The sequence below is a fragment of the Diabrotica undecimpunctata genome, chromosome 3, assembly GCF_040954645.1.
Source record: "Diabrotica undecimpunctata isolate CICGRU chromosome 3, icDiaUnde3, whole genome shotgun sequence".
Lineage (NCBI taxonomy): Eukaryota > Metazoa > Arthropoda > Insecta > Coleoptera > Chrysomelidae > Diabrotica > Diabrotica undecimpunctata.
The window spans coordinates 31,548,595-31,653,347 of NC_092805.1; the positions used below are offsets into that span (position 1 = coordinate 31,548,595).

At 34.8% G+C, this 104,753-nt stretch overlaps 1 protein-coding gene across 3 annotated transcripts; it reads left to right on the forward strand.

Annotated features, from left to right (window-relative positions):
• The first annotated feature begins 3,439 nt into the window (after positions 1-3,439).
• LOC140436630 (glucose dehydrogenase [FAD, quinone]) lies at positions 3,440-77,234 on the forward strand. Of its 3 annotated transcripts, none has more exons than XM_072525621.1 (9): positions 3,440-3,714; positions 45,893-46,437; positions 50,515-50,671; positions 54,544-54,794; positions 54,988-55,431; positions 58,583-58,726; positions 62,128-62,368; positions 65,603-65,906; positions 67,420-77,234. In XM_072525621.1, the coding sequence occupies exons 2-9, from the start codon at positions 46,245-46,247 to the stop codon at positions 67,639-67,641; spliced, it is 1,956 nt and encodes a 651-aa protein (XP_072381722.1). In that variant the 5' UTR covers positions 3,440-3,714; positions 45,893-46,244; the 3' UTR covers positions 67,642-77,234. The 3 variants fall into 3 exon arrangements, with proteins under 3 accessions (XP_072381722.1, XP_072381721.1, XP_072381723.1); XM_072525620.1 differs by having other exon boundaries at positions 3,440-3,669; XM_072525622.1 differs by lacking the exon at positions 58,583-58,726 and having other exon boundaries at positions 3,440-3,669.
• The last annotated feature ends 27,519 nt before the right edge of the window (positions 77,235-104,753 follow it).

Below are 104,753 nucleotides of genomic sequence, written 5' to 3' on the forward strand. Positions count from 1 at the left end.
TCGTTTATCTCGTCAGTACGCATAAAGATTGCCATAAAATCTGTTTTTGTCTTTTACGAAAATTCTTAATGCGTAAATAACGCTGGATATATTTTTTGTCTATGTGTACTTTCAAATCCCGTTTTGTTAATTTGAATTATGTTATCTATTTCGACAAGTTTTTGTCGCCTAGAGGATTATATTTCATGATGCCCCCAGAATATAAAAAAGAGTTTTTTTTGTCTTTCGTCGTTAAAACGCAATAAACTGGAATATTTAAAAAGTTGTTTTTGTCGCTGAACAACGTTTGTTTACATTCGAGTCCCCTAATATAATATTGTACGTCAGGTAATACAATTTTTCTAATACGTAATAAACTGGAAATATTTCAATGTTTTTTTGGTCGGTTCGTTGCTAAGAATGAGGTCAAAAAAGGGTAGATTGTTTGTTTAGGTTCATAGACCACAAAAACTAGCTTTGAGGCGCGAGGGGAATTTATTTTGCGTTGAAATTGGTAAAATGTAAGGCATCGAGGAGTCAAGCAAGAAACTTCAGAGTAGATAGATGTTTGGGCGATTTTGAATCGCAAGTCGATTCAATTTTTTTGTGTTATGTCTTAAGACCGGTTAAGTGATAATACTCTTTGCATAACGGCAGTTTAAAACAGAGTAATCGCCATAAGATTTGTGCACCGGCACTGAAGAAATTTTGTAAAATGAGTATATAGGATGTCCCCGTCGTCAGCTTGATTTCCTACACCAAGTTCCTGTTTTAATCGTTCCTGCCTGCGTATGGAAATGGTTTCCTTTTGTTCGAGTTGAGAGTTTTGACCTTTGCAGCTCCAATCACAGAGATAGTAGCAAGTTTTTTCTTTGAAGTTAAGTGAAACAAGTGAAATTAAGGTAACAATTAACATTTTAAATTTTAAAGTAAAGACAGACATTTTTTTTTTGATAATTATTAATAACTGCTTTCGTTAAAATTTAAAGGAATTGTAATATTTAATAAATTGTAAATTTTATGGTTTAACTTAGCTGGTCATTTTAATTGTTTTTTTTTTAATTTTAATGTTAACATATGACAGCTAGCTTTATTTGTTTCGATATTAATTTGTTTTGTTTGTTTTAAAAAAAAAGATTAATCTCTGTGCGGTAACATTTGTAAGTTTTTGTAGTATCTCCAACCCCTTTGTAAACGGAGTTTGTAAACGGACACATGTAAGTTTTTTTATTCTGTATTTGGCAACTATTTATATACTATATTTTTTGTGCCATTTATATGTTTGATAACTGTTTGTATGAGACAAAAATAAACGTTTTGATTTGTTTCTCTGATCCATTTTTATTTATTTTAGAAATCTCCTAACCCTTTATGTATTTTTTATTTTAGGATATTTTTCCTAAATCCAGCAAGTTTAGGATTCTTCGAAGCGGCGTCCTTTCCTGTAAAATAGCTAGAAGCCCTTTCTTGTTGTTGTCCAGGAGATTTACGTAAGTAACCCCTTTGTTTCGTATTTTGGTAGCTACCCCAATCTCAACCCCTTGTCTTTTACTTATCCACGACCCTAGCTCTCCAGCAACCCCCTGAGTGCCGTTCGCATAGTAGCGTTTATTTTGCTTGCCCTATCTTCGCCCCCATAGTTTCTGTCCCCAATTTTCTACCCCATATTCTTACCCTGAGGTAGGCAAAATAGATCTAAAGAAAATGGGTGCAACAATGGGAATTATTGGCACAGGACCGACAAACATAGAAGGCAATAGTCTTCTTCTTCTTCCTATGCCGTCCCCATTAACGGAGGTTGGCGACCACATTTTTAAAAGCTTCTCTGTCTTTTGCAACGTGGAATAATTCGTCTACAGTCATGTTTGTCCAGTCTCGAATATTTCGCAGCCATGACTTCCTCTTTCTACCTATTCCCTTTTTGCCATCGACTCTACCCTGCATGATGACCTGCAGAAGACTATATTTATTATTTCTCAGTATGTGTCCAAGGTATGCAGTCTTGCGTACTTTTATCAAAGGCAATAGTAAACGCGGCAAAGACTCACTAAGAGTTGTAGCGACATTGATGATGATGATGATGAAGATAAGAATCTATAAATGGATGTAGTGTTGGGTTTGTTTTCCGCGTTAAAAGCTTGGTTTAGTCTCTTTTTAAGTATTGACCTTCTAATGACCTCATCTACAGTAGAAGGAGGAAATCCATTGTTCATTGTATTTGTTTAAAAATTGACATATCTTTATTACAATTTTCTTTCAACATAGGGATGTTGAGAGGTCGATGGACATAACATTAAATAGTTGCCATCTTATGTTGAAATTAATGATTAGATGGTGTAGGTATCATATGATCAGTTTGAAAATTCAAAAATTTAGAAAATTTTTGAAATTTTTAAAAACTGAAAATTCTAATATAGACAAAGAAGAAGAATTCTTTTTTATTGGTTAAATCTAAAAAGGACGAAATGTTGTTTTCTAACTCTAAGGTCAAATTAATTGCATGATGTAAATTATTAATTAATGACAAAATGTGTGATTCTAAAGGTGGGCCTTATCATCATCCACATAATATCTGCACCACAACTACAGGTCTTATTGGAACTTTAACTTTATAAATTTTTGTACGACTATATATTCGTGGCATCAAAGGATTGCTGAAAATAAAAGTTTTGGTGTTAATTTCAATTTCTTGAAACAAATTTGTAATACTAGAAATGTTAGATTTTAGGTCACATAAGTTTGTTCATTGGATTTTTGTTAAGTGGAATAAATGAGTTTTTGTATAAAAAGATTCTACTTTATTAATATAATCTGTATTGTACATGGACTAGAAGACAACTATTCTTATCGCCTTTTGTTATTTAAGTTTATGAGTTTTAATTTTATTAGAAATCCATTTAATTGATTTAAGTTTAAATTATAAACGAAAAGTTGACATGACCTTATTGTTAGAAAAGTATTTTTGATAAGACTGATTTAATGTAAGAAAACATGACATTTTTATGTTGGTTTTTACACTGTGTGATATTCAAACTATCTATGATACTGTCAATTTCTGCACAAAATAACTCAATGTAATTTAAATCAGGTTTAGATTTTGAGACCCTTACTCAAAAAATCAAGTTGTGTTTTTGTAAAATTGCAATTTGATAAATTTTTTACCATTTCATGAAATATATGATGAGACGAAGACTCTTGTTTTTCAATTAAATAATAAGTTTGTGTTGTTATTTCATGATCTTGAAACCTCATATTTTAACAACTACACATAAATAATGTAATATAATAAACAATTTTAAAGGTTGAATGGCTCTCCGGAAATTTCTCGTATTAAAGACTAATATGTTATAACATTATCATTAGCTTTTACACCAAAACCATTATCAATTGCCCAACCCCTCTTAAAATTACACCTGCCATAAAACGCGAAGAAATTGATCTCCATTGGGTAATGGTTTAGTAGCAGTTAGTGCGTCTTGAATGAATATCCGTAGGCACTTTGCGTTGTCTAGCGAGTGTGGTTTAGTTCACTTAGTGTGAAGACGGACTTTCACCATCTTATTAGACGGTATTGAGTGGCTGTTTAACGTATGCCTTTCAAGGCCTTGGAGTATGATCGTTTTTTATTTGAAACTGGATTAAAAGAAAGTGTTAAGTGATTTTAGGTGAAATTTTAGACAGTTAGATAAGGTGGGTGTTTTGTGACAAGTAATATGTTACTATATGTATATGTAGGTAATGTAACATCTTATGTAATATTTATTTGATATTTACATATTCCAAGATATAATTAAAATCAAAATATTTATCATTGTAAGTAGACGTATTGATTTTCAAAAAGATCTATAAACTTTTACCTAAATTGTAATATTTTCAACTAGAAATGATGCGTTTTAAAGCTTAAGCGCTTTGTGAATGACACATATTTGTATTCGCTATTGTAATTGGCGAAAAAGCATTTCGTTGTGCCGTCCAGAAAAAGCTGATATTTGTTTCAACATTTTTGGAATATTTGTGGCAAAGAAAGAGAAAGAGACCTATACAGTCTACTGCTAAAGCATTATGTACTTGTTTCAAAGCATCTCGCAATGCTTTCAAGTAGCATTATTGAGTTTTTTTAACTGAGTATAGTATTTAACTGGTAGTATTTTAATTAAGTAGAAATAAATATTTATACAAATCATGCCGCAATTCTACGGTGTCACTTAACAATCGTATTTTACGTTGCTGATGTCAGTGTTGTGGATTTCTTTTACTCCAACCTAAGACGAGTACCAAAGCTTTTATGTTGGTTGATTATAAAAGACGCCGATTAATTAATATTTGTCGACATAAGTATTTTTATTTCAAAAAAAAAATTAAAAGGGAAAATCCCAGTGCTCGGCTGTATAGTTTAAAAAAAACTTACAATAAAGTAAAAACTTCTGGTGTACAATGGTCTTCTTGTATTTTGCATCCTTTGTAGAAATTTGCGATTATCATGTCCCATTTTATTCTGCAGCAGCTCTGAAGAGTTCTATCGTTGTTTTTCCACTCCACTGCTTTAAATTTTTCAACCAGAGTGTTCGTCGTCGTTCCCAGTCCTCTTTTTTCTTCCACTTTCCCTTGTATAACCAATCGCATTATCTCATATTTTTCATTTCTTAGTATATCACCAAAGTAGCTAATTTTTCTTTCCTTTTCCCTTTATAGTCTTCTTCTACGGCACTACAGCCCAAATTGAGTCTTGGCCTCCTTTATCTTTTGCCTCCACCCTTGCTTGTCTGTGGCTGATATTCTCCATACAAGGACTCCTAAAAGGGCTTGTACGCCGCCTTTTACTGTGTCTTCCCAGCGCTTTCTTGGCTTTCCAATCGGTCTCTATCACATGTCCGGCCCATTGCAATCTTTGTATTCTAATAAAGTCTGACAGTGGTGCTTTCTTATAAAGTTGATAAAGCTCATTGTTTTATCGACTTCTGCAGATTCCGTTTTCTCTCACAGGTCCCAGTATTCTCCTCAGTACTTTCCTTTCGAATGTGTCGAGTTTGCTTTTTGATGTTTCTTTCAGGACCCATGCTTCACTGCCATATTCACCACTACTGGTCGAATTAAGGTTTTATAGATTCTCATGTTTGTATTTCGGTGGACATTTTTAGATCTAAATATATGGGAGAGGACAAAATAGGCTCTGTTTGCCTGCGTTGTTCTCTTCCGTATTTCTCCATCTTCTGATCCGTCGGCATAAATTTCGACTCCCAGGTATGTAAACTTTCCAACCGTTTCAATGTTTTGTGGGACTATATTTCTTCTCGTCTATATCATTATTTTTGTTTTTTTTTTCTGTGTTAATTTCCAGACGTAGCCTTTTTGTTTGCGTTTGCGAAACTCTGCGTATGTTTCCTGTGCTCCTGTTAGTGTTCTACTCATAATATTAATAGAATCGGCATAAGCGGTCAGTTGAACCGTTCGGTTAGTCAGTAGGTTTCCTCGTCCAGTTTGCATTTGACTAACCGCATACTTCGGTGCCAGGTTAAACAAAGTTGGGGCCAGCCCATCTCCCTGCTTAAGTCCCTGCGAAATTTTGAAAATGTCTGTCCGGTGGTTTTGTATTCGTACACACGCCTGAGTTTCATCCATTGTGGCTTTAATGAGTGTAATTAGCTTGTGTGATATTGCCAATTCAGCCAATATATTGTAGAGTTTGTTCCTTTTGACTGAGTCGTATGCCTGTTTGAAGTCTACAAACACGTTGTAAACATCAATGTCATGTACCCATGATTTACTCAAGATCTGTTTGACTGTAAATATTTGATCCAGTGTCGATCTTCCTCGTCGGAAGCCCGTCTGATACTCTGTACTCAATCTGGTTTCTTACTATGTTTCTAGGTGTACATTCTTCGGACTGGCAGTTTGTATCATGTGTTCTTGATAATGAGTTCGTTGTGACTTCGCACTGAAGTTGAGTAAAATAATATTAACTTATTAATATTAATAACTCATTCCTGTTTTAGCACTCGAACGAGTAAGACGTGTGCCAAGTGCAATTAAAATCCAGTTTGCCTTATCGGTAGTAATTAGTGTTTAATTTAGATTTAATAGTGTAATTTCGAAAAGTGATTTCTGGACAAGTTTTGTACGTATTGCTTTTGTTATATTATTAAATCATATAAATTATATTTAATTTATACAAAGTGCATACCAGAGACTGGTTTTACCAGTCTGCTGGTTCTTGCTGGCCATCCAATTCAATGGATTTTAATACAAATTTGGATAGCAAAATTAGTTAAAGAAGAGAAATAAAACGAGGTTACTGTCTGTATTTACATGGACAGTACAAATATAAACAATACTCCTACAGTTTCTACCTTAACAATGGCCCTTCAAACTGCTACAAACAACATTCCAGCAACTACACCTCTTTCATACGTAACCGCTGCAAAATCTACACCGAAACCATCTTTTCCAAAAAAAGAACAGGCGATAGTTCTTCACGCAGAAGAAAACCTTAAACTTCTAGACTACGTTAAAGCCATTGGTGACATCATCGGACCAAAAAATATTTCCTTTGCATCCAGAATATCTAACAATAGGATCTGCATATATCTAGTGAACTCAAATCTCGTTGATCAACTTCTGAAATCCCATCCAACCGTTCAAATCGGACGCCTTACTTTAAGTATTCGTAAACTTGTCTCCCCAACAAAAAGAATATTAATTTCGAACATCTCTCCTTACATTCCCCATGAACTGGCCGAAAATGCAGTGAAAAGTCTTGGTTTCCAAATAGCCTCCCCCGTGTCCTTTCTTAAAGCGGGCATTCCAGGTGATGAATACTCCCACATACTTAGCTTCCGCCGTCAAGTATATATTTTTCCTCCCTCTGATAATTTTGAGCTTCACACCTCCTTGTTAATTCCTTTTGAAGGCAATGATAATAGAATTTTTCTGTCTACGGATAAAATGGAATGTTTCTTATGCAAACAATCGGGACATGTTGCTTCTAATTGTCCCAATACTTCATCTGACAACTTATCATCTGAAAATCCTACTGTTTCCCATGTCCTCCCAAATCCCCCCACCGAATCAACGTCACAGCAACAGAATACACAATTTCCATCTCATTCTGAATCATCTCCCTTCCAAACAAATCTATTTTATTTGTCTTCTTCCCCAGAGAATTGCGAAAATGATACAATATCTGAAAAGTCAGATAAACTATGTTTAAGTTCTCATCTTTCACAGAAAAGGCCACGCTCATCTGTATCATCTATAAGCGATAAGACCCTTCAATCTGGGGAAAACCCTGAAACAGAACAAACTATGTTTCCTCCCAAACAAACAGTTCCTAGTTCTTCTAGCATCTCCAACACAAAAAAGAAACGAAAACGTAGCTCTTCTCTCGACCCCAGTCTATCCACTGACTCCAAGCAAGCAATACACGAAGCCTATAAACAAAACCCAGAAGCTTTTGCAGTTCCTCCTGATAATATAATTGCCTTTATCGAGAACGCTTACGGCAGCTGTGACCCTGTCTCAGAAGCATTTAAATTCACAACAGATATTAAATCACTCATTTTAACTTTGCAATCAATAAACCCTAATTTTAAAGATAGGTCTACAAAAATCAGAATTACACGCTTAATTAAAAAAATTAAAACTAAAATACATTCTGCAACAGATGATTCTGAAAGTATAAACAGTCTTGATAATTCCCAGGATGCTTGTGATAAAGAATACCTGTCTGATAGTTCACAAACCTCGCAAACATCCAAACACTCTACATATTAATTTCAACCTTCACACTGATACAATGGAATTGTGACGGATTTTATCCCCGTCGTCCACGCCTTGAACAGCTCATATCTGAGTCTTCTCCTGACTTTCTATGCCTACAAGAAACAAACTTCACTGATAAATATTCCGGACAACTTAAAAATTTTACAGGTTACCACTATATTCGAACTACCCAACTTCGTGCCAGTGGCGGAGCATCAATTTTTGTTTCCACTGATATTTTCCATAAAGAATTTCCGCTAAACACAAACCTCGAAGCTATAGCCGTTACAGCTTGGTGTCCCTACAAAATTACAATTTGTTGCATATACATCCCTCCAAACTACTGTTTAATAAGTTCCGATCTTGAAGATTTAACTTCTCAGCTTCCTACACCTTTTATCTTAGTAGGTGACTTTAATGCACATAATACTATGTGGGGATCCGAAAACACATTTGGAAGAGGTAAAACAATCGAAAATTTCCTAAATAACGTAAATATAAACTTACTAAATTCAGGAAGTAGTACATACTTTCACATCCAATCAGGTAGTTTCTCTTCCATAGATTTATCTTTCTGTAATCCCGGAATATTTCCTTTACTTTCATGGTACACATTAAACAGTCTCTATGATAGTAATCATTTTCCTATTCTTATCTCTGACCAGTCAAAAATGCCCTCGAGAATTATAACAAAATGGAAAATCACTCAAGCAAACTGGGATCTTTTCAGAACCACTGTTAAGGGAAAAACCGATGAATTACTTTTTAACAATGATATAGATACAGATGTAAAACTATTAAATAATTGTTTAACTGAATCTGCTGAGGAATGTATTGGTAAATGCGCGATTGATCCTTCCAAGAAACCTGTTCCGTGGTGGAATGAGTCGTGCAAAATAGCTGTCAAACAATGCAAAAAAGCATTAAATAAATTCCGGAAAACCCGTACCACCACGGATTTAATAAATTTTAAAAAACTTAGGGCCAATTCTAGGCGTATTTTAAAAGAAAGTAAGAAATCCTCATGGAATCAATACGTTAGTTCAATCACAAAAGATACTTCTCCCGCGCAAATGTGGTCAAAGATAAGACGTATGAAAGGTCATAATACATCCAGCAAAATAGCCGCCATCTCCCTGCAGGATCATACAGTTACCGATGATCAACATATTGCAGATATCTTTGCCTCTCACTTTTCAGATAAGTCAAATATTCCGAATCTTTCCAATAACTCAGATATCTACATTTCGAGCCCCAAAATATTTTCTAACACCAGCTCTATGAATCTTCCTTTTAATCTCCTAGAATTAAACGAAGCCATATCTTCATTGAAAAACTCAGCAGCCGGTCCTGACGATATCCCATCAATATTCTTAAAAAATCTCCATCCAGACACACATCTCAAACTGTTAGAGTTGTATAATAAGATCTGGTCTCAAAACCAGTTCCCAACGTTATGGCGACAAGCGACTACAATTCCTATCAAAAAGAATGACTCATCTCCAAATCTTCTAAAATCATATAGACCAATTTCTCTCACTTGTTCACTATGTAAACTGTTAGAAAAGATGGTCAATAAACGCTTACTATGGTATCTAGAAAGAAATAATATCCTTGACCCATTCCAAACAGGTTTCAGATCAAATCGAAGTACAATGGATAACCTGGTCACACTACATACTGACAATGTTAATGCATTTTCGAATAGAAGCGAAGTCATAGCAGTAACTTTAGATATCCAAAGTGCCTTCGACACTGTACAAAGACCTCTAATTCTAAGAAAATTAACGGAATATAATTTAACTGGTAACATTTATTTATTTTTAAAAAAATTTTTAACAAGTCGATATTTTAGAGTATTAACAAATGGAAAAATATCAAAACCACACGCTTTGGACAACGGTTTGCCTCAGGGCTCAGTCTTAAGCACTACCTTATTTTTACTTAGCATGAATGACTTTTCCTCATATATAGAACCACCAGTCAGGTACTCGATATATGCTGATGATATTATATTATACTGCCGAGGCAGAGTCACAGCTACCACCAGCACTTTGCTACAAAACACAATAAACAAAATAGGCACCTGGTCTACGCGTGCTGGATTTGTGTTTTCAGCTCCTAAATCCAAAGTAATTCACTTTACCAAAAAGCATAGACCTAATCCACCCTCTATAACTCTAAACGGACTTCGTTTACAAATAGTTAATTATTTGACACTTCTTGGTATCACCTTTGATAAAAAGCTTATCTGGAGACAGCATATTCAGAAACTTAAAGGAAACTGTACCCAAAGAATCAATTTACTTAAATCTCTTGCTAGCTTTTCTTGGGGAGCTGACGAAGAATCTCTTCTTAAAATATATAGAGCGTTAATTCGCTCTAAGCTAGATTATGGCAGTATTCTTTATATGACATCTAGTAGCTCCCTACTAAAGTCTCTAAACACGATTCAAAATACATCCCTACGACTATGCCTCGGTGTTTTCAAATCAAGCCCCGCCGAAAGTCTGTGCGTTGAATCTTCAGAGCCACCACTCCATCTAAGAAGGCAGCAGCTTCTACTTTCATACTTTGTAAGAATATCAGCAAACCCAAGTAACCCGGTAATAAATCTAATCAATCCCATAGAACCTCCCCCAGTAAACGCTTCCAATCAGTCTCTCACATTACCACAAATATTATCTCCTTTATTAGATTCCATCAACCTCTCCAATACTACTTCTATTTATACCCCCAAGACAGCTCCATGGATGCACAATCTTCCAATATTCAATACTGATTTATGCAGATTCGACAAAACAGAAACCCCAAACTTAATCCTTAGAAAATCCTTCCAAAACATCCTTAACTTAACACAATTTGATGAAATTTTATACACCGATGCATCCAAGAATGAAGACTGTTGTGGCTCTGCTGTGTCCACACTGACGACGACAATAAGCTCTGTGCGATTGCCTAAAAGTTGTAGTATCTATACCGCAGAATTATATGGAATACTCCAAGCATTAAAGACTTCCATCCGTCCTACTTCAAATGAAAGCATAAAAATCGCCATTTGCACTGATTCTCTTTCCTCGATTTATTCAATAAGATGCATTTTCTCGAAAAACCCACTAGTCCAGGAAATCCACACTATCTGTAACCAACTATATTCTGCTAACATAAAAGTCGTAATGATCTGGACTCCATCTCATGTTGGTATATTGGGAAACGAAAAAGCAGACCAAGCCGCTAAAGCAGCATGTTCTTCTGACATAGCCTTCCAAGAGGTCCAAATCCATACGGATCTTAAAATATTGGTAAAACAAAAAATCCTCAGCTCATGGGCGGACCTGTGGAGTAAAACAAAAACTAAGCTGCATGAAGTTCAGCCCAACTTATCTCGCGTCAATATCTCCTCTATGAACAGGAAAGAAAAATCAGTTATTCACCGACTACGAATAGGGCATACACGTCTCACACATGGATACCTTATGGCATCAGAAAACCCTCCAGTATGCCACTACTGTAATAACGTCTTTTCCATCAAACACGTGATAGTGGACTGCTGCCAGTATGACTCTTCCAGAAACAAGCACAGCCTAAAAGGAAATCTAAAAGACATTCTCAGTGTTCCAAACCGCTTTGACAGTGTTCTTAGTTTTTTAAAAGAAACAAGTTTATTTCAGCTAATATAAACAGTGCATAGTGATAAGCTTTATTGTTCTAACCTTTCTATAAAAAAAAAAAAAAAAATGTTCATATTAAATTCTTGTACCTATACCTATATAAAATATGTATAATGTTGTAAACTACTGTACCCGTGTCAATGACCATAAGCTGTCGAGACACGTTAATTTTAAATAAAAAAAAAAAAAAAAAAAAAATATTAATAACTCTTTTTTGGTTTCTTCCAGTGTTTTGACTAATTCATTGTAAAAGCTGTCTATTTATTCCTCTGTGCTATCAGATGTCGGTGCGTATGCTGTAATTATGTTTATATTTCACGGCATGACGTTTAATTTCATAAGTGCAATTCTGTTGGTTATCGGTATAAACTCTTTGATCTTTCGGTTTTTTGTTGATGACAATAGCTATTCCATTGCGATTTTGTGGAATGTTAGCTCCAGAGTAATAAAACACGTAGTTGTTGTCTATTACACTTCTGCCGATGTTAGCCCATCGATTTTCACTACATTCAAGGATGTCTATGCGTTGCATTTCTTGTATTAAGTTATTAGCTTTGTCTTGTTGGACTTCGTCCATTCAACGCAACTATTCTTTTGTGTGATTTTAGTTGAATTGCAGATTGTATAGGTGTTTTCTTAAACATATCATGGGGATTTCACTTGCAGACGACCTGAGATACCTGACCTGACTTTATAAACCCTTTCAAAAAGAAATATAAAATAATTACAAGATAGAAAGGGAAGGAAAAGAAACACTTTTCTTTGAAGAGCAGGAGGAAGATTACAGAAATCACGGCTGAATGGCAGCAAAAAGAAGTATGTAGAAATTTGCACCAACTATAGAAAACAAAGAAAAATGAGATATGTTCAAGGGGGACTACATCCAAGGTGGAAGGAAAGTGACTGATCAAAGAAGATTTCTTTAATCTTGCCTCTAAATAACTATTTTTATTACGTCTATTTTTATTACTGGGTTTACTATTGTGTTACTTATAACCAATGTTGTATTTTATCTTTTCTGCCACCAGTACCAATATCTTTTCCTATAAATTCCACATTTTTCTTTTATTCTTCTTATTACCATATTAATAAAACACATTGTTAAGAGGATTGAAGTTTCCTTTAGAAATTTTGTACTTACTTCTAATAAGATATCGGTTACTCAACTCTTTAACGACCTATGAACCCTGCACAAGATATTGAAATATGTATAATATATATTTCTAATTGGGAAATATCCCATTAAAGATCATTAACTTAATGACTCGAAGAAACGTGAATACGTTCCTATAATTGCCTTTAAATATCTTCGGAAAAAATGTGTCAAAATAAGTATTAACCTTTTTTTATTGGTTCTGATAATTTATGTCTGGTTTTACCAATTATTTGTGAAAGTTCCCATGTGCATAGAATACACGGAATCACAAATTTGTATAAAAAATAGACACAAAGCACTTTAATAATTTGAAAATCTCAATTTGCTCCTTGGGATATCTTTTCAAATACCTCTTCTGACATTGCAGCACATGCCAATCACCTATAAAAACGTCTGACTTAAAATCTGGTCAACAATTGCTGATAAACGCATCAGCATTGACCTCGTTTTAGTGAATGAGTGCAGTTCACAACGAATTTCAAATGTCTTAGTGTAATATACATATGAAGGGTTACGGGAAAAACGATCAGAGTCCATTTTTGGTCAGAATTTAGATATTGGCGTCATATTTAAGCATTCTGTAGAAGGGAAATAATATAACCTAACAAAGAATAACAATGAGGTTTCTCGCGTTGACAGCTGATAAAGATCAGGATCCGACGACCTTTAAACTAAACTTCGAAACCATGAAGAAGAAGCAAGTTTTAATCAGTGTTTTTATAGCTATAGAGTTCGGGTAAATGTAAGTGACTCGTTACAATATACTGTTGTTTCCCTAAAGCATTTTTACATGGCATCAATATTCCTCTTGTTCAAACTATAAAAAAATTATACTAAAATCACAATCAAGATGAACTAGAAATAAACAAACTAAGACACTTAAATGTTACGAGAAACACTCCCCAATCATGATTTACAATGTATAAACTTTGTAAATCATGATTTGGGATTTATACAATGTATACATTTTTGTATACAATGTGCTCCTTTTAACATTCAAGTGTCTTGGTTTGTTTATTTCTAGTGCATCTTGATTGTAAATTTAGTATAGTGTACAAGCTTAACCGTTCAACCTAGTAAAAGTGATATTTCCTATTCGCGGACATTCTTGCCTAGAATGTGATAAGGAAATGAGTCTTGTAAATTCTAAATGTTATACGAAATATTAACGAATCTAAATGTTATGCAGTTGGTTTCGGCAGTTCCTCCTTTACTTACTTTACTTTAAAAAAATTAGTTAAAATCCTTTATAAAAGGTATATAATTAAAAAACCGAATCGGGCTATGTTATGAAGACAAAACGTTTTCGGAATCCATATTCCGTCATTAGTGTCTAGATGTACATATTTTGAGCCACTAAATATCTGGGTAAAAACTCTGGTTAAAGTTACCAGCGGATTTGATAACATGGCAACGTACGACTCCACATGAAGTTGCTGGTCCTGAGACGAAGTGTCTACGAGGACTTGATTATAGCAACTCCTCGTAGACACTTTGTCTCAGGACCACCAACTTCATGTGGAGTCGTACGTTCCCATGTTATCAAATCCACTGGTAACTTTAACATCCTAATATACAAGATTGAATAATGTAAACTACATTGTAACCTATAACTTTTAACGGGTTTTTACCCAGATATTTAGTAGCTTAAAACATGTACACCTAGACACTGATGATGGAATATGGATTCCGAAAACGTTTTTTCTTCATGACATAGCCCGATTAGGTTTTTTTAATTATATACCTTTTATCTTCTTCTTTAAGTGCCGTCTCCCGATCGGAGGTTGGGTATCATCATCACTATCTTTACTCTATCTACTGCTGCTCTGAAGAGTTCTATAGAACTGCATTTGAACCAGTCCCTTAAATTTTTCAACCATGACACTCTCCTTGTTCCTATACTCCTTCCTCCTCTTATCTTTCCCTGTATTACCAGCCTTAGCAGTTCATATCGCTGTCCCCTCATTACGTGTCCCAGATATTGTAACTTTCTTATTTTTATTGTGTTTATTATTTCGCATTCTTTGCCCATTTCTCGCAATACTTCCGTGTTAGTTTTCTTCTGTGTCCATGCTATTCTAAGCATCCTCCTGTAACACCACATTTCAAAGGACTGTAACTTTACATTATACCTTTTATAAAGGATTTTAACAAATTTTTGGTGATACATGGTATACAGCCAGCTACAGGAATTTAGTTTCCTTGTGTACTTTCCTTTACTTTACTTTAGTTACTTTATACTGTATCCTATATTGTAATTTTTTGACTTCGTTGTGTTTCCGTACACGTTTGTTTTACTTTTTGTTCTTTAAACAAAACAAAATAAGAATCTCTTTAATAAAAAAAAGAGAATTTTGAAAGCTGCGCCCGAACAAAAATAGCCAAAACACCATGTTTAATTTTATAATTACAGTTTTTGTTAATAATTCACGAAATTCACTAATATATGCTTTAGATATCGAAAGTATTTCTTCATAATGAATAATCAGTTTCGGAATTTGCATATTCTTATTTTGCATAACATAATACAACATACTCAACATAACTGTAACAGATATGTAACCACGATTTAACGATCAGTCTACATCCCAGGTTTTATAGCAATTTTATGTAAATTGTTAGAAATTTTTTCTTCGAAGAGCATATCAGGTGTGACGAACTAGAACTCTTGATCCCACAGTATCCATTACATCATCTCTTTCATATCGAAGTAGGATCAGGTTATCTTTAACGAAAGCACTATTATTTTTTTATTTCATTTTACTTCTATCATACTCTCCCAAAATGTAAATTCAACATAATTTAAAAATTTTTGTTTTTGTATTTTGTTTATTTAAACTAATATAGAATTAACCATTTCAAATTTAGGCACTAAACTTATCATAAAATGATTGCCTAAAATGTAATATTGTTCGGATTTTTGAAGATTTGTAAAATTATTTATTTTGTGACTCTATTCCAGAGGAGATAAAGTATCTAGAGTTAACAAAAGTAGTCATTTCTTCATTTATTCTCATATTATAAAGTTCACTTCCACTCCATATAAAAAAACCAAAGACGCATGGCCAGAAAAAGTAAGATAATCATAGAGTAACTAAAAATTTGCTTAAACTTTTACCATCGTTTAACTTTTTTTGTTTTGATGTTGATATAGGTCATCCCTTGATTTAATGCAAAAGGCAGCTAGATAATTGGTGGAGGGCGAATCGTGGCTTCGAAACTAGCTTTTGAAATTGGTGGAAATTTGTTTCAACAGAACAAATGACTGCAGATAAGAAAAACCATTGCAAACCACAATCATTAAATTTTATTTGAAGAATTACAGGTGTTTAGTAAAATACTACTTTATAATGATGCTTAAATGGGGTACAGAAATTCTAAAGCACTCGATTATTTTTAACCTTAAGAAAGAATATGTGCATCTCAACAGAATGTGGAGCGGCGTTCTGTATTGGTGAAGGGAAATAAAAAAAAAAAAACATAGAAAAAGATAAAATCTTAAGACAGGAACCAACGCAACGTGGAATATCGTTTTTCCGTTCAATATTTAAGGTTTACGATCCCTGGGATAGGACAAAACTGTCTATTTACGCGAGGTCGTGCTATCCCATCGTTTGTCAGCAAATTAACACTGTTCAAAGGAAGCTTAGGAGCTGCTGTATAGCACGTACTTACCCCCCCACACCCCTTCCGACATGACTAGAGACAGGTACGGCCAGTGTAGTGCTAACGTTACTACGGAGTGGTCTAACGACGATGTGTTGGAATTTTTAAAAGATTTTGGTTTAATATAATAATATAGAATAATAGCTATAACCATTCCCATCTTAAAATCTAATAAGCCACAAAACAAAGTAGATTCTTATCGTCCAGTGTCTCTAACTTGTGTAATGTGTAAGTTTTTTGGAAAAAATTATAAATAAACGTTTATTGTGTTGTCTGGAAGAAAATAACTAATTCATTAATGAACAATCTGGATTTCGTCCTTTAGGATCGACTACCGACAATTTAGTAGATATAGAATCACATATTAATAACGCATTCTATAACAACCAAAAATGTATTGCAATTTATTTTGATCTGCACAAAGCATTTGATATGGCTTGGCATCACAAGATAATTTCAACACTGGAATCATGGGGCTATCAAGGAAATCTTATTCTTCTTAGTCGTTAACCTGAATCAGGTATCGTGATATCATGAAGCTATTAGCTAAATTTCCCAATGTTCCTCCACGTTTTTCTATGTTCTGCCATTCTAGCACATTCTGACAATGGAGCGCCAATGGTAGCAACAATATGGTCCGTGTATCGTGTGGGAGATCTACCTCTATTTCTTTTGCCTTCTACTTTTCCCTGGATGGTAAGTTTTTCAAGACCATTTCTTCGAAGCACATGTCCAAAATAGCTTATTATTTGTTCTGATATTTGTGTTCTTAGTCTTTTCTAAGCAAGTATATTTCAAGGAAATATACTTGCTTTTATTAAAAAATCTCCTACATAGAAATTTCAAGGTAAAAGTAAACGGTCTTCTATCTAATGTGAGATATTAAAAAAAAATACACCCCAAGGCTCGGTAATCAGCCCGACGCTTTGCCTGATAGCTATTAATGATATAATCAAATCAATGAACAAACCTATTCAAGCGAGATTGTACGCGGATGATCTTATAATATTCTTAAATGGAAACAATATACAGAGTATGACCAAATTACTACAAGATCACCTCGATAAATGTATAGCATGGTCTAAAAGGAGTGGTTTTCAATTTGTTTTATCTAAAACTCGCTGCATTATATTCTCAAAGAGACCAAAACAAATAAAAGCAATACCTACTTTAAAACTTGGGGGTCAGACACTTGAATATATAAATACAATTAAATATCTAGGTTTAATAAGACAGACTTAATAAGACAGGAATTAATGCTCTCATATGCATCGAAGCGGTACTCTTTATAATATCACCAAACCATTTGCTGCTCCAATATCCAGCACGCAAAAACACACATTCCCTTTTACGAAAGAATGAATTAATTACGAATGAATGAAATGAATTAAACCTTTAAGTCCCCGAAATCTATCCTAGCAAGATGCCAACTTCCCCTCCTTGGCTAATATCTTCTCCTCATATAAATTTGGATCTATTGTCAGAAAATAAGAAAGAAAGCAGTCGTTATCTAATTAATTCTAAATATCAAACCTTAATTTCTCAATTTTCTTCCTTCAAACAGTTATTCATAGATGGATCTAGAACAGAACGTTGTGTAGCATCTCCCTTTGTAACAAAGGATGAAATAAAGAAATACAAACTAGCGGAGACTAATACTATTTTAACAGGAGAACTCTTTGCAATATATAAAGCCATATGTCACGTTACAAAATGTCCTGACACTAACTTCTTAATAATTACTGACTCACTAAGTTCTCTAGAATTCATCTCAAAAATCTATTCTTCCGATCCTGTGGCCAAACTCATTAGACAAGAATTGCACAACCTAAATCACAGAAACATTGCTCTCCTGTGGGTGCCATCTCATATTGGAATTACGGGAAACGATCTGGCGGATAAATATGCACGAGAAGCCTTAGACGACACAACTATTGAGTTTTATCCAAAAACTCCAGCGACAGATCTCAAATCATATTTCCACAGCAAAATGGTTGACATATGGAATAGCAGATGGCACAAAAAACAGGCAAAATTACTTGAGATAAAACCAATACTTCAACCATGGTCTGATAGTTTCACCAATCGCTTTTCTCAGGTTATCATCACACGACTGCGGCTTGGTTATAGTCGCTTTACGCATGGACATCTGATAACAAGGGATCCCCAACCGGAGTGTTATGCTTGCGAGACCTCGCAACAGTAAAAATAGTGGAGTGCCCGTTACACAGTGCGGAAAGATGCAAATTCGGAATCCCGGAGAATTTGAGAGAACTATTCTTAAAGTGCGGTGCCAAAGTGATTATCCAATATCTAAAAGCAATAAACTATTTATACAAAATTTAATTGTTACGCTATTCAATTATTGTTAATACTTTTTTTTTTCGCTAATAGCCTTACAGGCTAGTGCGAGTTTGTAAATAAAAAAAATTACTGTTTATGGATAAGTGATGTAAGAATAGCAGATTTTTGTTCAGTTTAAAATAAATCGGAATGTCCACAGTAAAATTTCGCGTGTATTTGGGTAAATTTCATAAAAACTTCCATTGCCATCAAGAAGAAACGAATTCTTTATCTCAAAGATCTTTTGACTTATTTGGTAATTGTTGTCGTAGTTACATAAGAGCATTCGTTTTGTTGGTCTATGCATTTCTTAACAGAATTAGGTAAAACACACAAATTATAAAAATTAAATTTCTTATTATTGCCAGAGATGGGAGTATTGCAAAATTAAGAAATCGGGTTATAGTATAAATTTTAGAAGGCCGTATAAATATTTACCTCATGACAAATCTGTAAAATATTATTTCTTTAGTATCATAAAAGATTATGATATTATGATCTTAAAGGGATGGATTCGACCGTTACTTGATAGAAATTCTTTTTATCTAATAATAAAAGTCTGAAAATTTTTGTTTTTAACTTAACTTTCACAAAATCTATTATAATGTTTTTATCACTACTGCTGTTTCGGCTAAGTGCCTTGCTCAAGTGATATATTTTTGGTATGCGTTTACACTTTATAGTCTTTAACTGAATAAGTTGAGGAGGAAAGAACTGTTTGTCTCAAGTTGGTCATTCAGAATTATGTCTGTATTTTTTAATTTGTTAATTTCCATAGAGGACTTAAGCTATCTTTAGCAGAATCTTTGCCAGCCATATACTGATTTATTGAATACTTACTAACTGGACCCGCAATGTTTAGTATATACAATTTGGATAATAACTCTTTGGATGAGCCCATATGTTTGGTACATTCGAAAAATATGTGATTTTTATTCTCCCACTGAAGTGTTGTTACACTTATAAACACAATTCCCGTCCCCATATAAACAGAATTGTTAACTTAGACATGGCACAACAAAACAGTTTTAAAACCTTTTTAGAAAATATTAGATTTGCTTATATAGATAATTTTTCGACTGTTCTAACAACCATTCAACTTTCGTCATTTTGTGTCATGTGGAACAATTTCACCCAATCATGTCAACATTAGACTGATAATTGCATTCAGTGCTATTTTCAATCCCTATGACAACACCATCGAGTTTGACAACTTCATCCAAATAAATTTCAAAATGTCACGTTTCGGCAATGAGAATGTTCAAAGTATAAATGCGCTAATCAAAGAAAAAATTCCCAGAAATACAACCTACAGTCACAAATATATTTGGGGAATATTCATGGAATTTTCGAAAAATTATCCGCCGAATATCCCTCGGACATTGATGAATGCCTCATAATTTCATGACAAATTTCTCAAGCTCGTTGCTTGGTAACAGCACTCAGCCTTCGGCTTCGTGCTGTTACCAAGGAACGAACTTTCGATTGTCATGCAATTATCTCGTCTGTTATCAATGTCCTAGGGATATTAATACTGAAAATAGACGTGAAAAACTATATTATTTTTCAAATAAGTTTGTCGAGATCTTATTAAACATCAAACATAATCTTCTCCACAAATTTTTCCGGTATTCGTTTTATAAACTTTACTTTCAATTCTTTGTAGTCCATATTTTTAGTCAATGATTTCTTCAATTTATCTATTTCATTACATATTTAATTATTTTTTTGACAGTTTGACAATTATTGCATTCCTCTTTTACATAAATCATCTGCTACGTCTTCTGCGTCGTATGTACCTTGAATCTTTATTAATGATTAATTTTCCAAGGTACAATATTTAGTTATCTTAGTCATCGATTTGTCAATATTCGTCTATCTCTGGCTCGCCTTTTGGCCTGCCCCAAGATTCGTCACCATTCGTCGTTTGATTTCTGGTGACCTGTTGCCATCTTCTGATAAGCTGGATTTAGATTGGGATACAGCACTAACGACCACTGTGATAAAAAACCTGATAGAGAAGTCTGCAGAATGCAACAAAATATTGGCACTGATATTTGTGGACTACGAGAAAGCATTTGATACCATAAGTCATCAGAAAATATTAAAAGCATTAACAGAATTCCCAATAAACCACTGCTACGCTAACATAATCAAATATATCTACCAAAATGCCACAACTAGCGTAAGACTAACTAAACAAGAAACAAATAAATTCTGTATACAGCGAGGAGTATCACAAGGAGACACCGTCCCTCCAAAGCTATTCACTTTTTGATGTATTGTATTTGAGTATTGATGATGCAATAATAATGTTTGAAAAAGTATATCACGCTTCCTTGGAGATCGGACTACATATAAATATTAAACAGACGCAAATAATGACTAATCTGGGGCCAAATCGAAATATTGCTGTTGATGGAAGGGATATTCTGCAGACTGCATCGTATAAGTACTTAGGACCTGAAATTCGGTTGGGCCGAGATAACCAGGTGAGCTCCCACGTCCCATAGGATTAGCCTGGGCAGCGTTTGGTAAATTAAACTATGTATTTAAATCGGACCTACCCTTATGCCTCAAAAGGAAAATCTTTGACTAATGTCTGTTACCTGTACTCACTTATGGAGCGGAAATATTAACACTCACAAAAAAGGTAGTGAATAAGATTCGAGTGACTCAGAGGGCTATGAAGCGCCAAATGTTGGGTGTCTCTCTGAGAGACCGAATCCCAAACGGAGAAATATGTCGTAGACAAAAAAAAAACAACAGACGCCATGAAAAAAATCACGTCGCTAAAATTGAATTGGGCAGGACACGCCCCTAGATTATCAGATAACCGACGAATAAAACGTATTGTCGAGTGGAAACCAAGACAAGAAGCACTACGGAGCAGAGGACGCCCACCAACTAGATGGATGCAAGCCGCACAAGACAAAGACAGATGGAAAGAGCTGAGGGAGACCTATATCCAGCAGTGGACATAGGTCTCCCTCAGCGTCGGGAGTATTATGTAGTCGCTGTATTTTAATGAACGTTAAGAAGTTTGGTTTATTAAAGAGTTGATATAATTCGAAGTTATATCTTTTACGCCACAGCCTTTGGTGGATTAAGCTCCAAATATTTTGCGGAGCATTTTACTCTCTTATTGTATACACTTTTATATATAAATCAAGTTAAATACAGTTTGGTTATAACATTTTTCGTTTTGGATGGTTTATCACAAACAATCTAACAATTTAGCCATAGTAAACATGTATACGAGCTTAGATTATTAACAGTAAAAAGTGAATAGAAGACGTTTTAATGTATTCATTAAAAAACCGAAACAAAATACAAGCAAAAAGTGAAATTCTTCTTCTTCATTCGTCTTAAGAGGCAAAGTATCTATTTCTAATTGCTTCCTCGTCCTAGTGGTGATTCGTCTCGAGATATTTTTACTATTCTGTTGAGTGGAGTTAAAAATAACATTATAAATTGTTGAACAATGTTAAACAAAGTTTATGAGTAAAATAAAATGATGCCAAAATGGTTAGTGCACGCTCATCAACGCCAAAATATAACGTCAGATAATCAAGTAATGTAAATAATCACTGTATGAAGCTCCTGACAGGAGTCTGCGAGGAAGGGCAAAGACACGATGGTAGGCGGTTAGATAATGTCGTACGGCCGTAACATCCACGGAGGTATTTTCCATATCTGGAAACTTAAAATACTTTAACAGTTCGATAGTTTCTTACTTGACGGTGTATTATTTTCTTACATGTATTGAATATGAGTATTCTAATTGCTGTGTACGCTTTAGATTTCACAGAGATGCCAGTCCTTTACGTTTCGACGTGTGGTCGAGCACACACCCCACAAGGTACGTAGGAACACCGTCGAAGCGGCGTCTATGACGTTGGTGCTGTTGTTTCCAACGGCAAAGTGAGATTTCGACTCGGCCACCGAGTGAGGAGTGATTTTAAGTCCACTAGGGCCTTTTATTCACTCCTAACCGTCAGCGGATCACCGGAACACTATGTCAGTTCGGCACAATCTAAGATAGATATAAGGCAACCTGTCTTCCCTATCTCAAAGATCGATGCTCGCCCAGGCAGGGAATGTTCACTCCAAGTAGACAGTTTTTTCGTGAGGTGACAAGTTTACGATCAAACTTTTCCTCACCTCCACGAAAGAATTACCAACAGTTGCTACTCCGGCTCCTACACCTTCTAGTGAATACTTCGTAGTCAAATAGAATTCGTTCGTATTCACTGTAAAGAAAGCGTTCAGACTCCTCTTCAAATCGAAGTCTCCGCTAAGGTTCAATCTTGGGTAATAATAATAAACGTTGAATTTTTCAAATGGCACACTTGGCTAACGAGGTCTAGCGGGGCTAGTAGTGTAAGTCGACTAGATCCCGATCGGAAGATGTGCTGCTCTGTTATACACTTCGTGTTTGAAAATTCGCAGCAATCTTCGGCCGGGAGGCCAATAACGATGCAGTTAATAACGAGCTTTGTGATTGGCCGGCTAAAGTAACAATCTGCGTCGTGATTGGTCACTTAGGCGACTATAAAGAATGTGTCTGAATAAGATTAATATCGCATTAATTGTTGTTTTTAAGTCTTTTTTTTTCAACAATTTTTAAGGTAAATGGATAACATAGAACGTTCTTTTCTTTCGTTCATTTTCTTTCTTTAGAATGAGTTTCGGCTTAATACGAGGTACGGCAATTAAGTTTCGGGATTTTGTCGATAAAACACGAGCAACTAAATAACACATACAATTTTATTATCTATCGTGATAACAGTATCCCCCTAATTTAAAGCAATGTTTCCAACGTTATTTCCACAATTGGAAGTACCCTTAGTACTTCTCCGTATAATATATATATATATATATGAGGAGCAGACTTTCTATATGCATTTTGTCCATTTTTTCAAATTTTCAACCAAAGATGGCATCGCAAACTATATGTATATAGCCACCATTTTGTGTCACGAAAGACGTTCTAAATGCATTCTGTTGTCTGCAAATTAAATGAAAAAAATACCTTGGACTTTCTATGTGCTGTATGTCCATTGACGGTAGACGAACTAAACGAAGTTTGTCCGTGCGATATGGACTAATTGCGATTTGTTTGTCGTTGGCGGCCGTTGTCGTTGTATAGTTTTGGTGTCTATATTGTTAAGTTTGTTTTATGTGCGTTTGTTTTTCCGATTTTCAACAAAACAATATATAATAATGGATGTAGTTGTGACAGGAGATCATGTAGTTGGTGATACGGACCAAGGTAGCAGAAAAAGAAAAAGATATCTAACTTCTAAAGTAAAGCTTACCTAACATTGCGTAAAAGCAATGTTAGGTAAGCTTTAATGACTTATAGGTTACTTTTGTATTTTGGTATTGTTTACACAATAGCATCTTAAGTTCTTATGTTGTTGTCGTTAATATTTTAATATCATTCTCTTTTCAAGGTATTCAAATCATTATCCTAATTTTAACATTTTGTTGATTTTCCTGTAATCACGCTAATCGAAAAGATTTTTGCTGTAATAAAGTATCCGAAGACGATATTAGGACAATTAGAAGTATGTTTTATGAAGCAATAAACAAAAATGTACAGGATAATCATTTGGGGCATTTTATGGATGTTGAAAAACCAGATAGATGTCGGAACCGAAAATAGAAAGAAAATCCCACAATTTCTTTATAAGATATCATGTAAGTTTTACTTACAATAAAATCTTATTTAGCATTAAAAGGTTTTGTTTAGATATTTTAAAAACACGGTGAAAAACACAATATGAAGACAAACGGTCTTTCAAGAATGTTGAAAAATTTGAAGCTGTTAAAAAATTTATAGCCAGTTTGAAAGGACATGAAAGTCATTACGGGCATGCTAAATCTCGGCGCATTTATCTATTATCTGAAAATAATATTACTATTTTATGGAATCTGTACAATCAAAGTACTGCTGAGAATTTGAAAGTAAATTACAAGTATTTTAGTAGGATCTTTAATAGTCATTTTAATATTGCATTTGGAAGCCCTGCTACTGACGTATGTGGTTTTTGTGTCAGGACCCAAACTTCTATTAGCCTTTGTAAAGACAAAACTGAAATAGAGAAACTAAGAACTTCTCTACGTGTACATAAAATACGGGCCAAACAATTTTTTAAACTAATAAAGGAAAAACCGGAACACACTGTTTCCTACTGTTTTGACCTTCAGCAGGTTCAAGTCTTACCGAAAGTGACAATTCAAGATGCATTTTACGCCCAGCAGTTGTCTTTTGATTGTTTTTGTGTAACCGACGTGGATATTAAAAAGCCAGTTTTCTACACCTGGATGGAACATCAAGCAAAAAGGGGATCTGCAGAAACAGGTTCTGCTCTACGTGATTTTCTTAATAAATCTGAATTTGGATCAGGTATAAAACAGTTAAGACTATTCGCAGATGGTTGTGCGGGGCAGAATAAAAATGCACACATGATGCATATGCTCATGCTATGGTTATACAGAGATGCCCCACAAAATATTAAATCTGTGGTACTTATTTTTCCGGTACGCGGACATTCATATTTTCCAGCGGACCGTGTTTTCAGGCAAATAGAAAAAGTTACACGATCCTACAGTACAATAAAAACCCCTACACAATATTATGACATTTAATCCAAGAAGGGAGAAGTTAAACAACTTGGTAGAGACTGGACTGTTTATGATATAAAAACTGCGTTAACCTGTTTAAAAAATATTGAAGGAATCAGTGCAGCCAAACGAATTATTATTAAGAGATCACAAAACAACAACAATATTTTGCTTAAGACCGAACTGTTCTACAGAAATGATGATCCATCCAAAAAATTCCAAACATTATTGAAACGTGGAAAGAAGCTTTCGACTTTACACATACCTGCTGTAGAACTCCAAAACAAAATTAAACCAAAAAAACTCCAGAGCCTCTCGAAACTATTAGTGGAACTGTCAGGGGTGAATTGGGTCAACGATCCTGGGCTAACATGGTTACAACCAATTCTTTCTGACACTAGTGAGCAAAATGACAATCAAGTTAACCTTGGTGAAACTGAGGATGATGACGTTATCGAAGGAGCTGAGTACTGTGATTGCAATGATGATGACCATGGGGACCTTTATAATATGTAAAATGCCATTATTGTTCCATTCATTTTTAAACATTATTTTGTATTTAAAAATAAAATACTATTTTTATGAAGCTACTTGAGTTTTTTTTTACATCTTTACTACCAAAAGTCTGTCATACCGCTTGGTGTAGACAATCAAAATGCGTTTTGTTCAAGGATGACAATCTAAATGCAGTTTGTCCAACAGTTTTTTCAAGTTTTTTGGAATATTATCAATACTAGATTTTTAGCATATAGGTATAATATTTGAATGATTTTTCATCCATATTTTAGGTATATCAGTTTTTCGTTCAAGTTCTTGTCAAACGCATAGCAGTTTTTCTCTATTTGCCAAAATTACAAAAAATGGACAAAATGCATATAGAAAGTCTGCTCCTCATATATATATATATATATATATATATATATATATATATATATATATATATATATAAGATATAAGGTAATCTGTTCAGCACCGCAATAACAGATGACGCGTTATTGTGGTGCAAGATCCAGCCATTATCAGCCAATTTGGGCTGCACACGGATAGTAAGTACCAGTAGCTGCTTCTGGAAGCCGCCGTAGAACTATCCAGTGCATGACTGGGTGGCAGGAATATATTTGCTTGACCGCTACCCACCCTTTTCTACCTCCTGCTAAGTTTGTTCAGTCTCTGTCATCGTTCCGAATGTGGGACAACAAATCTCGTTCAAGTTCTCATGTAACATCCTTCGAATGGTTTCTTTGTTAAAGTTTAACTCGACAGACAATGCGCGAATGCTTAGCCACCGCGAAAGTTAGAAGTGATCATCATCCGCAGAAGGTCAACATTCACGTCGGTACAAGAGTTGATCTCTTTCTCGCAAATTGTCATCTATTGATTCACTCCACTCCTTGACCCTCTTCGATAATTCACATACGCGTGTTTTCGACATGCACTCCATTGTATCTTCACACTGAAGGGAGAGTTTTTCACCAGATTTTACTAAGAATTTGAGCAAATAACGTTGCTTTAACGCGAGTCACTTTCATGGCGACACTAAAAAACTTACTTTCAAAAAATACCCATAAAACAAAAACAAAATTTTTTATACTAAAGGAAGGTTCTACTTTCCACAGATATGTTTACGAATGAGACAGTGTTGTCACTTTCCAAATTATAGCTAAATTTCCAAAACTTAATGGCCACACTTCCTAGAAGGACACTATCAAAATGGATCAATAACTATCTTGTTAAGAATTGCTCTTATGTAAATAAATTTGATACAGTGCTAAATTCAGTCCTATTTTTTCTGCCTTTTTTTTGTACACCTGACTTTCTTTTTTATTTGTATAAAAACCTTTTTACTGGAGTGTGACTGGTATGCGTATATATACAAATAATCTCCTTTTTTATGTAAATAACTGTTGTATAACATTAATCAATTATACATTAACGGTGAATGTATGTCACATCAATCAATAATATCTAAGAATGAAGATATACTCTTACATATAATAGTCGACTATCGTGTATTTCCTTATGGCGTGTTACTTATGTGTGATATAACCAAAAATCTCTATTTTTGTAAGCTGTGGAGTATAACGGTTTCCTAGTGCACTAACGTGTCCTCATGATTTTTTGGAAGAAGTTTTGTAATTTTTTTTAATTGATTTATAAATCCGATACATAAATGCTTTTAACAACATGAGAAAAATACTGTGTAGTCGAAACCTAAGCCTAAAATGTAAATTGCGTATATGTTTTCTCTCTTGTATGGTGTAGCGACGTGGACGCTAAATAAGCAATGTATAAGTTAGCTGCAAGCATTTGAAATGTGGGCGTATCGTAGGATGTTGGAAATCTCCTGAAGGAACAATATATCAAAAAGAATCATAATGACTATTAAAACGAGAAAATTACAATACTTGGGACATGTCACACACGGAGATAAAAATCAACTGTTACAATTGTTTATGCAAGAAAATATGGGGGTAAGCGCAGCATAGGGAGGAAAAGAATGTTTTGGTTGAGAAAAACCTCAGGAAATGGTTCGCTTCTAGTTTCTGTTTGAACTGTTTAGGGAAGGAAAACCACAAAAATAGATCTTACTATCGATTTTCCACAAAGTAAGATGGATCTGACGGTTTTTGGCATTCGATTCGTAATAATCTCTACAAACTATGTAACCGTATTTACGTCACATAGTTTTAGCTACTCTTACCAGATCCTAGATACTTCAGATTCAGATGGCATATTCATATTCAGCGACCGCATAAACTTCCAAGTAATACAATTGGACTCATTTTTATTAAATGCACTTTTAAAATGCATTTTTCTAAGACAAAAATTTAAGTTTGTAGAGATTATCACGGATTGAATGCCCAAAACCACATTCAAATCTTTATTTCTTTACGGAAGATCGATAGTGCAGTGCTTCATTTAACGAGAATCTCAATTAATGAGAAATATCAATAATATTCACTTGCCTACTTGATGTGTGTGTGTTAAATAATAATAGAAATGGCGTACAAAAATATCATTTAACGGACTTTTCTAATACTAATAATAAAACTTGATGAAGCTGTGTTGGTGAAAAATGTTATTAAAGCTAATGCAGTTAACTTTCTTCTTTCAAGAAATAGAAGCGTTTTCATTGCTCTATTTCTAGGGGAACCCGAAGGTATACTAGTTCTGATAATGGTTTTGTGACCATCCTAGAAGAAGCAGACACATGGATAACTATTTCTTTATTTTAATAACTGCATTTTAATACTGTAAATTAGTAAAAGTATTACTAACGCTTGGTTCATAAAACACAACAAATTAAAATATTTTCTTGGTTATTGATAACTATATTCTTTATAATAAATTATAAATCACGCAATGAATTTACCTTATTAACATTTCGAAAGCTCACCGTAAATTGTTATAAACCAATTTCAATTTTTTAAGTAATAAATCACTATTATTGGAAATAAGTTCTTTTACGAAATGTGAAAATTATCCTGATGGTGCGTGAAGAACTAGATCACTAGATTAGGATCTATTACTGTTTTAATTGCAACGGAATGGTTTTAGAAACTTTATTTTATGGACTAAATATTCTAAAAATAATAACGATCTTATACTCTACAAGTAGTAAATACCAGATACTACACGAGCAAAAAGAGATAATACATGCAGAAAAAACAAAAAAATAACCTTTAATAGTAAATGTCGTGGCCTTTTGGTTGTTGTAGTCGTTTTTTTAATTTTGCAAATATTCGTAGTGTTGTTATCTTCTTAGTAAAACTACTTGAATGTATGATCGACTTATATATCGTGACGGAAAACAGCATGATATCTCTATTATGTAGTCATGCCCCAAACGAATAAATTTCAATGCAGTTCAGTTCCTAATGTCTTGGTTTCTTATGGTCTATTGCCAACAGAAATTTTTCCATAAAGTGGTCTGCATCTTTTTATCATTGGTAAAAACAAGACAGAAAAGTTTGAAAATTGGCTAACATTGATTTGAAATTATTTACGTGAAAGGCAACTAAAACTATTTAACAATAAAAATAGTAACTACCGAAGATAGTATTGAAAAAGAACTCAAAAAAGGGTACATTATATAAAATATTATACACAAAGAATTTGGTACTACATACTATAAGCTACGGAAAGCTCGAAACGGAAGAAGAAGATCAAGTGACTAGAACAAATAAAGCCGCTGGTTGCCTGAATGAAACAATATGGAGAAATAAAAATATCGGAAAAGAAATAAAAGGCAGAATTTACAAAACATTCATCAGACCAATATTGATATACGCGGTAGAAACACGACCTGACAGAGAGGACAAAAAGAGTGTTAGAAACAGCAGAGATGAAAACACTTGAAAAAATTGATAGGAAAACACTATGGGACAGAGCTAATAATAGATGCAAGGTGAACATCAAGGACTGAGTAATAAATAGAAGAGTAGAATGGAACGATCATATAAACCGAATGACATCAAATAGAGTAGTAAAGACGGCAAGAGATGGTTCCCCAATAGGAAGACGATCAGTAGGAAGACCACGTAAACGATGAAATGACAACTTACTGGAGGCACATTGAAAAACAGTCGTGTCTACATAAAAAGAAGAAGAAGATATACTATTAGGCCAAATAAATGGCATCGATTTTCTCAGCACTACGTGTATGTACTGTTATGTACAAGTTATAATTCATAACTGTTTGTCTTTAAAATTCCTGTTCCATGTAGTTCACTCTATCTTATTACCCATTCCAGTATTATAATAAACAGAATTGTATACAAGGGATCTCCTTATTTTAGTCTTTGTTTCATTTAGAAATGGTCTGAAAGCTTAACATCATACCTAATCTTCATCACAACGTTACTTATTGTCATTTTTACTAGGTTTATCGCTTTCAGCAATTTCTTTCTGTTTATTGTATTACAGGTATATCTGAAGTCTATGCATGCACACATATAAAGTTAGCACATCATCCGTTTTCGTAACACATCATCTCTGTTTGTAACGTAATCATCGAAGTTTTGCAGAAGCCAGTGTCCATAGGGCAGAGGCTGATTATTGTTCACGCAGGCGGCGAAACGGGTGTCATAAAAATACATGTTGAAACAAAAGTGTAGAAAAAACGAAATGAATGATTAGTTAAGACAGTAGAAGATTCCATTATCAGAAGGAATCATAAAGGCAGAATTTAAAGACTATTTAACCCAATTTACCTAGTCCGAAAATACTTCCTAAGGGAGCTAAAGCTCTTTGAAGATGGCGCCTTGTAATTAGTTTTTTCTAAATATATCCAGAACGATTCTGTTTAGAAAAACAAAAACTGGTACGATTATTTATCCTCCAAACTTGAATTGATTTCATCAATTGTGAATTTCTAGTACCGATCATAGGCGTCCGTTTTGGGTAGGTCAACGGTTATTTTAATGCATAACTTTTTTGTCTTTACCTTTTGAGCATTATTGATACTAAATTATTAAAGTTTCAGTTTTTCTAGTACTAAAAGGTACTCTTACTTAAGTCGATAGGATACACCTTTTTCTAGAAAAATCGATTTGAAAATTTTTAGTTTTCTCGTCATGAAAGTTAAATTAATATTTTTTGCACTAGTTGGCCGTGACCTGTCAACGGAAGTATAAGTTACGTTTTTTATTGTCAAATTGTGGTCAGTTCGTGAAGTTTATCGTTTAGTTTTTTACTTTGTGGCATTCAAATATAATAATTTTAATTCACAACAAGTGGACAACAACGAAACTAACGTCGAACAAGTGGACAAATATGCATACCTGGGAACAATGATTAACTCCACAAATGATTACAATCAGGAGATAAAAATAAGAATAGAAAAGGCTAGAGCAAATTTCAACAAAATGAGAAGAGTTCTATGTACCAGGGATTTAAAACTGGAACTAAGAGTTAGGTTGGCGAGGTGCTATGTTTTTTCGACCTTATTTTATGGAATGGAATCTTGGACCTTGAATGCTACATCAATGAAAAAACTGGAATCATTTGAGCTGTGGGTGTACAGAAGAATTCTGAAAATATCATGGACAGAACACGTCACAAACAAAGAGGTTCTGAGAAGGATGAACAAAGAAATGGAAATTTTAAATTCAATAAAAACAAAAAAATTGGAATATCTCGGACATATTACACGTGGAGAGAAATACACCTTGCTCCAACTGATCATGCAGGGAAAGATCCAAGGAAAGAGAAGCATAGGGAGGCGTAGAATGTCATGGCTGCGCAACCTGAGAGAGTGGTACGGATGTACATCAAATGAACTTTTCAGAGCAGCCGTCTCAAAAGTTCGAATAGCTATGATGATTGCCGACCTCCGCCGCGGAGATGGCACTTGAAGAAGAAGAATTCACAACAAAACTGGTTTTTACTAGTGAGGAATACGCTGATATGCTTTGGTTTATTTCGAAATATATATGTAACGCTCGAGCCGCACAACGTAGATACACTGAAAAATATCACAACCGTGATCCCACTTACTCAACATTGACAGCTCTTCATCGACGATTAAGAGAAACAGGTTCAGTGGTCCTAAAAAATAATGAAAGAGGGAACGAAACGAAAATTTATCTATATCCATTTCATTTTACAAAGGTACAAGGAGATTTTCCTGCTTGTGAAGAATTAGCTAGATGATTACAAAATCAGAAAAATCAAAATGTAGATTTTTTCAGGTATGGTGGGTGGGTGACAAACCCAACGTTGTTCAAGAATTTAAGCATCAGCATAGGTTTAGCAGAAACGTCTGGATAGGAAAGTTAACTTATCTTATCGATTATCTACTTAGACCTGTGGAATTGCATGCTCGTTTAAATGGTGCTGATTACTTACATTTCCTGAAAAATGTTTGACCTGAGTCGTTAGATGATGTGGTTTTAAATATTCGCCAAATCTTGTATGGTTTTTACATGACGGCTGTCCTACCAACTTTAGCAGGAATGTACGAGACTTTCTTGACAATAACTACGAAGGCTTGGCCAGCAAGGTCGGCGGATTTTAATCCTTGCGATTATTGTGTTTGGAGATACATAAAAGCATTTGTTTATTTCATTCCGATACAAAATCGTACACAACTCTAGCTAAGGATACAAGATGCTTGTATCCTGCTTGTATCCAAGATGCAACGAATTTAGAAATAATTTTTGCATGAATTCCGCGTTTTCTAAGCAAAAGAATAAATTTATGCATGGAGACTAAAGGTCGTTAATATCGAGCAATTTTTGTAGCTATCTACTTTTGATACTTTTTTGTGTTAGTTTCATTCCATCGTAATAGTTTGTTTTTAAAACCCTTTAAATAAAATTTTGTTTCAATTTGATTTTTTGCTTCTTTTTTCAAACTTTTTTTACGAATTGTATGCCGCATTCATTAAATCAAAAGATAATTTAAAAAATTAATTAAGGTACCTATTAATTTAACTTTCATGACGAAAAAACGAAAAATTTTCAAATCGATTTTTCTAGAAATCGGTGTATCCTACCGACTTGAGATAAGAGTACTTTTTTGGACTAGAATACCTGAAAATTTAATGATCCACTATTATATCACGAATGCTTAAAAGTTAAAGACAAAAAAGTTATGCGTTAAAATCACCGTTGACCTACCCAAAACGGACGCCTATGATCGCTACTAGAAATTCGCAATTAATAGAATCGATTCAACTCTGGATGATAAATAATCCTACCGGTTTTCGTTTTTCTATGTAGAAGCGTTCTAGAGGTATTGAAAAAAAAAATTTATACAAAGCGCCATCTTCAAAGAGCTCTAGCTCCCTCAAGAAGCATTTTCGGACTAACTGAATTGAGTTAAATTTTTTAAAAATTATCTGAGGAATCTCCGTTCTGCGTTTGTCAGAAGAGTTTCTGGACATCCTGTATAGCAGAACAGAATAATAAAAATTCACAAACCAAGATATGAAACGTATAAGATGGATCAGATTATGAATGATGCAGGTCACTCTATCTCAAGACTACAACTTGGACTCAAATCCAATTGAATTAGGGTGGGCTTCTCTAAAACGATATGTGGCAAACAAAAATGTGGACTTTACCAGCTCTAGATTTAATTGTAGATGAATTAATAATAATGGCGCTTATAATAATAGCAATAATAGCGCTGATTTTCTGAAAAATACTCGTTTTTTGTGGCAAATTAAAAATTTAAGTTAAAACTTAAGTTTATTGTGTAGTCAAGTTATATATTTAAACGATAACTTTATTAGTATACAATAATTACCGAAATGTTTTCGTCACAACACATTCTACAGATACAGATACATACTTATATTTTCTTACAACCAATAAGTAATTTCTAAAATTATTTCCATTTAAGAAGTTAAGCTGACAAATCAAGCTTACACTTTGTAAATACAGAGTGCAACAGCGGGGAGACGAGAGATAGCACATATCTCTTTTCTTCCAAATGCGTTCTCACTAAACTTAGTTTCTCACGTCGGTCGTACTTCGCTCCATATATTAGTGTCGATTGTCTCGATGTCTCGATGATATAAAAATAAATATAACTTAAGAATAATTCAAGAAAACAATCTGAGATTCTTTATACAGACTAAACAGTCTCTTCATGGTTAGATAACACGGCCGATGTCATCCATATTTAAAATTAAAATCAAGTCCCAAAACCATTGACCTCCATTCTCGCCATTATCTAAAAACAATAAGCATTAAACGAAAGCATTTTTATTATTATTAACCAAGTAAGCTTTTATAATATCATTGATAGTTTCGTGAGTGTTAATTTATCAAACACGTAACGTATTATACTCTTCGTTACGAAAAAATTTCACTTTTGACATGCTTTCGTGATTAGAATAATTAAATATTCCGCAAAGGGAATAAACCACTGTCACCATAAGACGGCTCTTTTGGTAAAATATTATGTACTTTATCAGTATATAGTATGATATTGGCAATCTTCATTGGACTAAACTCTGTTATAAGTTCTGTTAGTATGAATCGGGAATATTAATAGAGAGATTTAAAGAGTCAGAAATATAAAAAGGTAAAGAGTTAATTTATTATATTTAATAGGTTGCTGTCTTCAACGAAAAAAATAAGCTACTGTACAATACTGTAATATGTAATAACAACTTTAGAAAATATGCCCCCAATTTTTATCGGTATACAAAGCATGGTGGTTCAAATTAAGGGTTGGGCCTCAGATTTCAGTGTCACAGCCAAAAGTACGGCGTTGTAAAAAAATTAATCTATATACCGATTCGAAACTTTGTGTACCTATGAATGCCGTACTGTTAAATTAACGAAAATGGGGAAGAAGTTTTCCGAAAATAAAAAATTTTCCCTGCTTCTGATACCAATATTTTTGTATGACATTAGGTCGCAGGTCATATAAGTTATAAATGCCGTACAAAAATGTTTGACCAAAAAAACTTACCCCCTCTGGTAAGTGGCGTACGTCCGTAAGTGGTTTGCGGATAAACTTCTAAGAACCTACAAACACGTTGTAGTATTAGACCGTTTTGTTTATTATTACCACAATAAACAAAAGGATAAACACCCAACTTCTGCATTTAAAAAACCAGATTTGCAACTATGGCTTAGGGAAGGAAATATAGCCTACAATGATGAAATGCTTCGTCTAGAGTTATACCACGTCCATATTGGTGAGATGATATAAAGACATATGATACATACATACATACATAAAGAACATATGAATAATGTACTAATAATACTTTTTCCCCCAAAAAGAACAACATAAGTATATATATATATATATATATATATATATATATATATATATATATAAAGCATTTGACTCCGTATACCCAAGAGCAGTCATAGAAGCTCTTGTCGACCAAGGAGTAGATAAACCATATGTCGAAACGCTAGCAAATATATACAAAGAGGCCACAGCTAGAGTAAGCATATATGAAAATACCCCAGAATTTCCCACTCAGAAAGGAGTCCGACAAGGAGACACCATATCCCCTAAGCTCTTCAATGCAACCTTAGAAAATATCTTCCGGAAATTAGACTGGAACAACCAAGGTCTATGTATAGATGGAGAATACCTAAACCATCTTAGATTCGCTGATGACATCATTCTAATTGCTAGAAGTCCTGAAGAATTACAACTGCAAATTAATGACCTTAATACAGCCAGCAATGAGGTAGGCCTAAAAATTAACCTAGCAAAGACTAAAATAATGTGCAATGATCTGATCGCCAACGTGGAAATAAAAATTAATGAAACCTCGCTAGAAGTAGTAGATGAATACATATACCTGGGACAGCTCATACATAAATCGGGATCACTACTTCCGGAAATCAACAGACGAATAAAACAAGCGTGGTCAGCATTCGGACGAAATTCCATAGTCTTCAAGTCCAAAATGCCACTATACCTCAAGAAGAGAGTATTTGATCAATGCATATTACCCGTCTTGACATATGGATGTGAAACTTGGATATTAAAGAGAGAAATAACGTCGAAACTCCAAGTAACTCAAAGAGCAATGGAAAGATGTATGCTAGGGATAACAAAGAGGGATCGTAAAAGAATTGAATGGATACGGAGGCAAACCCAGGTGACTGATGTAATCCAAAGAATAAAATCCCTGAAATGGCAATGGGCAGGACATATGGCAAGAAGAACAGATAACAGATGGACCACTAGAACAACTATGTGGTACCCCAGGAACGCTAAGAGACCAAAGGGGCGCCCAAATCTCAGATGGGATTATGATATTAGAAAATTAACAGGAACAACGTGGTCTCGAATAGCACAAGATAGAAAAATATGGGCGCAAATGAGCGCAAATTATTAGAACAACGTATAACTAATACATCGTCGAATAATAATAAGAACATAAAATAACATTGAAATAAGGGAGGCTGCACCGTAATTGGAAACGGTTGATAAAGCTGCACATGATGATGATGATATATATATCATAAAAATAAAATTGTAGAAAACCCCAAAGAAAAAAGTTGAAAATCTGCAGGACGACACAACAAGAAGGTGTTTATTTATACCAAAAATGAATAGCAGAATAATCGAGAAACGCATGTATCATTCAAAGCGATGGAGCCGAGGAAAGTTGGGTGAAAATTAAAGGAACTTCTGAAGAAACTCTGGGCGCCAAAAAAAAACCGAGCATCCTCCAAAGTCTAATGTTTAAAATGAATCAAATGTTCTAACCAAAATATGCCTAACCTAACCTAACCTAACCTAACTTTTAACCGGCAGTATATGCAATGATAAACACTTTTTTCCGAAACCTGACCTGACACAAATTCAACGAACAATGTCATTAATACTCTATTGCAACAAATTTTTTTGATCTAATTGTGTGCTTACTGAACCATAACAAGTCAAACACTAATAGTTTCAACCTTACCAGATTCGGATAACTGATTCCTTCAAACCTACTTCCAGTTATTCAGTTAGACACTTCAAAATGTTGTGACATAATCAATGGTAATAGTAAAGTAAAAGAATGTCTGTATATTCCTCATTGGAATGTGCTTTCTATAACAAGTTCCGATGAATAAGCATAAAAAGATAATAATTGTTTTTTTGTGGTGCTGACCATCGAGAGTTTTTGAGCTTTTTAATTAAGTACACGATTTTTCTTTTTGTTTTTTGTTTATACAGTTTCGCTATAATTAGAATAGAAATCATTTTTTTATTTAACGAAATAAAAAGGTAGGTTAACAATTTAAAAAAGTAAAAATGGAAAGCAGCTATATTTATTCACAAAAATAAAGTAAAAAATAATTAAATAGTAATGCCAAACTATCCTTAGATGTCTAATGTTTATTTTAATTTATTTGTAGTCTTTTAACACTTAGTTTAATTTATTTATAGTCTTTTAACGCTACACTACAAATAAAATTAATTTTATAAGTTTTAGTAATAATTAATAATTTATAATTTTTTGAGTTTTTTATAAGTTTTTATAATTTTATCTCGTCTAAGAAGGTTGGCAACCATCATGGCAATTCGCACTTTCGATATCGCTGCTCTAAAGAGGTCAGCAGAAGTGCAGTTAAAACAAGCTCTCAAATTGTTTAACCAGAAGATGCGTCTTCTTCCGCGACTTCTCCTACCCTGTATTCTTCCTTGCATTATTAATTGCAACAAGTTATAACGCTCGCCCCTCATGACATGTCCCAGATATTGCAGTTTTCTGACTTTAATTGTATTTAAATCCTCTTTATCGTTTCCGATTTTTCTCAACACCTCGACATTCGTGACTCTATCCACCAAACTTATTCTTAATATCCTTATCCTTCTGTAGGCCCATAACTAGGCTTCTAATCTGTCCGAAACATCTTTCTTTAATGTCCAAGCCTCCAACCCATAAAATAATACGGAAAACACGTAGCATCTTAGAAGTCTTATTTTTAAAGAAATTGAAATGTCCCTGCTGCAGAGTACTTTTTTCAGTTTGTTGAAAGAATTTCTTGCCTGTCCTATTCTTGTCTTAATCTCTTCTGTGTACTCATCGTTTTCGTTAATTATTGTACCCAGATATTTATATTTTTCAATTTTTTTAATTTGTTCTCCATGTATTGTTATGTTTTCTTGGTGCTGTTGGGCTTTTGTAATTACCATAAATTGTGTCTTTTTTGTGTCAAAGGACAGTCCGTTTTCTTCACTGACTTCTACCACTCTGTCAAACATTTGCCGTAAATCCTCAAGACATTCCGCTAATAAAATACTGTCGTCGGCAAGCCGTATATTATTGATTGGTCGGCCATTTACTTTTATTCCCATAGTTAGTTCTTCTAGTGCTTCCTGGATTATTTCCTCTGAATACAAATTGAACAAAGTAGGAGACAGGACACTGCCCTTCCTGACGCCCCTCTCAATCTGTATTTCATTTGAAAAGACGTTGTTCTCTTTTACCACAGCGATCTGATTATAATAGGTAGCGCTAATAATCCTGATGTCTATTATATCTAAGTTTTTCTTTTCAAGTAATTCAATAAGACGGTTATGTTTGACCTTATCGAAGGCTTTGTTGTAATCCAAGAAACACATATATACTGGCTGATTGACATCCATGCACCTTTGCACAAGTACATTCACAGCGAACAGGGCTTATGAAACAGTATGAAACTGATTATCCGGTGGTCTTGGCATTCTTTTGTATTTGTTTTTTTTTTGGTAGTGTTATGAATGTTGACATCAGCCAATCTCTGGGAATGATTTCTGTACTGTATATTGTATTGAATAAGTCGACCAATATTCCAATTTGCTGTTCTTCTATTAACCGTATTATGTCTACAGGTATTTCGTCAGGACCTGTTACCTTGTTGTTCTTTGTTCGCTTTATCGCCTCTAATAACTCATCTTTTGTTATGTCTGGGCCGTTGTCTTACGTTTTCTGCTTTAGTACTATCTCAGTCCGTTTATCTTTAAATAACTCTTGAATATATTTCTGCCATCTTTTAAGCCTTTCACCGACGTCTATAATTATTTTGCCGTTTTTATCTAGCAGTATGTTTGATTTTTTCTTAATATTAGTGCCTGTTATTTCCCTAATTCTTTTATGGAGAAGGTAAAAGAAATAATAAATTAGACTTACTCACAATTAATTTAATTTAACTACTACTACTACTTTAACTTCTACAATATGCAAAGCATCTTCAGGTCTCGATACAAAGTTAAATAAATGCTGAAATAATAAACCCATATTAGGGCGTTGTCTAATAAAGATAAACAAAGATGGATGATATAAATTACAGTAATTATGCCAATATTACATGTCTGTGGTTTTTCAAAATGAATAAAATGTTTAAGCAGACAAGGTAAGACCCACAAATTGGTAAAATAGTCTATTAAATTGTAATAAATTAATAAATTAACAAATAAATAAAACATTACTTACATGCCGGTACTCTATTAATTGATGGTTGAAAGAACATGGTTCAAACTATCCTGTATCGTTGAATGGAGAACTTAAGTCTGCTATTGTAATTGTTTGACAGTAAACGGGGAAGTTCTTGAGGAGACAGATTTTATCCAATGAATTGGATTTTTTATTCTATGTTGTGTTTTTGTATACAGCTTACTTTCAGCTTTATCAACTGCTTTGTTTATAATTGTGAGCTGTAAAATGAATATCTCGAATGAAATCCTGAACGAAGTTAAATTCGTTTTCTTCTGGTTCTATATCGGATAGGTTCTCTTACGTTGTTTTAGTTCGATAATTGAATATCTTGAATTACTTAAGTTTACCTGATTAGCACTTGCAGGGGCTAGCAATACGTTGGACAATATCTGTATGTTTTTACCAGAGAAAATATTTTGGTTAGATTCGTAACTAGAATCTGACTTATTTCCATTTATATTATTGTCGAGTTCATTGGACGGCACACGTGCATAATCTGGATCATTCTCAATTTTGGCTAAATACAATAAGTTAACATCTATCGCTGTTCCGGCTAAGTGACACTGCATTGCTACTACCGAAGAATATAGACGCATATGCGTCTATGTTTTTTGCTACTACTACAAACAATAATTACAGTCATTGTACTATGACAGTACATTGATTTATGGCTTATACCTAAGGTAACAATATTTAACTTACCCTTCATCCATTTCCCACAATATATATTTACTTAAAATACAAAAAACATGAGAATGCACCAATATCTGACAATAACAAATACCTTTTATAATTAGTTATTTGAAGTTATGTTACATACATGCTTCTGTCATACTACGCAAAATTGTCCTGACTGATAACTGACAGTATAAAAAGCTCGCTTAAATAGTCCTTACTGCACATTCCTGTACGAGACGTTGAAGGAGTAGGTCACTGGAAACATACCAACTTCTAAACAACGTCGGCGGGAAATTTGAGAGAGTGTATACTCTGAAAATTGCAGTACATAGATTGTCTTGGAAGTAAGCGTCAGACAAGCCGAGGTACCCAGTGGTAGGCAATAAAAGTTCGAAAGTACGGGGTTTCAGTAGAATATACTGGCCCCGGAAATTGTCCATTTATTGGCAAAATCGCAGGGCGTTTAGGCGAGAACGACGACTTATAATTCCGGTATAAGACATACAACGAGGGACCATTTAGCAGCGTGGTAACGCGCGGTGAGTAAGGCCAGTATCAAGTCAACAAAGTACACGTTAAGTAGAACAAGCCTTTTTTTCGGGGGGTTTACAACCCCCTGGCTTCCGTGAGGCTGCGGGGCCTGCTTATAGTCTGTACTTTGCGTTCCAATCATAGTGAAAATGCCTGGTTCAACCAGGTCTGCCATATCCTCCCGGTCTGTGACCAGATCACAGACCGCGGCACTTTCGTCAAACCCTTACGCGCCTCTTATTCAATCCGAACCTGAACCCGAAGAACACGAAGAATCCTACAATCCCGCTGCATCTGCCCACGAATTAAAGCAACTCCAGGCTGAAATCCTTATCCTCCAAACTCGCTTCAATATGAAGCGCAGGGAAGTTGAGCTACACGACCCAAATCATCCGATGCTCGCCAAACACGACTCCGAATACCCTCCTCTACCTCCTACACACAAAAAACTCACTATCAAACACACACCAGCTCCTCAATCTCGATCACAATCACAAAAATCCACAGTCGCTCAAAATACTCACACTTCATCACCTCAAATTCCTCAAATTCCTCGAAAAGCACCCACATCATCTTCTCAAATTCAACCTAGCACGTCCAACACTCAACCTCAACCCTCCACTTCAAAATCCTTCGCTAATGCCATCAAAGCTCCACAAATTTTCAAGCCTAGAACCAATCCCAACATCACAAACTCAATTAATAACCCAAAAACATTCGAATACCTTATAAAGGACATACCGCAAGATTTGTGTAATCAACGCACTTTCTTTAGAGTTCTCAACTGCATTCCTTTATTGTATCAAAAGATACACTCTTTTAAAGTCTTAAGCCACGGCATAGCCCATCTCAGAACCCTTCATTCCCTAAACGCTGAAGAAATGCAGTTAAAAATACACAAAGCAACAGGACAGACTCAAATTAAAATCACTTCTAGAAACCACAGTTCCACAAACCAAGCTCCCAAACCTTCTAATTATTTGTTCCTCATAGTGAACGTCTCACACGATTACGACGAGGAAGAAATAAAACAAATTCTAACCGAGCAAGACATTCCTGTCTCCAGATTGTGGAGAGTCAAATCTCTGCAAACTGGAAAAGACACTCGTCTTATCAAAGTCCTGACTCCCTCTTCTGACAAGTATTCGCACGTGCTCAATTATGGCATACCAATTGATGGACTTATCCATTACACTGAGCTCCCTCACGGAGCAAATCCCGTCATTCCAACCCCGAAATACTGTAGCAAATGCTGCACTAACTGCCACTCCATCTCAGAATGCCGACATAGAACTTTCGTCTGCCCAAATTGCGGACAAAATCACAAATCTAGCGAATGTCCTTCGCAAACCAACCCTAAATGTCCTAACTGCGGCGGTGAACACCCCGCATATTCCAACAAATGCCCGAAAAGGCAAGAAAAACCATCAGACTCCCGTCAAACCCAACCACTGACGATCGAAAGATCAACTCCACCTTTCGACCTAACCACCGATTTAAAAAACACCATTAAACTCAGTACCCTTGTCCTTCTCAATATCCTTCCCGAAAGGAGAGATCTCATTACTTCAATCACAAGCTCTGTGATTGAAAAGATATTCGGCCACACAATTGTATTGTCTGGCCACAATAACACCGTAGATATCTCCTTCCATCCCAACTTCTAAATCCGCTGTTAATGGATTTCACAATCGGTGCAGTTAATTGCCAAGGGATCTCTAAAAAGAGACCCCTAATCAAACATATCCTGCAAAATCACAACATCCAAATCCTCGCCCTAACTGACACACTTTGTCAAAACACTCCGACTTTTGCAGGATATACTACAATCTATCGAAGCCGCTGTCAGGTTTCCCGTGGGAATGGTATCCTTATCAAACACGGACTACCACACTCCCCCCACGTATTTCCACAAAACGTCCCTCCACCCAACGTGGACTTCCTGGCAATCGATCTGCATCTCCCTAACAACCAAACCCTTACGATAATCTCTTACTACAGACATCCAGCAAACCCGCTTTCTTTAGAACTTTTAGAGTATTTCTCTACTCTAAATAAAGCAATTCTCATGGAGAAAGAATCGAAATTGGATTACAGAGATGGGAGTGAATTCTGGAATAAATTTAAAGTCCTAACAAAACAAAAACTATCTCAACCCTCTCATCTGTTGATTAACAACCAAATTATTAGTTCTCCCGAACTAAAAGCTGAGGCATTCAAAAACTCACTCAACGAAAATTTTCGCACCCCAGACAAACCAAACTTTGATCGCTTATTTAAACTTGAAACTGAATTCGCAGTAAGAAATACTCTCTTGCATCAAACTCCAAACCACGTCCCAATTATGGACCCTATTACTGACAGAGAAACGGAGAGTTATTGCCAAATAGGCAAAAATAACTCTCCCGGACCTGACAATATCAGTAGAAGGTGTCTAAAGCAACTTCCAGAGAGTATAATCCCACTTCTCACAAAAATCATTAATGCATGTCTCAAATACTACTATTTTCCTACTCCTTGGAAAATAGCAGACACAATCATGATACCTAAAAAAGGTAAACCCCTTACTAACGTGGAATCATATCGACCTATCTCCTTAATAAATTCATTAGGGAAAGTTCTTGAGCTAATCCTAAAAGAGAGGCTCAGCGACTTTCTCGACAGTCACAATATCATCCCAAAATTTCAATACGGATTCCAACCTAATAGATCCACAAAAAATGCATTAGTAGATTTCACCTCTAAAGTCACTCAGACGTTAAACAGTAACGGTATCGCCATAGCCACTTTTCTTGATGTACAGAAGGCCTTCGATCAAGTCTGGCACGACGGACTAATTCGGAGGCTTATGGACATCGGGCTACCCCTACAATTCATTAAAATCATACACTCTTACTTATCGAATAGAACAGTGAAAGTGAGAATAAGCGATAAAGTTTCCACCCCATTCACTCCCCTAGCGGGAGTACCTCAAGGCTCAGTTCTCGCACCCCTGTTGTACATCACATACAACAGTTCTATCCCTATCCCAAACCTACCGCACACGCAAATGTACCTCTATGCAGACGATACAGCCCTCCTCACAACAGCGAGCAGATTTGCCCCTGAGACAACTTTTAGAAGAGCACAAACTCTTTTAAACGGTGTCGAAGAATGGTGTAATAAGTGGAGAGTCACACTAAACACGGCGAAAACACAAACTATCGTGTTTCGCTGCCCACATTCATCATCTGGTATTATGCGCAATCGCGCCGACCAAACGCCCCTGTTTTTGATGGGAGAAAGACTCGTTTTTAGCCCGACAGCTACCTACTTGGGTGTCTTATTTACTAAAACACTCAACTGGGAACCTGATCTAAAGGCAACTTTAGATAGGGTCAGAAACCGAGCCCGTCTCCTAGTCCCATTATCAGCGACGTTTGGCAAAACCAACAATAAAACTCTCACACACACTTATAAAACATTCATTCGACCCGTTATTGAGTATAAGTCTAGCTTATATTGCCTTCTTAAGGGTTATCAAAGGAACAAACTGTCTGCTGCGGAGCGTAGAATCTTGCGTAGAACGTGCAGAAAACGTTGGCACTTCCCCTCTCGTGAAATCCACCGCACAGCAAATACCACTCCCGTCATCGAGAGAATAAAATCTCTCAACAGGAACTTCACCCTCAAAACAATCAACGGCCCCCTTTCCATCACACAAAATACCCTAAAAAGTTCCTGTTCCTTCCTAGGTCACATATCCACCCGAATACCTAAAATCAAATATCCTCACCCACCATCAATTCTACTGCAGTCATGCGTAGACGACGAACTTCCTGATGAATATGTCGACATCCTCGAGGCCACTCCACTAGCCTACAGAACCCTATAAATATCACATCCTATTCCCTACCCCGGACAGGGGGAGATTGGTTTTTTGCGGTTTCCCAATCTCACTACTCAATGATACCTGTCCGTCCCTGAGAAAATAGCCGCAACTATTTTCTCAACTGAGTCGACAATTACTGGAACCGTCTATCGAACTCCGACGAGGCCTGGCCGTTAGCGTAAGCGACCGAAAACAGAATTTTAGTGCAATACACTAGTTCTGAAGTCGGTTGCAAACGCATAAACGGCTGCAGGAACAATGGTCACTAGAGAACACGGTTTTAGTTTCTGTCGATTCAGACTCGCACACATACACACTAAATCACATTCACACACACACACACACACAAATCAAACAGTGAAAGGGGCACTCTTTCTGCTACCGAAATATCCTCATCACCGAGACCCCCGGCCGTCTGCAGCCTCCGTTACTTTATACGGAGTCTGTGGGCGGCCGGAGATAATCTAAGTGATTTGACGGAATCTGTAACATCGAAATGGCAGCGGCCGTCACTGTTTGATTTACACACACATTCACACTGAGCAAAATGCGACAGGTCAACTCTCGAAAGCCGAGGCGCCTCCACTCACGAGCACACTCGATCACAAAATTTCAGTGCAATACACTGGTTTTGGGCCGAGTTAAGCTCGAGACTGCACAGGACCAATGGTCACTAGAGACAGGGCTTGTCGTATCTAGCTCAAAAACCAACACATTCACTGGAAAGAACATCGATTCCAGTCAAACCCTCTCGCCCCTGGCTCGCTGGCTGCTGAAAAGTGACGAAGAAAGAAGAACAAAAATCGCCGGTGATTTTTCGGGCTGTTTTAGCTGTGTGTACGCCATTATTCAAACAACAACATTCAAACTCAAGCCTGAAGAGGGTCAACCGACCCTAAACGGGCACTTCAAACATTCTCTCCCTCATAATAAAGAATCCTTTACCCTATCCTCCTGAGAATGAACAATGTATGATGATGAGTCCTTACTGCATTTTTAAAGTTAAAACGGACAATTTTTCTTAGTATATGTGAGATAGGACAATTTATGTTAGTGAACATAAACTTTTTAGTCAGTTAGGACAAACCATTTAGGTATATAATAAGGCACTTAAGATGCTTATAGGACAATGTAATTTTTTACATACATACATAGATAATCTGTGTACGCATGTCGTGAGCCAATAAAGTTAATTTAGCAAATTTTGCAGATAGGACCTTTCATGTTAGGACGTTAGGACCTGAAAAGACAAACAGGTGCACAGTTCTATAACTAGATGGCAGCATGCAGTTTCTTCTCCTAATAACTAATCACTAAATTTTTTCTTAGGCTATTAGTTAATATTTTATTAAATAAATTATTATTGAAAATAGTGGGAAGCGTCAGAAGCGATTATTTTTCATGCCTACTTTATCCTATTTTTATATATTAATATAGCAAATAGTTATATTTTTTTTTTTTTTTTTTTTTTTTTTTTTTTTGGCTTAGACTTATCGTCATACAGCCAGACACAAAAGGACTCAAACAGTCATCATTATAATTTTTACCTAAATGCCCTATCAAAATAAAAGATTATTACATCGATATTAGGGAAACAGGGACACACTCTTCTCGCTTAGGGACCTATCAAGGCATTTATTTATAAAAGACACAACAAAAATAGTTATATTAACAATCAATAAAAACCAAAATGTTTTTTTTTTTAGGAATAATGGATCCACCGCCTAACGTATCTGTAAACAGCAGGAATAACCACAGAATGATGTTAATTTCTTCGTTTGTGCATACAAAACTTCAGAAAATAAAGCTTATCATTCGCTTAGGCTAAGTAGCTGATGTGAAAAGGAAGTAAATAAATCATTTCAGCAAAACGCGCCATCTATATATCAACTAGTCAACACTTTTAGTCTTAAATTAGTGCCATTTACTTAGATATTTAGATCTTTACAAGTTTGTGGTACAAGAAATATCCAAAGAATAAGCAGATAGTACTGATAAATGAACATATTTATAGCCTACAAAACTTGAAAAGATTAATTAGTTAATTACAAACCAGTCATGACAATTATTGCTTTAAGTACAATTCTGACAGCGATTAAAGCTGGCGTGGCAATCATTGGTGTCGGAAAAATAGCTGCTCTACCATTTCTTATTGCTGCCATAACGTACTTCCATTACGACCAGTTTGATCCAGAAAACAAAAATACTGATAGAAAAACTCTGCATGCGTCTTATGACTTCATTATAGTTGGTAAGTTGACTACTGCCCTTTATTCTCATTTATATAAAAAAGAAAACTAATGTTTCAATGAGTAAAAAACTTAATCTGAGGTAGGTATAACAAACATAATAGTTAAGTTCATTAACTGAAAGCCTTCAACTAAGGGATTCATTTAGGCGTGTTTTCCAATTTTACTATAGTACGACAAGAAATTGGGGACGGTGACTCATACATGTAACTTGACTAATAAGTACGACTGACGTGCAAATCAAATAAGTCGTTTATTAATATTAAAATAAAAATAATATCGGCTCATAACATTTTCTAACATCAAAAACGATCTTTATTCTACTCACAAATAGTCCACTTCTGTAGTTTAGAAAGTTTAATAAATAGTTAAATAAATAATCCAAAAATGAAATTGTGATTTAAATTATTCTAATCTATTAAATGATTAATTATTACATGATTAATTATTACTTAATTAATTATTAATCTATTAAATTATTACTTTAAAGTATTATTTAATCTATTTTTAATACACTGGCAATAGCGTTCTCCCAATTGTTCCAGGCCACATATCCCCTGACTTAAGGCTAAGCTGATATCTAGTTCCATTGAAATTAACATTAAATCAACAGTATATTGGCGATATCTAACACGATACTTCTTGATTATTGCCATTTATTCTGCTTTAGCCACATCCTCTGTAAGTGGAATGAATTTTTTTCGTAGCCAGCTCCGCTTGACGAATTTTCGATCAGTCATCGTTGGTGTGCATTTAATAAGGCGGCTGTGTCAAGATAAATTATCCAGCACTATGACAGAGCACTATCAACCCTGGACAATGCTCTCGAATCATTTCTCAAAGCATATTATAGAGTTCATGGCTTCAGGATAGTTCAATGATAGAAAACTATTGTCGCTGCTAATATGGGCGAAAATTAAACGCTGGCTCTTACATACCAATTTAATTCTGTCGACAACCATTTAACAAAAGCTTGTCAAGCATTTGTTATTGTTATATATTGCCAGACTTTGCCAACTGTATGTCTGGCGTTTGTTAAACCAAATCTCATTCATATAATAAATCTTTCTTTTTGCCGCGCGATATTCCCAAATTAATTATGGAGAATTACGGCGTCGTGATATTATTTCCTCTTTATCCATTAAAATGGAATTCTGGCAGCATTTTATATATCCAAAGCTAAGATCATTTAATGTTTTTTGTAATGACTAAAGGCTCATTTAAGGAAAATTATTGATTTCGCCATTTCACTTAATATAGATTTTAAAGTTGGAGTCCCATTTTTAAAGATAAATAAATGTACAGTTCTGTTGATAATACTTTTTTGAGTTTCATCCAATTTAATAGGTTTTCGTCTGAACTGATTTGTATCTAGAGGTCAATTTCATAATAGAGATTAAATAACAATTAAAACATGGCTTTTAAAGCTGTCTTTCAATGCTTGATAGTTAATATCATTTGAAATAATGACCTTGTTTGTAATAGGAAGATATTTATACAACTGAACATTTAATTTAATTGTAAATTCAGGGAGATTATTTCAAACGACACCCTTACTTTACTAAGTAAAGATTTAACTATACTCGATACAAAAACGACATTTTAACCGTTTCTTTAAAAAAAATCTAAGGTTGTTTTTAAAAAATTTGCGGGTTTTTGATCGGTATCTCGGTAAAAATTGGGAGGATACGCTGTAATTAATCCACTAATTGAGGGCTTTTTTGACAGATAAATTGACCTCGAGTGATCATCAGCATCATCATCATATGTCAACTTCTTGCGTTCACTATTGGACATAGGTCTCCTCTATCCTCGTCCACTGTTCTCTATCCTGTGCTTCCTGCATTTTGATGTTTTTCGTAAGGGCCCCATCCAATTTGTTGGTGGTTTACCTCGGTGTCTCTTGTCGTTTGGTCCACCTATTATCATTTAAACGTGCTATATGGCCAGTTCATCTTAATTTGGATTGTGAAATCTTTTCGGTAATATATATAAAACTAATACATAATATAAAAAACGCAATAATGATGGTACAACTAGACGAAAATACAAATCCCATTCCCAGTAAGAGAGAAGACGAAATATCGCCAAAGCTGTTTAATCTAGTCCTATAAGACGTCTTCAAAACTACAAATTGGTCGACATGTGGCATGAACGTTAATGCCAACAAGTTAAACCCCCTTAGATTCACTGACGACATCGTGATTATAGCAAGATTATAGTAGACAGCTCTCCATACGTTGGCCTAAAAATGAATATAACAGAAACAGAAACAATGACCAACACAGACGACTTCAGACGTATACCTATAAATGGCAATGAGAATTAATCCAGGAATATATCTGCCTGGGCCAAATTCTGAAACTTGACAAAGAGAACCAAAAGGCGAAAACCACTAGAAGAACAAGACTGGCATGGGCAGCATTTGAAAAACTCAGTTGGATTCTTAAGAACCGCAAAATACTGGGTAAGGTCAAAAACAAGGGTCAAGGATATTAAACAACAAAAGCTGCCAAACTCAAAAGTAGCTTCGCGGGCACAATCTTCTTCTTAACGTGCCCTATCAAGTCCTCTTGACGTTGGCGATTAACATGGCGAAACTGTCTCTGTCTTGAGCTATTCTAAAGAGTTGCTCAGCTTTCCTCATTCCTGTCCACTCCCTGATATTCTTCAACCAAGAGGCCTGCTTTCTACCAATTCCTCTGCGTCCTTCGATTTTACCCATCATAATAAGTTGAAGAATATTATATCGGTCTCCCCTTACTACGTGTCCAAAATAGGCCATCTTTCTACAGGCACAATGCTAGACAAAAAACCAACGTTAAAATGTTGTAAGGTCAATGTCCAAAAATGGACGACATAAGCCTAAAAAGAAGATAAGAATATTTTCTGACATCTGCTATTTTAGTGCTCTATCTTACTATCGTATTTGGTATCGTATCTCTTCTTGTTATCTCCAGTATTACTCTTTCCAGTGCTAATTATGTTACTCTCAATTTACTGGCTGAGTTTACCTCGAGTGATGGTTACATATTAAACTATTAGTACTGAATGTTGGCAACAATTTTGGCATACTAGATTCGATCTTGTACGTATGGGCGTTGAGGTTTGTTCACTCATTTATACCCTTTAGCTACGAGTATTTTCTGAAATCTTGCTCACTTAATCTAAAAATTGGATCTTGGAATTCCTAAATATATGACTCAGGTGGTAATGCTTTCGTATATTCATGCGTTAGTTTTATTGTCCATACAGAAGCACTAAGTAAAGGTAGCATTTCACAAACCGGTACCGTACCGTTAAATTAAGACTCTTGTCAGAGCAGAGTTCTCTTGCTTGTTCAATACTAATACGTATCTGCATCTGTGTCAAGCCCTAAGTTGTTCAGCTTCCGAGATATCTGAACTTAGAGACTTAAAGCATATTATTGCTGTTTAAGTTTATACTTAAACATATATTCGGTATTTTCCTAATCATCATCACCTTTGTTTTATCTGTGTTAATTTTTTAACCAAATTGTTCTCGTTCTGTATTTAATCTGATGCTAAGACGTTGTAGTGCTTCGTGGCTCTCAGCTATTATGATTGTGTCATCGGCATCTCGAAGGGTATTAACAACATGCCCATTATCTTTATGTCAACCTCAGTATTTCTTAAGATTCTTTCAAAAATTGCTTAAGAGTAAGCATTTAATAGTAGGGGAGAAAAAGCTTACACTTTTCTTTATTGGAAGTTCTGTGTAGTTTTATTCCCCACTTTTACCGATGCAGTTTGATTTAAATAGAATTGTTAATGCATTGACACAGTCGACCGCTTCTATCAGTATACTGTAACAAATTTGACTTGCAAAGGATCAAAAATCAATAAGAACTTAAGGACCTAAACTTAAAGGAAAATATATTGAGTTAAATTCGAAAAAATATATGTAAGATTATAGTATAAGTATGCTGAGATTAAACCATGTTTTTTTGTATCGGTGCATACATTTTTCTCATACGAAAGGCAAGTAAAAAAAAAGGGGGAAATTGGTCTATTTTTTAAGGATATAATTATAAGTATAAGGGTTGATCATTTTTTTAGGAGCTGGCTCTGCAGGATCTGTTTTAGCTAATCGGTTGTCAGAAATTTCAAACTGGACCGTACTGTTGATGGAAGCTGGTGGACAAGAAACTGATATTAGCGATGTTCCTATCATGAGTCTCTACCTTCATAAGAGTAAACTAGATTGGGGATACAAGTAAGCTTAGAATATTTTTTTTAATGATTCAATAAGTGTCATGAGAACCTTTTTCAAGTAAAGATCGGTAATAATTTTGATTTAGTTTGGAGATTATTTTTATAGAAGTTCGTAGTGGAGGAAAACGTAAGATTATTAAGAGTGTCAAACAGTAAAATCAAGGCAAATAACAGGAAATAATGGAAATTTATCATGGAATTGGTCGGGATACACAATAAGAATGGTAAAAATAAAAGATAGTACACTCTAACAAGATTTAGAAGCTTTAACGCATAATGCTAGTTGATAAGCACTTTTTTGTTGTATGCCGTCGGAAATCACATCAAAGAATGTCAGATTTTACGTTGTTTTTTAGTTATTACTATGGCAATAGTTGATATGTCAATCTAGCCTAATTTTTCAGTAGAGCATTTTGAAAGTTTGAAAGGCTACCTAAATTCTTGAAATTTTTAAAGTAAATTTCCAATGTTTTTTTTTGACTTACCACAATAAATGTGAAACGCAATTTATTAACTGGTATTAGCTAATTGTTTAGTGAATATTTTTTTAATGATATTCTTCAGAATACTGGACATGACCTGGGCCCTGATTCTATTTCATTTCGATGTCGAAATTTAAAAGCGACTACGCCATGACAGTCGCAATCGCTAGCGATTCTCATTCATTTAGATTGTAGTTAAAACTGGGGATATTTACTTTATCATTTTGACACTGCTGAAAATTTAGGTTGGCCCTGTTGTTTATTGGCTGCACTACGCTTGTTGAATGTTTGTTTTGTTTACGTTACGTGAACGTCTTTTTTTTCTTGTTTGAGTTGTTAAATCATAAATATTGGCCATTCTCAATTATATTTTGAATTGAAAGAAAAGATGGCAAGAAAAAAAAAGGCGATGTGGGAGATCCTTAAGTTATAACCACTAAGATTTGACTTAGTGGTTATATTCTAATATATTTTTAAATTTACTGCAGCTTAGTAATACTAACCCTAAACATTTTGGGTATCCTAGAGCCATAAACACCTTCTTCCAAATATGATTCTAATACCCTTATTAAATAATTTGCAGCTTGTTTATTAATCCGGAATTGCTGCCTAAATTGAGCATCACTTAGTGAAAAAGAATTTTGAGTATCCCGTAACATTCTTCTTATCCTCCGTTATGAACGTCGGATATCTAACCTCTCTAATTCCTCCAAAACTAACAAATGTCCGTAAAACACAGCCATATTGATACTTTTTGCCTCAGTTTTCCTTGCAAGGATCAAAACACCGCCTACTTAAACTGAACCTAAGTTCACTTCTCCCAGTCCAGTCAGTCATGTCAGATTAATTTCGACTCGAAATGAAATTTCAACCACTTTCTTGAAGTTGAAATTAATTTCGATAAGTCGAAAACTAGTGACGTCGTTTGGTTAGTTCAGCTGAAATCCACAAGGTTCGCAAAGTCTCATTTCGACGTCGCCATATTAATTTCGACATGTTTTGAGTCGAAATCTCAATTAGAATCAGGACCCTGTTTTGCCAACCCAAAAACAAGAAATGAACATAAAAATAAAAAATTAGTCATTTTACAATAAAACCAAAAAAATTAAGGTTTTTTTTCTTAGCAAATACATACTATAATTTTTTAATTTTTTTTACCAAGAACTATAACTGCTGCATAAATTTGACCAGCATAAAGTTGAAGCAGACATGGCGTACAACCCAAAGAAGAAAGATAACATTTTGCACAAAACGAATTCAACGACTATTGTATTGGTGTTTAATTTGGAAAAGATATTAGACAGTCCTGCGTTTGCAAAAATACACCATTTTATAAAAAACTGCTGTCTTTTACAAACTAACCATAAGGGAGTGCAGTGAGAATGGTGGGACAACTTGCTTCTTATGGTATGATCGAATTATAGGTAGGGTCTCGAATTAAGTGGCTTCATATGTTTTTAAATTGTATGTTTCAAGCCAGAAAAATAATTGACCAAAGTTTTTTATTCCTGGACACACTCATCTTAAATGTGACGCTCATCATTCTAGTGAAAGAGCGATGAAAACTACTAATATCTCAATTATGGTGCCCAGGGACTGATATCAGTTCTTCAAAACTGTTAGGAGGAAAACTATTCGCTTTGGAAGAAATCGATCAGCAATCGTTTTATCGTTTTCAATAAAAAACTTCTAATGTTGAAGGCGAAAAAATAAATTGGGTATATATTAAATGGCTGCGATATGCTCAGCCTTTTGGCAAAACAATGAGTGCCCTTGCTCAAAATAGTTTCCCATCGATGAAAATACTACATGAAGGACATGTCCCATGTCTCCCTGCATATCCTTCTCTACTCCACCGTATATTCTTAATTTTAATGTAAGTCCATCTGGTTCTATTAACATATACAGTTTTATTCCAAATTTATGTTGTTCTTGATATATTGTCTAAATGCTAAACGCCCTCGCCAAAGAACTATTGACTCGTCTGAGCAAAGCTGTATATTTGGATAATAATTTTGGTCAATTCGTTCGTTAAAAAATCATGTAGCCACCTAATCTCATTCAGGCTATCATTATAACCTGGCTGGCCTACTTGTGGTGTTCGCGAAAAATGCAAACATCTTAAGATTGTAAGAAATCGATTTCTACTCATAGACTGTCTAAAACATGGAAGATTGTATAATTTATCTGTTTTAGTGGTAAAACAGTTAACGGTTTCCAGGTGGTTATTCTGGAGTGCTCTTTTGTTTTTTCGCTCAAAAACAAATTTTCATTGTACGTGTTGATATAGGCCGAAATAAAATACGCAACACTTCTTGAAGGTCTAAGCTATACTGAATCAATTATGTCATACGGTGCACTTGACCCAAGAATTGAGTCATCGGCCTGTAAGTAGAAACCGTCATGACTCAACTCTTGAGTCATCGGCAGTCAACGAGCTAGAAACGAATTGATCGAGAGTAGTGAATTGATGTCAAGAACCGCTATTCTATGACGCTACCCGTGACAACGCCATCTTGTGGTGTTAGTTTCATGACGCTTGCCTCAGCATTTTATTGTAAAAAAAATAATACAACTCGAGTATAAAAGTTTTGCTTCAAAAAATTTAAAAATTGTAATAAATATTTGTTAATTAAAAAAAACTTTGATTTTTTAGGTTTTATTGTTAAATAAACTAATTTATTTTTATACATTGATTGATATGTCCATTTACTTCTCGTTTTTGGATTGGCAAAACATGATAATATATGTCTACTATTCTGAACATATTTTAAAAATTTTAAACTGTTTGTCCTTGTGTCGTGTTTTGTTAATGTACAATTTTATGTTTATAACATTCTCAACAGATTGTTGGATATCCCAAAATTGACGAAATGCCTCTGAAGATGCTCTAGGAAGCGAAAGTACTTGGGCAAGATTTAATTAATAAAACTGTGCTCGATATCTATCTGCCTTTAATTTGATAAAAGTTCATATAAAGTTTTGCCATACTGCTACAAAAATTATAGTGTAGTTCGATAAAAAATACTTGGTCAGAAATGAATAAAGGGAAACAGCGATAACGAAAACGACAGATAGAAAGCAATAGAAACACTTACAGAATGAGTAAGAACAGACGTCAGAATGGTACGAAGAACGTTGAAAACAAAGAAAATAAAACCTACAAACACGCAACTTTAAAAATTTGCGAAATATAATAAAGTAAATAAAATGCTGTGAAGAGCTGCGTAGAGCAGTGGTGTATTCATGAAAACTCTGAATAAACGAATAATATAAATCCCCATTAAAATATAAACAAATAAAACGAACTTACCGATCAAAATTGACAGTTTTATTCTCTTATAGTTTGCTAAGTTACTTCTTAAACCTAAAAATATACATTTTTGTTTAGAACAGAGCCGCAGGAAACGGCATGTCAAGCTATGATCGAGAACAGATGTAGTTGGACGAGAGGAAAAGTTTTAGGAGGATCCAGTGTTCTGAATACCATGTTGTATATCAGAGGCAATCGACGAGATTTTGACAGATGGGCGGAATACGGGAACTATGGTTGGTCTTACGAAGAAATATTGCCTTACTTCAAAAAGAGCCAAGACCAACGAAATCCTTATTTGGCTAAAAATACACGATACCATTCCGTAGGTAAGTCTACATTTAAATATACTTTTACATTGTTAAGGTAATCAATGTCAGCATTTTTCTGGTGGTTGTCTTTTTTTCCTGCGAAAATAAAAACATTTATGCAATTACATATGTTATTATACTGCACAAAAATATTTATCGAAAATTTGTACTGAGTTTAGTAAACACAACAAGTTTTTTTCTTTGGTTTTAGGTGGTTATCAAACTGTCCAAGATAATCCATACAACACACCACTGGGCATCGCATTCTTGGAAGCTGGACAGGAAATGGGCTACGACGTAAGGGATATAAACGGAGAAAAGCAAACAGGTTTCGCCCTATACCAGTTCACTATGCGCAGAGCAGCTCGTTGTAGTACAGCTAAGGCTTTCCTGAGACCAATACGGTTGAGAAAGAATCTTCACATCTGCATGTATTCACACGTCACTAAAGTTTTGATAGATCCTGATACTAGAAGAGCGTATGGCGTGGAATATATCAAAAATGGACAAAAGCAAACCGTGTTGGCGAAAAAGGAGGTTATTTTGTCAGCTGGTGCTCTGAACTCTCCTCAACTACTTATGTTAAGCGGCGTTGGACCAAAGGAACATTTGGAGGAGAAAGGGATACCGGTTATTCACGATTCACCAGGAGTAGGTTTGTACTTTCTACATATTTATCACTTATAATTGGTATACAATAAAGAACAACAAAAATTCCCTACTTCAATAAACTTTGCCTAACTCAAATAACATACATCATCTCTTGACGTAATCTACAAGGTTTTACAGTTATAAATTTTTTAAAAGTTAGGAATACATTAAAATTGTGAAGAGCTAAATCTAGTAAGAATGTCTCGATATTTCATAGTTGAAATCTCCCAATCTTCTCATTCGTGAAAAAAGGATGTTTTCTACAGTAAACCAGGAATTATCTCTAAGATTTTTCTCCAGCTAAAAAGGAATTATCTCCAAGATATTTCTTCAAGTTAAAGATTCCACCTTAATCAGTTGATATTTGGCAGCAGACATTGTAAAATAGATATGGGAAATCAAAAAACATTAGCAAATACATTTCCAATCGATGAAACTGTCCTCTATGCAGAACCACCTCAATCTCTGCTTGGACTGTTGTTTTCATTCAACTGTATATGTACTTTTAAACTCAAGTATGTGAGAAAAGGATGGTTGGCTCATTTGTATATGATCAAAGTTTGATAACTACTTTTCTTCTACTAATTCTTCTCTGTAAATGTGCCGTACCCATTTCTCTCATATATCTACAGTCTTAGCCAATCTCATATACCTTTAATCCTCGATTACCCTGGTCGACAAATTTTTAACTTTTTATTTTTTCTACATAATGTACATAATTTAATTTTTTATATAGCAGCACTTTCCCGTAGAAATCATCTGCAAGAAAGAAAAAATGTAAACATAAGCTAGCAAGTAGATAGTTAGAAGGCGACTTTACGCTGCTAGATTGTCTTCTAGAAAAGTATATCAAGAAATTTTGCACGAGAACACTTCGCTCGAACAAAAGCAAATTGGAGTCGTGTATTGTTTTTCGATGAATCGCGATCCTATCTAAAGATTCTAAAAGATATATGATGGATATCTGATTTTGCTTTTTTTTTAACAATCATAAAAAGTGAAAAAAACATTTTTTGACTATTTCTTATAGGGAAAAATGGTTCAAATAAAAGTTGCAGATCTTAAAAAATTCCTTAATTTGCGAGATTTTAAATAAATACATACACAATTGAGCGAGATAATTACAAAAATCCCTTTTGCAGGAATTTATAACTGTTAATAACAGCAATTTTGTTTATTGTATCTTCTTTTTCATCCTCAGCTTTTCCCTTTTTAGGGGTCGCTGTTCTTCATTTAAACCTTTCTCTCCCAAGTCCTCTGCAACACAGTCCTTCCATCTTCTCATCGGTTTTCCTCTACCTCGCCTTCCATCAACTTCTAACAGTTCTATTCTTTGTCCCACATAGTTTTCTTCTCTACGACTGACATGACCAAACCATTGCAGTCTTTGTTCTTGAATCTTTTTGAGACTGTAGTCACCCCGACTCTTTCTCTAATCAAGTCGTTTCTGATCCTGTCGCTTCTAGTCTTACGCAACATCTACCGTAACATTTTCATTTCAGCTACCTCGATATTCTTTTCATGAATATTCTTTACAGGCCACACTTTACCACCGTACACCAACGCACGTCTGAACACACTCTTGTATATCTTTCCTAGTCATTCCACCACCCCCCACCCCCTTGCTTTCAGTTGAACCAACCAGCTTGTATCCTGTGGGTAATTTCTCGATCTAGTGTCCCATTTTCCGTTATGTAGGAGAACCAAGGTATTTTAATTCTCCTACTCGTAGTAATTTTTCTCCAAGCAATTCTATGTCCCCAATCATTCTCTTCCTCCCAGTCACATATACTCCATTTTCGACCTGATAACCTTAAGTCCTCCCTCTTTAATAGTCCTTCTTCAATAATCCAACTTCTCCTAGAACATTTCTTTGGTCTCCTCTACTAACACGATATCATCATCAAACCAAGGAGGCCTCTCCCTTACTTTCTCTGTCAGTACATCTATATCAAGATTAAGTAGGTAAGGAGTAAGTCACCTTGATGCAAAACAACCGTCGTCACTGGAAAACTTTTGGTCAATTCGACAGCAGTACTTACTTTGGTGTACTTTCCCTCATACATATCCTTCACGAGCCTTACGTACTTCTCAGGAACCCATTTCTCTCTCATACGTCTTAATCAAAGTGTATTAACTGTCTCAAAGCAAACAGACATCGTTGTTCTTCTTCCTGGCATAAACTCAAACTGTTCTTCTCCTATCGATGTCTCTCTCTTTAACCTTGGCTCTACAGTTCAAAGAAGCATAATCAGCTGTACGTCTTCAAGGATTTGTCATCAGCTATCCCTCATAACACTTTTACTTAAAATCAATGATTTTTCACAGATAGACTGGGGAAAAAGTTGTAAGAGTTTGGCGTGAAACAAACTCTCAAGCGTGTATTTCTAATCGACTTCGATTTGGTAGAGGATCAGTAAGTTCGAGCGTCCATGGCGCAACTGTTTTAAAATTACGGTTCGAAATTACGATTGCACTCGCAACTAGTTTGTTACCGTCGGCAGTGTAAAAGCACGAGGATTCGCTCACGAGACGATCCGCCTGAAACTAGTTTTTTACTGGTTTCCAACCGTTATTTTAAAATAGTTGTGTGGTGGGCGCTCGACCTTAGGACCCTGGTAGGGGGAGGCATATCTTTTGATGCTCCCGGAGCAAGTGTTTATAGAGAATGAAACGTTGACTGTAACAATCTCATGCAAAGAATCCCTCCTCGTTTGCAAGCTGTCATTACCGCCAGAATAGGGTATGCTTGCTACTAAAGTCCTTAAAATTTCTTTTGTTTTAACGAGAAGAGTATCAAAGTAAAACTATTCATAATATTAAAGTATCAAAATTGTTTATTTTCTTTATTTTCAATAAACTTTGAAAAATAAAAACTGTTTTGCAAGTAAACTGTATTCAAATAAAAAAAAAATTGAGAAAAACATAAAATTTTCTAATAAAACTTCAAATTATGGTGTAATTCCAATTTTATGCTCGGCAGTATATATTAAACTGTGTCAGAATACTACAATATACAAATACAACTTTTTTAACATTTTATCACAAAAATATTGCAATTTGAAGGTCTTTGTTAAGTTTTGAAGTCAATGGTGTATGTTTTTGAAAGAAATAAGATGTAACATTTATATCTTAAATAATTTTATCAATTTTAGGTGAAAATCTACAGGACCATATAGCTTCAGTTGTGACCTTTCTAATAGATTATCCAATAAGCCTGGTAATCAACCGCCTGGTTAACATCAATACAGCATTGAGATATGCCATCAAGGAAGATGGTCCTCTAACTTCGTCAGTAGGTAAAAGAGACTATTTACTAGACATATTATGAACATTAAAAAAACAAGCACAACGTGATAAGTAAACGTTTAGCACTTAAAATCTAATTATCTGTTGATAATACGTCTTTTTGTAGTTTTCCAAGAACAACAGTTTAGTAGCGTCTTTAAATCACAAAGTTTTAACACTGCTAAGCTAAACTGGTACTGTCCTACTGTCTTCTTTGTGATCCTTGATAACCTCCTTTTTATTATTGATGTCAATATTTTATATGTTGTATTTGGTAACGTTATTCCTCTATAATCTTCACAAATTTTTTGGTCTCCCTTTTTATGTATTGTTATGATCTGCCTTACCTCCCAGGCCCCTGGCAGTTTCTCTTCTTTACATATACGAGTATTTTTCAATAGTGTCAGTATTTTTCCTCTCAGTTCCCTTCCTCCGTATTTTATTAGTTCTATATTAATTCCATCTTTACCAGGGGCTTTTCCATTTTTGCTTCTCTGCATTAATTCATCCAATTCCTCTAATGTTGGTTTTTTTGAAATTTAGATGTCTACTTCATCTACTTCGTCTGCTTCTTCTTCGTGCACCGTTTCCTCCTCGTTATGCATTTCTTCTCCTGTTGTTTCCTCCGTCAAGAGCTCTCTGTAGTAATCCCTCCAGACTTGTATTCTTGGTCCTCTATTATCACTGTTCCATCTCTATTTTTTATTCCGTTTGTTTTGCTTTTGTATTTTTTGTTTTCTTCTTTAATCTTTTTGTAAAAAAATTTCGAATTTCTGTTTGTTCTTTCCTGCTCTATTTCCTGCATTTTTCTGTCTACCCATCTTCTTTTATTTTGCCTTATCACTTTCTTAGCAATTTTTCTTAATTTTTCATATTCTTCGAGGTCTTCCTCTTTATCCGTTCTTAGCCATTTAATTCTGGCTTGAACTTTTTTTCTGTTATTTCTCTAGATTCTTGGTTATACCATCCGTTGTTTGTTTTATTATGACTTTTACCTACCTGCATATTTGCACCTTCTTTTATTGATTTTTTGATTGTCTCTCATACTGTGTTTATATCTTCTGCTTTATATTTCTCTTTTATTTGAACTGTTACAGCCTCTTCATATTTTTTTTCTTACTTCTACTACTACTACTTGTCGGTTTATAACGTTCTCCGCCGTTTTCCGACTTCCAATCGCCACTTAGATCGGTTGTTCCATAGATCTTCTTCTATGGCCCTCTCTCTCAGTTCTTTATTTATTCCTTCGCTCCAACTTTTTCTCGGTCTACCTCGTTTTCTCTTTCCTTCTGGTTGCCACTTTAGTATTTCTTTTGGCATTCGTTGTTCGTCCATTCTTTGTATGTGTCCGAACCAGATAAGTTGTTTTGTTGTTAGGTCATCTGTGATTGTTCGTTTGACAGTGTTCTTTCTTTCAGTGGCCATGCCTCACAGCTGTATAAAGTGATACTTTTCTTACTTCTTCATTACCCATTTTATTGACATTCCACTTTTTATGTTGGTGTTTCTGTTTTGTTCCAATTTTAACTTTTTGTCTTATAGTGGCTGCAACCATGTAGTGGTCTGAATCTGTACACGCACCTCTAAATGTTCTTACATCTTTTATTGACGAATGTTTTTGTTTATTAATCATTATGTGATCAATTTGACTGTATGTTTTCTGATCTGGTGACCTCCATCTTACCTTATGTATTTTAGGGTGTTCAAATTTTGTTGAGCTAATTAACAAATTTGTTCTTGTTGCTAGGTTACATAGTTTTTGCCCATTGTCATTCGTGTTTTCGTGTATTGTATGCTTTTCTGCAATTTGTTGTAAAAAGCACCCTTTTCCAATCTGGACATTGAGGTCTCCTAGTACAAATATGACATCTTCTTTGGGTATTTTTTTTATCTCCTCTTCGACTCTATCATAAAAGATTTCTTCTTCGTCTGCATTGTTTGTTTCTGTGGGGGCGTATAAGCTCAAGACTGATATATTAAATGGTTTGTTGTTGACTCTAACATAGGCCATCCTTTCGAATATTGGCATGAAATTTATAATTTTCTCTCTTAGGTGCCTTAGTATCATGAATCAAACCCCTTTTTGCACTTGTTTCTTTCCTCCTGAATAAAACATTGTAAAGTCTTGTTAATCAATCTGTCCTTGTCCCTCCCAACGTAATTCTTGCAGTGCATCAATATCTATTTTATACTTTTTGAGTTCTTTGGCTATTGAAATACATTAGAAAAACGCTCAGGAAAGATGACTGAGGATACAGAGGCCTAGTGGTGGCCTTACGAAGTTCGAGAAAAAATAAAAGAGAAGAGAAAACTAAATGCCAAAAAATAGGTCGGACAAAAAACAATAAGATCGTCAAAAAGCGAGCGAAAGTAGCAGTAGCAAAAGATAAGCAGTAAGAAATAAAAACTTCTAGTGTTTGTATAATTTTTAAAATTAATAAAATTATGAAAATATCCAAATGAATTACAAATTTTCAAACATTTTCGGTCCTATTATCAAAGAATATATTATCATCAGTAACACTTGAAGAATTTGCAAAAAGCCACCTTATGGTTTATGGCAGGAAACAATAAAAATAACTAAAATAAGAATTCATTACCCCTACGAAGTAGGCAACACACATATCACGGATGAAAAAACCCTTTAATAGTATTATGAATTTATATGGATGAATTTCTAAACCAGCGATGTTAAAATATTGTTTAAAGTCTTCTTTTCGAATTTATGAATTTCAGTGTTTCTTTAATTTTTAAGTATTTCTTTTGATATTCTTATAACTATTGAATATTCTTTGTTCTTCAAAATTTAGTTTTATTAGTTTTTCCTATAAGGTAAATAATTATGTATAATTTATTGATCACAACATTAAAAGTTCTCTTATTCATTTCTTAAACCTATGGTCATGTTCATTTTTTAAAGAATGTGTTCCTGGGATATAAATTATCATATATCTTTCAGATTTAAGACAGTTTTATTACTTCTTAACCATTATTGAGTTCGTCTTCAAGTCGAATTCCGACCAATATAACCTTTGTCTATCCTATGATAATGGATAATATAAATAATAATATAATCTATATGAATATACTCTACATATGGTTCTTATTTTTTATTTAAAAAACTATAAGAAAGTTGAACTTTAATCAAATAAAAGGCAGATATTGAGCATAGTTTTTTATTAAATCTTGCCTAAGTACTTTCGCTCTCAGAGCATCTTCAGGGGTATTTCTTCAAAATTATAGGCTATGCAACAATTTTAGGAATGTCATTAATATTAAATAATACATGTACACAACACTAGATAAAGGACAAACAGTTTAAGAAAAAATTAAATTTGAAGAAGCTACATAGTGGGTGACAGCAGGAGAGAGAATCAATATTTTAATAAATTATATGATAATTTACTTGCAGGTTTAGAAACTGTTGGTTTCATTCCAACCAAATATGCCAACCAAAGCGACGACTGGCCTGATATGGAGTTTATGTTAACCAGTACCACAACCCCTGCCGATGGTGGTACCCAAGTTAAAAAGGCTCACGGACTTACAGATGAGTTTTACAACGAAGTCTATGGAAACGTAAACTACAAGGACACGTTCGGCGTTTTCGCGATGATGCTAAGGCCAAAGAGTAGAGGGCATATCAAATTGAGGTAAGATTTGTGTTATTTACATCCATAATTTAAGTTTCTACGTCTCATAGACTATATTCTTGTGATTCCTTTTACCAAATCTATGAAACTTCTATTTATTTAAGTTTCGGCTTTTAAATTAGAACACGTTTTTTAAATACGGTCCTTTAGAATTTGCGAATTAAAAGAAATTGCTGTTTTTGTGACTATAATGACACTACAGCAGCTCATAATAACAGAAATCCGTCCCCACTGATGTTAATATTGGAATACTTTGCACCATCCACCAAAAAGGAGATATCTTAGAGTGCTCTAACCACAGAGTAATGCAGCACATAAAATATTCTCCACTACAGTATGCCACCGTATGGCACAATATACAGAACGAATGATAGAAAAATAACTGGTTGCTTTCAGAGGTGGTAAATCGATAATTCATCAAATTGACACCCTGAGACAAATATTACAAAAAACACTGGAATATGGCATAGAAATTCACCACATATTTATAGACTACAAGACAGCCTACAACTCTGTAAATAGAAGATAAGTGTTGGAGCAATAAAAGACATAGGCGTATCAAATCAATTGATGAGTTTAATAAAACTAACTCTTGAAAAAGTTTAATAAAGAGTACGAATCCAAGGGAAACTGTCTGAACCTTTTAAAACAAATACCGAGCTACGCCAGGGAGACCCTCTCTCCTAGATACAGGTTAGAGAAGAGGAAGACCCAGAACAAAGTTGTTTGATAACATCGATGAAAATATGGAATATAAGGACAAACATTTATACTTGTTGTTATTTAAACTGTCCAATGTTTGTCCTTCATTAAACTTGAGAGCTAGCGTGAAGCTATTTTGATTGATTTTGTATTTTCAAAATGCCCTTTCCCTGTTGTAAACTATATCCCCTTTGATAGGATTTTAAATAAATAAATATCTTAAGAATTATAATAAAAATGCACGCGGTACCTAGAAGAAGAGAGTAACAAACTACAAATATGACACAAGTACAATTTGGAACTATGTAACTTATACGGAACTAATCATCCAGCCTCAAGAGTCCACTGCTGAATATAAGCCTCTTCCTCATGTTTCCAACCCCGTCTCTCTTGCGCCGCTCTCATCCAGTTTTTATTGAGTCTTCTTAAATCGTCAGTCCATCTTGTAGGTGGTCGACCGACGCTTCTCTTGTCTTTCCTTGGCCTCCATTCCAATAACCTCTTTGTCCATCGCCCATCTGTCATTCTGGCTATGTGTCCTGCCCATCTCCATTTTAGTCTGGCTATCTTCTCGATGATGTCAGTCTCTCCGGTTCTTCTCCTGATGTCGTCGTTGGTTATTCTGTCTCGCAGAGTTATTCCTAACATGGACCGCTCCATTCTTCTCTGCGTGACTCTCAGTTTGGTAGCTGCTGCTTTTGTTAAGGTAAGTGTTTCTGCTCCGTACGTCAAGACTGGGAGGACGCACTGATCAAATGCCTTTCTCTTTAGGCATGTGGGCAGCTCACTTTTAAAAGTTTCTCTCAGTTTTCCAAATGCTGCCCACCCAAGGCCGATTCTTCTCTTCAGTTCATGAGTCTGGTTAACCCTGCCAATCATAATTTCATGTCCCAGCTATTTATATCTATCTACGAGTTCTATTTCTTTCCCACCAATACTGATGTTCTGGTTGGGTACCAAATTGGTCATGATTTTTGTTTTCGAGATATTTATATTTAAACCTACACTTTCTGTAGCCACAACGAGTTCCTGTACCATCTCTCTTGCCATACCTAGATCTTCAGCTATTATAAGTATATCATCGGCGAAACGTAAGTTGTTTAGATATTCTCCATCTATTTTTATTCCCTTTGTCATCCAATCCAAATTCTTAAAAGCATGTTCTAGCACCGTATTAAAAAGTTTAGGTGACATTGGGTCTCCTTGTCTAACCCCCCCGTTCTATTTTTATGCGATTACTGTTAGTATGTAATCTGACAGTGGTTGTTGCCTGCAGGTATATTTTGTATAATAATTTAGTATATCTATAATCTAGCCTGCATTCTTTAAGCGCCTGTAATATTTTGCTTAGCTCAACTGTGTCAAAGGCTTTGTGAAAATCGATAAATATTAGAACTAGAGGTTTATTGTATTCCACTGCTTTCTCTATTAAGGTTTTTATACTTTGTAAATGCTCATTTGTTCCGTAACTTTTTCGGAATCCTGCCTGTTCCCTTGGTTGATAAGTCCTAATTTTCTTTCCATTCTCTTAACTAGTATTCGCGTAAACAACTTATATATATGGCTGAGCAGGCTAATCGGTCTGTAATTCTCTAAATTTGCTTTGTCTCCTGCTTTGTGTAATAGAATCATAGTAGCGTTGTTCCAGTCTGTTGAAATATTGGCGCTGTGAAGGCAGATATTGAAAAGTTGTTTAATTTTTTCAAGTAATACATCCCCTCCAATTTTTAGTGCTTCTGATACTATTCCGTCTTCACCCGGGGTTCGATTATTTTTCATTTTGTTCAGGGCTTCTTTGATTTCTGATTTTGTTATATCGGGTATTAAATCTGATCCTTGGTTTAATACCCCAGTTTTTAGTGTAATTGGATGTTCCGTATTGTTATCTTTTTTTCTTGATCTATATAACTCTGTGTAGAACTCTTCGACTATTCTTAATATTTCATCTCTGTTCGTTGTTTCTTCTCCAGTTCTGTTTCTCAGTTTGTTAATTTCTATTTTCCCCGTTTGTACGCTCCTCTTCAAAACTTTCATGTTCTTATTTTGCTCTATTGCCTGTTTTGTTTTTTCTACGTTGTAGTTTCTTATGTCTTTTCTTATTGCCTTTGTGATCGTCTTATTTATTTGATTTATCGCTTCTTTGCTTGTAGTGTTATCTCCTTTCATTTGTCGCCTTAGTTCTATAAGGGTTTTCGTGAGTTGACTCAGTTTTTCATCTTTTTTGCTTGTCGGACAATATTTACGGAAAATATTGTACGGAACTGAGGAAGCAACTAAAGGAGCAGAAAGAAGAAGTTTTTAATAAAAAACACAAGTTAGGAGAAAAATAAGTTTTAGGTTTGACCAATATAGGAAACTTGAAAAAACAAAAAAACAAAAAAAATTTATTTTCCAAAAAACTCAAATTTAGGAAGTACTCGTATTGTAATTCCAATAATAATGGAAAATCTTATTGATTTATTTATAGATAAAAAAATCAATTTATATTTTAAAGAATTCTTTTAATTATTATTTATCCGTTTTTTGTTTTAGGTCAAAAGATCCCCTCGATTATCCTCTCTTCTACCATAACTACCTTACACACCCCCACGACGTGAACGTTCTAAGGGAAGGAACAAAAGCAGCCGTAGCTTTTGGACAAACGGAAGCTATGAAACGATTTGGGGCGCGGTACCATAACGTACTAGTACCGAAATGCAAGCACTTGCCCCCTTATACTGACGAGTACTGGGATTGCTACATAAGGCAGTATACTCTGTCGATTTATCATTATTCTTGTACGGCGAAAATGGGACCTCCATCGGATGCGTATGCAGTAGTAGATCCAGAGTTAAGGGTAAGCATATGGTTGTTGGGTAATAAATTTACATATATTAACAAAAGAAAGACAGAGAAACAAAAATAAATATGTATATAAAGTTCATATGACATTCATTATCTCGAAAAAGCATATGATACAACACTTCGAGAGATTTTGGCGTTAAATAAAAAGCCAGATGAGTACTAGAAAAATGTGAAAAGTATATATTATGATACAGTAGAACTTTATAGAAGAATCAGTGGTCAATCGGTAAGAGTGGTATTTTTGGACGAAAAAAATGGTACAAAAACCAGACGGAGATGACTCCAGTAGAATTGGGAGAATATACACGAAAAGAAAAGGTGTAACTTAACAATCCATTATGAACAAAAAGCAGGGAAGCCTAGGAGATTCTGAAAAAACAAAGTTAATTATATGTTAGAAAACAAATAGTTAAAAGATGGAAATAGGGAAAACACAGAATATAGTTAAGATCAGAAAAACAAAGAAAGATGTATGTACAAAAACTTTTACGATTTTAATATAGACTCCCTTTAAATTAGGATCTATGGACAGTTATCAGTTGTTTTTTATCAATAAGTAAACGTTTTAACATAACTTCATTTATTTTATTCATTTATCTGATTACACTCCCTTTTATCAGATCCAATACTAATGACTTAAATAAGGACTAAGCACTGAGCCTTCATGCAATGTTATTTCCACATATCAAACTTTTATACACTTTTCATAATCTTGCCATCCTTGCTTATTGAGTGCCAATCACAGAAGCCTATCATTTTTTCTTCAGCCAAGCTTTTTATCAAGCTGATATTTTTCGTTAATTTTTCAAATCTTTCATTAATTTCATTTACAGTCCTACCAATATTTCACCTTTACATAATATCTTTTACTCTTCATTGATATATGTTTATGTTAATGAAAGGAAATATATAATTGTAAATAATAAAAAATCGATTGGCATAACTCATAAATCATTATCAAATCAACAGAGAAACGAACTTACCCTTCTAGTGGTGGTGTAGTTGACAGGAAGATGAAATCAGCGTCGAAACTCATCGTGCCGCCGCGTTGCTATAAGGAAATGATTTACTACGTCGCGACGAGAAGAAATGAATTCGACTTAACGGTAGAGGCTTGTTCGTGTGCTGACAAAATCCGCTGTCATGGAGGTGGTGGTTTTGGGGATATTTCGGATGGCCAGTGCACCATAATAAATTAAAGCTGTCATCTCAAGCTTTTCGTACAAAGTTGCGTCTATATTTCTTAAAGAAATTTATATTTTAAAAGCTTTTATTAAGTATTCGGGGTTAAAATTACTGGTTTCTAGAAATATTGTGATTTAGACAAGTGATTCTCGGATTTGACAAACACATGAGTATGCCAATTTTAACGAGGGAATTTTAAAGCAAATAATGAAGATGAACAATGAATTAAGTAATTAAAATATATAACTAAATAAGGTCATAACAAAATATTTAGGTAAGCACTAAATACTTTTCCTAATTTGTTTTCCTCTTGTTTTTAGGTATACGGTGTTTCTGGATTACGAGTGATAGATGCTTCTATAATGCCGTTTATAACAAATGGAAATATTAATGCACCTGTTATTATGATAGGAGAAAAAGGAGCAGATCTGATCAAATATTATTGGCTAAATCCAACAACTAAGAGAAGAAAACGCAGCATGGATGTTATATACAATGTTAAAAGAAATGTAAATATAAAAGAAAATTGCAGTGTGACTTAGGAAACTATTAATTGTGATATGCTGATTACATGGTAGAGGGTTCGAAAATTGTAGTGTGATATAGAATGTTTTATATGATATAAGTGTCAAGCAACTGTGGTGAAATTATTTAAAAACTGTTCATTGTTTTGTTATCGATTTTTGTATAATTATGGCGATACTATAAGGACCAAAAATTTTTTGTACAATTCAGCAAATGTCAATTACGGTGAAGTTTCGTGGCGCGAAATTTAAAACACCCTTTTTGGGTGCACCAAAAGCGCGCCCTAGGTTGAATGGAAACTGGAATGGACTGAATCGAAAGCACAAATACCCAAATACAGAATAAAATACATTTCGACATAATATTTATTCATTAACTTATTAAATTAAAACAACTTACTAAATAAGTTTGTTTAACAATTTTTGCTTTCATGTAATTATAATTTTAATTCGAAGAATTCGTTGGGTTTGCTGACATACTCACTGTTCAAATTTAATTTCAATTATTTTTAATATTTTAATGTAAAATTACGTCAGTATTTACCGTCACAAACCCTGTTCTGCGTTGCCATGGCAATTGAAATAAGCAACCGATTTTCACTGCATAAAAGTCTGTTTTTGCATCTTGTCAAGCAGAGTTGTAAAGTAAATGTTCGACTATCAGTCTCTTTATTTTACATTTTTCATTTCAAGAGAGTCTGTCTAAATCCTTCAGGCAGACTAGTAGAATAATCGTTCGACGAAATTAAAGTCTCCTTAGTCTATACTTTCAGAAAAGTTCTTAATCAGCATAACATACAGTCCATTTTAACCACGAAGTAGTTTCTTACACTCACTATGAAGCGTTTGGAAATGACATTTTAAGTTAATTAGGTTTAATGCTGTCTACCGCCAACTCAGCAAAGATACACACGAATGTCTTACTTATTCATTTACTTCAGTTCACGTACATCCAAAATTTAAGCATTCTTGAGAATGTTTTCTAAATTTTATTCTCGGATTCACGCTCGTCCGTGAACTTGTTGATGCTTGACTGTCATCCAATACAAGCTTATGACAGCTTAACACTTTGTCTTTCCATTTTTTCATATTAGGTCCCCCTAACGTTGCCAATTACATTGGCAAGTTTTTGACGGTCTTCTGCTAATCGAAATAGTTGTTCAACCCTGCGTATTCCTGTCCAATCGCGAATGTACTTAAGTCAAGACATCTGCTTCCTTCCAGTTCCTGTGATATCCTCAATTTTACCTTTTATAACAAGCTGAAGGATTCTGTACCGGTCTCCTCTAAAAACATGCCCTAGGTATGATTTTTTTCTTATATTAATAGTTCCCAATAACTAACAAACGGCATTTGCTCTATTTAGCACATGGTATTCGGAGTATTCTTCTATGTAATCACATCTCAAACGCCTCTAGTGTGAATATTTAATACTTCTTCTTAACATGTCATACACCAAAGTGCGTAGGCGACTATCTCATTACTAGAATTCTGTTCTTGGCGGCGTGATACAGCTCGCCTGTATTGTGTATTCCTGTCCATTCTTTAATATTCCTTAACCAGGATAATTGTTTTCGGCCGGCTCCTCTCCTACCTTCGATCTTCCCTTGTAGGATTAACTGTGGTATTTCATATTTTGCTCCTCTCAATATGTGCCCAAGGTAACCAATCTTGCGTGTTTTAATTAATTTAAAGAGTTCTCTTTCCACGCCGGCTCTCTTAAGGACGTCATCGTTTCGAACTCTATCCACCCAAGGTATGCGCATCATTCTTCTTAATGACCACATTTCAAATGCTTCAAGTTTGTTGATAGATGTTTTTTTCAAAGTCCACGTTTCCATGCCATAAAGCAAGATGGACCATATGTAGCACTTGACCATTCTGTAGCGTATTTCGAAATTTAGGTTTTGATTACATAGGAGCGGTCTGAATTTCACAAAAGCTTGTCTTACCATTTGTATTCGGGTTTTTATCTCTTGTTTGATTGGTCATTGATTGTGGTGCCAAGGTATTTAAAAGTTTTCACGCGTTTTATGCGATCGTCACCTATGCATATTATCGGGTTTCTGGAGGGTTTCTGCTAATGACCATATATTTCGTTTTCAAAATGTTGATTTTGAGGCCATATTTTTTACCTATGCTATTCACCCTATCAAGTAATAACTGCTGATCTTCCAAATTATCAGTTATAATCACTGTGTCGTCCGCATAGCGTTGGTTGCTAATTGGTATGCCGTTCACCTTAATGCCTAATTCCGTGTCTTCTAATGCTTCCGCAAATATATTTTCAACATATAAATTAAAAAGCATCGGAGAGAGTATGCAGCCTTGGCGGACACCTTTCCGGATTTCAAATTCATCCGTATATTGGTCTTGATCAATCCTCACCTTTGCCATTTGGTTCCAGTATAGATTCTGAATAATTCATATTTAATACAGTGAACTAAAATTGAGAATTAAAACATACATAACGTGCACATTCTCAATAGATTCGATAGCGATAGAAAGATCGACTCAAATGAGACTGGGACTGGCTGGAATTGCAACTGGCTTTATCGAACATTCTCCTCCTCTCTATAAGAAAACATTTCTTCGCATCTGCGCATGTTCGACTTTACAGAATATTCGACAAAAATGGGAATTTACTCGAGAACCGCGAAAATATCCGATACAAAAATAGACACAAAAGCAAATAAAATGAACCAGATCTTGTTATGCAAATACTGAGGATCGATCTTGCCAAATGTTAATAAACTTCCGTATTGTTAGTAACTTAACCGCTTAATATTAAAGTCCTACGGTAGGTTTCTTCTTCCTCTTTATAAGCAAGGTTGTCCTTCCATCTTTTCGCGGTCGTTCAATACTTCTTCTGCCGATTGGTGACACGGGTCTCCTCCATTCTGCTTATGTGGTTATTCCATTCTTTTTTTCTACTTTGTATCCATTCGTTTATACACTGTATGTTACATTTTGCGCGTATTTCCTGTAATTCTTCTCAATACTCTCATCTCTGCCGTTTCCAGTAGCCTTTGTGTTGTGGCTGTGTCAGGTCTTGTTTCTGAGGCATATGTGATTATTGTCCTTACACTGGCTTTATAAATTCTTGACTTCATCTCAGTGTTAATGAGTCTGTTTCGCCATATACTGTTATTAAGGTATATTCCAGTCTATTTGCATTTTGTACTTGATCTCTCACTTCTTTGTCCAGGTCTCCATAGCTAGACAGTGTAATTCCCAGGTATTATCAGGTTTATTTCCACTACTTGTTCAATACTGATGATATGAATTTCTATTTTACATCTGGTTGGTTCTTTGCTGACTACTATTGTTTTAGTTTTCTAAGATGACATTGTCATACTAAATTCTTTTGCTCTTATGTTAACTCTGTGGACCAGTCTTTGCAGACTATCTTCATCTTGGGCTATCAATATTGCATCGTCTGCAACAGTATTTTTATTTCTTTGTTTCCCAGTCTTGTTAACGCTTTTGATGATTTCATCCTTGATCAAATTGAAGAGCATGAATCCCCTTGTCTTATTCCGCTACCTATTTCTATAGGTTCTGTAAGTTGTCCATCTATTCTGATTTCCATTTTGTTGGTTTGGTAGATATTTTCGATAGTTTTTTATAATATTTAGGGGAATTTCTCTATTATATAGAAGATGGATTACATATTTGAGTTTTACTCTGTCAAACGCTTTCTTTAGGTCAATCAGACACAGAAATACTGGTCTATTAGACTCTAGTGATTTCTCAGTAATTTGCTTTATAACGAATATTGCATCTGTACACTACGATGTATCTGTACTGATCTTTCACTACGAAAACCCTGTTGTTCATCTGCTAAACTTATACAAGTTTATACCTCTGTAGTTTTCTGGCTGTTTTTTATCTCCTTTTTTGAATAGTAGAATTAGTTCGCTCGTTCTCCATTCTTCCGGTATTTTATAATTTTACTAATTAATGTTGTTAATTGTTCTGTCATTGGTGCTCCACAATATTTCAGTAATTCGTTTGGTATCCCGTCTTTACCTGCTGCTTTTCTGTTCTTCAGGGTTTCAAGTATTTTCCGAAGTTCCTGTATATTTATATTAAGTTCTTCATTTGTGGCAATTTCTGGTATTTGCGGTTCTAGCGTCGTTTGTTCTTCCTCTGCTAGAGCTTTTTTAGGTAGCCAATCTACGTATCCGTTTCTATGTATTTCGGGTCTGTTGGTTCCTTTACCTCCGTTCTTAGACCTCTTATAAAGCGTAATATTTCCTTTTGCAGACCGTAAAAATAACGTTCCATTTCTTTCGAAAAGCGCTCCCAGTGATAATTTTTTATTTTTCTTTCAAGTGCATGTGTTTCATTTCTAATTATCTTGTAATTATGGTATGAGTCTTGTGTTTTGGTTGACATGTATTTCAGATAAGCTTTTTTCTTTTCTTTACATTTTTCCTTCACTTCTGTACAAAACCATGGAGTTCTTCACCTTGGAAACGATCTATTTTGATTTATATTTCTTTCACCAAGAACTTCCTTGGCCGAGGCTAAGATATTAGACTTACAGTGGGTTTAGAGCCGAAAAACTCAAATAGATTATAATCGTTGTACGATTAAGGGATGTACATATGGGAATTTATTAAAATAATTTCAGTTTTAGCACTGTATCAATAGGGATGGTTCAAAATAATTAGGAGAGGTAATTAAATGTTATGCAGATAATAGCTAAATCAAGTTTATAAAAAAGCTTACCAACATTACTGTTATATACACTCGCGCACCGGTAGTCGTCACATAACCAGGATTAGCGCTATTTGTCTATAACGTATTCGCGGCATTTTTTCACTCTATACACAGTAATGTTTCTTTGTGACTAGTCGTTTACTAAGCGAGGCGTAAAAAGCGTCTATCTTGTACAGGAACCAAACTAAGAGAGGCAAGCAACACGTCTGTTCTCTACAGCAACCAACTTAAGAGATTCTTCTTTTGCAATGTCTAAGAAATATCTGCATTTCTCGAAGATGGGGTTAGAACCAAGAGTAGGAGTTATTACTAATGGTTGGCTTAGGTAACGATTTAAAACTGAGGTCGGTAATTATAGGAATGATACAGTGAAAAATATAATATTGTTTTTCGCCTGTAAAAATTGAACAATCGTATACATTTTATTGTAAGATGGGGTGCGATGGAAATTATGATTGAAAATTGAGCCACGAATACTGAAAAGTTGAGAAACGCTGATAAGGCTGGGTACTGAGCGCATTTTTGCCAGAATAGCATCTAATACTAATTAACCTATAGTTTGCAAATAGGCCACTGTCGATGCAGATCTGAATGTCAACCTGCTGATCAGTTGCTGGTTGAAGAGTTCAGGTAACTCGAGACGAAAATTCGTCATTTAGTATACCTCAAGTGAATTGGCGTTTGCTGTAATTAATTGATTATATAGTAGTAAGTTATTATGCAATATTATTTAGTTCTAAAAATACTGCTAAGTATATTTTTGATATCATCAACTGTTTAAAAGATGTGTAAATAACAAGTGTATATCTAGTCCTACATTTTTTGTACATTTAGTGTGTAAGTAATTATTAAAAATATTACTGAATAAGAAAAGAGACAGCAAAATTAATTTTTGATTAGTTAATAAGTAAGTCTGAGGCAAACTTAAAACTATTTTTGGTAAGAGGTATGTTATAAAAAGCTCTTAAAAATATTTTATCAATTAGCTCCTTCGAAATGAGTCAATAGATACCTTTTGTTTTATCATTACAAAATATCTAATAAAGTAACGTAAAAAACAATAGACTAAATTCGAAACGCAGTCTACTTTTATGATGATGATGATAGTGTGTTTGGCATGGAAACTAGTCCTTTTGCCACAGATTTTTAAATGATTTATGTTATGTTTATCAATTAAAAACTTGATTGTACTAAATTTATATTATATATCCGGATGCATATAAGTGATTACATATGAGTTCGTATATAGATTTCTGATTCAATGACAGTAGGTGGGTTATGTTTACAGGAAGTTGCACATTACTTTTAACTAGGTTTTCATAAAACGTAGATGAGAGTGCTTTATTTTTAATACATCCAAACAGAATGTGATTAACATCACACTGGGAAATATTATCGCATAAACACTTTCCTGATTCTATAATGTTTAATCTAGCCAGGTGAGCAGGAACAGCACTGTGACTAGTTTTTAATCTTGTAATAGTTGCTGCTGATCGTTTAGATATATTATAATGGAATATGTGTGGTAATTCTGTTAGGGATGGTAACGTAGGATGGATCTTGTAATAATGATTATTTGAAGTATTCGCCAATATTTTCCATCTGTCTTGCCAGTTAAAATTAATTTTTTTATTATAAAAATTGATTAGGTCTGATACTGTGTAAATATGTTCTTGTATACCTGAATGAGTAGAATCCTTAGCCAGCTCGTCTACTATTTCATTACCTTTTATCCCGGAGTGACTTTTTGCCCAAATAAATGTTATATCTTTGTTTTTTATTTTTTGTTTAATGTCACATATCAGCTCACATGTTTTATGGTTTAACTCAGTATTATTAAGTCCACTAAGAATTGACTTAGAGTCTGAGATAATCACAGCATCTTGCAAATTTGCGTGCTCTAGCCAATCCAGAGCTTTCCCAATAGCTACCGCTTCTGCAGTGTAAATAGAGCAATGTGGAGGAAGCTTTATTTTAAGTGATTTGTTTTTGGAAGGAATATACACTGCAGACCCTACTTTCCCATCGTTCAGTTTAGAGCCATCTGTGTAAATTATAGTTTTATTAGTATATTCACTCAATATGGAGTTCAACAGCTTGTTATTTATTTGATGTGAATCTGAATATTTCGGAAATATAATATTTAATTTTTTGAAGATTGTATTAAATTCTAATTTATAAGATGGTTTAATATAATTTGTTGAAAGTGTAACCGGTAAATCATTGGTTTCCAGAAAGGCATCTGCTAATGGTGGTGAATTTTTTATTCTCCAATAATTATTTACTAGATTTTGTATGGATAATTCATACAGCATACTTAGTAGGCCACTTGTTCTAGCCCTTAATTTTAATACATATTTTGTTGCTAATAAATTTCTACGATTTTCTAATGGCATTTCATTACTTTCAGCAAGTAACATGGGGCATGGTGTTGATTTCATAGCACCCAAAGTTAATCTCAAACTTTTAAACTGAATACGATCTATTTTTAGTAAATGTGTTTTGCTTGCTGCTCCGTATAACACACATCCGTAATCCAAAATTGATCGCACGTAGGTCCTGTAAAACATCAATGCAACTTTGGGATCAGCACCCCATTTCCTGCAAGTGACACATTTAAGGAGATTAATGCCTTTTTCACATCTTTTTTTTACATATTGGACATGTTTAGACCATAGTAATTTGGGGTCTAGGATTATACCAAGATATTTATACTCAGTGACAACGGGTATATCATATCCTGACAGGTGTAGACTATCAGGCGTACGTAACCTATGTCTTGTAAATATCATAATGGCAGATTTTTCTGGGGATATAGTAAGTTCGTGGTCTTTAGTCCAATTATCTACTAGTTTCATGATGTGTTCCAGGACCTCCACACAATCGTCATATGAATCACGGACGGAGTAAATACATATATCTACTTTTAGTAGTCCAAATACATAGTCTACTTTTAGTTCAACACGATTTGTCTAAAATTTCTTTCCATCTCTGAAGCACCATTGCAGAATTGACACCAAAATATTCATTCAACGCTTCTATCGTTGTTTGTTTGATAAAAAATACCAAAAGAACGGATAAAAGTTTGTAGGTACCAAATCTGGCGAATAGGGAGGATATGCCGATAAATAATGTCTTATATTATCAAGTGTCTTATTAATAAAACGTCTTTATAGACTGGTACTTTGTACTGGGAAGATCTTCGTTTCTTTGGAAACTTTTTTACCTAATTATCATCAACCTGGTGAAGTAGAAGCTACTTAATCCTAGTTAACTATTTGATACTAGAAAGTGTTACGACTTCTGTTTCATACACATCGTAACAAATAGAGATCTGGTTGGATTCATTTTAAAATGACACAGCTATTGATAAATTGATACCAAAAACCTCCAACGTGTAGGTTATGGCCCTCTTTAATTTAATACCCTATTGGTTTGGTAGAAAACCTTGATAGTGCTTCACCATATTATTCACGCGATTGTAGTCTTTCTCGCTACGAAATATCAGTTCAATCAGCACCTCCACTGTGATTCGTTCACCTAAGCCACTCTCACACTAGCATCTGCCGCTCACCCAGCCTTTATATATAAATAAACAGTGTGCTCCATAATATCTCCATACTCTCCTTGCATTGTGCACGTCAGTATCCTCTATTTAAGTCCGTTTGAAGTAGGTGCCGAAACAACCATGTCTCTACAACCAGGTAATACCTGAATCAGATGATAATTTACCTCATCAAGTTCACGGTCTACCACGTCTTGAAATTAGTGATGCCGGGTCCAGTCAACCTTACTTAGGGAAAACTGATATTTACTTTATCGTATCCTTCTTCTTCTCACTCTTTATAGGCAATTTTGCTTGTTCATTGATTGATACCTCCATGGAAGGTTGTCACTCCATCTTTTGCGTGGTCGTCCAATATTTCTTCTAGCTATTGGTGATACATTTCTTGCTATTTTGACCACACGGGGTTCCCCCATTTTGCCTATGCGGTTTTTCCATTCTTTTATGTTAGTGTCCAGTCGTTTATACACTGTACGTTACATTTTCTTCTAATGTCTTCACTCCTATTTCCTGTAATTCTTCACAGTACTTCCATCTCTGCCGTTTCCAGTATTCTTTGTGTTGTGGCTGTGTCGGGTCTTGTTTCTGATGCATGTATCATTATTGTTTTTGTGCTGGCTTTATAAATTCTTGACTTCATCTCAGTGTTAATAGGTTGGTTTCGCCATATAATGTTATTAAGGCATCCTGCCAGTCTATTTTCTCTTTGTAAGAGCTTTTGCTTTTTCTTCGTCTCTTGTAGTGCACATATATCTATATTTTTTTTACAAGCTCTTTTGTAATTTCCTGCTGTCTTGGGTTTAAAGACTTCACGTTCCAAGTACCGGCTCCAAGTATATTTCTCGCTTTCCATAAGTTCGTTGTCCTCTTTCTTGCGTTGGTCGTCGTAATGATGAAATCATTCCTGATCCGAGGCATAATCAATCCTCTTTCTATGAGCTGTATTCTGTATGGGTTTAAAGTCTATTAGTGGGGTGCTAACCTTTATCCGGGCTTGGGACCGGTTACTAAACTGCAGGCGGAGTTGAGTAAAATATAAAAGCACACATGAAGCAAAATTCTCTTTTAAAAGCAGTAAATACAAAAATAAAGTTAGGTACTCCTTCTCCAAAGTAAGCTTGCTGCATTTTTAAAATTGTCTCTTTATTATATATTTTCTATTAATAATTCTGTATATCAAAGTTACTTAAATATGTAATAAAGCACCTGTTTACTCATCCTTGTATATATAGTATTAGCAGTTGGTTTAGTTTTAGATATTTTATTTATACGTTTTATCAATGTTTTCCAATAAAGTACGGTATGTTGTTTAGTTTTATTTTGTTCTTTTCTTTATGCAACTTCGGATAAATTCGAATGATATTATAAGTTCGAATTGTTTCTAATTCCCTGTGTCCGATTCTTCTCGATCGACGATGATAAAATAAAATGTTGAAGTCGTGGAGTAAAATACAGTTTTATTGGCAGCTACTCAATTGTTAAGGTAAAAATTTATAATAGACTGCGTCCCAAACTAGTTCCGAAGCTACATTTATAATCTCACTAAAATGCTTCGATTCATCAAATGAGTGTATTGCCCTTTGCATAGAACAAAAACCTTTTACTTTTGAAAGCTGGTAAATATAATTTGAACCGAAGAAATGACTGCAGGCATTTCCTCGATAAATAATAGGCAATCTATAGTTTGCATCAAGTTGAACAAACTGTAATTAAGCTATTAATCGATATGTTTAACAATTATACACGGTAAAACTATACAAATTTAGGAAATTAAGATTAATGTGAGATTACAAACTAATGGACTAATTTGTGATTGAACAAACGTTTTTAAACTAAATAAAATATAACAGTATAAAATAAGCTACATGATGAAGAAACTACAAGAAGAATATACCAAGGCTGGCCTAGATATTAACCTCGCGAAAACAGAGTACCTATCTACAAGTGAAGAAGACATAGAAGATCTACAGATTGATGACAACGTAACAATCAAAGGAAAGGATAAATTCAAATACCTTGGGTTTATAATCACGAAAAAGGCAACAACAGAGGAAGAAATTACACAAAGATTGGGACAAATAAGAACAGCAATCCGACAACTTAACTCAGTATGGTGGGATAGACACCTAAATATAAAGACAAAAACGCAGATTTATAAAACATTAGTGCGAAGTATTATGACATATGGGGCTGAAAATTGGATCATAAACAAGAAAAACAGCAGTAAGATAGTAGCAACAGAGATGGAATGCCTGCGAAGATGCTGCAGAGTAACAAGAATGGATAGGAGAAGTAATGACGAAATAAAGCAAAGAACATCAATAGAAACAGACATACTAACATATATAGAACAAAAAAGATTAAAAGTGGTATGGACATGTAAGAAGAACTAGCGACAGCAGATGGATAAAGAGAATAACCGAATGGAGCCCCATAGAAAGGAGGAAAAGAGGACGACCCCGAAAATCCTGGAGGAACGAAGTAGACGACGCCATGGGTAAGAGAGGCCTAAACGATGGAGAATGGAACAACAGAGAGAGATGGAAACGGTTGAGCGAGGGAAGGCAGTGAATACTGTAGAATCCCTAAATATATATATATATATATATATATATATATATATATATATATATATATATATATATATATATATATAAAATAAGCTCTATATAGAGAAGAAAACATAGCACGATATATTAAGGCAAATCGGATAAGATGGCAGGACATGTACTGAGATCGAATGATGACAGACTACTAAATACAACCTTTTGATAAAGGCTCGATGGTAGAAGGTCAGTTGGTTGCCCAAATAAAATATGGAAAGATGCAGTAACGATTGATCTACGTAAGATGGGGGTACAACAATGGGAGATTGCTGCACAAGACCGTCAAGATTGGAGGAAAATAGTAAACACGGCCACGACCCACTCCACGAGTTGTAGAGCCAAGAAAGAAGAAGAAAAATAACAAAAACAGAGTATTTGGAATGTTCATCTAAAAATGGAGAAGGCTGATAAAGCAGAAGAAAATAAGCAGGCACCCCAAATCCTACATCCACTTGTTATAGAAAAGGACGTCATGAAAGCAGTTAACGAATTTGTATACCTGGGAGCACTCGTTAACACTGAAAATAATACTACCGCAGAGATACATCGTAGAATTTGCACGGCCAACTATTTTGGGCTCAATCTCCTTCTTAAATACTCAATTATATCGAGAAATACAAAGGTAAAACTCAGGTTTCCAACACTGTTGAAAGACGCTAAGGTTGCTCTTATCCCGAAAGGTAGAGGTGACGAGAAAGAGGTGCGCTTTCAGCCAATTTGCCTTCTTACCTCGGTAGCTAAAGTACACGAGCAGCTTGTAAAAGGCCGCCTTGAGAACTGGAAGAAAAGCATGCGCTGAGTGACCGCCAATATGGGGTTTCAGGGCCAAAAGAGCCACCATAGATGCGATCACAGAAGTATCCTCTTTAGTCATGCAGGATACAAAGAGATGGATGGCTCTCATCCTACTTGACGTCAATAATGCCTTTAACACGGCATCGTGAGAAAAAATCAAGTCCAGGCTGAGAGAATTGGGCCTTAGTAAGTACTTGGTCAATGTAATTGACAGGTCCATAAGGAAAAAAGATACCAGCATCAGTTTGTCGCAGGGTGTTCCGCAGGGTTCAGTGCTAGGTCCCGCCCTGTGGAATGTCCTGTAGGACGGGGTGTTGAGGCTACAGATGCCAAGGTAGCTTATATCGATGATCTTGCACTGGTTGTGAAGGCGAGTCAGAAAACGGACATGGCTAATGCGGCTAACAGCCCTGCGTCGTATTAGTAGGATCAGAGAGAACAATCTACAGCTAGCGCCTAAGAAAACTGAGGTGGGCCTTCTCAAAGGGAGCCGGGACAAATACTCTCTTCATTTTATAGTGAAAGGTGTGGAGGTTGCACCGGTTAAATCGGTTAAGTATCTCTGAGTTTGGTTGTCGGAAGGATTGAGGTTCGGAGTACACATCCAAAAGACGGTAAAGAAGGCGAACCGAAGTCTGGAGGCGTTGATACGGCTGATGCCAAACATTGGAGACCTAGGTAGCATCAAAAGAAGGGTGCTTAATGGAGTTTTTCAGTCGGTGGTAAGCTACGCTGCCCACGTGTGAAGCGAATGCTTCTCAGGATATCTAGCGCATACACGACGGTTTCAAATGAGGTTCTTATGTCATTGGAGCGGTGATACCGATCGTCTTGTTGTGCGAAGAGCGAGCGAGGCTATATGCGAGGAGGATGGATGGAAATATAGAAGAGGAAGATAGAGAGAGAACGATAGACGGGTGGCAGAGAGAACTGGCGAATGATAGCGGAAAGGCAAGGTGAAAGACTTCGAGAAGCGAATGGGTTTCAGTCTGGATAAAAGTACAGTGTCTGATCTCTGGGGTGATAAAGAAGAAGGAGCAGGAGGGCAGAGAAGAGAATTGAATCAAGGATCTGAAATCTTGTTTATTTTTTCTCCGGTAAGTACCAAAATTAGTTTATGGCCTCACGGAAATATTTTCGTTTTTTGATTTCTTTTGGTAATAGGCAATTCTTTAATATATTTTTTTCTGATTTACGGTGATAGGTATGGTTATTTGTAAGTTTTTCCTTAATATAATATAGTTATTCTTCTTTTAAAGTAATGGTTAATCCCCCACTACCCTGGGGTTTTCAGGCCTAGCATTATACGCGGCCAAAAGATGCCAGGGTGTCTTGCTTCGTGGCTAAAAAAGATTTCTCCCATCGTTGCCTGCCAGAACTCAATGGATACCTTTTTAGGCTTTTTCTGGAATCTGGCAATACGGCAATTAAAAAAAAGTTTGGCATTCACAAGTTGCATAAATTATAAACACATCTAAAATGACTTACCGTTTACTGGTTTTAATTTGTTCACAGAAATTTGCAGAATAATCTCACGTACCTAGAACAAAAAATATTATTTTTAATAAAATTTTATATACAATTCGACTAAATGCTTCATTTAAAAGCAGTTATAAATTGAACAAAACGTTTTATAAATTTTTTGTTCCACATTTCTTACATATTTCACCTTTGGTAATATTTGGTGGTCAAATCTGCACCTTCTGCTTTACTCTTTTACTCTATCTCTTTCACTTCCCTTCCGCCTCCCCACAACACAAGTAAATGAAGCTATTTGTCATTTTCTTAAGATACGTAGATGAAATATTTATACTATAATTACAGGTAAACTACACAAAATCATCATTCAAAGGTGTCAAATAAAAACCCCCCAACTAGGAGATCAATTATTATTTACGTGTATAATTTTGCTAGTGAATAATCCCTCATATTCTGCGCTGACCCAGCGAGTTGGTGATCTTATATATTTGGTCAGGAAACGCATAAGCGTCCAATACTCCATATGGAGGGCAGTAGGCAAGGAAAACAAGGGCAAAAACAATTTTATAAAAAAAATGTTTTTTATAAATAAAATTGGTTTTTTAAATCATTGTATTCTTTCAAAATATATAAATATTGATTAATAAAAATAGTAAACAAAATGGACAAATCGAAAAAATCCAAAAAAAAAAGGAAAAATGAATTAAATTTTAAATAAAAATCTGAAACTTCATTGACCAACTGCCCAAATTTCAGTTCTTTTTTATAAACTGTTTATAAAAAATTGCGCTGTGAACTAAAAAAAATATCTCCGGATCTATGGGTCGTACAAACTTTACTTATATATATATATATATATATATATATATATATATATATATATATATATATATATAAGTAATACGTACAAACTTATATATATATATATATATTCGTATGAACATTACACATTGCAGTACAAACATAGAACATATAAAATAAAAATTATTAAAGCCGAAGGTTACAGCCTCGAAGCCAATCTCTTACCTTGGGAGTGAGTTGATGGAATTCTTGAAGACTGCCAACGAACTTGGTGGCTGGGCACTCGAAGACGATGTGGTTAATTGTTTGTTCAACAGCGCTGCATTTGTTACATCCCGGACCGGCATTTATACCCCACTGGTTCAGAAACTTGTTACAAACTCCATGACCTAGTCGTATTTTATTAAGGTTGCACCATTCACGACGAGGAAGAGAAAAGCCGTCTGGTTTAATTGTAGGGTTTTCTATGAGATTAGCATTTCTGATATCTGGATTCCATTTGCCTATCCAGTGCTCCTCAGTAGTGAAATCAGCCAATCTTATAGCAGTTCTAGTAGGTGGATGTCTGGATTTCAGTCTTAACTCTCTTTGGTCTAGCTCAGCGATGTCTATTTATCGGTAGTGCTGGGTTTTGTTGGCATTTTTGAAATAGGGTGTTGAGTGCGGCTAGTCGTCTTGTTGCTGGTGGAGCGATGTTGCTTAAAACTGGAAGCCATTGGGTTCGTGTGGGCTTTATAGTTCCCGTTATGTGCCTTATTGTTTGGTTTAACTGGGTATCTGTGACGTTTGTGTGATGACTGTTTAGCCAGACAGGAGCGCAATATTCTGCAGTAGGATATACTAAGGACAGCGCGCTCGTTCTGAGGACCTCTGCATTAGATGATGTATTTGATAATTTCTGAATAGTGTTATTACGGGTCTTTATTTTTGCTGAAGTGTTTTCCAAATGCTGTTTAAATGTTAGGGTACGATCTAGAGTTACACCGAGGTATTTTGGGTTCGAACTGTGCTTTAGAATGGTTCCATCGCATTCTATGTTTAATCTGTAATTTGCCTTGTGGTTGTTAAGATGGAAAGCTGTTACTTGAGTCTTTGATGGATTTGGTTGTAGGCCCCATTTCTTAAAGTATCTGTTAACAGTGTTTAGATTTACTTCTATGGTGGTTTCGGCGATTTTTATGTCTTCTTCTTAAGTAATCAGAGTCATATCATCGGCATACATAAATTGGCACGAGGTGGTAGTTGGTACATCTGATGTATAAATATTAAAATATTAAAATAAAATATTAAAAAGAAGAGGAGACATAACTGACCCTTGTGGTAAGCCGTTTTGCAGGTTTCTGAACTTACTGATTTTCCCATTTAGGTGTACTTGGAAAAGACTGTCACTTAGCATTTGGTTTATCAAACTGTTGAACGAACGGCATGGTACCATCTGGTATATTTTAAATAAAAGACCCTCCTTCTACACTGTGTCGTAGGCGCACGTCAAGTCTATGAAGCTGCTACTGCTTTAGGTTTCTACTGGAATCCGTTCTCGATAAATGTGGTTAAGGAGAGGACTTGATCGCCACAGCTTCTTCCCGGCATGAATCCAGCTTGTTCTTGAGGAATATTTGGCTTTGCATGGTAAAATAATCTCGTTTGGATTATCCTCTCAAATATCTTATAGCAGACGCTTAAAAGAGCGATTGGTCTGTAGCTCTCAGGTAGTGCAGGGTCTTTCCCAGGTCAAGATATTGCGATGATCTTACTTTTTTGAAGGATTTTGGAAACTTCTGATTAGTCATTATTTGATTGTAAAATTCAAGAAGCCACTACTGATATTTGGACCAATGTGTTTTATAAATTCAGGATAAATGTTGTCAACTCCTGCGGCTTTGCGGCATTTAATTAATTTTAGAGCTTCTGCAAGTTCTTCTAGCTCGATAGGCTTCAGTATTGGTAGGATTGGTGGTTGAGCAATTTTGGCTTCTTTCAACTGAAATCTAACTTCTCTTTTATGATTTTTTTCTATTACTGGTTTTGAAAGGTTGGCTATGCGTTTGCCTATGTCTTCCGGTTTTGGGGCTGTAGAGTTTGCTGTAGCGTTGTTTGTGCCAGAGTCTAGTTTCCTTAGAAGGTTCCATGCGATGCGGCTACTGTGTGTGAAATTGAGATTTTCTAAAGTTTCCCTCCACCTTGTGGTTCTCGAGGAATTGAGGGTTTCTAAGAGTTGTTCACCAACTTCAGGATCTCCAGATTTCTCATACTGATCAAGTAGTTCTTTATACTCTTCGTTCTAGCATGGGATGTAGGATTTGGTAACTCCACGTGGGATGTGCTTTTTTGCACAGCTAATCATTAGTGATGCAAATATTTCATAATTTTGGACCTCTGGTTTGATGTCTTATATCACTTTCAAGTTGGAATTTAAACTCTTCCCAGCTTGCCTTAGGGAAATTCCATCTTGGCAAAGGGATTGAATTTATAATAGGGATGGTGGGGCCCAATGTTGTAACTATTGGTCTATGTTGGGATCTAGGAAAGTTATCGAGAACTTCCCTTTTGGCGTTCTTAAACTCGTTTTCTGAGCCCCTTTCGCTGAAAGATATAAACGTGAGATCGGGATTGTAGCCCTTTTGCCATCTTGCAGAATGGAAGGTGGGTTTCTGTTTTGCATCGTATAAAAGTCTGAGATAGTGAAACTCAGCCCATTCGGCGATTTGTTCTCCATGTTGGTTACATTGGTTATATGCCTATGTAGTATGGTGGCTGTTAAAGTCTCCAGTGTATATTGTCGGGTGAGAAAATGTAGAAAGTACGTTTTGTGGCCATTTAGCATTCGGTGGTTTGTATATATTGACTATAGTTATTTCGTCTACTTTCACAGCAAGTATAAAAATCTCTTGTGTCGAGTAAGAGTGACATGTGCTGTAATGTTTGATGTCTGCTCTACAATACGTCGCGATACCGATCTGAGCGTGGTTGATTGAAGCTATTAGTGTGTATCCAGGGATTTGGCCACGGTTTTTTAATTGTAGGTCGTCTGCATAAACCTGCTACTTGAATTGCTTCATTATTTACGAGTCCCTGTCGGTTAAATTTTTTGTACTGATTTCAAAAATATACTTTTGAAGTCAGTTCAAAAGTAGAATCCAAACATAAAATAAAAAAGGGTGAATTAATTAAAAAAAAATAAAGGGATGATACGGGGTGTGAGGGGGTGCTTTTCCCAGCAAGTTTAAATATGAAATACTGTCCCCCCTTCAAATATCAGTTGACGTGTTTTTGCGCTTTTCTTAAAAATTAGAAGTTCAAAAGTTTTTTAAGGTGGATAGTTGTATCTGAAAAGCATTGTATAGTAACTACATAAAAACTCACAATATGAAATGTCTTTTAAATATTTTTATTGTTTATTTTAATAATTATAAACAATTGAAAAAAATGCTTACGTCCGGGTTTAATTTACAATAACTTTTTTGTTTATAAACATTTTTTAATTCAGAAAATCTCATTTTAAAGAGCAACTATTTTCAAGAAAGTCGTCGTTTAAAAGTTTTAATCTATCATGATTAGTTTTTTCATAATATTGAAATGAATGAAAAAAGTCGCTTTTTTTTCTTAAACGTAAATAAAAAAACGGGTGTGGCAGTCCAGTGGGACTGCCGGTAGAAGTTATACTTCTATACACGCGTTCGTCGTTACAAATTTATATGGGAGTCAATCTGCACAATCATTACATATGTAATGCTATAGGTACGAGAGAGCAGAAAGAGAAAAATAATTAGGTATACAGGTATATGGTGCATCGTTTGCTGTATATAAACATTTGACCTGTAATAGGACTATAGTAAGTAAATGAAGGATTGAATCAATATTTAAATGAAAATATATATATATATATATAAAATTAAAGACAGTCAAGATTTCCTTTCACGCAAAAATAGTCTATGTATCTGTTGATACGTATTTCGCTTTAATAAAGCTCATCAGAACAGTTATTCATAGGCTTTCTCAACGTGAAAATTAATCTTTTCCTGTCTTTGTGAAGCAACGATAAAATGGCTTCGAAACGGACGCAATAGCGACATCTGATATTAAATCCGTAAAATAGTTTCGAAACACAATTCAGATAACTGCCTTAATCTGAACCTTCTATAAATGCAAGGTATAACAGACGCTGATAAAGATGTTAATAGAGACATGGGGAATCTAAAATTTGCATTCCACGACATGTCTCCTCAGCTAAGCAGAAATCGTTAGCGAATTGGTTTCTTGTACTCATACAGAGTAGATCCGAATAAAAATAAAATTAAAGACAGTCAAGATTTCCTTTCACGCAAAAATAGTCTATGTATCTGTTGATACGTATTTCGCTTTAATACAGCTCATCAGAACAGTTATTCATAGGCTTTCTCAACGTGAAAATTAATCTTTTCCTGTCTTTGTGAAGCAACGATAAAATGGCTTCGAAACGGACGCAATAGCGACATCTGGTATTAAATCCGTAAAATAGTTTCGAAACACAATTCAGATAACTGCCTTAATCTGAACCTTCTATAAATGCAAGGTATAACAGACGCTGATAAAGATGTTAATAGAGACATGGGGAATCTAAAATTTGCATTCCACGACATGTCTCCTCAGCTAAGCAGAAATCGTTAGCGAATTGGTTTCTTGTACTCATACAGAGTAGATCCGAATAAAAATAAAATTAAAGACAGTCAAGATTTCCTTTCACGCAAAAATAGTCTATGTATCTGTTGATACGTATTTCGCTTTAATAAAGCTCATCAGAACAGTTATTCATAGGCTTTCTCAACGTGAAAATTAATCTTTTCCTGTCTTTGTGAAGCAACGATAAAATGGCTTCGAAACGGACGCAATAGCGACATCTGATATTAAATCCGTAAAATAGTTTCGAAACACAATTCAGATAACTGCCTTAATCTGAACCTTCTATAAATGCAAGGTATAACAGACGCTGATAAAGATGTTAATAGAGACATGGGGAATCTAAAATTTGCATTCCACGACATGTCTCCTCAGCTAAGCAGAAATCGTTAGCGAATTGGTTTCTTGTACTCATACAGAGTAGATCCGAATAAAAATAAAATTAAAGACAGTCAAGATTTCCTTTCACGCAAAAATAGTCTATGTATCTGTTAATACGTATTTCGCTTTAATAAAGCTCATCAGAACAGTTATTCATAGGCTTTCTCAACGTGAAAATTAATCTTTTTAATCTAATATATATCTTTATTTTCATATATGTATAAAAGGAGTTAAATGCAAAAAAAAATTTTTTACACATACTCTGCAGTAAAATTCATTGTTGATTTTGTTATTAATATAAAAATACAATACAATACACTGCAACATAATTCAATATAATAATACAATACAAATTAAAATGCAATATTCATAAGTATTTAATAATGACAATATACGTAACTTACTTACGCATATGTTTAATTTACCATGATAACAATATTAATAAAAAAATATTGTTTGGTAAGACAACTGTCAATTTATCTGACATTGACAAATACAATATTTAATTGTTGTTTGTTGTGTATATAAGTACACATTTGAACTTCCTTGAGATATTTACAAGTTTTAATTTATAATTTAACATGCCTAACGAGGCTTGTTACTCCCGTGCAGATTTCCGTATAGAAGTATAACTTCAAAAACCAACAACTCGGATTATGTTGTAAATTTTAATTTTATTTTAAAATTTAGCATTTTTGCGTATATTACATATATTTAATAAAATTAACATGGGATTTTTAAATATTTCAAAAATAAAAAAGGAAATTCATATTGGGATTCGAACTCACATACTCCAGCGTATGAACCAAACACGTAAAATATTTGCCAGTTAGACATGACACAAACGTATTTCAAAATTGACAGTTCTCGGTCATACAGTGATTTATTGAGATTATTATTTTGAAATACAAAAGACTAAAATAATTATGAACATTTAATAAATAATACCAAACATATCACATAAATAATAATATTAATAAATATTATATTATATATATATATATATATATATATATATATATATATATATATATATATATATATATATATATATATTATATAATATATATATATATATATATATATATATATATATATATATATATAATATTAAATATATATACAAAAGGAACATTTTTATTCTCGAGAGAGGAAGAGAGAGAAAATATATCTTCTGTCTCTATCTTACTCATTATCTTACATATGTAATGATTTCACCGATTTACTCCCGTACAAATTTCCAACGTGGAGCGCGCGTCTAGAAGTATAACTTCAAAAACATGACGCAGTAAAAATTTCAATATCTAAGAGATGGTACGCCTTTTCTATTGACTTGTCCCAGATATTCGAGTTAAAAAATAGCGCCCAGTAATTTTTCGATTTTAAATGCTTCGTTTCCTGGAGTAATTCCTTTTCATATTTTTTTAGCAGTAGTCACTTATTTGTAAATAGTAAAAAAAGAAGTAAAAAAATTGTCTTGCAGAGTTGTTTCCATTTTACTAACATGTGACGTCCAATTATCATTCTTATATTAATTAATATATTAACATTATGCGTATTTACTTAACAATCAACGTTTCTTAATACCGCCCAAACTCTCGACGCATCTTTTTCTCAACTTTCTTCACCTCAAATGTCCTTGTGCATCTAATAGTTGTTTAAATGCCTTCAACTAATCTTGGCCTTCTTTTTGCTAGTGTCGCAATACAAGCTTTCCATCAACTCACCGAGTTGTGTATGTGTGCACGTCTACCACTAGGAATATTCTCTTTACGTAATTACTTTCTTCTAATTAGCATTACCGAACTTGATGATGCCAATACGTTTCTTTTGTAAAATCGTATAAATGAATATTTATATATTTCTATGGAATTTTATAGAATAAGTTATATCATTCTTAGTAGTATCATCATTTTGACATTATTTTGTAGAATGATAATAAATATAGTTATTAGTTTCTTATAAGATATAAGAAAATAATATAATAAGATTTTCACAAATCAATAAATATTTTAATGTATATAACATTGTCCTCTGTCTTGATAAATTCTCCATTTATAGATATAGAACCAAAGAAAACCATTTGGGGAACAAATCAACAAATCGAGAGTTAAAAAAAATCAGCAATAGAGAAACAGCTATTGGGAACAATAATGTAACCAAACATATTAAAATCATATTAATCTTAAACAATGGAAAAATATGAGATAAACTTGCATTGATGAATTGTATTCGTATACAAAAAGTACTTGATCCCCTCTTCAATAAATCACATCGATCGAAGAAATTTTAACTTCTGCGTTCTGTACCTTTACTGCTCATTCTGCTGTCTATCATAACGGTTGCAGATATCATACCCCACATTAACATCATAATTCATAAAACTATCACAACATCCAGTTGTTTGTTGTATTTTTAAAAACAAATTTGTGTGTAGATATAGTTTTTCCAACGTGGGGTAGATTACATACACTTTACCGTTCGAAGCTTTTTGTGTGAATTTAATAATAAATCTTATGCTTGGTCTAGATGCTAAATTTCTTTTACTTGGTAGATGTGCATGATTTGTATTAAAAGATAATTTGTTTTTTATTATACTACTGTTTACCTATGTGCTTTTTTTGTGTTAGTGTTAGAATAAATCGTTACTTGAATACGACAACTAGGCAACTCAAATAAAATAATTTGGAGAAAAACGAAACCAAAGTATTTTGCAAAATTTGAATTCCTCTGTAGTCTAAAACTGACATTATCTTCTTATCTGGCTTATAAAACTTATCTTCTCTACTGACCACACATGAAGTTTAATAAAGAGTATATTTTCCAAGATTAAGAATATCTGGAGAAAAGTCGGAAAACTCTCAGTTATCTAGTTGTTGATGTGCAGACTTAATACAAAAATCCCAGTTAAATACTTGCTGTACTATATATTTCTTCTGTTGACCCTTGTTCTTGTCAAAAAAATCAAGCCTCCTCTAGGCGTATCCATTTTAATTTATCTTTTGTTATCTGCTGCCATAATATTACCTGCCATATTATTAATATCCATGCCGGATATTAATAATTGTAACAGCAGATGAACTAGTAACCGATCAATTCTACGACTAACTACAAGTAGAATATGAAAACGTACAAAAGAGAGATACAGTTATATTTGTTGCTGATGATGTTGTCATAATAAGCCGCAATAGAAGGGTATTAAGTAAAAAAAGCTATAGATTTGAAAAAGGAAGCCGCTGGATTTGATCTAAATATAAATGAAAGGAAACAAAATATATGGAGTGAACAAAGTCGAATCGACATGAGAATCTTGTCCTGAAATGAACTTACCACAATGCAGATTTAACGATATAAATGAGTTTAAGAACAAAAGCATATGCATAAAAACAGATTCCCACTTTTGCATTAAAGCGGAACTGAAATTATTGACAATGACATAAATCACGAGTTGCCAACTGACAAATAATTTATCGTTACTTTGGATATATAGATAGATAGATAGATAGTTTATTTGACTGTAAGTTACAAAAAGGTTTACAGCAAGTCAAAACTAGTAGAGTAGAGCATAGACATTTTCTCCGTAAAATGTTAAAATTGAGAAGCTACCAATTACGTACATGTTTCAAAGCCGTGCCTGGATGACAAAAGAAGTTTTGTCTCACAAGTTAAAGATGAGCTAAGAAAAAAGAAACTGCCAGTGAAAGCCCTCCTCTTATTAGACAATGCTCGAGGACATCCTGATAAGAACGAATTAAAAATCGAAATTGCCGATGGATATATCGAGGCAATGTACTTTCCGAAAAATACTACTGCATTGATTCAGCCCATGGATCAAACGTTATTAAAACTCTAAAGGCATACTATAAGAAACAACTCCTTGTGGATAGTAAGTCAATCTAATGCTGACATCACTTCAATTTTGAAAAACTTTAACATCAAAGATGCGATTATCGACGCTGCGTTTGCCTGGCAGCAAGTCAAGCCTACTACACTGATTATATCGTGGAAGAATATTTGGCCCAACAACCCACTCCTTCCAATAGAAGTTAACAAAGAATACAATGACCAACCTGTGCAAGTTGTACCAGGTGCTGCCCTTCAAATTTGCAACGATATGACTAATTCATCAGAATCAAGAGAAGCTTTATAACAGTGGATTTTAGATGACAATCAAAATGCTGAGTTAACAGATGAGGAAATAATTAAAGAAATGACAAAATCTGATGAACACGTGACTCAGGAAGCACAAGATGAAAAATCTTTCACCGTCAACTGTGATGATGCTATATTGGCGGCAAACACTTTGATGCGTTGGAGCGAGGAGAGAGTATATGACTTTGAAAAAAATTTGATGTTAAAGGAGATACAAGAACCAGCAATGACAGACTGTCTAAACAAGAAAAAGCAAAAGACAATCAAAGATTTCTTCAAAGTATGAGCACAGTACATATTATTATGTATTTATATCCATCTATACTTAATCTACCTTAGTTGCGGCATTTAGTTATTAGTACTTATAATATTTATAAGTTCTTTTCATAAACATGTTATAGTTAGCCGAAATGGATGTTTTATTTGCATATTAATCTGTGTATGATTTTACTCATAAAATTTAAGAATATTGTAGGCTACTGCTAGCTAAACAATGCCAAATATATATTCACTTTTGGTAACCCGCACACTTTTGATAATCCGACACCCCTTTGGTCCCATACGTGTCGGATTATCAAGGGAAAACTGTAATTGGAAAAGTGGCAACGTGGTATAGGTAGCCAACAGTATTGTAACTGTGTGTAATTCCTAATATTAGGTTAATAAAATACAATATGTAGCAAAAAAACAGATATAATAATGTATTTGCTACAACTTTATTCACGTATACGTTTTTTTTTTCATTTCTCCAACTTTCTTCGTTTGCCGATCAGCTAGTTAAGACGAAGTTTGCCTTCAAGAAGCCACCCGCGATCAACACTTTCTTGGCATTTAAAGTACATAAAAATAACTAAGCGTCCTCTACAAATGTTCTGAAGCCTTCATTGATTTATTCATTTTACTTTTCTTTGCATCAACTACAACTGTTAGACGGGTCTGGTAAAACTCGTTCTCTTATTTTTTGTGCATGTATTTGTCATTAAACCATGTTTGGCAAATTAAACTGTAGAAAAGAAAAACGCTTGTATGCCAACATGTAGTTTTTTATGTAGATTAAGGAGAAATTGAAATGGTATTGACTTACTTATCACTAAATTGGAAGTGTGACTCCTCAGAACAATTAGTCGATCAATTTCTATTACTTGAAATAGGTAATGGATTGGAAAGATGACTTAAATGTTTATTTTTCTTAACATACTCACACAATTGTATTCGAATGTTTAGCTTGATTGTTTCTTATTAATATCAATTTATAATAGTCATATTGACGATTATGTACTAATGTCAAGTTGACCAAACAAACAGCTCGTTTTATGCAAATGTTTACAATAAGAATATCGGACATTATTGACAAAATAATGAACATCAATATCGTTCCGTCATAAAATTACTTGTTTTGAGCTCGTTTATTGTCAACAGATATTTGGATGCAGAAAGTATTAAAAGTTAAAAGGGATCAGCATCTTTACTTCCTTTAAAAAAAGTTATATAGTAGTCGGTAGAATAGACTAGCTCGAAGCTTCCTACTTTATTTTGTGTTTTTTTTTTTTTAATTTAAATATTTTTAAAACCGAATAAAGTAATTTTATTATTTTTATAGATTTTTTATAGATTGTAATAAAATTGAAAAAGTTTATCTGTTGTATAACGGACTCCCGTCGTCACGTAAATGGACTCTGCCAACTGTTTACTGTGACTGCTATTTCATAATAAGCTATAAAATATGTGCTGATTTAGAAACCTCTTCCACCAAAGTATATATTTTTCAAGGCAAGACACCGGAGATAAATATTTTCCAAGTCCATAACCCGAAAATGGACTTAAGTAGAGGAGCTCTCGACAGTATATTCGAAGCCCTGTAGAGAGCACCCGGGGATTTCAGAAGGTGGTTAGACCCTTATTTGTTTCCCCGAGGTGACATGGCGCCCGACAACGTGGATTATTCCAAACCTGCGACCCAGCTCGCTTTACAGAACGCAACACACCATTGACTTCAACATGGGTTAAAGTCAAGAGAACAATGGGGAGAGCCACGGAGGTTAGAATGCTCTAACACTCCGCCATCGAGCTCTGTAGCAGTCCTGATGCCTTCTGTGTGCCAGATGTCTCAACGAGCCAGCCTTCTTCGACGCTTAAAGTCTCGGAAGCTACGGATATCCTGAAGTAGCCACAGTCCCTGCCTGCCCTCCCCGAAATGTGGCGATACCACGGAGGCCCGGGCAAACTCGCCTACGAAACCCCAGGATAAAGTGGATGGGAACCTGATTGCAGAGAAGAAGGACGAACCGCTGATGAAAATGGTACACCGACCGTGGATGGAGCCTACCACAGAGGGAGATGCAGTAACAGCCGGCCCCCAGGTTCCAGATAAGTGTTGTGTGAGTTTTATGGACAATTTCTTTAAATTACTTGTATTTTTTTATGCATCTATTTTCTTGTGTATTTTCACATGCCTTTTTGTATTTTTATTCAATAAATATTTTTCCCAGCCGCCGAGTCTCCAGAGGAGGGGGGATGTCATCGAATGCCATAGTCTGTGGACTAGTACGCATTTCGATGCGCATCGCCCCGCCTCGGATTTTCCCATTGGCTCTTGACCTGGGAATCCCTATTTATCGCTCGAACAGCACATATAAATATTGGCGATTTTCAGGTCAGTCCCTCACGGGCTCTCCGAGAGTTTAGTGCTCTTGGTCCTGCTGTTCCAATTATATTCTGTGGCTGAGATATTGTTTTAACTTAACTTGGTGTTTTTATTTCGACGAAGAAATTGTCATGTAAGAAATATCTTGCCTTTTTCAAGACAAGACACCGGAGATAAATATTTTTCAAGTCCATAACCCGAAAATGGACTTAAGTAGAGGAGCTCTCGACAGTATATTCGAAGCCCTGTAGAGAGCACCCGGGGATTTCAGAAGGTGGTTAGACCCTTATTTGTTTCCCCGAGGTGACATGGCGCCCGACAACGTGGATTATTCCAAACCTGCGACCCAGCTCGCTTTACAGAACGCAACACACCATTGACTTCAACATGGGTTAAAGTCAAGAGAACAATGGGGAGAGACACGGAGGTTAGAATGCTCTAACACTCCGCCATCGAGCTCTGTAGCAGTCCTGATGCCTTCTGTGTGCCAGATGTCTCAACGAGCCAGCCTTCTTCGACGCTTAAAGTCTCGGAAGCTACGGAGATCCTGAAGTAGCCACAGTCCCTGCCTGCCCTCCCCGAAATGTGGCGATACCACGGAGGCCCGGGCAAACTCGCCTACGAAACCCCAGGATAAAGTGGATGGGAACCTGATTGCAGAGAAGAAGGACGAACCGCTGATGAAAATGGTACACCGACCGTGGATGGAGCCTACCACAGAAGGAGATGCAGTAACAGCCGGCCCCCAGGTTCCAGATAAGTGTTGTGTGAGTTTTATGGACAATTTCTTTAAATTACTTGTATTTTTTTATGCATCTGTTTTCTTGTGTATTTTCACATGCCTTTTTGTATTTTTATTCAATAAATATTTTTCCCAGCCGCCGAGTCTCCAGAGGAGGGGGGATGTCATCGAATGCCATAGTCTGTGGACTAGTACGCATTTCGATGCGCATCGCCCCGCCTCGGATTTTCCCATTGGCTCTTGACCTGGGAATCCCTATTTATCGCTCGAACAGCACATATAAATATTGGCGATTTTCAGGTCAGTCCCTCACGGGCTCTCCGAGAGTTTAGTGCTCTTGGTCCTGCTGTTCCAATTATACTCTGTGGCTGAGATATTGTTTTAACTTAACTTGGTGTTTTTATTTCGACGAAGAAATTGTCATGTAAGAAATATCTTGCCTTTTTCAAGACAAGACACCGGAGATAAATATTTTCCAAGTCCATAACCCGAAAATGGACTTAAGTAGAGGAGCTCTCGACAGTATATTCGAAGCCCTCTACAGAGCACCCGGGGATTTCAGAAGGTGGTTAGACCCTTATTTGTTTCCCCGAGGTGACAGTATCCACTTTTGATTTATTAAATTATCAAGTATTTTTTTCAGAGATTTTTACATCCTTTGGAATGTGCAAGGTATTTTCATTAACCTAAATGAGCTGTTGAATGAAATTAAGAGACAAATTAGATATAACTGTCCTTACAGACACAAAAAATATAGGGCAATGGACAGATTTGATTTATATCTATAAGTGGAGTAGGAAAAAACAGAAGAGCAAAAGTAGGAGTAAGTATATTGCCTTTATGCACTTAGAAGATAAAGGAATCCAGAGTATTGATTTCGCATGAGTAAGACCAGAGTAGATGCTATAATGGTGGTGTTTCAGGAGATAGGGGGAAGGTGAGACCGTAACAAGTAGGCGGTTTTGCTCCTCTTCCAAAACGCTTTTAATACGTTGTAATAGTCCTTAGTACACCTCTAGCGACACGGAACTATCCCGCATATTAAATGAGTGTTGTCTCAGATTATCTGACCTATAGGAAAATCATGATTCAGAGAGGCGTGAACGTAAACGTTACGGCTGGGGTCCGTCCTTGACCCGGTATTGTGGAACATGGCATACAAGGGGGTCATGAATTGCGAATGAATTCTGTACTGGTAGCAGCACGGGCCAGGAAGGAACTCGTGTTTCAGGTATGGTAATGAAGTGATCCTGTGCATCTCTTTTCCGAGCTGACGTCAACAAAATTACTATAGCCAATTTAATAGCCAACGCTCGATAATCGAGCTCGGCACATGAAGAAGAAGAATGAAGTGATCCAGGACTGGATGAACGATCATAGTTTGAGTCTCGCGGCGGAGAAGACTAAGGCGGTAGTCTTATGTATGTATGTATGAGTAAGAAGGAAAGCCAAGCAGAAAACCTGGCTAGGCAGACGCGGACGTGGTGGTCGCATAAGTGCGGGAGAAGGAAGCTGATATATGATGGCGAGCGACTGAGAATCGGGGCAAAAGCCTAACATCGAGAAACCGTTAGGACATCCCATATTGTAAACTTTTTTATACAGAAGTATAATATCACTAAGGCACATGGTTGCTGGTTTTTTCACTTTTCCTTATGAAATATTTTCTTATACCTACCTGTTTTATTAAATCAAACTAGAAGTTGGTAGCTCTACACGAAGAAAGCAAAGACAATTTCACTGACTATATTTTTTGCCATTATAAACAGTCTACATTGGAAACTATACACTGCATGTATTATTACTATTGTGATATCAGTTAAAGTGTTTTTGAGATTTTATCATTATTTGCAATTTCATTTGTTAAATTTATTTTAAATGCTTTTCTAATGTTCTTGTAAATAACTAAGGACCAAACGCACCTGCTTCTTCATTTAACACAGCGTGAGATCTATATCTTTCGTCATACCTGACATCTGCTATGTATATACATAATACTTCATAACCTAATTACTTGTTACATTATGTTTTTATATACATATCAAGTGAAAGTGGAAATGTTAGTCTTGAAAATAAAAGTAAGTAATGATAGAGATCTTCCAAGTTTACATTTGAATTACTTCGATTAATATTCAGTCATTGTTAAGGTCAATGTTTCGGAAATAAGTAAACGATTGTTACATGTAGTTATATTAAATTGAAAATAATTAGACTGAATTTTGTTGATTACTTTTAATGTTTACTTTCCACGGAAAGTTAAACCTATAATTTCATATTTTCGAATTGTTTCTACGGTTATATAAAAACGTATTTCATATTGTTTACAAACAATGTAAACTATTTTAAATATAATTTTAACTAGATAATTAAGTGACCAAGAAAATCATGGATACAAGACGGAACCATACATATGCGGAAACGTAATTTAAAATTAACGAGAACTTAAGGAAAGTCAAAGAATATAATGCGGAAACTCTAACTATTGACCAAAAATGGGGAAAAATTTAACATACCCTTGTGTCAGTTGAAAAAGAAACCCTTAAACCATTTGGAGAAAAAACAAAAACTTGGATGACAGTAGAACTTCTTGAACTTATGGAAGAACGAAGAAAATATAAATCAAAATACCTGAATAAATACAAAGAAATTCAGAGAAATATCAGAAAGAAAATTCGAGAGGCAAAAGAGAGGTCATCCGACAGATGCAAGGAATTAGAAGATCTGGATAAAAAGTATGATAGCTTTAATTTACATAAAAAAATCAAAGAAATGACAGGTTCTAGAAAACGTACAAGAACGAATATCCTTAAAAATGATAAAGGGGATGTTATTACTCATATGAAGGAGAGATTATGTCACTGGACCAATTACATCCAACAACTATTTAATGATGAAAGAGAAGAACTGTTATTAGAAATCACCGAGGATACCGGACCACCAATATTAAGAGAAGAAGTCATCTATGCCATCAAAAACACAAAAGAGGGTAAAGCTACTGGACCAGATAATGTGCCAATCGAATTATTAAAACTCATCGATGAAGATGTTATTGATGTAATGGTTGAACTTTTTAATCTAATATATCAGACCACCACAATCCCCAGACAATGGCTGCAATCGACCTTTGTAGCAATTCCCAAAAAGCCAAGTGCAACAACTTGTTCAGATCACAGAACAACAGCTTTAATGAGTCACACACTTAAAACATTTTTGAAAATAATTCACAGCAGAATTGTTAAAACTCTTGAATATTAAATTAGTGACACACACACTTGAATATGTTTTGTAGACTTTGAAAAGGCATTTGATAAGGTTCAACATAAAAAGCTTGTCGATATATTAAAAAGCAAAAATATCGACAGTCGTGATATGAAAATTATATCTAATTTATATTGGAATCAAACTGCCAAGGTAAGAGTTGACAACCAGTACACCCAAAATATCAAAATACAGAGAGGAGTCCGCCAGAATTGCGTACTGTCCCCACTACTTTTCAATGTCTACAGTGAAGCGATATTTCAAAAAGAGCTCTCAGACTCAATAGAAGGTATATCTATCAGTGGAGAAGTTTTGAATAACTTACGTTTTGCAGACGATACAGTAATAATGACGGATAAAAACAACGATTTACAGAACGTAATGCAACGCCTTAATGAACGCTGTCATGAGTACGGACTGAAGATAAATTTAAAGAAAACTAAATGCAGGATCATGACTAAATCTGCACATGCAAATATCTAACTGACTATTGAAGATACTGCAATTGAGAGTGTTAATAACTATAAATACTTAGGAACATGGATAACATCAGATGTAGACCAAACCAAAGAAATTAGGACACGCATTGAAATAGCACGTGCATCATTCATTAAACTTAAAAAGTTTCTTTGTTGTCGGGATATAAGGATAGAACTACGCCTGAGAATGCTTCGATGTTACGTGTTCTCTACTCTTTTTTATGACTTGGAGGGTGGACACTAAAACAAGTCCATCTGAATAAGTTGGCCGCCTTTGAATTTTGGTGTTACAGAAGAATCCTACGAATATCATGGATTCAAAGAATGTAAAACGTGGAAGTAACTAGAAGGATAGGAAATGGGGCGGAAATAATATTACCTATCAAAAGACGAAAACTTGAGTACTAAGGACATGTGATGAGAGGGCAAAAATATGCATTATTACAACTTATTATTCACGGCAAGATCCGAAGAAAGCGAAATGTGGGAAGACGAAGAATATCTTGGCGTAAGAACCTAAGGGAATGGTTTGAATGCAGTAGTGCAGAACTTTTCAGAGAGGTAGTCTTCAGAGTCCGCATAGCTATGATGATTTCCAACCTTCGATAGAAGATGGAACTTAAAGAAGAAGAATTAAGTAAAAAAAATCGGTTGCCTGTAAAGTCGGTTTTACGAGCGAAGATTTTACGTGACAACGTCTTTTTCTCGGTAGAATATTTATTGATATGAATTATGAATATTATTAAATTGCACAATAGGAACAAGGAATTGAATGAAAATAAGAATTGCATTACCGATTTATTAGGTATTTTATATATTATTTATATTTTATATATTATATTTTTATATATTATTTTATATATTATTTATTTTATATTATATTATTTTTTTTTTTTTTTATTTCAACTTTAACGTGCTCGGCTACTATGGCCACTTACACAGGTACTATAACATGAATTTTCATTACACAAACATTAAGTGTTACATTAAGAATATGTTACAATAATACGGAATGATAATAATATGTTATACAATGTCTAAATTAAAATCTAATTATATTTTTTGATATAAGTGTTCATCTCTAAGGAATTGTAGCACAGCTTTTATTTGGTCAGGGTTGTTTAGGATATCTCGTACTTCACTTTTGAGTTTGTATTGTAATCTTCTGGCCAAATGTTGATGGCATTCAGTGAGAATATGTTTGATTGTCAAATATGATTGGCAGATTTGACAGGAGGGACGGATGCTAGAGGACATTAGGTAGCCGTGTGTGAGTTTTGAATGTCCTATCCGAAGTCGTCTTATCACAATGAGATCTCGTCTTGAGAGGGCTGAATAGTCAAATGTAGGCTGACTGGTTATTGACGGTTGTATTTCGTGTAAGATCGAACGGTTAGAGTTCCAATGCTGCTGCCAAAGGAGTCTGGTTCTTCTTTTAATATATGATTTTAGGTCCTTACAAATTTGAATTTTATCGGTGATTTCAGGTGATGCTGTAGCAAGTTTAGCATAGTGATCTGCAGTTTCATTGCCTTCTATACCAATATGAGATGGCAGCCAGATTATGGTAACTGTTATGTTTTGGGACAAGATAATTTGGTAAGAGTCTAGGATCTTTTGGACGATTGGATGATCAGTAAATATATTTTTGATAGAATAGATTGATGCTAAAGAGTCTGTGCATATGGCAACCTGCTTATTAGGTGGAGATATATGGTTAAAAGCTTGCAATATACTAAATAATTCGCCAGTATGAACGCTGCTGATGGCTGGTATAAGTGATGACTTAATTAGTGAATGAGAGGTTGTAACAGAGCAGCCTACTCCTGTGTCATTTTTTGAGGCATCCGTGTATAATATTAGGTCGTATTTATTTGTATCTATAATGTCTTTAAATGCATTTATAATGATCTCTTTCGGATGTTTATTTTTATCGAAGTTGGTGAGCGAGGTGTTAAATTTGGGCGTGGACATGATCCAAGGAGGAGATGGAGGGAGATAAAGAGGAAGGGTATGTGTAAGAGAGATATCATTAAGTGTCTGTGCTAAAATTAGTGGAATAGGTTTTATTGGTGGTAAGAAATTGGTATTGTGTAAATTATACGTGGACATTACAAATAAGGGATGCACTGGATTAGAGGGGTTAGCTGATACCGATGCTGCATAAGAGAGTAGCAGTTGTTTTCGTCTTATACAAAGAGGAGGTTCGTTAGCTTCGCAATAAAGATTATCTACAGGACTAGATCGAAAAGCGCCAGTACAAAGACGAAGGGCTGTGTTGTGAATTGAGTTTAGAAGGTTAATATATGTTTTGGAGGCGGATATATATATGTGACAACCATAATCTAGCTTGGAGCGTATTAGTGATCTGTATATTTTAAGAAGTGAGTTTTCGTCAGATCCCCAATAATGATGTGATAGAGTTTTTATTATGTTTAGTCTTATGCTCGTTTCTCCTTTTATTGCAAATATATGTTGCTTCCAAGTTAGTCGTGAGTCAAACGTTAATCCGAGAATTTTGCATTGTTTAACAACAGGAAGAGGGACATTGTTGATCAAAATAAGTGGAGATGGAGAAGGGGGACGTCTACTAAAGTTTATAATTTTAGATTTTACATTGGATAAAGATAACCCCATGTCACTAGTTTTTTTTAAAAGTGTGTCAACAGCAGTTTGAATAAGCTTCGAGGTGGTAGAAGAGTTTTGTCCATGACAGTAAATTACTAGGTCATCAGCATACATGATATGTTTAATAGGGGAAATGAGGTGAGAGCATAAATCACTTATTGCTAGATTAAAAAGTGTAGGACTTAGTACCGATCCCTGAGGTACGCCATCAGTTTGAGTATGAGTAGAAGATAAAATACCGTTGACAGAGACTCTGAACGATCTAGAAGATAGAAAATTTCGTATGAAGTTAAATATATTACCATTAATATTAAGAAGGATAAGTTTGTTTAATATACATTGCCTACTTATAGTGTCAAAAGCACCTTCAATATCAAATATGGCAGCTACGACTTCTTGTCTTTTGTTTAAGGCCTCTGATATATGAGTTTGGAGGATTACAAGGTTGTCTTGGGTTGAACGGTTCTGACGAAATCCTGACTGTTCACTAGCAAATATCTTATGTTTTTCAATGAACCATAGGAGTCTTTTATTAATCATTTTTTCGAATATTTTGCACATCGTACAAGTTAGTGATATAGGTCTATAAGAGTTGGCCAAGGAACGTTCTAGGTTAGGCTTTTTAATAGGTATTACGATAGAGGTTTGCCATTGATTGGGAAATTGGTTAGATGACCAGATTAAATTATACATCTCAAGTATTTTGAGTAGGCTACAGTTTGAGAGCTTTTTGATTAATATGTAAGGAATGTCGTCAGGACCAGCGGCATTGTTTTTACAAGTTTGAATAACTGATACTAGTTCTTCAAAAAGAAAGGGAGAATTAAGATGTGTGATGTCCATTATTGTTTCGGGTGAGGAACAGGGTGGGGCGTTAGGTAATGGTTTTCGTAAGGAGGCATCTATTTTACTTTTGAATTTAGTGTCGAAGTGCGTTGCTAGGGTTTCACCGATTTCTTGATTGTCAGTGATTGTAGTGTTATTTACAGCAATACTAGAGATTTTGAAGTTGGTGTTGTTTCCTTGGATTTGCCTAATCTTTTTCCAGAGGTCCGCCGGATTGGTGCTTGAATTAATAGAGGATACATATTCTCTCCAAGATGATTTTTTACTTTGTTTTATAATAAATCGGGCTTTGGCTCTGGTTTTCTTTAGTTCAATAAGATTCTCCAGATTTTTGTTTTTACGGTAATTTTTAAGAGCTAATTTTTGTTGTTCTGTTGCAGTTTGGCAAGATGTATTCCACCAAGGTACTGCCTTTCTTTTATGGGAAATACTATTTTTGCCTATGTGCAAATTTGCAGCTTTAAGTATGGAATCTGTGATTAATAATAGATTATTGTTAATATTGTCGGATAGGGATAGAGAAGGTAAGGTGTTATCTGTTTGTGAAGTATAGTCTGTCCAGTCGGCATTTTTTAGCCGCCAGAAGTTTCTGGTTATAGTTTGTTCATGGTTGGAGATATCAGATGATACAAATATTGGAAAGTGGTTGCTGTCATATAGATCATCGGAAGTTTTCCAAGTAAGTGAAGTATATGTTTTTGGGTCGCTAAAACTAAGATCTATCGCCGAAAATGTGCCAGAGGAAAAGTTCAGATGCGTATTAGAGCCTGTATTTAGTAGACAGGAGCCTGTGCAATTGATAACGTTTTCTATAGTTTTACCTTTGCCATTAGTATGGTTTGACCCCCACATAAAGTTATGAGCATTGAAGTCACCTACTAGAATATATGGAACGGGGAGCTGATATATAAGATTTAGAATTTCAATTTCTTTAAGGGGGTAGTTAGGAGGAATGTAAACACTGCATATCGTAAGTTTATTAGGACACCAAGTAGTTACGGCGATAGCCTCGAGTTCGGTGGTGATGAGAAGATGGGATGAATATATTTCACTTGAAATAAAAATAGATGTCCCACCACTGGCTCTGTCACAATTAGTTCTGATATAATGATATCCTTCGAACTTTTTTAGTGTGGGAAGCTTAGATATTTTTGAGTTCGTTTCTTGTAGACATATGATATCGGGTTGTTTTTCTGTCACTAGTTGTTGGATTCTTTCAATACGGGGAAAGAACCCATCGCAGTTCCATTGGATTAAATTGAAGGTGAATCTTGAGTTGAAGGGGTAAGGGGCAACTGAGATGGTTGTTCTGGCTGTTGGGAGATAAGGGTTTTGGTTTCATCATCGGTTAGTTCAGATGAGACGCTGATATTATCAGAGTCATCTGGGTTTAGCTGTCTTTTGATTTTCTTTTGAAGTCTCGTAAGTCGATTTTTAAGGGATCTTTCCTTAGTTTCTGAATGGAGAACTGTTATGTCTTGTAATAGTCCTTCAATATTTGACGTAAAAACAAAAGCTTCATTAAGTGGACTAGGATTACCATGTGTATTTTCTAGGAAAGCAATAAACTGAGTCTCGGTCAAAGTTAGACCAGATGGATTATTTTTATAAATGGCCGCTACGGATTGTAGTGAACTAGCTGTTAGATTATGTTCCTCTGATTTTGTAGTTTTTGCTTTTTTCTTGTGAGGTTTGGAGATAGTGTTTGTTTTTGTGGATAACGGAGGAAGCATTTGGTTAGACGCTGGTTCGGGTGTACTTGCTGAAGATAATAGAGAAGGAATATCAGAATTGCTGTCTGTTGATATAGCTCTTTTTTGTCCTTGTGTGGGTGGAATTGATGGGTGTATAGTTTCAGTATCTATTTCAGTGTGGGTTTCTGTGCAATTTAAAGTAGTTAGGTCTGATTGAACAGGAGTGTTTACGTCAGAAATTATATCAGTAATTTCAGATGTAGAGGGCTCTAGATGGGGTAGTTCAGTTTGAGAAAAAGTAGTTGGATTATTGGTACATGAGTCAGCGGTATGTCCGACCTCTTTACATAAAAAACAATGCAATTTATCCGTAGAAATAAATATTCTATAAGGTGTGTTTTCGTATGTAATAACGAAGTTTCTATCTATTGAAAAGTTCTCTTTATCGGGGATAATATACGTTACTCTTCGGAAGCTCATTATGTGTGCATAACCTTCTCCGAGTGCACCACATTTCACAAATGACACAGGAGAGACCAGCTGTAATCCAATATCTTTAAGGGCTTTCTCAATTATGGAATGTGGAATTGAAGGAGATACGTTAGATATAAGAAGGCGTTTAGCTGGGGTGATAAGTCTTCTGATGGGAACTACTGTAGAGTTGATAGAGATATTTTGATGTGTTTTTAGAAGGTTATCGACAACTGTAGGCGAGGAAAGATAAATACAGATGCGGTTATTTGGAATACGTGATGCAAAGGTAATGTTTTTTGGGATAACAATGTCCCCTATAGCTTTAACATAATCAAATAAAACAGTATTTGGAATAGCGTGCATTAAAATGGCTTGCTCCTTACGTGGGAAAGTAGGAGGTGGAGGTTTGGATAAAGTAGCAGCGACATATGATTTTGTGGGGAGGACTTGTGGAGTTGTGAAGTTTTGATTTGAGTTCATTTTTGTGAGTGTTCCTGGATACCAAAAACACTTCACTTAATTTTTAGTATTGCAACAGTCGTCCTATTAGGACACTGTGGATAAAATAATAGGAATATAACAGTTACCTGTATCTGCAGTTTTCCTTCAGTTGAATATAATAATATTATAGTCCAATAATAATTGCTGTTTCCATAACACACAAAATAATTCGAATTATCACATCACAAGGTAATGTTTACTCGTTGGCTACATCAATGGGAATCTTGAATATTAATTAATTGTAATATAACTATTAAATACTGTTTAATATACACACAATTATTAAAAATTAATAGGAGAACTTTTAATTATCAAGTTTTATATTATATTATTGATCTTATTATTTTCTACAAAATTTATTTTGTAGAAAATAATAAGATCAATAATATAATATATTATTGATCTTATTATTTTCTACAAAATTTATTTGAAAATTTTTTCGATATATCAATTAGTTGCGGAGATATCGATCATTGAAGTTATTGTTTGCTACCAGTATTTTATATATTTATTTTTTTTCAGTTATAAAAAATAACTATTTCCAATTGTGTCTACCAAGTATGGTCACATGTATTTGCCTACATATTAAATAATAATAAGTACAGATAATGTTATGTGACGTTCACTTCTGATTATATATATTTTAATATTTTTAATTTTAAAGAATCAATTTGAAAATCAAAACACTTATTCAGATCGAA

Bases quoted from the DNA above. Each gene is read 5' to 3' on its own strand.
- LOC140436630 (XM_072525621.1), top strand. From the start codon at position 46,245: ATGACAATTATTGCTTTAAGTACAATTCTGACAGCGATTAAAGCTGGC. The intron at 54,795-54,987 runs GTAAGTCTACAT...CTTTGGTTTTAG, and splicing joins TACACGATACCATTCCGTAG to GTGGTTATCAAACTGTCCAA. The intron at 62,369-65,602 runs GTAAGATTTGTG...TTTTTGTTTTAG, and splicing joins AGAGGGCATATCAAATTGAG to GTCAAAAGATCCCCTCGATT.